The sequence below is a fragment of the Globicephala melas genome, chromosome 3, assembly GCF_963455315.2.
Source record: "Globicephala melas chromosome 3, mGloMel1.2, whole genome shotgun sequence".
Lineage (NCBI taxonomy): Eukaryota > Metazoa > Chordata > Mammalia > Artiodactyla > Delphinidae > Globicephala > Globicephala melas.
Genome location: NC_083316.1, coordinates 108,108,828 through 108,253,006, shown reverse-complemented (window position 1 = coordinate 108,253,006; position 144,179 = coordinate 108,108,828). Strand labels below are relative to the sequence as shown.

The 144,179-nt window shown below is 39.1% G+C and overlaps 2 protein-coding genes, 1 non-coding gene and 2 pseudogenes across 7 annotated transcripts; 4 read left to right on the top strand and 1 right to left on the bottom strand.

Moving 5' to 3' along the window:
* Positions 1-35,858: 35,858 nt before the first annotated feature.
* On the bottom strand, positions 35,859-89,589 carry LYRM7 (LYR motif containing 7). Of its 5 annotated transcripts, XR_011377331.1 has the most exons (8): positions 89,486-89,589; positions 81,784-81,856; positions 79,332-79,402; positions 74,245-74,326; positions 48,472-48,646; positions 47,037-47,313; positions 40,351-40,465; positions 35,859-36,057 (listed from the first exon to the last, which is right to left on the bottom strand). XR_011377331.1 is itself a non-coding variant. In XM_070045180.1 (6 exons), the coding sequence occupies exons 1-6, from the start codon at positions 89,501-89,503 to the stop codon at positions 47,301-47,303; spliced, it is 432 nt and encodes a 143-aa protein (XP_069901281.1). In that variant the 5' UTR covers positions 89,504-89,589; the 3' UTR covers positions 46,433-47,300. The 5 variants fall into 5 exon arrangements, 3 of the variants coding, with proteins under 3 accessions (XP_069901281.1, XP_060152152.1, XP_030725584.1); XR_011377330.1 differs by lacking the exon at positions 35,859-36,057 and having other exon boundaries at positions 36,394-40,465; XM_070045180.1 differs by lacking the exons at positions 35,859-36,057; positions 40,351-40,465 and having other exon boundaries at positions 46,433-47,313.
* LOC115860005 (tubulin polymerization-promoting protein pseudogene) lies at positions 59,070-59,871 on the top strand (annotated as a pseudogene).
* Positions 89,590-94,273: 4,684 nt separating the features above from the next.
* On the top strand, positions 94,274-100,704 carry HINT1 (histidine triad nucleotide binding protein 1). Its single transcript, XM_030869727.3, has 3 exons — positions 94,274-94,518; positions 96,978-97,082; positions 99,049-100,704. The coding sequence occupies exons 1-3, from the start codon at positions 94,408-94,410 to the stop codon at positions 99,211-99,213; spliced, it is 381 nt and encodes a 126-aa protein (XP_030725587.1). The 5' UTR covers positions 94,274-94,407; the 3' UTR covers positions 99,214-100,704.
* Positions 97,340-97,412, top strand: TRNAG-CCC (transfer RNA glycine (anticodon CCC)). Its single transcript has one exon. It is a non-coding gene; the product is annotated as a tRNA-Gly (tRNA).
* Positions 100,705-110,276: 9,572 nt separating the features above from the next.
* Positions 110,277-111,758, top strand: LOC115860281 (phosphatidylinositol transfer protein alpha isoform pseudogene; annotated as a pseudogene).
* The last annotated feature ends 32,421 nt before the right edge of the window (positions 111,759-144,179 follow it).

Below are 144,179 nucleotides of genomic sequence, written 5' to 3'. Positions count from 1 at the left end.
CCGTCATTACCTGGCTTAAGGCCGAGAACGCCCACATGGCATTTGAAATGTGTGAAATTACTCGTCTACTGGATCTCTGAGCCCTTACCTGTATATTTTATATATCCCAGAAATCAGAAACACTTAAGAGTGCGCTTATCTAGCAGTAGACCCTCCACCAAAATACCTACCATACTTGGAATATAATATAGTACGTCTTCCCCGTCTTGATTGATTATATGAGTGCAACATTAGTTTTCTTTTCCCGCTAAATTTAGAGTTAGGTCTCCCTTGCTCAAAAAGCAACTCAAAACCATGCCACAGTCCTTCTAGTTAGTTACTCAGGTCAAAAACTTGGAGTCATCCTTGGCTCCTCTCATTCTCTCCTCTTCACCTCCATTCTGTCAAGCATGTCTGTTGGTTGCGCCCTCAAAATAAACCAGAATCAGACCACTTCTCCCCTGAATCACTTTTCATCTGCTCTGGCCTCGAGTATACTTCGGTGGCCTACTAAATGGTCTACCTGCCCACCATTAACGCAGTCTATTATCAAAACAACAATCAGAATATCCTCCTACAAAAAAAGTCAGCTCCTGTCTCATCTGGTCAAAATCTTCCATTGCCTCCCCATTTCCTAAACTGTAAAAGCTAAGGTCCTTAGAGTCTGTCATACGGAATGAAGTAAGTCAGAAAGAGAAAAACAAATACCTTACGCTAACACATATATATGGAATCTAAAAAAAAAAAAAAAATGGTTCTGAGGAACGTAGGGGCAGGACAGGAATAAAGATGCAGACATATAGAATGGACTTGAGGACACGGGGAGGGGGAAGGGTAAGCTGGGACAAAGTGAGAGAGTGGCATTAACATATATACACTACCAAATGTAAAATAGATAGCTAGTGGGAAGCAGCCGCATAGCACAGGGAGATCAGCTCGGTGCTTTGTGACCACCTAGAAGGGTGGGATAGGGAGACGCGAGAGGGAGGGGATATGGGGATATATGTATATGTATAGCTGATTCACTTTGTTGTACAGCAGCAACTAACACACCCTTGTAAAGCAATTATACTCCAGTAAAGATGTTAAAAAAAAAAAAAAAAAAAAGGTCTTCAGGGTTTCTACAAAGCCCTTGGATTTGCCTTTTGCTTTACTCCCTGACTCCAGTTGCTTGTATATTCCAGACAGGGACTTTGTGAGAGTTTTTTCTCTGCCTGTAACATTCTTCCCTGGTGTCCACCTTCACCTCTTTTAACTCCTTGATCCAATCTTACCTTAACAATGATACTCAGCCTGACCACGCTATTTAAAACTGTAACCACCCCAAACCCAACTCTCAGTCCTTCCTAACTTGCTTCTTCTTTTCTTCCCATGACACTTAAAACCTTGCAAAAATCTTTACAATTTATCTGTTGTATATTTATGTTTTAATGTCTGTCTTCCCCAGTAGAAGATGGGATTTTGTGTTTTGTTCAGCTGATGTATCCCAAGTGCCTAGAGTAAATGAAAACAATTTTAAGTCTCCTAGGTAATAAAAAGTGCAAAGCAACAAAAAATGACCAATTTTTTATTTTAAACTTCCTCTTGGTTCCACTTTCTATCAGTTAACCATAAGATCCCTATCTACATCATAACATAAGCATTTTGATTTTCTGGTTACTCTGAGTACAGTGATAACTTGACATTCAATGCAGTTTTTCTAACCATTGCTATCATGGTATTCTATTTCACTGAAGAAGACAAACATGATAAATTAGAGAAAACTTTCTGGTGTAAAACTCAAAGGCATTTTAATGCTAAAAATGTCCGTATGCTGTGATAAACCATAATGGAAGAATATAAAAAAAAGAATGTCTCTATGTCTATAACTGAGTCACTTTGTTGCACAGCCAAGACTGGCACAGCATTGTAAATCAACTCTACTTCAATAAAAAGAAAAAAAAATATTTTTTAAGTCCTATGACCAAAAAAACCCAGAAAATTTCTGAACTTGGTATATATATTTGTAATCCTTCCTTTGAATTACAAATGTAGTCATCTTGTGTGAATGCCTTAAGTAATAACATTTCCTATTATTTATTCATAAAAGTTAGTATTCATTACGTAAACATTTATTTCCAGATTTTTCATATTTTGTTTATAACATATCACATATGATTGAATACCTTAATAATATCTAATTTCAGTTGCTATAGCTATTCCTACATACCTCTTGCCAGTAGAAAAAAAAAGTCAATTAAGAAGACAATTCCATTCAATCAAAGGATACGTTTTGTATGAAAGTCTGTGCATATAGTTATTTGTTCAGTATAATACTTATAGCATAGTCTCTTTACATACTTAATTTATCCTTTCTGATTTAAAACTATTTAAGGTTACAGATGATCCCTTACAATCTGGATTATTTTTATATAAAATTCAATAGACTGCTTTTATTTAATTTTATATATAATTATTTTTATATAAAATTCAATAGCCTGCTTTTATTTTTAAAAGCTATTGACTATATATTTCAGTAATGTAAAAATATGGTTTGGGGGATTTCCCTGGTGGCACAGTGTTTAAGAATCCACCTGCCAATGCAGCGGACATGGGTTCAAACCCTGGTCCAAGAAGATCCCACATGCCGCAGAGTAACTAAGCCCATGTGCCACAACTACTGAGCCTGCACTCTAGAGCCTGTGAGACACAACTACTGAGCCCGTATCCCACAACTACTGAAGCCCACGCGCCTAGAGCCCGTGCTCTGCAACAAGAGGAGCCACCACATTGAGAAGCCTGCGCACCACAACAAAGAGTAGTAGCCCCTGCTTGCCACAACTAGAGAAAGCCCGTGCGCAGTAACAAAGACCCAACACAGCCAAAAATAAATAAATTTAACAACAACAAAAAGGATTAAAAAATATGGTTTGTAATTAATAATTACAATAATTGTAATAATACCACATAATAATTTTTCTGGACTCAATATTATGATGTGTCTGTACTGTCCTTAAAATTGTTACCAAGTAAAAACTTCTCTCAAAAGGACAGAGTAGAAAATAGTCACCGTTCGTAATTCAACCACATACTGCTAAAGTTAAATGCAACTGTTACAGTACAAAATAAAATGTCTTGCACCTTACTAGCCCACCAACAAGAGAATGATCTCAACAAAACTAACATGGCATATTTGTAACTTAACAAATGGAAACATTAACCAACATCAAGGACAACAGCAAACAATGTGTTGGTCTAAGCAACTGCTATCACTACTCACGAGCTCACACAGCTATCACACTTGCCTGATTATGCAATCTCTTACTTAGTTAAGTTTTCCTTTAAAATGTTTACAGCAAATGGATTTTTCCTAAAAGTATACTATTATTTTTTTAACTACTTTCCAAAATTCAGTACCAGCTACTTATCACATATAGGGGAGATGGTGTATAGGGTCAGAGCCTGGAGTTCAAACTCTGACGCAGAATTAGCTGGGTGATCCTGACCAAGGTTATTAATCTTCTAAACCTGTCTTTTCTTCTCATTTAATGGGACCATAGCAGTACTTATCTCCAAGAGTTGTTGGAAGAAATCAGTGAGAGAACTCAAGCAGAGTTCTTAGCCCTGGGCCTGGCACATGCTCAGTGCTGGTAAATGCTAGCTATTATCATTACACAAGCATATAATTAAGCTCATTGCCCTATATTTGTAATACTGAGAAAATGGCTCATAATAGGCCCCAAATGGGATTGTTTGAATTCTACATAAAGGTAGTATTATATGCAATTAAATGAACATTTTTAAAACAGCACTAACATTTCTTCTACCACCACTATGTGCCAGGCACAGTTCTAGGTAACAAAGGAAGCTAAGAGAAATAAGGCCCAGACCTAGAATGGCTTTACAGTTAAATGAAAAGTGACATACAGTTAGCAAATAACTGCTCTCAAAGTAGTATGACTGTACTTCCTTGTTTGTCAGGGACACTTCTTGTCCTGGCTTAATAGTTATTTGTGCCCACTTTCGTTCTCAGTATGTCCAGGTTTGGATAATAAGTATGTGTAAATTGCTTGGGGGTACAGAGAAGGAAATATAAGCTTCGTGTAAAGCTAAAGAGACTTAAATTGCTACTTGAAAGGAACATCTAAATTGGCCTAGTGGCCAAAAGAGGGAGGAAAGGCAGAGGGAAGATTTCATTTTTATTGTTCTGAGTCAAAACTACAAAGCTTTTCCATACTTGTTAAAAAACTTAGTAAATCCCCTTGACCAATGTTATATGAATTAGTTTGAGGACTTCGTATTTTTTCCTGAAGATATATCAGGGACACTCCAAGACACAAACAATAAAACATGCATTCATTTATTTATACAACAAATATCTATTGAGCATCCACTATGTATATGTGGTCTTCAGTGTGATAGAAGATACAAAAAATATTTACAAGACAGAATTAAGCAATGCAAGATCTAGTGGCAAACACCAAATGTCTTAGCTAATTAGTCAACGAGATAATCAGACACAGCACACAAAGTGTGATTTGGGGAGACAGAAAAATCAGGAAACACAGGGAACTTATTGAGAAAGGAGAAAATGCCTCAGAGGAGAACCACAGTCCATGGCCCTTCTGTGACTGAAGCAGCCCAAGGTAGGAGAGGAACCTAAGTCAAACTCTGCTTTACACTCTTACCCAGAGCTGACCCTTGCTGCTCATCAAACCACAAATATTCACTGAATGCCTGCTGTTTGCCAGGTAGCATACCAAATGCTGTGGGAAAACTTAGTATAAAGCATGGTCTTTGTCCTTAATGAAATGTCACACAGCAACATTTGAATAATTAGACACAGTAGCCTTATGAATGCAGTTGAGGGGATCACTGATCACTGTATTGGTTTCTTAGAGGGAGAGGAATTTGAGGTGGGTCTCTGGGAAGAAGAAAGTGGGGTCTGTGTTTTCTGAACTGTGGATTGCACATCTCTGGTGGTATGGGGGATGACTTTAGGTAGCACACTGAAGAGGGGTGGGGATGGGAAGGAAGAGGCAAAGTAGTTTGGGGTACATGCAGCTCGCCAAGCTTCAACACGTGGCCTGTAATATAACTGCATTGTAGCCCCTTAGCTTAAAACACAACACAACAAAAACAAACAGAAAAAGAGTTAGGAATTGTAATAAAAATGCCCCTGGGGACAATCAGAGAGGAAGAAAGGAGCCTTTTGAGAATCACTCTGCTATGTCAGGTTAGAGACCACAAGTGACTAAGAATTTTTCTTTCCTTTTTGTTTTTTTTCTTTTTCTTTTAGAGTTAACACCTATATATGGCAGGTAATTCAGATTTTCCACATATGATAGTGATAGAAGTTTCCTTTATACGTTTGTTAAGGTTAAAAATATGATTCAGCTAAAAGAAATCTCTCAAGTAAACAACAGAGGCAATAAAGAGAAAGGGGATTTGGCACTTTAGGGAACACAAAGCTTGGTGAGCAAAGGTTCAGTAATTGGCACATGAAAGGTGTGTTCCCAGGGAGAGCAAGAGCCACAATGGATTTTGAGCTGAGTATTGGGAGATTGGCATGCAAGTGTGGGGAAAGAAAGGGTTCAAAAGGCAGGTAACCTAGAGGGAGTGAAGTCTGCTACAGGCAGGGGAGGGTGCTCCTCCTGCACACTGAGGAAGCTCCTTGGCCCAGAGGAACCAGCAGAACTGGCCCCAGTGGCCTGTTAGGAAGCCGTTCATGGGGACTCCCATCTCTATGGTTTATCAGGGCTCCAGCAATACAGGACATGGAGGCTCCAACATACCTCAAAGTGCCTGGACATTGCTTCCTTTAAAACAGGTGGGACAGATATGTTATACCTCCTCCTAGCAGAGAGATCTACATGTGGCTTTCAGAAAGAAAGTATATGATGATTAAAACTGGGGGGTAAAGTTGAAGGGAAGGTAACAAGTCAGGAACCTTCACATCCATCCTCTACTTCTCCTCCAGTAAGTGTTACTGTCTAATCATGATTCAGCTCTTCCTTTTGTCCCTATGACTAGCTAAGCTAAGCAGCTGGGAAGACTCTGACAGCTTGCTTTCTGCCACTATCTCTGTGGTGGTATACATGCCCTGTATAATCCCCAGGACTGTAGCAGGCAGAGAACTGAAAATGCACCACCCACTCCCCCCAGTATCCCATTCCCTAAACCCTGGAACAATTATGTTATGTCATAGTTGACCTTAAAATAAGATTATCTGGGTGCCCCTGAGCCCTTAAAAAGCAGAGAGTTTTCTATAAATGGGGGCAGAAAGAGAAGCCAGAGAGATTCAAAGCACGAAACAGATTCAATTTGCCATTGCTGGCATGAAGATGGGAAATGGGGCACGTGACAAGGAACACATCCAGCTTCTAGAAGCAGAGAGTAGCCTCTGGCTGACAGCCAGCAAGGAAGCAGAAACCTAAGTCCTATACCCATAAGGAACTGAATTCTGCCAACAACAAAAAAGTGCTTTGAAACAGATTTCCCTCCCCCCCGCCAAGGTATCAAGATGAGAACTCAAACTTGCAGGCATCTTGATTTCAGCCATGTGATAATGTGAGCAGATAATTCAGCAAAGCCATGCTGGACTTCTGACCTACAGATAATATGAGCTAATAAATGGGTGTTGTTGTTGTTGTCGTTTTAACATCTTTACTGGAGTATAATTGCTTCACAAGGGTGTGTTAGTTGCTCCTGTACAACAAAGTGAATCAGCTATACATATATATATATCCCCATATCTCCTCCCTCTTGTGTCTCCCTCCCTCCCACCCTCCCTATCCCACCCCTCTAGGTGGTCACAAAGCACCAAGCTGATCTCCCTGTGCTATGCGGCTGCTTCCCACTAGCTATCTATTTTACGTTTGGTAGTGTATATATGTCCATGCCACTCTCTCACTTTGTCCCAGCTTACCCTTCCCCCTCCCCGTGTCCTCAAGTCCATTCTCTATGTCTGCATCTTTATTCCTGTCCTGCCCCTAGGTTCTTCAGAACCTTTTTATTTAGATTCCATATATATGTGTTAGCATACGGTATTTGTTAACGGGTGTTGTTTTAAGCCACCAATGGTAAGTTGTTACAAGGTAATAGGAAACTAACACAACCCTGTCACTGAATTAACCCTTCTCTAGACAGGCCTCTAGCCTCAAGAGTGTATGAGCTGTCGCTCTATTGTCAATCCACAGACAAATGGATCAATTCTCAGGCATTAGTAAATAAGCCTGGGTCATTTATGATTATGAGGAGGGGAATCATGGGAAAAGACTGGAATTCCTGATAATTTGGCTTGTGAGGGACTTACGTTATTTTCATTTGGGTAAAAAAGGAAATATGACCCTATTTTGAAGTAACAGGCTAGTGAGACTTCACGATCGTGGGTGTTATTAGAATTTCAGGGTCTTCCCTGGTGACACTATGGTTAAGACTCCGCGCTCCAAATGCAGGGGGCCCGGGTTCGATCCCTGGTCTGGGAACTAGATCCCATACGCATGCTGCAACTAAGAGTTTGCATGCCACAACTAAGGAGGCTGCCTGCCACAACTAAGACCCAACACAATCAAATAAATAAATAAATATAAAAACAATAAAAATTTCAGGTAGCATAAGGCAAAGGAAAGACAGAGGAAAGAAAGTGTTCTTCAGCAAAAAGAGAATGATCTCTAGTGACAAGTGGATATGAGTATGTTTTGCAGATTGCTAGCTGTCTGATCATGGACTTGTAGGAAATTTTCTTAACCTTTTTGAACCCCAGACTACTTATCTTAAAATAGGGAAAACAACTATCTAATAAGATTTGGGGAGAATTAAATGAAATAGTTCATGTAAAATCTCAGCGCCTGCAGCACAGTAGACTATCAATAGTTTATCTCCATTACTAGAGTGGAATTTTTTTCACAACACCTTTGCAATGTTTCTGTGGTAAAAGTAGCCAAATTATAGCATATACCAAACCAATGCTATCCTACAGAAATATAAGGCATGCCACACTTGTACTTTAAAATTTTCTAGTAGTCACATGAAAAAAAGTAAAAATGTGAAACTAATAGCACATTTCAATTCAGTATACCATGTTTCAAGTGCTCAATAGCAATATGTAGCTAATGACTATAGTGTTATCTAAATAAATATTTCAATCAATTCTCCTTTACTCTTCGTTAATTCTAAAATAAACATAAATAGGTGATCAGTATATAATTACAGATGTATGAGAACATACATGCGCACACATTACCCTCTGGCACATACCAAACCCAGATGATTTGGGGTTTTGTTGTTGTTGTTATTTTACCATCAGTTCTTAGTTACAATGAGTCACACTTGAATCAGAGGAGCAGGGTGTAAGTGGTACGTGGGTTTCTAATTTTAAATTCGAAAACATACCACACATCAGAGCTACATAGTCAAAGTAAAGCAATACCGGACAATCATGATAGCTAGGTTAAAACAAAAACCTATCTTGCACAGAAGAATACTCTCTGATTTTTAAAGTAACTTTAGTAAAAGATTATATATTTATTTCCTTTGCTTGTTCTTTGAAGACATTGGAGTAGACTTTTGGATTCTACAAAAGCTTGTTTTTTTTCTTTCTATGTCATTATCTCCATTATGTGAGAATGAGGACTAAAGCAAATCAGAACTATAGAAAATAGGAGCAATGCACAGCAGTCACTAAGGACTCACACAAAATGTGTGACACTTCTACTAGGATCTTCAAAGATGATTCAGACAGTGATCTTGCCCCTAGAGTGGATACACAGAAAAACATAGGAGACACGTATAACACAAGGCAGAACACTGAAAGAGAATGAGAGATACCAAAAAGCATACCACAAGTATTTGTAAGAACAGAATTCTTTTCGGTGGGGATTAGGGAGGGTTTCCTAGAAAAGTATCCTTTGTGAGAGGTTTTAAAGAATGTTCTTTAAATGATGGTTAATAGGGCTCAATTCAACAGATATTGTTTCCTACCTACTGTGTGGCAGGCCCCATTGTAGGCAGTGGAGATTCAGTAATGGAAGTCTGCGTTTAAGCTGTGGATGGGGGTGAAGAATGGTGAAAGACAAGTAAAACCAGCAATACAGCTTTCTGGATTCCAATCACTTTTTCCACCTTATGTTACCTCTGACATCCCTCTGCCTCTGAAGTCTTCTGAGGGTCTGCCTCTTGTACCCACAAACGACTTCTTATCTCTTCTCTGTTTCTGACCTTTCATCTAGAATATGACTCTTGGTCTTATCTTGTTCTCAGATCAGCCTGGTTGTAGGATCAGGGTTTCATTCTTTGACCCTTACCCTGCAGCCACACGCACACTCTGCCCACCTCCTGTTCCAGCTCTAGCTCTAGTCAGGAAGCTACAGAATCAAGAAGCTGCCACCACAGCTTCAGGCTCCAGCATTACTCTGGTATAAAGAGGAAGTTGGGCACAGTTTACTAAGTATTATCATAGAGATAGTTCTAGTGGAGAACATTTGACTCAGCCTGTGAAGATCCAGAAAGGATTCCAAAAAGAGCAGATGCTTGAGAGGAATTATCCAAGAATGAAAGGAAGGATGAGATTTTTTGGCATAGAAGAACAGCATGTACAAAATCAGGGAGAGGTGAGAGTGTGATGCTCTTAGGGAACTAGAGAATGAGTGCCGGTCAGAGAAGGATCTTGTGGGCAGGGAGAGGAAATGATTCTGGACCTGCAGAAAGAGACTATATCATGTTAAGGAGTTTGGATTTATTTAGAAGATGATAAAAAGTAGAGCAGAAAGACAAACTGCATTAATGATGATGCTTTAAAAGAATAAAGTTTATATATGTGGACATATCATCAGTGTATCATACATAACTTTTGAATTTCAAGATATTCTTGTTTTGATAACTTCCTTGATAAGCTCCATGTAGCATTCACTCATAAAGTGTAGTATGTGAAAACCAGAAATGGAATTACAGTACCTACATGATTATTTCAAGCTTATCTGTTTGCTTTTAATAATAAATCATCAGTATTGTGGAGGCTGATTACTTTCTGGTTAATTTTCCATTAATCTGAACAGTTTTCATTATTAACTACGTTTATCTCCTTCTGAATAATAATTGCACACACATGAAATTCAGTGGTCAATGTCAATTCCATGAGTCACTCTGCTATTCATGTATTATCTCCTAGACGTTTTTTTCTTTTTTCTCTTCTATCACAATATAGAATTGCATATTCTATTCTACTAAAAAGTAGGTTAAATACAAATAGAAAAAGTATGAGAATCTCTTAAAAGAGAATGGTACCTTGAAAGAGAAAGGAAATTAACCTATTTGGGTTGGGGGGAAATGTTAACTTCTTAGCCATTTATCAAGTTCATGGGAATTTCCTAAATGGGGGAAACATGAAAGTTTTAAAAAAAATTTTTTAAAGTTTTTCTAGGGCTTCCCTGGTGGCACAGTGGTTGGGAGTCCGCCTGCCGATGCAGGGGACACGGGTTTGTGCCCCGGTCCGGGAAGATCCCACATGCCATGGAGCGGATAGGCCCGTGAGCCATGGCAGCTGAGCCTGCACGTCCGGAGCCTGTGCTCCACAACGAGAGAGGACACAACAGTGAGAGGCCCACGTACAACAAAAAAAAAAAAAAAAAAAAGTTTTTCTAATCTTTTTTTTTTTCTTTATTTGGTTGCACTGGGTCTTAGTTGTGGCTCCAGGACTCCTTAGCTGCAGCACATGGGCTCTTTAGCTGTGGCATGCAAACTCTCAGTTGTGGCATGCATGTGGGATCTGGTTCTTTGACCAGGGATTGAACCTGGGCCCCCTGCATTGGGAGCACGGAGTCTTATCCACTGCACCACCAGGGAAGTCCTGTAAGTTTTTTTTTAAAAAATAGTTACCTTTAATAAAAAGAGTGATCTCTGCTGTGATTTCTTGGATTAGAAAAGTGAAAGAATCTCAAAGGGGTTAATTACAGCTTCCTGCTCCACGCAAGACCTGCCCAACATATTCTTTTGCTCATCAAAATTATTCAGTTCTATTTTTATATTCCATTAATTGATAAATATTAAATCAATAAGAAAGATATACAGGGCTTCCCTAGTGAAGCAGTGGTTAAGAATCTGCCTGCCAATGCAAGAAGGGACACAGGTTCAAGCCCTTGCCTGGGAAGATCCCACACACCGCGGAGAAACTAAGCCCATGCACCACAACTACTGAGCCTGAGCTCTAGAGCCTGCAAGCCACAACTACTGAGTCCACATGCCACACCTACTGAAGCCTATGTGCCTAGAGCCCGTGCTCCACAACAAGAGAAGCCATGACAATGAGAAGCCCATGCACCACAACAAAGAGTAGCCCCCTCTCACTGCAACTAGAGAAAGCCTGCACACAGCAACAAAGACCCAACGCAGCCAAAAATAAATAAACAAATAAATAAATTTATAAAAAGAAAAGAAAGGTATATAAAGTATTAAAATAAGTCATCTATTTGTTAAGAATTCTGATAAGCAGCTATAATATTATTTTTTCACTTTGTTTTTACATAGTTTTAGGCATCCCTATATATTCTTTAAAAGTGCATTTCTAAAATTAACAGACTTCTTTTTAGTAGTTTTAGGCTTATAGAAAAATTGACTGGAAAGTACAGAGTTCCCATGTAGCCCTTATCCCCCACCCCACAGTTTCCCAGTTATTAACAACTTACATTAGTGTGGCATAATTGTTATGAATGGTATTTTTTCAACAAAGTTTTAAACTTTCCACCAGATAGTTCTTGGATATCTTATGTTAGATTTACTCCTAGACACTTGATATTCTCTAATATTTCTATAAATAGTTTCTTCTCTTTAATTGTATTTCCAGTTGTTTGCTGCTAGTAGTATTGATATATAGGAATGCAACTCATTTTTGTCTTACATAGGACATTTTGTTAATTTTAGGTTATTTTGGGTTGTCTATGTAAACAATCATATCAACTGCAAATATTGACCGTTTTGTTTCCTCCTTGCCAATCCATATGCCTCCATGCTACTTAGGACCACCAGTGTAAGGTTTAATAGAAGAAATGATAGGGGAATCTTTGTCTTATTCTTGTTTTTAAAGGGAATGCTTCTAATATTGTCCCACTTAGAATGATGTTTGCTTTAGGTTATCTACAGTATTCTAATCAAGTTAAGGAAGATGAGAAATATATATATAATTGGTATCCTCAAAGATACAAACCCTTCCCCCACAAAATGACCATCCTAACTATTTAAAAGCATAAATCAAGAAAACTTTTTTCTCCAGATAAAAGGTAATTTGACTATTATGAATCAAATAATATGAGACATATCCTAGCAAAAAAGTTATTGAGAATCAAAGAAAAAGAAAGAAAACTTTGGTTTGCCAAATAAAAGTTTAAGGCACAATAACTGTGTCTCAGATTTCCCCACAGCCCTGATTACAAGTCAGTAAAATAATGTCCTCAAGAACTCAAAGTCCTCATGGAAACAAAGTGTGAGTCAAGAATTTTATGCCCAGTAAATTGCTTTTCAGGTATAAAAGCAATAGAAGTATAATTCTAAATATAGAAGAATTTAGAGAACATAATATCCATGTTATTCTTGAACAAACTACTCGAGGATTTACTTTCAGTCACCTGAGAAATAAATGAAACCATGGCAAAAGGACAAAGTATGCAATACTGAATTCATTTGACAGTGAGAACAGAACAATATAAAAGTTTTGTGGTTAAAGAACAAAATGTAAATGTCATAAATTCTGATGTTAGAGGAATACTACTTCTAACAAAAGTTGGGGTCTTCTCTGGTGGTGCAGTGGTTGAGAGTCCGCCTGCCGATGCAGGGGACAAGGGTTCGTGCCCCAGTCCAGGAAGATCCCACACGCCGCGGAGCAGCTGGGCCCGTGAGCCATGGCCGCCCGTGAGCCATGGCCGCCCGTGAGCCATGGCCGCCCGTGAGCCATGGCCGCCCGTGAGCCATGGCCGCCCGTGAGCCATGGCCGCCCGTGAGCCATGGCCGCTGAGCATGCGCGTCCGGAGCCTGTGCTCTGCAACGGGAGAGGCCACAACAGTGAAAGGCCCGCGTACCACTCACACGCACGCACACGCACACGCACACACACACACACAGAGTTGGGACAGGAAGGAAAAAAGGTAAAGACTCAAGCAATATATTTAAGAAAATTCATCTGGCATTGGGTTTTTGAAAAAATGTATCCAGGTGATTCTAACAGGCAGCTGAATTTAGGAACCACTATGCACTATGGGAATAATGATAGTTACTCTCCTTTTCAAGCCTCAATAGTCCATGGTAGTACACCAAACACTCTTGATTTCTACCAGTCTCAGGGCTGTTGAACAAGGAGACAGCAGTGTGTAACAATCTGTATATTAAATCTTGTATGAGAAAACTATTTTTTTCCTTCTTTGTGTGAGATATTATTTTAGTATACAATCTTGGCAAGAACAGGCTGTTCTTGACTATGAATCTGGCCAACTGTTACAGAAATCACCAACAAGAGTTACAATGAATAAATCCAATCAGTATGCCCTGTACCTGGAACATCCATATCAATCATGGAGACTGACAAAAGAATAGCAAGCACAGTAAGGACCAAAAATAAATTAGAAAACAAACAAACAAAAACCCAGAGATAACCACCTGTAAGCTCTGGTATCCAGCAAATTTAAGAATGCTTTCGGGGTCTCCTCTTGCAAGAAGAGGAGTTGGGGACTAACTAGTCCTTGTCCTTTCTTTCCTGTTCCTATAATTTTCTTACTCTGTTCTGGGTTTTCCCATCAGCCTATTTGCTTGTCTGTGGTTTGCTCCACAGAAGTAGCAAAATCCATTCCAGATATTTGTATCAGCCTATCAGGCTGGCTGCAATTTGGAGCCATCAGTAGTCAATTTCTTTTATATTTTCTTTGTGTACTAAAGGAACAACTCCAGCTGTCCCTTACCATGTTGTGGTCCACTCCCTGGTGAACTGGACCTGGACTTTTTATCATTATGCAGTGTTTCCCTATCTCTAGTAGTACTTTTTGTTTTAAAGCCTGATATTAAAGCTACATCAGCTTTCATTTGGTTAGTATTTGTATGATCTAACTTTCTCCATTCTTTTGCTTTCAACTTCAAGATCTCTGCTCAAAACAATGGGAGTTTACTGAATTCTAATTTAATAGCTATTTGGGTCAGTACATTGAATCCATCATTCCACTGTTTTCTGACTTCCGTTGTTGTTGGGATCTAACTTTGGCTCCTATAAAGGTTATACACTTCAGGTGTGAACTATGGCAGCAGACAATTCAGAACAACTGTTCCTAAATCAAAATCCACTTTCTCATGGGCTGAAATTATAAGCCTGCTGAGCTAAACCAGAAAAACAAATATGGTAGAAATGACTAAGTTCTGAGATCAGAATTGGCACATAATTTGTGCAGCTCTGTGCAAAATGAAAGACTTTTTGTTAAAAATTATTTTATTTAAAAAATGTATTTCATTTATTTATTTATTTGGGACATGCTGCACGGCTTGTGGGATCTTAATTCCTCAACGAGGTACCGAACCTCGTCAGTGGAAGCACAGAGTCCTAACCACTGGACTGCCAGGGAATTCCCCCAAAATTATTAAGAATATCAAGACAGTGGTAGCAGGACACTAAACCAAGTTTAGGGTCCTTCTGAACACGGGGCCTGTGTGACTGCACAGGTTGTACACCCATGAAACTGGTACTGTGTGAGATAGACTCTGCTTGTTGTGGTGATCTATTACTTTTCTGCACAAATGGAGCCATTTGTGCCATTAGGACTTGAGTGAAATTCAAAGAAGAAAGCTGATAGAAAGAAATGAGTCATAAAACTTTAGAAAGCAATCGATAACCTTCTTGCAAACATACACAGACTTCTCTAGGAAGAATACACAAGTGATTTCTTACAATTCTCAGCTATTGCTTTCAGAAGACAACTTACTCTAATTATAATAAATGAGCAGAAATGTCAAAGAAGTGAAGAGACTCATTTTTGCTCATTTACTACAACTATTACCACTTAGTAGAAGGTAGTACTGAGGCAGACGGAAAAATATTCCAGAATTCAATTCTGTTTTCTAAACATTTTCCCATAGCTACCACCCATCCTTTAGATTTCACTGTGGAAATAATAACTTGGATGAAAACAAGTATATACCAGTGAGTTAATAATAGTTGTGTGATATACACATGGAAGGGTATAAGCTACATTGCAATTTGGATACCTAATAAGATATCATGCTTTCATTAGGTTGGAAAAATGAACAGCAATAGTATATTCATTCATTCAACAATTGTTTAATGAGTGCCTACTATATGTCAAGTAGAGAACAGTAAAAAAATAACATCGTATATATATACATATATACATGTAGATATGTAAATGTATGTATCAGATATTAGTATAATAAGAAAAAAAAGCAGTTAAAAGGAATAGGAAGCAAAGAGGGGTTGAAATTTTAAAGGGGTGATGGTCAAGGCAGATTTTACTGGGAAGATGACATTTGAGGAAATGTTTGAAGTAGATGCAGGTATTATGAGAATTTTGAGTGTGTTTGTGGATATGAAGAGACTGAAGATAAAGTAGAAGAGATAAATGATGGAAGATGGTCTGGGAGGTGATAAGGGGGTGGGATCAAGGAACATAGGTTAAGGGATTGGCCCTGAAAAGTGAAAGACAATTCATTTTCTGAGATCAGAGAAAGTGACCTAAAAAAGAATTCAGAGTAAAAGGTAATTGTAAATTATTGACTTTTGTACAGAGTTAAGGTGATATTAGCAACCTTAATCCTATGAGACATAAGACCAAGGTCAAGGAAATAGTGGTGATATTAGTAGAGAAAAGAAAGTGCATAAGATAGAAATGTAGGAATATAATTTGAGAGCTGAAGTACAGAATAAGGAAAAATGAGCTTATTTAGGATAATAAAGGCAAAGACAGTGTTTAATAAATTATTAACATCACAGCTTATAAAGGAAGCATCATGCAAAATAAGACCATAATTTTATAATCTTAAGAAAAACAGAGTTCCCTCGTGGCCTAGTAGTTAGGATTCAGCGCTTTTACTGCTGTGTTCATGAAAGAATGAATGAATGAATGAAAGAATAAAATAAAAAAGTAGTTTAGATTCTGAGCGAAGACAGGACATAATAAAAATCTATAACATGAATTTTGAAATTCAGAAAAATGTTGTATAAAACATAGAGAAATGTTTAAAATCTGTAACTAAAGCAATGACCTGTGGAAGGATTTCCCCTCTGAGCAGAAACACTGTCAAATCAGAGAAGAGTCAAGGAAGTTTACTCTGAGCAGGACTCTGGGATAAAGATCCCACTCCCAGCTGAGAAAACAAAACAAAGCTAAGCCTCTCTCTCGGATATGGAATCTAAATTTATTCTACCCTTATAGTTAGGGAACTCCCTGCTGAGACATTAATATTAACACTGGAGCTGGACCCCAGTGAAAAACACCTAGGATGCCTGGCAGTAGCAAACCCCAAACGACTCTAAGGGATGCTTCTGCAACAATGGTCACATGAATTATGCACTCAACGTTCAAAATAAAAAATGACAAAAAACATGCAGTTAGATTACAGTTCACAAAAACATAATAAACAGGAGGATAAGCAACCTCAAGAACTTACAGAAAAATATTTCTGCAAAATTATCTTTCAAAGTATTTTTAAATTAAATTAATTTTTAAAGAATTAATAGTAAATAATTTTTAAAGATTAAAGAAAAAACAGGAACCAAAATTACAGGATAATACATATGAAAAAGAATGGGTAATTTTGATTTAAAAAAATACAATTTCTAGAAATGAAAAACAGTCATTTGAATTGAAAAATTCAATCAACTTACTATTACTGCTGTTATTAAATTACAGATTACACACAGCTGAAACAAAATAGCAAAATGGATGATGGAGAAAATTTTTCAAAATATATTATACAGTGATAAAAGAATGGAAAATAAGAATGGGAGATTAAGACACATGAAGGATAGACTGAAAGGCCCAATATAGTCTGAAAAGTGTTTTAGATAGAATAGAAGGAACACAGGAGAGGCTATACATGAAAACACAGTGGATGAGATTTTCTAGAAATGATGAAATAAATAAATTTCCAAATCAGAGGAGACTGGTGAAGAATAATAAAAGTAAATCCATATCTAGACACATAACAGTGATATTACAAAACATATATATTAAAAGGAAACTCTTATGGCAACCTTGAGAAGAGATGGTTACTACAACACATCTCAGATAAAAAGAAAATCTGAAAGGCAATGGAAGAACCATATCATTGACAAAAGATATATCAGGAGCAACTACAGAAACCAGAAAGCAAAGAATAATACTTTCAAAGTCTTGAAGATAAATAACTGTCAGAAGAGAATTCTACATCAAGTGAAACTATTATTCACAAATGAAAGAGAAATAAAGACATTTTAGACAAGCCAGTTACGGGAATGTGCCTCTCACAGACCCTCAGAGAAAGAACTTTCTTAACAAAAAGAAAATTGAACTAAGGAAGAGTGAGATGCAAGAAATAACAGTTTTCACAGGACTGGAAAATGCTGACCTAAGAAAACAACAAAAATGACTAACTTGGGTGTTTAAAATAAGGTGATTCCCCCTCCGTCCCCCCAAAAAAAACTGGTGTTATTTTTTTGAGAACTAGATAAACCTATTTTGAAGTGTATATGGAAAAATAAGCCAAAATAGTTGGTAAAATTACGAAATAGAAAAGTAATGAGTGGGAACTCGCTCTACAAGACCTTCAAACGTTGTTATAGAGATAAAAGAATAATGTGATACTGACAAGTCAGTGGAGCAGAACAGAAAGCACAGAAACTATTGTATCATACGTGGAATTTTAGTACATGATAAAGGTAGCACTTCAAGTCTTGGGGAAAAGCTAGATTAAGCAATTAGTGTGTTAGAATAACTGGTAGCTATTGGGGAAAAAAATAAATTTACTATCTATCTACCTAAAACCCCACAGCAAAATAAAATTTAATTGCATCAAAGATTTAAATGTAAAAAAATAAACTATAAAAATACTACACAAAAATATGGAAGAATACTTGTTAAAAATCTTGAAGTAGAGAAGACTTTTCTAAGTGACAAAAAACCCAGAAACTGTAAAAGAAAATACTGATTTAAAAAAATACCTAAACAAAGTTAAAAGACAAATGATGATCTGGGAAAAAAATACTTGCAATTCATATCATGAACAAAAGAAAACCCAACAATTCTATAGAAAAATGGGCATAGGACGTGAACTGACAGTTCACACAGAAGGAAATACCAATGGATCTTAATATATGAAAAGATACAAAAAGACTTTTGACTTGAGTCATAATAAAAGAAATGCAACTTGAAACTCCAGTAAGATGGATTGTTTACCTTTTGGTGGGTAATCAACAAAAGAGTTTCTAACACGTTGTTAACAAGAGCATAGAGAAATGTTTTTTTTAAATTTTACTCATTCATTCATTCCTTTATTTATTTCGGTTTAAAATGTACTTGATGAACCTGAAGGTGATTTGATGAGGAAATGTTGATTGCTGCTTCAAATAGACCCCATAATTTCATTTACTTAACACACAGAAGTGTAATTTTTGTACAAGAAATAGACCAGTGCAGAATTTCCTAGTGATGGGAGCAAGGGAGGAGAAAGGGAGGTGTAGGGATGGAGGTCTAATCCATGAAGTCACTCAGGGACCTAGGTTGGTAATAATTCTGTTTCTTCAGCAAGTGGCTTTCCAAATTGCCCTGAGTACTGACATCCAGCCAAGAAAAGCAGAAAGAACATGGAGAAGAGTGCATGGGAAATGTCTTAGCCAACCTGTGCTACTCTTAACAAAATACTATAGACTGGGTGACTTTGGTGGCAAATTTTTTTTTTTCATAGTTCTAGAAGCTGGGAAGTCTGAGATCAAGGTGATGCCAACATGGTTGGGCTCTGATGAGAGCCCTCTTCTGGATTCCAAATGGCTTACTTCTGGTATGGCAGAAAAAGAAGGAGCTAGCTCTCTGGCCTCTTGTTGTAAGGGCATTAATCTCATTCATGAGGGCTCCACCCTCATGATCTGGTCACCTCCCAAAGCCCCCACCTCCAAATACCACTGCATTGAGACTAGGGTTTCAACATATGAATCTTGGGTGTTTACAAACATTCATTTCATAATAGGACGTTTTAATGGGGCATCACAGGAAGACAATGAAACGCATTTGGAGACGAATTTATTGAAATTAAACACACATGTCTGTTGTTGCATGCCCTTTGAGGAATTTATACTACAGATATACACATGTGCAAAATGAGGTCTGTACAAATATGCTCACTACAATATTGTTTTTAGTAGCAAAAACATTAAACAACCTAAATATCCAAAGTAGGTAATTTGTTAAATACATTATGATACGTGTATCTAATGGCTATTACAAGAATTACAAAGCCATTATACTATTATATATTTATATATGTAGTATAAAATATATATTTATATTATTATAAATAATTACATAAAGTATTACAAGGAGTGAGGGAGCTCTATATGTACTGATATGAAGTAATTTCAAAGAAATACTTTTAGATAAAAAAACAACATGTAGAACAGTGTGGGTCATATGCTACCATTTACATGAGAAAGAAGAAGTATGTACACACCTTATATGCTTGTATATCCGTACACTGCTTCTGGACAGATATACAATAAACTGATACTAATGGTTGCCTCTGGGGAGGGGGTCTTGAAGACAAGGGATAGAGATGGGAATAAACCTTACACTGTACAGCTTTTTGTAGCTTTCAAAAAAATTGTTTTCACTATGTACAACCTAGTCAAAACATAAAATACTTAAAAATATACCAAAATATCAGAGAATAATAATATGAAAGATGATGGGAGTTAGGCTGAAAGGTAGTTATGAGAATGAATCAGATAATTTAAAGACATGTATGCAGGATAAAATTCTAAGGTAACTGCTAAGAATGGATATAAAACGTACAATTCTAAAATAGAATAAGGGTAAAGAAAAAAATAATTCAGCAGAAGGCAAAAAGGAAGAAACAAATAAAAGGCACAAAATAGGATTGCCAGTAATAAATTCAAATATATCAGAAATCACAATGAGTGTGAGCTCATGAAACTCACAAGCAAAAGACAAGGTAACTTCAGATAGGCTCCTTTAGATTGAGCAGCCTGCCAATCACCAAAGATGTGAGAAAGGTCATGTTAAGATCATTCAATCCCAGCCAAATTAGCCCAGACCAGAATAGACCATACAGCTAACCCACAGAATCAAAACAATAATATATGTTAAGCCACTATGTTTTGCAGCAAAAGTTAACTGGTAGAGTTGGGACTTTAAAAATTATAATAAAATACTTGCAACAGTTTTATGCTATTAAATTTTGAAAACCTGTAAAAAAGACAACTTTTTTGAAAAAGATCAACTCCAGAAACAGATTCAAAAAGAGAGTGAAACTATGAATAAACATAAACCATTAATCTAAAATATACCCTCATTTAAAGCACTAGGTTTAGAGTTTACGTTAGATTTTTTAAAAACCAAACTTCGGTAACAGTTAATTTCCGTAGAATTATAAAGATAAAACCTGGTATAACTGGTGTAACTTTGCTATAAAATTATACAAGAAGAGTATGGAGAAAGAAAAATTAAAGGTCAATCCTGCTGATAAACATGGATGAAAAAGTCCTACACAAAATATTAGCAAACAAAATCTAGCATATATATACACATATAAATCTATCATGACAAAGTAGATATTATAGCAAGAATGCAGATTCAACAATGAGAAAATCCAGAACCTAATTAATTCATTACTGTCCTCATTAAAAGATTCAAAAAAGAAAAGCCATTTTATCGTCTTATTAGGTACAGAAAAAGAAAACTCGTAGAAGACTACATAAATGGACAGAAACTTTCCTAATCTGAATAAGGACATTGTGCAGCTTTTTTGACTTTTAGCTGTCAGCTTCATTCTTGCACTTGCGTTTTCTCTTCTCTCTATCACAGGGGGCTGGAAGCCTGACAACTGTATTTCCCGTGCTCCCTTGCTGTGGTTTGGTTAGATTCTGTCAATGGGAGACAATGGTTGAGGATTTAAAAGGTGGCAAAGGGAGAGAAGCCATTTGTTTCCTTCTTCTGTTTCTGGCTCTAGTAGCAGGAGCAGCTGTAGCAGCTGTGCCCCAGCTGCCCAGAAGCACAGCATTCTAGGGCTCTGAGTTAACAGCACTTTCACTTTTTTGCTCCTTAACCTTTCCAACAATTTTGTAATTAGTTCCGTGTGTTAGCTTCCCTCTGACATACCTAATTGGTTTGTGTTTTTCAAACTGGTTAATAACTGATATAGGTATCCACCAGACTCTGCAACAAATATCATTAACAGTGATGATTAGGGAAGAACGAGAGAGGGAGATGGAGGAGGGGGCGCATGAGCGCTCTCTGGCGTCTCTTCCTATAAGGGAAACTGATCTTACAGGATCAGGGACCCACCTTTATAACTTCATTCAACCTCAATAACTTCCTTAGAGGGTCCTCTCTAAATACTGCCACACCAGGGGTTAGGGCCTCAATATGAATTTGAGGGGGACACAAACATTCTATCCATAACAATGGACAAATACCCTGAAAAAGGGCAAGGAGCTAAGCTGTTTGTGTCTGCACTCTAAAACTGATGTATTCTTAATTACCTTTAGAGCCAAGTGTCCTTTATTGCAGGGAATAGAGCCTCTGATTAACTCAGATAAAGGATGTAAGTCTCACAGAAACCAAAGACCAAAGCCAAATTCCAATGGACTTCAAGAGAACTAGAAAGCCACCAGGGACCAAGGCCACTCTATGTTTCCAGTCTATGGGGCAGATTCTTTATATGGTGCTGTAGGTCAGGCAGACAATAAGATATGTCTAATATGGTTATTAACCATGAGGTTGGTTATGTACCTCTAACAAATATTCCACTCGTCCATAAGTTTACTATATTAGTAAAATAGCGGTTGCTATTGTTAATTCTGAAAGTTCCTTTTCCAAACTTCTTTGTACCACCTTTAATTCTAGGATTCTAGAAATTGGCGAACTATACCATATTTGAAAGACATGAGATTTTAATCACCCAAATAAACAGAATTTTTCACTTTTATACTTGGTAAGAAAAGTTGCCAATGGAGACAAATACGAAAGTACAAAATAAAATCAAATTCTATAAATTAATGTTCAATTTTAGTTTTTACAAAGCAAATGTATTCAACCTGACAACGAGTCATGAACTACCAAATAAAGAAGTTAGATTTCATAACTATAAAGGCTTACTTCTTTTTAAGACCGCATCTTGTAAAGGGATCTTCTTTAAAAATACCATGAATATTACTGATGGTAATGGTGTCCCTTACGATTGGCCAGCTCCTGGACTGATTTTCTATTTGCAGCCAGAATAGTGTTAGTATCCCAGGTCAGCTTTAAAGTGGTTTGAGTAATTGTATCAGCCAGGGTTTGATTAGACAAGCAAACCAGTAAGAATATCTATTTGGTAAGCAGAGGTGAGTTTGTGGTGATTTCCATTCGGCCTTTCCTACTACAATAGTTTTTTTTCCAAGAATAAAGCAACCAATGTGGGGGCTATTCCAACTATGCATGCCAGAACTGGAGAAATAACCATCGGGTGAATTCAAGAGCCTACTGAGCTTGCAGTGAAGTGGATTGGAACCAAAATTCCAATAAACACCTGACCTTCGTAAGCCCCTACTCTGACTGATGGACCATAATGGTGCTTTGGTTCTCTAGGAATTAGTGCCCGTGTCCCATAATTTCCATAGAGTTTGGTTATTCCACCTTCCTCAGTGCATATCACCCTAGTAAATGACTGCAGGGCCCTTTGCGTAAGTTTAGGAGCAAGATTTACAGTGTATATTTTGGGCTGTGCATTAGGGTTGTTCCTCAGGGGAACCTGGTCTCCCCTTTATTTAAGAGGCTCTGGGTCTGTGAATTGGCTCAAGTCTGGTAATTGGTTCAGGAGCCAAGAGTTTTGTATTCTGTGATTCAAGTCAGACTTCGGCTCATCAGACCTAGCGTTTCCTGCTTATGCAAATCATACTAAATATAAATGACACTAACTTACTATGCTAAAGTAAGATTTCAGTACATTGCTTACCTAATTCTGACCTAGGGCCGCCACAAGCAATTAGCCAACACCAAAGATCTCTATGGGTCAACTCGTTCTGATTACCCCTTTGGCTTTGCTGTCTGTTACATTAACCAAACCCACCTTGTCTTTGGCAATTAAGCATTGCCATTTTGTCCTTTTCACCACAGGAGCCTATGATCCTTTGGTTCCAGGGTTTAGTGAACAACCAAGCCAACTCCAAGAGTGGAAAGCCATTCTTAGTTTCTTGGCCTAACGTATCAGATCCAGAATTTCTGCTTTGTACACCCAAATCAATACATTTGGCCTGATCCTACTTTACATTCTTTCCACCCTGATCCAACACTCTTAGGATCCCAAACGTATTTTATCAGTCAAAATTAGCAAAATCTCACTATTCTTTTGGTGCATTTGGTTCCTTCTTGTAGGTCATTTTGTAACTGACCTCCCGAGGCCTGCCAGGATTTAAGTCTATTTCAAGTTTGAGAAACAATGAGGGATGGTGGGGATAGGTCCTGAGGAGGCTTTGTCTCCTGCAAAGCCACTCTCTCAGGTTCTTCAGGCAAGCGGAGACTGACCTTCTCATGCAGAAAGAAGGGCTACTTCTACTGGAATAGAAGGCAGAGCAAAATTTAAAGGTCATGGGCCAAGGTTCATTCACATCTGCCCATAAAGTCCCCATATCAATTTTCAAAGTCCCTCTTCTTCCCAATCAATGCCCTAACTTGAACAAAAAACACCCTATGGAGTGGTAAATTCAATTTGCCTTGTAATTCAATCACCCACAGGATTAGCCTTTTGTTTTTCAGAAAAATTTCAGAAACTTTGCTACTGCATGAGATAGAGTTTCTTTTAGGGCAGTCATAAACAAGTTTGTAATTCTGAACGTTCCTAGAATTCCCTGGCTTGTGGAAACAACTAAAGTCACCTTAATATTGAAGACTGAATTCCACTAGTTTGAAAGCTCTCACGTACATAACTGTAAAACCTTGGGCCTCTTTTGAGGTTTCTCTCTTACAGACATACCTCTGGTGTTTTTGGAGGTTGTCGCATAAGTGTCACAAAGCATGCATGGCCACTGTGCGTGGCACTGCTTGCACTTGGCTCTGGGCCACCACTCCATACTCCCAGCAGACTGCTGCTGGAGCTGGCACCACAGCCCTACTCTGAATTGCTGCTGTGTGCTCCACCTAAGCCACTGTTGACACAGGGGCTGCTCCTTTACACTCTATGCCTGCCATCCCTGTCATAGCTGCTTCACCCCCATTCCCTCTCCCTCAGGCTGCTGTTTATGCTGGCGCTGCTGCCCAAGGTAACTAACTCTCTTGGCCTTTCCACATGGGCTGCTGCTGGCCCAGCTGCTGTCACTCTACCTGGATGCTACTTCTGGGTGCCTTGCTGCTCTGTCCTACTCCATTGCCAGACCTTCTGCTTTGCCTCCTGCTTCTGCTGTGGTCACCCTATCCTTTGCAGCCAGTCAACATCCTTCACTGTCATCACCAATCTGCCTTAGGCTGCTAGCATTCACCTTGTATAAAATACGTACAGAAACATTTTCCTCTTCTCTGTGCTCTGTCCTCTCATAGAATTCCACCTCAGAGCTGCTTGGGGCCTGAGGTGTTACATAGTATAAGGAGTCTTCAGTATCATCCACACATGCTCCTGTCCTCATAGGCTCATGTTGGCGATTAGGACAGCAGTAGAGCTTGTGGGGAGGTTGAGTCAGAGGCACTGCACTACACCCAGAAATCCTCTTGAAATCTCAGGTCTTATTACTGAGTTTAGTTTATTGTGTTAGGCTTCTTTCCTTGAGATTGTGCCAGGTTTCTTACAGGAGCTGCATAATCTACTTCTCTTTTACCCAGTTTTCTACTCAGTTTGAATTCCTATCATGAACACAGTTCAAATGCTTGTCCTAGAAGATGCCAGTGAATACAAACAGATCCAGTGGTATGTGAGGGCCTCACTCCACACTAGAATATAAAGGATAGTCACTCCACTGTAGGATTTAAAAACTCTCATTTGGCTTTATCAGAGGGAAATAACTTCATTTCATACATGTATATGTGTGTATGTTTGTATGTACATGTATCAACAATTATTTGTCAGATACATATATTGTGACAGATGCTCCAAGTATATCTATGAGCAAAACAAAGATCTTTGTCTTCAAAGCACTTACGTTTAGTGGGAAGACAGAAAAAAAAATACAATAAACAAATATAATACGTATTAGTAGCTGATGACTGCAGAAAAAAGATAACACTAGAACAGGGTAAGGATAATCTGAAGTGTCAGTGGTATGTGTGTGCACATGTGTGAGTGTGTGCCTGCATGCATGGGCACAGTTGTAGTAGTAAACCAGATGGTTAGGGCAAGTCTCACTGAGAAGGTTCCCTCACTGAGGGAAGACAAGAAGGAAGAGAGAAAGTTAGCTAAGGAGAAGAACATTTCAGGGAGAGGGCACAGCCAGGGCAAAGTCCTAACCCAAGAATGTGCATGGTGTAATGGAGTTAACAGCAAGTAAGCTGTTGAAGAGGAGTGAAGCTGAGTGAAAGGGAAAGTAGAAAGAGACAAAGTCAGAGAGATAATGGGATGCCAGGTTAAGTTGGACCTTGAACCTGTTGTAAAGGTTTTCACTTTTACTCTAAAGTGGGAAGTTTTTGGAGGACTTTGAGCAGACAAATGATACGACCTGTCTTACATTTTTTAAAGCTCTGGCTTCTAACTATGACGTTTAGGTTAGAGGAAGAGGGATAGTGAAGAGTTTATGAGGTTAGTCCAAATGAGAGAGGATGGTGGCTCAGACCAAGGTAGTAACTGAAGGGGTGGTGAGTACTCAGATTCTGGTAATACTTGAAGGGAGAGTCACATAGGATTTCCCAAGAAATTGGATGTGAGAGATAGAGAGGAGTCAAAGCTAACACTGATATTTTTCACTTGAGCAGATGGAAGGAAGGAGCTGTTGCGAACTTTCAAGATGCCAAGATAGGGAACGCTGCAGGTGGGCCAAGTTTAAAGAGTAAGGTCCGGAGTTCTGCTGGAGACCTGTAAAGTATGAGATGCCTATTAGACATTCAAGGAGATGTTGAATAGGCAGTTGGATATTCAACTCAGGATTCAAGAGGGAGAACTGGGCTGAAGAGACATTTGGGAGTTGTCAGATAAGAGGTTTACATTTACAGCCCAGGGACCAGATGAGATCATCAAGGTAGTGAGTTTGGATAGAGAAGAAAGGGCCCAAGGCTGAGCCTGGGGCACTCCAACACTAAAAGGTTAGAGAGAAGACACCAAGTCAGTCCAAGACTGAGAAGAAATAGCCAGGGAGGCAGGAGGAAAACTAGAAGAGTGTGGTATCCTGGAAGTCAAAAGAAAGTACATCAAAGAGGAGGGAGTGATCAATGTCATAAAATGCTGCTGGTCAGACAAGATGAGGACTGAAAATTGACCAATGGAATGATCAATCTGAGGTCACTTGATGGCCTTGACAAGAACAATTTCAGTAGAGTAGTGTAGGCAAAAGCTTCACTGAATTTGGTTCAATAGAGGTGGAAAGGGAAAAATTAGAATCTATAAATGGCTATTAAGGAGTTTAACTGTAAAGAAATTGGACAGTAGGGGGAGGGAAAAGTAGGTCAAAAGGAGTTTTTTGTTCATTTTATTAAAGATAGTAAAAATAATAGCGCCCTTGTAGGCTGATGGAAATGATTTAGGGGAGAGTGAAAAGCTGATAACAGGGCCTAGGGAGCAGGAACTACTGGAGCAATGTCTTTTATTGGGTGAGAGGGAATAGGACCTCAGTGTCTAAGTTGAGGGACTGGCTTTAAACAGAGCAGGAATAGCTCATCTATGGTAACAAGCTGCTATGGGGGAGATTTTGCTTCATGTAGAAAATGGCAATTTTTAATCTGGTTTATAATATTGGTCATAAGAGAGCAGAGGGTTTGTCAGATCAATGGAAAGTCAGCTTTCCAAGTTGGCAGCTGTGCCCCTACACATCCTCCCCCAGTACTCATCCGGCACACACATGCCCAATCCCAAGGGGTGGTCCAGGCCCCAGGCATATTTAGGGAAGGCCAAAGAAAGGGGTCTTTATGTTGGTCACTGACATTCAATTCTGGTTTGCAGATGCTCCTGATTTGATTAGAACATCAGGTGGGAATAGAGGAAAGAAACACTTGTGTTTTTCTGTCAATTGAGCTCCATTTAGGACTAGAAAGGAAGAAAAAAGAAACAGTTTTCTATTTTAAGTAAATGAATAGGGTGATGATGAGTCAATAAATTAGCTAAGAAACAGTGCTAGGAAGGAGAGAAAATAATCTATTTTAAGAAAATGGATGGGGTGACAATGATTTCATTACATTAGCTAAGAAACCAGCCAGCACTTATTGTACGTTTCAGGGGGAGAGGCCTGAAGACTTGAATCTTGCACAAATCTAGAAGCTTGGCAGCAAGCAGAGTAAGAAGCCAAGACTGGATAAGCAGTAGGATAAAGGTAGAAAATGACATTGCAATCTGGATTTGTCTTTCTGAGGGAACTGCTGAGAATGGTATGGAGAAGTTAAGGGTGCCATGTCCCACACTCATGTCCTCATCTGCATCCACGCCAGTCACTTGTCACTCTGTTAAAGAAGCCTGCTGAAGTACAAGATCTGGACAAGAAGCAGAGAGTGTATCATCTGAGACCAAAACAGAATTGCAGGGTACTCGTCTACAACAAATAGTAGAAATGCAAATACAAGTGCAGTGATGTGAGTCTTCATCTGCATTCGTTTTGTTTAAAATTTCATTTAGCAGTAGCTCTGTTTTCTTTGATTCACTGTCGCTATCAAATAATGCCAATAATAGGTAACATATTAAGAACTTACAATGTGTCAGGCACTGTTCTAAGTAGTTAAAATGTATTTATTTAGGGACTCCCCTGGTGGTCCAGTGGCTAAGACTCCTCGCTCCCAATGCAGGGGGCCTGGGTTCAATCCCTGGTCAGGGAACTAGATCCCACATGCCACAACTAAGAGTTTGCATGTCGCAACTAAAGATCCCGAATGCTGCAACTAAGACCTGGTGCAGCCAAATAAATAAATATTTCAAAAAAAAGGTATTTAATTAATTTCAAGCAGGGACTATTATTCTCCCTTTACGGATGAGGAAGCTGACACACAGAGGTTAGATAACCTGACTCTGCACACAAAGCTAGTGGCTAAGTTGGGAGACAATCCAGGCAGTCTAGTGACAAAAGCCAATGTTCCTACCTACTCTGGAATAGGCTCATCTCAGGACTTGGGGACTTCTGGATTGCTAAGAACTTATTACTGACTTTGGGTGTTTGTGAAAAAATCTGTTTTATCTTTGCATTATGAGATTCTATTTCAATATTAAAATTTGATTGAGTGGAAATTTCTTGTCCTCACAGAGATTTTAAAGTAGAAAAACTTAGCTAGTCTTTCTTATGAATCCAAACAATTTCTGGGAGCACTCATCCATGTGAGCACTATGTAATGGTGAGTCAGAACTGTTTGAAAGGTTTGGGGAGTGATACATTATTTATACTGCTAATTATCATACTAAAATTATAAATTTGCACAATGTTTATTGTGAATATTCTTCAGGTGCAGTTTAGTTATTCAAATTATTTCTGACTTTATGTATACATATGAATCAATGCTAACTTGCCATGTTCTTTTCAATATCCGTATCTACCAATTAATAAAACATTAAAATTTACACAATTCACCTATGGAAAACAGCTGATGGCAAGTGGGAAAAAAGAGGGCTAATAGAGAAAAAAATGAGAAAGAACAGTTCATTTTTGCAAGTAAGTAAAAACATTTTCCTCTTTATTTTATAAATTGTAGAGGTGGAAAAATGAAACAAAGAAGTCAGAGGATATTGTTAGGCATGAAGCTCTTCCACCCTGTAACAGAAGTAGTTCATGAAAGCTTCATCCTCTGGAGAAAGAGTGGGTATTCTGGGATTGCTTTTTGTTGTTGTTTTTCCCACAGATAGTGTGCTCACACAAGGGAGTATTACATTGTAAATTCTCAGGGTACGGTCACATTTCTCACTTCCTGTATATTTTTCATAGTATCTGGTGCTTTGCATAGGAGAGGGTGTTATTAATAAATATTGATTTGGCTGGGTATGATGATTAATTTTATGTGTCAACCTGATTGGCTAAAGGATGCCCAGGGCTTCCCTGGTGGTGCAGTGGTTGAGAACCCTCCTGCCAATGCAGGGAACACGGGTTTGAGCCCTGGTCCGGGAAGATCCCACACGCCACGGAGCAACTAAGTCCGCGTGCCACAACTACTGAAGCCTGTGTGCCTACAGCCCATGCTCCACAACAACAGAAGCCACCACAATGAGAAACCTGCGCACCGCAAAGTAAAGTAGCCCCCACTCTCCACAACTAGAGAAAAGCCCGCACGCAGCAATGAAGACCCAACACAGCCAAAAATAAATAAATTAATAAATTAATTTTTAAAAAAAGGATGCCCAGATAGTTGGTAAGACCTTATTTCTGGGTGTTTCTGTGAGGGTGTCTCCAGAAGAGATTAACATTTGAATCAGTATAGAAGATCTTCCTTACCAATGTTGTGGGCATGAACAGAACAAAAAGTGGAGGAATGACGAATTTGCTCTGTTTGAGCTGAAACATCCATCTTCTCCTGCCCTCAGACACGGGCGCTCCTGGTCCTCAGGCTGTCAGACTCAGATCAGGACTGACACCACATGGCTCTGCCACTCCCACTCCTATTCTTAGGACTTTGGACTGGGACTGACTCCATATCACCAGCTTTCCTGGTTCCCCAGCTTGGAGATGGCAGATCGTGGGACTTGGCCTCCATAACTGGCATGAGCCAATTCCTATAAGTATAAAGATTTACAGATATTGGTCTGTTTCTCCAGAAAACCCTAACTAATTTACACAGAATAGATAAGCAAAACATTTAGTCTCAGGTGAGGTACTCCTGGAAACATTTCAACCTTGGAGACACACAAACAAGTGTGTATAACTTGGAGATTAAAGTCAAGTACACATAGGCACTGATAATGTAGAACTGTGCTCTAGCAATCAGGCATAGCACAATGTTTCACAAAATACCACTTCGAGAATGGCTTGTCCTGAGCAAAATATCAATAACAGTTCTGTCCTGATTTACTGTGTGATCTTAAATAATTTATTATCTTCTGTCATTCTACCTCATTTTCTACATGTATAATAAGATGTCCTATCAAGGTGCCATAAAGTCACATTAGCTAAACGTGCTATTGCAGATGAAGTGTTACATGCTGCTTGCTTGGAAATATTTTCTGAGAAAAAAGTCAAAAGTATTTTTTAAACAGGTTATTCCTAAAACAAATGACATAATGAAGTGCAAGTGTGTGATCAGAGCATTATGTGCTGACAGATAACATTTATAGAAATTCAGTACTTTAAAGTAATTCCTGTACCAACCATTACTCAGCCATGTTGATATAAAATGCAAAGAAATTAGAGTGTTCATAAACAGAATTAATCAAGACCTTATTCCAATAGACACCTACAACACAGTTGCTGTGGCCACCCACAACTTTTCTTTTCTGCATTGTGTATCAAAGCCACAACACGATGTGTTTGCAAATGACATTTATAGCAACTCAAGTTCTGTATATAATAGTTAATGACCCATCTCAAAGAATTCTATTTTTCAGCCTTATTGGTTCACTATTGTAGAGGGAAGTAATAAAGCTCTACAGTTCCTGGAAAAAATGGTCAGACTTTATTTTTAGTGTAAAGGGTCAGAATTTCATTCTTCAGAAAGGGATACTGAGGTACATTCAGAATTAGCAAAAATATAAGCTACTATCAATCAGGGAGCTTCCTGGTACCAGACTGAATTAAATGGTAATTGGATTATTTTAAAATCTTGAAATATAACAGGATTAAGAGCTTACCACTTACTGGTATAACGTGTACCATTATTAATATCAACAATTTCTTTTATTTTTCAAATATGTTGTGTTCAAGTCACTATGCCAAGATCACAGGGGCTAACAATGTAACACATATTGTATTTTTTTTTTAAATAAAAACTTTCATTGGCCAAGATGGTGGAGTAGGAAGACCCTGAGCTCACCTCCTCTCATGGGCATACCAAAATTACAACTATTCAGAGAGCAACTATTGATGAGAAAGACTGTAATCTAGCAGAAAAGATCTTCTACATCTAAAGTTATAAAGAAGGAACCACAACAAGATGGGGCGGTGGCGGGGGGCGGGCAGAGATGCAGTATAGTCAAGACCCATTCCCTGAGTGGGCAACCAACAAATAGGAGGGTAATTACAATTGCAGAGGTTTCCCTCAAGGACTGAGTGGTCCAAGAAACACACAGGGCTCCCCAGCCCAGAGGTCCTGCACCAGGAAGACAGATCCCCAGAACGTTCGGCTTTGAAGGTCAATGGGGCTTACATTCAGGACACCCAAGGGGCTGCAGGGATTAGAGACTGCACTCTTAAAGGATGCACACAATATCTCACAAACTCCGGGAGCCAGGGCAGAAGCAGTAATTCGAAAGGAGACTGGGTCAGATTCACCTGCTGATCTTGGAGAGTCCCCCGGAGAGACAAGGAGGCAACTGGAGCTCACCCTGAGATCACAGACGCTGGTGGCAGCACTTTTGGGGAGCTTGTTCTACCACGTGGACACTGGTGCTGGTGAGTGCCATTTTAGAATCTTCCCTCTAGCTTATTAGCATCAGGACCTGGCCCTACCCACCAGCCTCTGGACACCATATGGGAACACCTCAGGCCAAGCAACTAGACACAGGCCCACCCACCAACAGGCAGGTTGTTTTAATATTCCCTGAGCTCACAACAAGCCTGGGACACAGCCCTGTCCACCAGAGGGCCCACGACCTGGCCTTACACACCAGTGGACAGGCACAAGCCCCAGGAACCCCAGGGCCCTGCAGCCAGAGACCTTGGGGCCCAGCTCTGCCTACCAGTGAGGTGGCATTAGCCCTGGAACCCCTGGGCCTCGGCTCCATCCACCAGTGGGCCCTGAAGTCAGACAGCCTTGGACCCAGCTCCACCCACTACTGGCAGGCACTAGCCCCAGGATTTCCTGGACTCAGGCCCCATCCACCAGCAGGTAGACGCTAGCCCCAGGAACACCACAGCCCCACAGCTTTCTGTGCCAGGACCCAGCCCACACTCAAGGGGCCAACATCAGCTCTGAGACACCTTGGGCCCCTCACCCAGCTGCCCCAAGATCTGGTCTCACTCACCAGCAGGTGACACAAACTTCAGGACACCCTGGACCCTACAGCCAACTGTGTCAGGAACTTGCCCAGCCCACCAGTGGACCAAAACCAGCTCCAGGACCCCCAGGACCCTGAAGCCAGAGATCCAGGGGCCTGGGTCCACCCACCACTGAGCCAGCACTAGCCCCAGAACTCCATGGACTTTTTAGTGTCTCATGCATTTCTACTTGTTTATGTTTTGTGCAGTTCTAAAAGGGAAGTTTATAGTGACACAAGCTTACCTCAGGAAACAAGAAAAATCTCAAATAACCTAAACTTATACCTAAAGGAACTAGAAGAACAAACAAAACCCAAAGTTAGAAAAGGAAAAAGATAATAAAGATCAGAGCAGAAATAAATGAAAGAGACTAAAAAAAGAAACATAGAAAAGATCAATGAAACTAAAAGTTGGTTCTTTGAAAAGATAAACAAAATTGATAAACTTTTAGCCAACCTCATCAAGAAAAAAAGAGGGCCCAAATCAATAGAATAAGAAATGTAAAAGGAAAAGTTACATTGACACCACAGAAATACAAAGGATCGTGAGAGATTAGTAAATAAATAAAATGGACAATCTAGGACAAATTCCTAGAAATGTACAATCTTGTATGACTGAACCAGGAAGATACAGAAAATATGAACAGACCAATTACCAGTAATGATATTGAATCAGTAATTGCAAAACTCCCAACCAACAGAAGTTCAGAACCAGAAGGCTTCACAGGTGAATTCTACCAAACATTTAGTATTAACACCTAGTCTTCTCAAACTATTCCAAAAAATTGCAGAGGAAGGAACAGTTCCAAACTCATTCTACAAGGCCAGCATCACCCTGATACCAAAACTAGACAAAGATATCACAAAAAGAAAATTACAAGCCATTGACTTCAGACTATACTACAAAGCTACAGTAATCAAAACAGTGTGGGGCTTCCCTGGTGGCGCAGTGGTTGACAGTCCGGCTGCGATGCAGGGGACACGGGTTTGTGCCCTGGTCTGGGAAGATCCCACATGCCGTGGAGCGGTAAGCCATGGCCACTGAGCTATGGCCGCTGAGCCTGCGCATCTGGAGCCTGTGCTCCGCAACGGGAGAGGCCACAACAGTGAGAGGCCCGTGTACCGCAAAAAACAAACAAACAAACAAACAAAAACAGTGTGGTACTGACACAAAAACAGACACATAGATCAATGGTCAGAATAGAGAGCTCAGAAATAAACCCATGCACTTATCGTCAATTAATCTACAGCAAAGGAGATAAGAATATACAATGAGGAAAATACAGTCACTTTAATAAGAAGTGCTGGGAAAACTGGACAGCTACATGTAGTATAATGAATTTAGGACGTTTTCTCACACCATATACAAAAATAAACTCAAAATGGATTAAACACTTATATGTAAGACCAAAAACCATAAAACTCCTAGAAGAAAACGTAAGTGGAGCACTGACATAAATTGTAGCAATATGTTTTTGGATCTGTCTCCTAAGGAAAAAGAAATAAAAGCAAAAATAAACCAATGGGACCTAATTAAATTTAAAAGTTTTTGCACAGCAAAGGAAACCATCAACAAAACGAAAAGGCAACCTACTGAATGGGGGAAAATATTTGCAAATGATGTGACCTATAAGGGATTAATATCCAAAATATAGAAACAGTTCATATAACTCAACATCAAAAAAACAAACAACTGGAATAAAAAATGGGCAGAAGTTCTGAATAGATTTTTTTCAAAGAAGACGTACAAATGGCCAACAGGCACATGAAAAGATGCTTAACGTAATTAATCATCAGAGAAATGCAAATCAAAACCACACTGAGATATCACTTCACACCTGTCAGAATGGCTATCATCAAGGGACTTCCCCGGTGGTCCAGTGGCTAACACTCCACGCTCCCAATGCAGGGGGCCAGGGTTTGATCCCTGGTCAGGAAACTAGATCCCACGTGCCGCAACTAAAGATCCTGCATGCTGCAACTAAAAAGATCCAGCGTGCCACAACTAAAAGATCCTGCATGCCACAACTAAAGATCTCACATGCTGCAACGAAGATCCTGCAGGCAGCAACGGAGATCCCGTGTGCCGCAACTAAGACCTGGCACAGTCAAATAAATAAAATAAATAAATATTTTTTTTAAAAAAGAAAGAAAATGGCTATCATCAAAAGGATGACAAATAACAAATGTTGGCATGAATGTGGAGAAAAGGGAAACCTTATACACTGTTGGTAGGATGTAAATTGGTGCAGCATCTATGAAAAATAGTATTGAGATTCCTCAAAAAACTAAAATCCAGGAATGATAAATGATTTGCTCAAAGATCCAATTTTCACTGACAGAGCTATGACTAGAATCCAGGACCCTGTTCCCTCTTTGGTAGGCTTATCTCCAGGTGACGTTAGACATTTATTGAATGAATAATGACCCCACACATTAACTCACTTTGAGTCTCAACTCATAATTAGCTCTTTTCTAATGGACTTGCCATCTTCTTTTGGTCTGAATAGGTAACAAACTGTCCCTGGGGTACTCACTTCCCAGAAGAGAAACACCCAGCTTTACAATTCTGCCTCTCTTGCTCAAGCAGTTTGAGCTAATTACAGAACAGCCTTATTTGGTGTAGTGGGTTCTGTGCAACTACCCAGACGTCCCTTTCAGAAGAAGGCATTCATTTCCTTAGCTCCTGGGACTGTGCACAGCTACTGTTCTTTCTAGGAGCTGTCACACTGAAGGAAGCTGCCTCACTAAGGTTTTCTCTCTTCCCTGGGGTTGCCCCACCTTCAATGACTGTTGATACCAGCGAACAAAAGCCCAGTCCCCTTCCCACAGTTCAGAATTCTGAAAGCCAGTTCAGCTCCAGGGCTACTCTGCAGCTGCATCACAGTTCAACAACTCCTTCTGCCCTATCTCACTTCTCACTCCCTCACAGAGGTTACTCCTGACTGCACTCCTGCATCCGTATCTCTGTCTCAAAGTCCGTTTCTCTGGAAATCTTACCTAAAACAGTAGCCCTTTCACTCTGTTGCCAGAGTAAAAGATAACAGGAGAGAAAAATGCTACAAAAGAAGTTTGTGGCAGAAAGATTAAGGTTTCCCCAAACTTCTCCTGCCTCACAAAATCCCGTTTTTTTATTCCAATTTATATATTTTAAATGTTAGGTATGAGTTATTTTATATGTTTACTTCTTTCAAGAGATTAAAAGCACATTATCTTATATATTTATATTTTACAAACCACTTTCTAATAAACTACTTTATATTCTTAAAACTCTAATTCCTGTGTAGCACTAATTACACTACAATTGCCTACTTTCTGAGAGTCTTTCCTGCTAGACTGTCTTGTCTTTGATTCTCTAGCACCTATATCACAATCCACAACTCCATATGGGATCCTCAGTGAATTAACAATTTCCCTTCAAGATATACTTACACTAAAAAACTACAGAACAGGGCTTCCCTGGTGGTGCAGTGGTTGAGAGTCCACCTGCCGATGCAGGGGACACAGGTTCGTGCCCCAGTCCGGGGAGATCCCACGTGCCGCGGAGCAGCTGGGCTCGTGAGCCATGGCCGCTGAGCCTACGCGTCCAGAGCCTGTGCTCCACAACGGGAGAGGCCACAACAGTGAGAGGCCCGTGTACTGCAAAACAAAAAACAAAAAACAAAAAACTACAGAACACATGAGGAAAGACTATGTCATGAACAAATGGAATATTCTGAAAGAGTACAAAATTACCTTTAAATGATGAAAGATATAAAAGATATAAAGAACACATAACTGTGCAAAAGGAACAGAGAGAGAAAGGGAGAGAGAGAATATGGGTCTACCCCTCTACTCCTGAGCTCTCTTCTGGTCAGCTGTTAATCATCCTTCAGTTCTTTCACCAATACTACACTTAAAAAAAAAAATCATTATGGCTTTGTAGTATTTTTTAAACAGCTTTATTGAGTTATGATTGAAATATAGTAAACTATACACATTAAAAATGTACATACACCCATGAAACCATCACCACAATCAGGATAATGAAAATATCCATCACCCTTTAAAATTTCCTCATGTACCTTTTCAGTCTCTCCCTCCACCCATCTCCCTGCTCTCATCCCCTGGCAACTACTGATCTGCTTTCAGTCACTATGAATTAATTTGTGTTTTCTAGAACTTTATAGAAAAGGAATCATAAAATATGTACTTGTTTTTGTCTGGTTTCTTTCACTCAGGATAAGTACCTTGAGATGCATCTATGTTGTTGTTTGCAGCAATAGTTCATTTCTTTTTATTCATGAGAAGTATTCCATTGTACAGACATATAATTTGGTTATTCCTTCATCTGCTGATGGATATTTGGGTTGTTTCCAGTTTGGGACCATTACAAATAAGGCTGCTATAACTAAGTCTTTTTTAAAAAATTGAGATGTAATTGACATTCAACATTATCCCAGTATCACGCACACAACATAATGATTCAATGTTTGTATATATTGCCAAATGATCACCACATTAAGTCTACACACAGCTGCAAATCTTTTATTCTTGTGATGAGAACTTTTAAGATATGTTCTCTTAGCAACTTTCAAATACATAATACAATATTATTAACTATAGTCACCATGCTGTACATTACAAACCCATGGTTTATTTATTTTACAACTGGAAGTTTGTACCTTTTGATTCCCTTCACCCATTTCTCCCACCCCTCAAACCCTGCCTTCAGCAAACACCCAGTACTATGAGTTTGGGTTTTTTGTTTGTTTTGTTTCCTTCTTAGATTTCATGTCTAAGTGAGAGCATCCATTATCTGTCTTTCTCCATTTGACTTAGAAGACAAGGTCCACCTATGTTGTCATAAACGGCAAGATTTCCTTCTTTTTTTATGGCTGAATGATATTGCACTGTATTAAATGCATACACACACATATACATATATACAGACACATACAACATTTTCCTTATCCAGTCATTCATTAAAAGACACTTAGGTTGCTTCCATGTCTTGGCTATGGTAAATAATGCTGCAATGAACATAGGGGTGCATATATTTTTTCCAGTTAGCATTTTCATTTCCTTCAGATAAACACCCAGAAGGAGAACTGCTGGATGACATGGTAGGCCTATTTTTTAAAAATTATATACACTTCAACATTATACTTTAATGCTGTATCTGTATATACTACAAAGTGAGCACTACCACAAATTTGGTTACCATCCATCACCATACAGTTGGCCTGTTCACCATTTCACCCACTGGCAACCCCTCCCCCTCTGGCAACCACTAATCTAATCTCTGTATCTATGAGTTTGTTTTTGTTTTATTTTGTTTAAGGTTCCACATATGAGTGAAATCATAAGTGTTTTGTCTTTCTCCATTTGTCTTACTTCAATTAGCATAATACCTTCAAGGTCCATCCATGTTGTTCAAATGGCAGGATTTCATTCTTTTCTATGGCTAAGTAGTATTCCATTGTGTATATATGTCACATCTTTATCCATTCACCCACTGATGGACACTTAGGTTGTTTCCATATCTTGGCTATTATAAATAATGGTGCAGTGAACACAGGGGTGCATATACCTTTTCAAATTAGTGTTCTCATGTTCTTCAGATAAATACCCAGAAGTGGAGTAGGTGGGTCACACAGTTGTACTATTTTTAATTTTTTGAGGAACCTCCATACTGTTTTCCATAGTGGCTCCACCAATTTACATTCCCACTACCAGTGAACAAGAGCTCCATTTTCTCCATATGCTTGCCAACACTTGCTATTTCTTGTCTTTTTGCTAATAGCCATTCTAACAGGTGTGAGATGATAGCTCACTGTGGTTTTGATTTGCATTACCCTGATGATTAGTGATGCTGAACATCTTTTCGGTAATTCCCTGGTGGTCCAATGGTTAGGACCCCGTGCTTTCACAGCTGAGGGCTCGGGTTTGATCCCTGGTTGGGGAACTATGATCCCACAAGCTGTGTGGCGTGGCCAAAAAAAAAAAAACATCTTTTCATGTACCTGTTGGCCATCTGAATGTCTTCTTTGGAAAAATGTCTATTCAGATCCTCTGCCCATTTTAAAATTAGATTTTTTTTTGCTATTCAGTTATATGAGTTCTTTATATAATTTGGATATTAACTCCTTATCAGATATATTATTTGCAAATATTTTCTGTCTGGAAGTTGCCTTTTCATTTTGTTGATGATTTCTTTTGCTGTGTAATATAAACATGTAAGTCTTTGTGCTTTCACTTCCCTTAGGTAAATACCTAGGAGCAGGAAGTCTGGATTATAAAGGAAGTATATGTTTAACTTTGTAAGAAATGGCTGAATAGTTTTCCAAAGTTGTCCTGCCATTTTACATTTCTCTCAGTAATGAATGAGGATTTCAGTTCCTTTACATCCTTGCCAAGACTTGGTATGTTCAGTCATTCTAATTTTAGCTATCATAATAGGTATGTAGTAGTATCTCATTATGATTTTAATTTGTAATGACTAATGATGTTGAGATCTTTTTATGTGCTTATTTTCCATTTGTACATATATAGTTTTTCCATTTATATATTTTTTGAAAAAGTATCTACTCAAATATTAAAAAATTGTTTTTTGTTTTCTTATTAAAAGTCTTTTATATTTTCTGGATAACAAGTTTTTTTTTAATCAGTTTATGATTTTTAATATTTTCTCCCCATCTGTGCCTTATCTTCTCATTCTCTTAACAATTGTCTTTTACAGGGCAAAGGTTTTTAATTTTGACAAAGTCCAGTTTATTAATTTTTTCTTGTATGTATTGTGCTTTTGGTGTCATATCTTAGAAATCTTTGTCTAACCCAAAGTCACAAAGATTTTCTCCTGCTACTTCAAGAAGTTTTACAGTTTGAGGCTTTGTATTTAGATCTATGATTGATTTTGAGATAATTGTTGTATACGGTGTCAAGCACAGACCAAAGTTCCATTTTTTTGCATATCGATATCTAATTTTATTCTTTTGTCATAGCTGATTTAGCTATTTAAGGACTTTTATTATTCCTCATAAATTTTTGAGTAAGTTTTATCAGTTCCTTATAAAAATCCTACTGCAATTTTAACTGTGATTACAACAAATTTAAACATCAATCTGGGAATAATCAACAAGAGTATGTTTCTCCAATTATTTCACTGAAACTGTCTTGCCAAAGTCACCAAAGTCAGCTCCATGTTGCCCTTCCTAGTGGAATTTTTAATTATGATCGCAATGCAGTCACTCCCTCGCAATGAAACACTTTTTTTATTTGGCTTCTAAGACTCTACACACCAGGGGTCAACAAGCTTTTTCTGCAAGGGGGCCAGATAACGATTTTGGGCTTTGTGGATAATACAGTTTGTTGAAATTACTCAACTATGCCACCGTAGTATGAAAGCAGCCATAGAGAATATGTAAATGAATAAGTGTGGTAGTGTTCCAATAAAAGTTTATTTACAAAAAAAGACAGTGGGTCAGATTTGGCCCCTGTGAGCCACAGTTTGCCAACTTCTCTTCTACATTCTCCTTGTTTTCAGAAACTTCTTTGTCTCTTGTGCTTGTTGTTTCTTATCTCTTTAACTTTTAACATTGGAGTGCCACAAAAGACTCAATCATGGACTTTTCTTCTTCTCTATGTCAATTGCTTAGTGATTTCATCCAATGTCATGACTGTAAGTATTTTATCTATATTAATGGCTCCCAAATTTATATCTCCAGCCCAGACCACTTCCTGAACTTCAGATCTTAGTCCAGTGTCTTATTAACATCTCCACTTGGATACCTTCTAGATATTTCAATTAATACATGCCCAAAACGAAATGCCTGATCTTTTTTCACAAATCTAGTCTGTTTTCACCAGTACAATTGACGGCAACAATATCCTTCCACCGGCACAGGCCAAAACCCTTGGGAATCATCCCTGACTCTTTTCTTTTCCTCTTACCTTAGATTCAATCCATCAGGAAACCCAGGAGCTGTATCAAAATATACCCATAATTTTGCCACTTCTCACCACCATCACTGCTGCCACTCTGGTATAAGCCACTATCATCTCTTACCTAGAATAACGCAAGAAACTTCTAGTTAGTATCCCTGAATTCATCCTTGCCACCATGGTCTATTCTCAACACAACAGCCAGAATGATGTCTTTAAAACTTAAAATCAGATCATATCACTCCTCTTCCCAAAACCATCTAATGGCTCTGCATTTTATTAAGAGTAAAAACCACAGTCCTTATAATAGCCTACGTAACCTGGCATCTACTCTCTGCCTCCTTCTACCATTATCATTTCCATGACTTTTTAAAAAAATATATTTATTTATTTGTTTGCACCAGGTCTTAGTTGCAGCAGGCGGGCTCCTTAGTTGCGGCATGCATGTGGGATCTAGTTCCCTGACCAGGGATCAAATCCAGGCCCCCTGCTTTGGGAATGCAGAGCCTTATCCACTGAGCCACCAGGGAAATCCCTCATTTCTATGACTCTGTCTCCTACTACTCTCCCCCTAAAATCACTTTGCTCCTGTCACTTGGTTCTCCTCAAACATAGCAGACAAGAACCTGTCTCAGGAACACTGCATTAGCAGTTTGCTCTGCTTGGGAAGCTCTTCCCTTAGATATCTGCATGGCTAGATCCCTCAGATCCTTCGTTTTTGCTCAACTATCACTTCCTTAGTGAGACCTTCCCTGATCGCAGGACTTCAAATTGCAACACCTCGTTCTTCCTGGCTTTCCTATTTCCCTTTTCTACCTTATCTTCCTCCACATTACTTATCACCTTCTTATTTACTTTTTAATTTTGTTTATTATCTGTCTCTCACCTACAGAAAGTTAAGTTCCCCCAGGGCAGTGAATTAGTGAGAGTCCTAAAAGGAAATAGATGATGTACTTAAAAATACATGTTTGAGGAAGATTTATTTATAAAGAGTCTATTTACAAAACTGTGCATGTAAAGGAACTCACATGGATAGTAGCAGATGAGATGTTGATGCCCCAGATCTGAAGATGGGAGGGAAGCTCTTATCCAAACTGGAAGGAAAGAACTGTACAGAGGTCACCGTGAGAGATACTTTGAGGCACAATGCCAGCATGAGGCAACCTCTCAGGGATAGAGCCAGGAAAAAAAATACCTGCCTTCACTCTCTTCCCTCCTTCTGATCTCTGGCCACTGGCTGAACCAACCAAAAGTCAGAGGGTACAAGAGCCACTTGAGCTGATTCATATAGGTCAGTCTTCCCACAGAAGGCTGAGAGCAGCAACAAGGGCTGAGAGTGTATCTAAAATCACAAGCAGAAGATGAGGCAGGCATTTTTGTTACTTTGGTTCATGGCTGTATCTTACTTGTAGTAGGTCTATAATAAACACATGTCTAGGTCTTTGTTCAAAAAAGAGGGAATGACCAATTATGCAATTGCTACTGACAGGGTGAATAAAGTAAGAAATGAGAACTGACCTTTGGACTTACCAAGTAAAGGTCAATGGTAACTGGGACAAGAAGGGTTTTAGTGGAGTGGTTGGGATTAAATTCTGATTGGGGTGTGTATAAGAGAGAATGGGGACAGAAGTGGAGACAGTAAATATAGAAACCTCTTAGAACAAAGAAGAGCAGAAAAATGGTGCTGAAGCTCAAGGTGGGGAGCTGGGGTTCAAGAAAGTTTTTTTTTTGATGGGAAATATTTCAGAATGTTGAATGCTGTTGAGAACAATCCAGTGGAGAAAGGGAAAAAGATATTTGGCAGAGGAGGGGGACAACTGTAGGAGCAAAGTCTTTGAATAGCTAAGAGGGTTAGACTGATTCCAATATATAGTAACTTGGGATATGATCAAAGTAGCTTTACATGTTATCAGGAAAAGGACGGACCATTCAATAAATGATGGTGAAGCAAACTGTTAAACTCATTAAAAAAAATAAAATTAGATCCCTCTCTCATGTCATAAATAAAAATAAATTCTAGATGACGTAAAGGCCCAAACATAAAAAGCAAAACTTGAACATTCAGAGGAAAATGTACTAGAATATCTTTATGATTTGGAGTAGAAAGAATTTCTTAAAAAGCTATAAAGGCAAAATTAATAAAAGTTTTTTTAATGAATATGATTAAAAAAAAGTCCCAAACTACAGGTTTATCATAAACAGAATTGAAAGACAAGTCACATATTGGAAAAAGGCAATTGTACCACAGATAACCAACACAGGATTAATATCAAGAGTATATAAAGGATCAGTAAGAAAAAGCCAGACAACCCAATAGAGAAAAGTGAACAAAGGATATGAATACACATTCATAATGGAAAACTGTAATGACCATAAGCATGACAAGCTGATCTACCTCACCAGTAATCCAGAAATGCAAATTAAAACAATGTGATAGCTTTTCATATCCATGAGTTTGACAAAAATGAGAAAAGTTATATATAACAATAACAGTGAGGATATGGTGAAAAGGGATCTCTCACACAGGGTTGATTGGGGTATAAATTGGTACAGTTACTTTAAAGAACAAGTGAAAAATTCCTGGAAAACTGGAATATGTACATGCCCTATGCCTCAACAGTTCTGCTTCTTGGTATATACCTAGATAAACTTTTACATGGGTGCAAGAATCCATGTGCTAGTGCTTTCAGTAAATTCATTTGCAATATCAAAAAAATGAAACAATACTATTGTTTATCAAGAGACATGGATAAATAAACTAGCTTATTCTTACAATGGAATAAGACATAAAAGTGAAAGACCTAGATATTTATCCAACAGTATAGATAAACCTCAGAACCTAATGTGTGATGAAAAGTAAGTTGCAGAATATATGGAGCATAACACCATTCACTTTCATTTTAAAGCCACAGAACAATACAATATATTGTTTTGAACACACACACGTTTGATAAAAGTATAAAAACAAGTACAGGAGTGATATCCACTGACTATAAAATAGTAATTATCCCTGAAATGAGACAAGAAAATAAAAAGGGAGGTAGGATTTCAGCTTTACAGGATTTTATGACTTAAAAGGAAGAAGATTTTTGTTAAACAAATATGGCAAAATGTAACATCTGTCAAATGTGGGAATTAGGTTTACGAGTGTCTGATGTACCAGTTGCTGATATTTGAAACATTTTATAATTTAAAATTTTACATAAAAATCACTAGTAGCTTAGGTATTATTGTCCTTTAAAAATTATAAAACATTTAAACATTCAGGAGTTATCAGAATAAAAGTCCTCAAGTTACTAGTCCCCTTCCCCAAATCTCATTTTTCTCCCAGACTAATTATTAACATTTAGCATGCATTACTTCTATGTATTTATATACACATATGCATATATGTGTACAAAAATAGTTGTTTTGTATCTAAGTGGATTCAAAGAGAATATATATTCTGTGACGTGCTTCTTTCACTTGACATGTATATATATATACATATATATATATTCTATATCATACTTTTCAACTTCTGCATAATATCCCAGAGTATGAACGAGCCATATCTTCCTTCATTGTTCCCCTAAATTTGGAAATTTAGGCTGTTTAAACAATGCTGTAGAAATTTCTGTACATATACTTGAGGTGTACATTTATTAGTATTCTTGTGAGCCACTGGGATACATTCTGAATAGTATGTTTATTTTAAATTTTGATGTCAATTTCCCTTTCAAAAAGGCCCTATAACTTACATTCCTTCCTGAAATATATGAGAGTGCCCATTTTCTCACATGCGTATCACCTTTACATATACTGGATATGACCAGTTTCTTTAACTTTTGCAACTTTGATGACGAAAAATGTTTCCTTTGTTTTAACCTACATTTCTTTGACCACTAAATGGGTTAGTATTGCTTGTTTTATGAATTTCTTATTTATATCATTTGCCCATTTTTCCATAGAGTTATCTTTTGCTGAGTCATAGGAACATTTTATATCTTAACTATTTTAATTACTACATCGGTGGCAAATTTCTCTAAACTTTATTTATAGTAGCTTTCACAGAATACAGAAGTTTTATATTTTTATGTACACATATCTGTGAATCTGTTGGGATCTTGATAGATTACATTTTAAAGAACTGTCATCTCTACAATTTTCAACTGTCCCATCTAGGAACACAGTACATCTTTCATTTTTAAGTTTTACAGTTTTTTTAAAATGTTGCTTCCTATTTTAGTTTAGTTTGCTATTATACACAGGATCTTTTTTCCATTTCATTTCTGATAGGTTACTCCTGATATATAGTAAAGTTACATTAATTTTTTATTTATCTACTTTCACTTTAGAAAATTCTGCTTAAGAAATGGAATTTTCACTTCTTTGTTGACCTATGGCTTTGTGTTTACAGTGAAATGATTGGTTTTGTCAATGAGTGTAGAAATTCTACCTATTCTTATTATTGTGTGCTTTTTGGACATTGTACTGATGTTAAAATATGCAACTGAAGGCAAAATGAGGACCAACTTAAACACAATTATACTCAAATCTTAATTTCAATGTTCTGAATTAGATGTTATGCAAACTATCTCTCATATTTCCTTTAGCTTCAAATCTTTAGTGAAGGATTCTTCCCCACATATGCTTGCCAAATCTAAGTCTCCTGGCATACACCCTTTCTGACTTCTACCAAAAGACTGTTTTACAAAGTCCTGCTGGGCCTCTGAGCCTAGATATCTGCAATTAGAATTTGCACCCACCCACTTTCACTGGGTTTCAATAGTCAAAGTGAAATGTTAGATGTGGGTAATTCCCTCTGGGAACATGGGAACCTTTTTTTTAACTAACTAAAAAAGATTTAATTAAATCTGACATTGTACCACAGAGAAGTCAGGCACTTAGATAATCATCATTCTCAAAATTTACTCTCTAGAATACTGACAATCTTTGTTTCACAACAGGCCAAGAACTCATAAATTGTTTTAACTGATCTAATAAAACTATTAAATAATGTTAAAATTAATTTGAAATATAAATATATGCTCTTTAAGGACAGGGTGCCAAATCTCTCAAAACTTTATGACAGTGAAACCTATTGTTGATATCCTGGTATATTACATAGGAACTGTACTGCATAGTCTTAAGGCACAAAATCACTATATATATATATAATACATATACATATATAGTATATATCTTAAAATGTCTAACGTACTAGCTTCAATAAAATAAACATCTGAATGATCATTTTTTATTTTATGTAACATGTTAGTTATTAATCTCTGTTGCTCCTAATGATAAATAGATTGTAAAAAAAACAACTATTTTTTGATGAGATATTTAAATTAACATGAGTGAAGAATGGAACAAGGGAATTCAGGTTAAAGAAAAAAACTAGAAACTTCTAAAAATGTTAAATAATATTAAAACAATTAAAATATATATTAAATTTAAACTATTTTAGCCAACTTTCCTCAAAAGACATAATATAGACACTTACTGAAATAATAGTAAGTCAGAGAATTTACCAGTGATTGTGTCATGACGACCTTTAGCATTTTCTTATAAGGGCAAATTTCAAATCTGAAACAACGTTTATGTAGGTATAATTTCCATACACACAATAAGAAAGAGGCGTGAGACATAAAAAAATTATGTAGCAAATCTTTTGACCTATATAATCCATTTCGCAGACTACTAATCTCCAAAGTATTAGGAGGCATTAAAGGTAGTCTCTGGTTTACTGTTAAGTGTACTATGTCTAGGCAATTTTGATAATTTTTTTATCTACTAAAATTAAATTATTTTAAAACATGACATTTTATATTGAGCATGGCAATACCAATATGTTTGCCAACAAACAAAGCTCGCATTGAGAATCTTGTAAAAATTAAAAAGGCTGTATCATCATCAAATGGGAGAACTGACCAGTGAATGGAAGAGAATACACTGCTCACTGAGAAAACAGAATGGTAAAGATGCATAGATAAAAGAGAAACAAGAAGAATATTAAACACAGTTTTATAGTTCCTATCATTAGATGGTAGAATGCCAAGCTGTTCTGTGATACTGTCAATCTTGTCAGGGATGAAAAATGTTGGAGAAAAAAAAAAAGCCATTTAGATTTTATTGATTAAAATGAAGAGGATGCAGCCATGTATTACATTTTCACAATAAGGTCTAGCTGTGGTCTAAGTACAGCTAATTCTACTAAGCCTATATTATATAGTTGGATCAAGGGACACTATTTCCTTAAAAAATTAGAATTTCTTTATTCCACAGTTATGTTACGTGATTTTGACATTTTATTCATCTATCTTCAGAAGACTGATTAAAAATTTTCTTTTAGGAACAGAGATACACTCTATCTCTAAAAGGAAACTGTATAATTATTTGTTAGCTACAGGAATAATTTCAGTGCTTTAGGAACAAAGGCTGCCTTCTGTGGAAAGTTGGCACACACTGTGGTTTTTAGACCAATTCTTTTCGGGACTAAATGTTAACTTAATCTAATAATTTTAATCTAATAGTTTCATTTCACATGGGAAGAAAACCCACCAACCTGTCAAAACACTTCATTCTCAAATAGCTATGATAAAACCAAAATACTCATTAAGGTCAAACAGAAGTGAATATAATATACCTCCCTAAGCACTTATTTCACTTTATACAGTTTGATTTTCAGTGAAAATGGAATGTCTTCTTACCTAATGTTCTTTAGAAATATTTAACTATGTTCTGCAGTTTTCAGCAATGTTCTTTCAACGTGAAACTTAATTATGAAACTATAATTTAATGCACTCAATTTCAATATGCCATTTCAGAGAAAAATATTTGCATTTCCAGGAGTTTAGCCAGAGTTATATACGTTAAAATTAAAAATGATGAAGATTTAATTTTATTCGAGAAAAATTCATTGCTTCTGAGTTGGTGCATCACAATACGGCACATTTTCTATAAGAAGGTCTTTCCTAGGGACCAATTCTGAAAGAAAAACAAGAAGAATATTTAACATCATTAAAATTAAAATAAAATGCAAATACACTCATTTCCCCCTAAAATGTGTAACAGTAAATTATCTAGTTTTAAAATAAATCTTCCCAGTGATATTTTATTTCAGTTAACTTCTAAGGTAGCGTTCCTGATTTTAAATGGAGATAGTTAATAGGACTCTCATTTCAGATTATACAAAAACATACATGACCAACTTAACCATTTACCATCAATTTATTAAATATAACTAAATAACTGACTAGAATTCAGCTAAAGCACGCTGTCAGTAGCAGATTACAGATTAATGATAATTAAAACCATCAACTGGGGACTTCCCTGGTGGCACAGTGGTTAAGAATCTGCCTGTCAATGCAGGGGACACGGGTTTGAGCCCTGGTCCAGGAAGATCCCACATGCCGCAGAGCAACTAAACCCGTGCACCACAACTACTGAGCTTGTGCCCACTCTAGAGCCCACGAGCCACAACTACTGAGCCCACACGCCTAGAGCCCGTGCTCTGCAACAAGAAAAGCCACCGCAGTGAGAAGCCTATGCACTGCAATGAAGAGCAGCCCCGCTTTTCCGCAACTAGAAAAAGCCTGAGCGCAGCAACAAAGACCCAACGTAGCCAAAAATAAATAAATTAATTAAAACCATCAACTGGAAAATTAGTTCATGCTACCAACTATATAAAAAGCAAGACCACTTTCCTAATTTAAAGATTTCAGTGACTTCCCTGGCAGTCCAGTGGTTAGGACTCTGCGCTTCCACTGCAGGGCACCTGGGTTCATCCCTGTTTGGGGAACTAAGATCCTGCATGCGATTTCAAATTTTACATAACAGTGGTTCTCAACTGGAGGTGTTCTGGGTGGTCACACCAACTGAAGAATGCTACTGGAATTTAGAGAGGAGCCAGGGATGTGTGGGATAGTCTGTGTAGTGCAGAACTATCTGCTCAAAATGACAATAGGGCCCCACTGAGAAACACTGTTCAACAACAACAACAACAAATGCTGAGTCCTAGGGAAGACATCCTGCTGGAGTCAACTGAGGTAAAGCTCTTAAGATAGAAAGTTTTTAGAAGAGTTGTATCCAGGTGAACTGCCATGATCAAAAAATGCTCACACCAAATTCTATGAAATAACTTGCCTATATTCTTCAAAAAGAACAAGGTCGGGCTTCCCTGGTGGCGCAGTGGTTGAGAGTCCGCCTGCCGATGCAGGGGACACGGGTTCGTGCCCCGGTCCGGGAGGATCCCGCATGCCGCGGAGCGGCTGGGCCCGTGAGCCATGGCCGCTGAGGCTGCGAGTCCGGAGCCTGTGCTCTGCAACGGGAGAGGCCACAGCAGTGAGAGGCCCGCGTACCGCAGAAAAAAAAAAAAAGAACAAGGTCATGAAAGACAAAGAAAGACTAAGGAACTGCTCCAGATTAAGGAAGACTAAAAACATATACATACTACTACATGTAATGGCAGATGCTCATAGGGACCTGCTGTGTAGCTCGGGGAGCTCTTCTCAATACTCTATAATGACATGTATGGGAGGGGAATGTAGAGAAGAGTGGATATATGTGTATGTGTGGCCAATTCACTTTTCTGTACAGTAGAAACTAACACAACATTGTAGATGAACTATACTTCAATAAAAAGAAAAAAAAGAAGCCTCACTAATACAATGGCATATATAATCATCAATTGTAGAACCTGGAATTTCAGTTCATTCTGATCTTAACCCAGTGTCTTTCCAAACTGAATATTGGCTAAGATGGGGCCACACTAATGAATAACGCTTTCTTCTTATCTAGAAGTGAGTTGTCAGAACCACTGTAATTGTGCTGTTCCATTCACATGCATGCTTATCCCACAGTTCCCGCACAATATTTTTTTTTCAAAAGACACGGAGAATGTTGTTGTATAATGGAAGAAATAAATAGAACATTCTCAAGTAACTGATTTATTCATTTTAGGAGAGAGTATGTATAATGAAATGCATTTTTGCTCAGAAATGAAAAGGGTCCTCTCTGCTACTGTCAAACTTGTTTTTATAAACTCCTATTTTATATTTTATTTTGGTATATCAATCTTGAGTACTTTATTGTCAGGTCATCATTGGTAACCCCCTTCCCTATGACAGTACAGTGTGTACTCAATTTTGGAATGTGGAAAATACATGTACTTGTTTTGTTTTTGTTTTGTTTTGTTTTGCAGTACGCGGGCCTCTCACTGTTGCGGCCTCTCCCGTTGCGGAGCACAGGCTCCGGACACGCAGGCTCAGCGGCCATGGCTCATGGGCCCAGACACTCTGCGGCATGTGGGATCTTCCCGGACCGGGGCACGAACCCGTGTCCCCTGCATCGGCAGGCGGACTCTCAGCCGCTGCGCCACCAGGGAAGCCCTTGTTTTGTACCTGTAGTTTGGATATATAGTTGACATCTTTGTGCTTTGGTGTTTCAAAAATTTTAAGGCTGTAATGAGGAGTCACATTTACAATCATCAATATATTCTCTACAATGAATATGCTCCCTTAATTAAATCATGATGCTGGAAACATACACACACACACACACACACACACACACACACACACACACACACACACACACACACACACACACAATGATGATTGAATGCGATCTGTGTGACCTTCAATTGGACCCTAGACCAGAGATCCAATCCATTTTTTTTCTTCTACTATAAAGGGCACTCTTAGGTCAAATGGAAAATTTGAATAACAGAACTGAATCAATGTTAATATACTGATTTTGATAATTATACTGTTGTCATATAAGAGAACGTCTTTACAAATTTAGGAAATACACAATGTAGTATTCTTAAGAAATACACACTGAAGTATTTCTCCAGATCTAAACCCAAGTGGGCTGTTATGATCTGAAAAATGCTCATTTGGGGGAAACAGTACATTATGCCTGTATTTAGCTTCAGAAAGTTCAAGAAAAAAATGAGGGAGAGATGATAAAGCAAATGTGGTAAAATGTTAGCATTTGTAGAATCTGGATAAAGGAAATTCACATATTCTTCAACTTTTCTTGCACCTTTTCTGTAAATCTGAATCATTAAAAAATATTTTAGAGATATTACTAAAATGAATTCAAAAGGAAAACTGAAATTCTCACAAAAAAATAAGTGATCTGACTAAAGATAATGCTCTTATGAGCCACATGGTAAATCTGGCTTACTGAAATGAAAACCAGTTAAATAAGTATTATTTAACCATTTTTTATATCTCACTTGCTGTTACCAAATCTTTGGAGGTTTCACCAGACAGCAAATTATAATTTAGGTTTTAACTTATTAACAATGGCAGTAAATTGTTTCACTTATCAAACATACATGTGCTTATTTTTTGCTAGACATTACATCACAAAATGAAGATACAGAAATAAATATATAATAGTCTCTTAAGTACAGCACAGTGACTTTAGTTAATAATACTGTACTGCATACTTGAAAGTTGCTAATAGAATCTTAAAAGTACTCATCCCCCCCAAAAAAAAATTTTGTAACTATGTATGGGGACAGATTAACTAGACTTACTGTGGTGATCATTTCAAAGTATATATAAATACAGAGGACAGACAGCAGAAGCAAGAGCAACTACAATCCTGCAGCCTGTGGAACAAAAACCACATTCACAGAAAGATGAAAAGGCAGAGGGCTATGTACCGGATGAAGGAACAAGATAAAACCCCAGAAAAACAACTAAATGAAAGTGGAGATAGGAAACCTTCTAGAAAAGGAATTCAGAATAATGATAGTGAAGATGATCCAGGACCTCAGAAAAAGAATGGAGGCAAATATCGAGAAGATGCGAGAAATGTTTAACAGACGTAGAAGAATTAAAGAACAAACATGTAGAAGAATTAAAGAACAAACAAACAGAGATGAACAATACAATAAATGAAACGAAAAATACACTGGAAGAAATCAACAGCAGAATAACTGAGGCAAAAGAACAGATGAGTGATCTGGAAGACAGAATGGTGGAATTCACTGCCACGGAACAGAATAAAGAAAAAAGAATGAAAAGAAATGAAGACAGCCTAAGAGACCTCTGGGACAATGTTAAACACAACAACATTCACATTATAGGGGTCCCAGAAGGAGAAGAGAGAGAGAAAGGACCTGAGAAAATATTTGAAGAGACTGTAGTCGAAAACTCCCCTAACATGGGAAAGGAAACAGCCACCCAAGTCCAGGAAGCACAGAGAGTCCCAGGCAGCATAAACCCAAGGAGAAACAAACACGCCAAGACACATAGTAATCAAACTGACAAAAATTAAAGACAAAGAAAAATTATCAAAAGCAACAAGGGAAAAATGACAAATAACATACAAGGGAACTCCCATAAGGTTAACAGTTGATTTCTCAGCAGAAACTCTACAAGCCAGAAGGGAGTGGCACGATATATTTAGTGATGAAAAGGAAGAACCTACAACCAAAACTACTCTACCCAGCAAGGATCTCATTCAGATTCGATGGAGAAATCAAAAGCTTTACAGACAAGCAAAAGCTAAGAGAATTCGGCACCACCAAGCCAGCTCTACAACAAATGCTAAAGGAACTACTCTAAGTGGGAAACACAAAAGAAGAAAAGGACCGACGAAAACAAACCCATAACAATTAAGAAAATAGTAATAGGAACATACATATTGATAATTACCTTAAATGTGAATGGATTAAATGCTCCAACCAAAAGACACAGGCTCGCTGAACGGATACAAAAATAAGACCCATATATATGCTTTCTACAAGAAACCCACTTCACACCTAGGGACACATACAAACTGAAAGTGAGGGGATGGAAAAAGATATTCCATGCAAATGGAAATCAAAAGAAAGCTGAAGTAGCAATACTCATATCAGATAAAATAGACTTTAAAATGAAGAATGTTATAAGAGACAAGGAAGGACACTATATAGTGATCAAGGGAACAATCCAAGAAGATATAACCATTATAAATATATATGCACTCAACACAGGAGCACCTCAATACATAAGGCAACTGCTAACAGTTATAAAAGTGGAAACAGTAACACAGTAATAGTGGGGGACTTTAACACCTCAGTTACACCAATGGACAGATCATCCAAACAGAAAATTAGTAAGGGAACACAAGCTTTAAATGACACAATAGACCAGATAGATTTGATATTTATAGGACATTCCAACCAAAAACAGATTACACTTTCTTCTCAAGTGCACATGGAACATTCTCCAGGATAGATCACATCTTGGGTCACAAATTAAGCCTCAGTAAATTTAAGAAAATTGAAATCATATCAAGCATCTTTTCTGACCACAACACTATGAGATCAGAAATCAATTACAGGGAAAAAAATGTTAAAAACACAAACACATGGAGGCTAAACAATACATTACTAAATAACCAAGAGATCACTGAAGAAATCAAAGAGAAAATCAAAAAATACCTAGAGACAAATGACAATGAAAACAAGAAGATCCAAAACCTATGGAATGCAGCAAAAGCAGTTCTAAGAGGGAAGTTTATAGCTACACAAGCCTACTTCAAGAAACAAGAAAAATCTCAAATAAACAATCTAACCTTACACCTAAAGGAACTAGAGAAAGAAAACAAACAAAACCCATAGAGAAAGAAAACAAACAAAACCCACAGTTAGTAGAAGGAAAGAAATCATAAAGATAAGAGCAGAAATAAATGAAATAGAAACAAAAAAATACAATAGCAAAGATCATAAAACTAAAAACTGGTTCTGAGAAGATAAGCAAAATTGATAAACCATTAGCCAGACTCATCAAGAAAAAGAGGGAGAAGACTCAAATCAATAAAATTAGAAATGAAAAAGGAGAAGTTACAACAGATACCACAGAAATACAAAGCATCCTAAGAGACTACTACAAGCACGCTATGCCAATAAAATGAACAACCTGGAAGAAATGGACAAATTCTTCGGAAGGTATATAACATTCCAAGACTGAACCAGGAAGAAATATAAACAGACCAATCACAAGTAATGAAATTGAAACTGTGATTAAAAATCTTCCAGCAAACAAAAGTCCAGGACCAGATGGTTTCACAGGTGAATTCTATCAAACATTTAGAGAAGAGCTAACACCCATCCTTCTCAAACTCCTCCAAAAAATTGCAGAGGAAGGAACACTCCCAAACTCATTCTATGAGGCTACCAACACTCTGACACCAAAACCAGACAAAGATACTACAAAAAAAAGAAAATTACCAACCAGTATCACTGATGAATATAGACACAAAAATCCTCAACAAAATACTGGCAAACAGAATCCAACAACAAATTAAAAGGAGATATATATATATATATATATATATATATATATATATATATATAAAATCATTATGTTGTATACTTGAAACTAATATAGTGTTATATGTCAACTATACCTCAATTAAAAAAAAAAGTCTCCTCAGCTTCAAACAGTTCACAAGCTAGTGGAAAAGACAGATTAACCAAAAGTCCAACAAATAGTGGTTTAAGTAAGAGATTTAACTTTCTCACATATCAAGAAATATAGATTAAGGCAACCCTAGGCTACTGCAGGTCCTTAGTACCACCAAGGACCCAGGCTCTTCTTTTTTTTCCTGTTCTGCTCCTCTTCATGTATGGTTTCTGTCTTCAGTGCAGCTGTCACATCACATCTGCATTCCAGGCAGGAAGAGGGGAAAAGGGCGAAAAAGAGAGTGCTAGCTCGGCCTCTGCCTTTTAACAGGAAAACAATAGCTTTACTGGAAGCAACATTCAGTAGACAGCTGCTTACACTGACCAGAAAGGTATCACATGGTCTGAGATATCACTTTTTTTCGTCCCCTGTCACACCGTACTCTGAACACAATTTTTCAGTTAGTGAGACAGAAAGGATATTGAGAGGCAACAACCCATTCACCCTTTTAGCTACACAACATGAATATGCACCCTTCTTCCGATATATAGAATACTACATCCGTTTACTACTTGACTCCTAAGATCTCATCCATGTTCAAATCAAGGATCTCTAGCTGATGTGCTAGCCTTTCCATTAGGTCCAGCTGTGGCTCACATGGTAGATACCTACTGGACCATAGTAAAGAATAAACAGGATACAGCAATAAAAACCTGGAATGGAAAACACATGGCAGTTACTGCTCCACAGCAAATCCTAAATCCTAAATCCTTCTGGACAGAGAAGCAAAAGCTCCTTGCTTTTGGCAGAGCAATAAACTCTAGTCAGCCAAACTGGCAACACCTAATCCTGTTTTCTGGGAGACCCAAAGACCCTCTATTGTCCACTGTCCTTCAAGGCTTCTGGTCTGTCCTCTGGGGGATCCAGATGGAGATATTACAAAAAATGCCCTTCTTTGAGGCTCTGAAGCTTTCATAACCCACTTCCTGTTGATATGAGTTAAGGGACCCAGGGATGGCCTTAAGAGTGAAAGAGAGCTAACCAAACTTGGGGTTTCTTGGCAATACAATTTATTCAAAAACTTTATAACTTCCAATCTATTTTTTTCCAGTCATTTTCATGTGCAAGTAGCCACAGGCAAACATGTTGACACAGTTACTAAGCATGAAGATTTTCATTCTCTGGTTATGGTCTCTATGCTGTCCCATCTCCTTAACTCTTAGCTTAATGGACACTTCTTAACACAATGAAAAACTATAGGCTCCAGTGAGTAAATGCATCATATATCTGACCTTTGTCTGGCAAATGAGAAAGCTTGGGGCACTGATCTTATATTAGAGCTAAAAGACCCCCTGCTTGTATTGGCTTTAGTTTTAGTGGATAGAAGCAACTAGCATTTTTAGGCCTGCAAGGCTCTAAATTATAGGACCCTCAATCAGATTCCAGGTTGTAGCAAGAAGTGTCCCTTCGCAGAGTAGTACTTCTTTCCATCTTTGCTTTGAAGACTGACTAGCGCAACCTGCATTAATCCTCTTTTTCAATATTTTGCTGAAAGCAGGAAGAAATAACAAGCACACACTGACATTCTGATTATATCCCTTATTGCTGTAGCTGTACTCCCAAAAAACAGTAAGTTGCACTAACCTTACATTCACTACTACATAACAAGGGCCACCAGCTTAAGGCCTGTAATGGTCAGGTCCATGTTAACAACACTCCCCTCTATCCCTGTCTTCCATTCAACTAATTTCACATTTTAGGTTGTGTAATTTTCAGTATCTCACTTCTGGCAACAACTTCTGTTGTTCTTAGTTATAAGTAACAGAAGCTGACTCTGGCTAATGAGGCAGAAAAGGTATTCATTAACAGTTTATTGGTCTAACTCAAGGAATTACTGTGAAGGCTTAAGAATCAGGCAGGCTTGAGTCTAAGCTTCCAGGAACAATGTCCAAAGACATACCATAGAACTGGCCTGATGACAAAAACTGCTGCTGCCTATGGAGCACTAGAAATAACTACCACTATTTCTACCCTCATGGAGCACAACATGCTATACTTTGGATGTTGCCAGAAACTCAACTTTACTACATCTGTTCCTGCTACCACATCAATGACACTTCTGGATCAGTAACTTGACTCCGCAACCACTGATGCTAACTCCTGCCAGCAAAATGAGTTCTGTGCCAAGCCTCTTTTCTCAAGCTCACTTCCGAATACAGTACAGGTAGTGTGCTGCACCTATGTTAAATGCATGTGCCTGAGGTGCAAAGGAAACTGAGGAAATGAATATTCTAGATCCTATCCTGAGAATTTAGAACTCATAGAGATGGAAATTCCTGAAGTAAGACAAGGACATTCAAAAAGTGGTAAATAACCAGAAAAACTGTCAGATATTCATTACTCTATCCCTTCACACAATTTATCTTATTATGCAATCTTTGAAATCAAAAGGCATCCTACAATTGAATTTTTCTATATTCATTAATTGCTAATACTTTAATTAGGCCAAACATATTACAGTTATATTTACATGCAGTATACTATTTTTCACTGTGATTATTTTATTGATTATAAAATTCCTAACCTTGCTCTCTATATTAGATATCAAAGTACCAAAACAACATTAGTTTAGGAAGTTGTCAGATCTCAACAAGAAACCACACTAAGATCGTGATTTATTTCCTGTATTTTAGGCCCCTGAAAAAGCTTCTCTCTTATGGTCATAGTAAATGTATCATTTAAAAATTAATTTCTTAAAATAAACATGTTTTAACTCAATTATGGCCCCAAATCAAAATTTAAGTCAAGATTTAAAAAAATAAATAAAAGAACAGAAGAGGAAGGTACATGTCCAAACTCATTTTATGAGTCCAGCATTAGCCTAATACTAAAACCAAACAAGCACACTATTAAGAAAATTACAGGCCAATGTCCCAGTTGAACATAGATGCAAAAACCCTCAACAAAATGACAGCAAACTGAATTCAACAATACATTAAAAGGATCATATACCATGATCAAGTGGCATTTATTCCAGAGATGCAAGGATTTTTCAATATCAGCAAATAAACGTGATACACCACATCAATAAAATGAAGGATAAAAATCATATGATCATGTAATAAATGCCAAAAAAAGCATTTGACAAAATTCAACATCTGTTTATGACAAAAACCTCTCAACAAAGTGAGTACAGAGGGAATATACCTCAACATAATGAAGACCATATATGAGAAGCCTACAGCTAACATCATACTCAATGGTGAAAACCTGAAAGCTTTCCCTCTAAGATCAGGAACAAGACAAGGATGCCTACCCACTACTTTCATTCAACACAATTTTGCAAGTCCTAGCCAGAGCAACCAGGCAAGAAAAAGAAATACAGGCATCCAAATTGGAAAGAAGTAAAACTGTCACTGTTTGAACATGACATGACATTACATAAAGAAAATCCTAAAGAATCCACCAAGGAACTGTTAGAACTAATAAACAAATTTGGTAAAGTTGTAGGATACAAAAGCAATACAAAAAAAATCTGTTGCATTTCTATACACTAATAATGAATGGAATAAACATCAGAAAGAGCAATTAAGAAAAAAACCCTATTAACAATTGCATACAAATGAATAAAATATCTAGGAATATATTTAACCAAGGAGGGAGAGACTGGTACCCTGAAAACTATAAGACACTGATGAAAGAAACTGAAAACACAAATAAATGGAAAGATATTGTGTCCTCATGGATTGGAAGAATTAATATTATCATTAAAATGTCCATACTACCAAAGGCAATCTACACATTCAATGCAATTTTTTTTTTTTTTTTTTTTTTTTTAGTTACGCGGGCCTCTCACTGTTGTGGCCTCTCCCGTTGTGGAGCACAGGCTCCAGATGCGCAGGCTCAGCGGCCATGGCTCACGGGCCCAGCCGCTCCGCGGCATGTGGGATCTTCCCAGACCAGGTCACAAACCCGTGTCCCCTGCATCGGCAGGCGGACTCTCAACCATTGCGCCACCAGAGAAGCTCTCAATGCAATTCTTATCAACATTTCAATGCCATTTTTCACATAAACAGAACAAACAATCCTAAAATTTGTAACATGAAAGACTCTGAATAGCCAAAACAATCTTGAGAAAGAACAAGGCTGACAATATCACACTTCCTCATTTCAAACTATACTACAAATCTATAACAATCAAAACAGTATGGTATTGGCATAAAAGAAAAACAGCACACAACAACCACCAAAAATGGAACACACAGACACAGAGAAAAGATCTGTGGTTGTCAAAGGTAGGATCAGGGTGTGTGTGTGAAACAGGTGAGGCTGGTCAAAAAGTATAAACTTCGAGTTATAAGACAGATAAGCTCTGGTGATGCAATGTACAGCATGGTAACTATAGTTAAAAATACTGTATTGTACACTACAAAGCTACAGTAATCAAAACAGTGTGGTATTGGCACAAAAACAAACATGGATCAATGGAACAGAATAGAGAGCCCAGAAATAAATCCATATACCTATGGTCAAATCTTTGACAAAAGAAGCAAGAATATATAATGGAAAACAGTCTCTTCAGCAAGTGGTGCTGGGAAAGTTGGACAGGTGCATGTAAAATAATGAGGTTAGAACACACCCTCACACCACACACAAAAAATAAACTTCAAATGCCTTAAAGACTTAGACATAAGACATGACACCATAAAACTCCTAGAAGAGAAGAGAGGCAAAGCATTCTCTGACATAGATCATATCAATGTTTTCTTAGGTCAGTCTCCTAAGGCAATAGAAATAAAAGCAAAAATAAACAAATGGGACCTAATCAAAGTTACAAGCTTTTGTACAGCAAAGTAAACCATAAACAAAATGAAAAGACAACCTACAGACTGGGAGAAAATATCTGCAAATGATATGACTGACAAGGGCTTAATTTCCAAAATATACCAACAGTTCACAAAACTCAACAATTAAAACAAACCCAATTGAAAAACGGGCAAAAGATCTAAATAGACATTTCTCCAAAGACATACAGATGACCAATAGGCACATGAAAATCTGCTCAACATCACTAATCATTAGAGAAATGCAAATCAAAACTACAGTGAGGTACCACCTCACACCAGTCAGAAGGGCCATCAGGAAAAAATTTACAAATAACAAATGCTGGAGAGGGTGTGGAAAAAAGAGAACCCTCCTACTTGTTGGTAGGAATGTAAATTGGTGCAGCCACTACAGAAAACAGTATGAAGGTGCCTCAAAAAACTAAAAATAGACTGGGTCGTTCGCCTGCGAGTCGCAGAGGCACCTGCTGCAGCTGCCGCATCTCTGAGCATGGCTGACAGCAAGCCCAAGCCCCCCAAGCCTGCCAACAAGACGCCCCCCAAGTCCCCAGGGGACCCCACGAAGGACAAGGCAGCCAAGAGGCTGTCACTAGAGTTGGAGGACGCCAGCGAAGGGGGAGCCACCACGGCCCGGAGCCCAGCGCCCTGGAGGAGGTTTACGGTGCACTGGTACACCAGAGCCACCTGTAAGGAGATGCATGGCAAGAACTGGTCCAAGCTGTGCAGGGACTGCCAGGTGATCGATGGCAGGAACATGACCGTCACCGACATGGACATCATCTTCAGCAAGATCAAGGGCAAGTCCTGCAGGACCATCACATTTGAGCAGTTCAAGGAAGCTCTGGAGGAGCTGGCCAAGAAGAGATTCAAAGACAAGAGCCGTGAGGAGGCCACCCAAGAGGTGCACAGGCTGAGGGCAAGGCCCCCATCATTTCGGGGGTGACGAAAGCCATCTCCTCGCTCACCGTGTCGCGGCTCACGGACACCACCAAGTTCACGGGCTCCACAAGGAGTGCTTCGACCCGTCCAGAAGGCGCAAGGGCAGGGCGGGCCACGTGGACCTGGTGGACGAGTCAGGCTATGTGCCGGGCTACAAGCATGCGGGCACCTACGACCAGAAGGTGCAGGGGAACAAGAAGCCGGTGGGGCCTTCTCCTGTCGCCCGGTCCCCCCCGCCGCCTCACACTTCGTTATATTCCTGTGCTTGCAGGCAGAACTCTGACCCAGGGCTGGACAGCCGCGGAGGCACCAGGCCTCCCTCCCCGGCGGACCCGCACTCCCCTCGACCCTAGCTTTGGCCCCGACTCACCTGTCCTAACACGACTGCCTCGTCCCTGCCAGGAAGTGGGCAGATGACCCTTTCCAAAGTGTCTCCCAGGGCCAGACCACAACGGCCACTGGTTTGCAGCAAAGGGGGTGTTTTAAAGGAGCTGGTGGGCAGACGCTGTCTGGGGGTGCTGACCCGCAAGCGCCAAGGCACCAACCAGCAGCACCGATAAAGCAGACGGAGCCCTGGACAGGGCGCCGCAGTGCCCAGAGAGCACCACGCAGGTATGGGAGGCAGGGCACACCGTGCACGCTTGCACACCCACGCACACATGCACGCACATACATTCACCCACGCATGCACCTACGCACACACTCGCTAAGCACCCACAACACACGCACACGCACACACGTAGCTACGCACGCACCCACGCACGCACACGCATGCACCCACACGCGCTCAGGCACACAAACCGACGACCAGGTCTGCGCTGATGGCGGGCGCCGAGCTGAGGGCTGCAGTGCAAAGGAAGAAGCCTCCTCTGTCGCTCAAAGTGACTTGAAGTGTGATGTCACAAGATTTCAAAATGGAAACTAAGGGCAATTCATTTCGCTTCTCTGAGAAGAAACAGGAAACAGTGATGCATGTTTATTCTCAGAATGGCTCAGGGAAGACTCAGAATATTCCGTCTCTGTGACTCCCTCCCAATGGCCCCTGTCTCCCGGCCCTGAGCGGGGAAGACCCCCAGGGGCCGGGCCCTGGACTAGAGGCTGCGGGTGGCCTGCCGGCTCTCTCCTTGCTCCTCCGGCCGCTGTGGTTCCTCTGGCCTCTCTGGAACCTCCGTGAGCAGCCTTCTCCGTCCTCCCTGCCCTGGAGTGCAGAAACCGCAGGGCAGGGCCAGGCCAGGGGAGGGCCAGAGGCCGGCAGCATCTGCAGGGTTTGGTTTCTCTGAGAGGCCAGAGGTGGGGCCTCCTGCTGTCACAGTGGGCCCTTGGCAATGTGTCCCTTTGCATGGACATGGCCACAGCCTGGCGGGTAATGCTCTGGGCCCTGTGGTCCTGGTTTTGGTCCTGGGGGAAGCCCATGGCAGCCCCTGGGGAATGCTTCCCAGGAATCCAACTGCCCTGCCGCTATCTGTCCTGTGTCCAGGGCAGCAGGCCAGTTAGGGGCACCCCTCCATGGACACATGGCCTGGCCCACGGCACAGGTGGCCGTGAGTGCCACAGCACTGCCATGGCAGGTACGTTGGTCACAGCTGGACCTGGGAGACCCCGCCCACCCACACAGAGGGGCTCAGGCCAGCGCTCCCAGCCGACACGGCCACTCGCACGGGGCTCCCCCTGGGATGGCAGTGGCCTCTGCAGGCAGCTTCGTCCTGAGGTCCTGGCACCTCACCACACTGTCACCCAAGAAGTGATGGAGCACAGGTCCGGGGTCACTGCGAGGATGTGAATCGCTGCTGTCGAGAAAGTTTCTAAAACTTGGGGATCCGAACCTGCCCGGCCAGGCCCCCAATCCACCACCAGGAAACTGAGGCCCGAGGGCTGGGGGAAAGCAGGCAGGACACCGACCCCCACCCTAGGCTCCTCTCCTCCCTCCAGAGGCAAGAGTCACCTGGGGAATCACGTCTGCAGAGAACTCTGAACGTGCAGAGTGTTTCTGAGCACTAAGTTCATCACAGATGGGAAAGCCCGTGTTCCAGGGTCAGTCGGTTCCTCTCCGTGGACTCGGGACAGGACTCCTCCCCAGACCCATGCTCTACCCATTCGCTGCGGGTCTCTGCCTGCCTGACAGCCCGGCGCCCCCCCCCCCCCCGCCAGCCGTCCCACAGCAGGACCCTGGAGTCCAGCCCTCCCAGCTGGTCAGGGGCTGGCCTGCCCGGGAGCACACAGGAGGTGGTCTGACCAGAAGAAACCACGCCAGTGGCATCCTGGGACGCTTCCTCACGCTGCCCCCACCCCGGGGCCGGCCTGCAGGGCCGACACCACCCGCTGCAGGAAACCATCTTCCCGATGGTTACAGCAGCACCTCCTCCTTGGGTTAAGGAAAGTCAACTGCACACAGCTGCCCCCGTGGCCATCCCTGCCTCAGCCCCACACTTGCGGGCTCCCAAACTGCTGAGGCCGAGGTGTCCAGGTGGGTCTCAGGTGTCCCCAACCCGCCTGAGGCTTCTTTCCCAAAGTGTACCTCTGGAAGCACATCTCCCGCTCAGGGCAGGAGGAAGCGGTGGCCCCCTCCCCGTCGGCTCTATCACGGCATCTGTGTGTAGCCCCAACACAGCACATCGCTCGGGCTCCAAGCTCTGCACAGACACACATGCCTCCCTCAGGCTCTGGACACTGTGGACACACAGGCAAGTGTGCATCTTTGCTACATGTTCTATGCAATACCCATTCGCTTCTACTAACTGCGGTTAACTAGGAACTACATGTCTCTCTGTGAACAAAGGAAACTGCACAGCAAGCCCACCAGGAAGCAGGGACCCGTGGTCAGGGCGAACCATGCTGACTGCGCCGAGTGCCGGGACAGCAGAGCAAGCGTTTGAGAACACTGATCGCACCACAGCACTTATTTATTTCTACTTAATGCTCTAGGATAAGCAACTAGACGGTGGTCAGTTCACCAAAATTGAAGTTCAAATTACGTAAGTTTAAAATATTATAGGAAGAGATCTATATTTATACTGGAGTATTTTTTTTAAGAAGATGTTGGGTAGGAGTTTATTAATTAATTAATTTTTGCTGTGTTGGGTCTTCGTTTCTGTGCGAGGGCTTTCTCTAGTTGTGGCAAGCGGGGGCCACTCTTCATCACGGTGCGCAGGCCTCTCACTACCGTGGCCTCTCGTTGCGGAGCACAAGTTCCAGACGCGAGGCTCAGTAGTTGTGGCTCACGGGCCTAGTTGCTCCGCGGCATGTAGGATCCTCCCAGACCAGGGCTCAAACCCGTGTCCCCTGCATTAGCAGGCAGATTCTCAACCACTGTGCCACCAGGGAAGCTCCCCATAGTGGAGTATTTTTCCACCTCGAATATCCTCAGTCTTAAGGTTTGAGGCCGATGAAAATTACAGTCAGGAAGAGGCACGCGGAGCTCCAGCGGCATCGCCTCCTGTCTAAGCTGCTCTATGTCCACGCCCCAGTGGCTAAGAACTCAGGGCAGGCCGTGGCGTCCCTCTGAAGCACCAAGTGGACAGAGGCTCACACACCCGAAGCCTGGGCCTGCTCAGCCACCGGCTGTCATGAATCAAGTTTTAACAGCACACAGCCCCACCATGCACCGCGCAACGCCTGTGGCTGCTTCTCTGGCTACGCCGGCGGCAGGGAGAAGATAAGTCACAGATGCCATGGCCTACGAAACCTACAGCAGTCACCGCCTGGACCTTTAGGGGAGGCTGCTGGTGCTGCCTCCACCCCTGAGGACCCAGCAGGCTCCTTCCTCTGGGAGTGTTCCCACACAAGCTGGCACACCCCGTCCCACAGTGCACGCAGGTGGGGACACTGCAGTCCCCTGTCCGTACGATCAGGTTGACAATTCAGCTGTACTGTGAAGTCACCACGAGGCTAGAATGTCCTTAGAATGCTGACCCTGAGTAGCTTCCCTCCAATGACTGACTACTGAGCGCTCTGTGAAGTCCCGTGGCTTGGACGTGTGGAGAGTGTGGCTGGTGGTTGCCCGGCACTTTGAGATGCTTTGGTTAACTCTCTCTCTTCCCCAAACCAAGCCAAACAACAAAGGAAACGCACATAACTCAAATTTGAAAGGGAGCATATGCTACTAGTTTGAACTAAGTTTTTTTCAGGAAAGGGAAATAAATGTATATATAGATGGGGGGGGCTAAAAATAGAGTTGCCATAAGATCCAGCAATCCTACTCCTGGGCATATATTTGAAACTATAATATGAAAAGATTCATACACCCCTATGTTTATAGCAACACTATTCACAATAACCAAGACACAGAAGCAACCTAAATGTTCATCAACAGATGAATGCATAAAGAAGATGTGGTATAAATACACAGTGGAATACTACTCAAACACAAAAAATAATAAAATAATGCCATTTGCAGCAACATAGATGGATCTAAAGATTATCATACTAAGTGAAGTCAGAAACAGAAAGACAAATACCATATGATATCACTTACATGTGGAATCTAAAATATGACATAAATAAACTTATCTAGAAACAGAAACAGACTCACGGACATAGAGAACAGACTTGTGGTTGCCAAAGGGGAGGGCCGGTATGGGACGGATGGACTGGGAGTTTGGGATTAGCAGATGCAAACTACTATAAGTAGAATGGATAAACAACAAAGTCCTACTGTATAGCACAGGGAACTATATTCAATATCCTGTAATAAACCATAATGGAAAAGAATATGAAAAAGAATGTATATATGTATAACTGAATCACTTTGCTGTACAGCAGAAATTAACATAACATTGTAAATCAACTACTTCAATAAAATAAATGTTAAAAATACTGTATTGTGTATTTGAAAGATGCTAACAGTAAATCTTAAAAGTTCTCATCACAAGAAAAAAATTTGTCACTGTATATGGTCATGGATATTAACTAAAAACTTACTGTGGTAATCATTTCACTATATACACATATATGTTGTATACATAATGAAATGATTATATATAACCATTATGTTGCACACCTAAAACTAATACAATGTTGTATGTTAACTGTCAATTAAAAAAAATCTTTCAATGGCATGGTTTGTAAGAGTGTGAAAATCACAGAGGCATTTAGGATATAAATAATTTATAGGACATTAAAATATTTAACTCTGCAATTATAAAAAGTCTCTAAATATATAAAACACAAAAATACAAATGAGTTTAAATAGACAACTTGCATACAAAATTTTCTTTTTTTTATAATTAATTTTTTATTGGAGTATAGTTGCTTTACAATGTTGTTAGTTTCTACTGTACAGCAAAGTGAATCACCTATATATATATATACACATATATGTATATATATATACATATATGTGTGTGTGTGTGTATATATATATATATACACACACACACATACATATATATATACATACACCTCCTTTTGGATTTCCTTCCCATTTAGGTCATCGCAGAGCACTGAGTAGAGTTCCCTGAGCTATAAGGCAGGTTCTCATTAGTTATCTATTTTATACATAGTATCAATAGTGTATATATGTCAATCCCAAACTCCCAATTCATCCCACCCTCCCCCATCCCCCCTTGGTGTCCATACATTTGTTCTCTATGTCTGTGTCTCTACTTCTGTTTTGCAAATAAGATGATCTATACCATTTTTTCTAGATTCCACATATATGCGTTAATATGCGATATTTGTTTTTCTCTTTCTGACTTACTTCACTCTGTATGACAGTCTCTAGGTCCATCCACGTCTCTACAAATGACCCAATTTTGTTCCTTTTTATAGCTGAGTAATATTCCATTGTATACAGGTATCACATTCTTCTTTATCCATTCCTCTGTTGATGGACATTTAGGTTGCTCAAAATTGTTTTCTTTAAGAACCTCTTCCTGACCCACCAAGTTTGGGATTTGGAGCTCTGCCTATGTACCTGAACAGCCCCTCTACCTCTCCTGATATGGCAGCCAAAGGACTGTGACTGAACACTTTATTGTTTATCTTCTAATACGGTGCTCTAAGTTCCATAAAGACTGACCACTGTTCTATTCTTAGTGCCTAGCACAACAGGTATTGAATAAATGGTTGTTGAATCACATTAACCTACCTTAGAATACAAACTATAAAGATAGTTTAGGGCAAAGACGAATATAAAAAACCAAAGGACAGAAGTTTAAAAACACATCTGAAATAAAGAATAGCTTCCTAGAGCTTTTTTTTCCTCTTTCAGTACTGTTCTTTATTATTTTCCAATTAAAAAAAAAACACCTTATTTTACAATCACTTAGGTAACACAATGCAGACAAAGAATATATTTAACCTTTTTTTCTTCAGCAATATCCACTCTGTGAAATATGGAGAAGACTCACGATATAGGCCTCTGATCTCAAAGAGCTCAAATTCTGGGGACCTTGTTAAATATGCAGATATCCTCTGCTTTTCTGCACAAGCACATTAGCCAGAAAATATGTCTTCTTAAAGCCTCTGACCTTGAAGCACATATCGCAAAAAACTCCTTCCATCCATAGGCAGAAACGTTTATCCATCATCCTCCTTCTTTACTAGCTCATCATTCATCCCACCCATGTTTGTTTTAATTCTCAGCAATATCATATTGCTCTCTGGTGACTTTGAGATCCTTTGTAGGTGGCATGAATGCTAAAATGGTTGCATTGTGGTACATCAAATCCATGGTATGAGATTATTCATCCATTTAAAACAAACAAAACGAAAAACAGCATGCTACGTGTTCTTTAAACCCTGTCTAAATGGTGTGCTGCATAAAATCTTGTAAAAGGATAAGAAAAGGAAGAAAAGCAACTGTCCAAAGGTCCAAAGTATATTGAACCACTAGGGAGAAAAATGATGATGGAACAATAAAGGTAAACTCTGGATCAGAAAGGGCATTTTTTCCTACAATTAACGAATATTCATGAATAACTATAGATAAAATAATGAGTGAGACAGTTCCTGCCTCAGGGAGTCTGATATCTAGCACCAGAGAGAGAAATAAAGCACATATACACATCACAAAGATAATACCCAATGGCAAGCTGGGTAAATAATCTGAAGGGAGATTACAAGGTACCATGAGAGCATATGAAAAGGGTATATACTGTTTTTAAAAAAATGTATCACACATGTTCAGAAGCATGTTCCTATTTTGTTTGTCTTACATATATACCAGACAGGAAGTTAAAAAAACATGGATAATGCTACTCAGAAACTAAGTAAATATGTAGCCCTAAAGTCTTGAGTTTTCTTGGTACCATCTATAACCATACATTTGGTTACTGTCTATAGAATATATGTTTCATAAAGGCCAACACTGAAACCAGTTGACCAATATCCATATTAGAAAGAGGGCTTTGAAAATGTCAATAGTCAATGACAAAGCAAGTATAGAAAAATACTGAAATTTACTCATTGTTCTAAGTCATAGTTAGTTTTCACTTTTCTACAGAAAACCTAGGAAGGCTAGAATGGACCAATGATGAGACTGATATGAATTAAAATTTATGATTAATCCAAATTCATGTACCTGTGATCATACCAAAAAAAATAAAAATACAAAAAAAGTAGGGAATGCTTGGAAAGAAAATAGTTTTCCCAATATTTTTGAGATTTTAAAAATAAGGAGTTTTTCTCAAATGATGAAATTATTATATCTATAATAAAGAATAGTGAAATTATCTTCAAGGATAAGGAAAGCAGTCTTTTTTAAAAGGAAAAAAAGAGAAATTATTTAGGATAAAGAGTTCTTTCTGCTACTCAGTAGTTAATTTCCACTGTAGATATTACTTAGAAGGGAGAAAAAAAGAGATGGATTGAGAATTTACGCATACAGGTAATTAATTTTGCAGATGAAGTTTCATTTCATTATTTTCAGTTTCTATTATTTTTCATGTTGGGACTTTATCTGATCTTTTTTAGAGATACACAGTCATAACTCTATTTTCTAGGCAAGCAGAATTTTAATTCCTCTCACTTCTGTATGTCAGTAAAGACATTGCTAAAATATGTGGAGGAATTTTACTTAAAGTAAGTTCTTAAAACAGATTAAAGACTCAAATTTGTTCTATCTTAAACCCATAGGAATAAAGTAGGAAAAAGAGACCCATATATAACTTAACAGAAAGAATGAGGCCTTTATTAAGGCAATATAGCATTAGATACTAATAATCATGTACGAGTCAAAATTTTCAATCTTGTGGAAAAATTAAACTATACAGAAAACCAAAAGAAAAAAAGAAATTTAAACCAATATTATCATATTTAAAACCAGGCTTCTGAAATGTAGCTATCAAATTTAGTTATCTGAAATAACCTAAATTTTTATTCATATAATAAAGATAATATTTTGCTATAATTACCCATATAAAATTTTGGCTATAGTACACAGAAGCTCTAAAGATTATTATTAAGATTAAAGACAATGACTACAAATTTTCAATTTAGGATTAACCATGTTTATTGCCCTTAGAAATATAACTGGATCTGATAATTTCTGATAAATACTCATGAACTAAAAATAAATTTAAAAGTCCTATAGGACATATACTACTAGATATTAAGATTTACTGTAAGGCTGTAGTAATCAAGACATTATGGGTTGTGATGCAAGGACGGAAAAACAAACTAATTGAAGAGATTATAAAGTCCAGAAACAGATGCACACATATAGTTATTTGATTTTTTTTAACTTTTTATTTCATATTGGAGTATAGCCAATTAACAATGTTGTGAAAGTTTCAGGTGCTCAGCAAAGTGACTCAGCCATACATATACATGTATCCATTCTCCCCCAGACTCCCTCCCGTCCAGGCTGCCACATAAAACTGAGCAGAGTGCCCTGTGCTATACTAATTATACTTTAGATGTAATTATTTTTATACCATTTTAAAGACTACTTTCCCAACAGAAAGTTGTTTTTTTTTTTTTATGTCCATGCCTCTCTCTCGCTTTGTCAGCTTACCCTTCCCCCTCCCCATATCCTCAAGTCCATTCTCTAGCAGGTCTGTGTCTTTATTCCTGTCTTACCCCTAGGTTCTTCACGACATTTTTTTCTTCTTAAATTCCATACATATGTGTTAGCAAACAGTATTTGTCTTTCTCTTTCTGACTTACTTCACTCTGTATGACAGACGCTAGGTCTATCCACCTCATTACAAATAGCTCAATTTCGTTTCTTTTTATGGCTGAGTAATATTCCATTGTATATATGTGCCACATCTTCTTTATCCATTCAACAGATGATGGACACTTAGGTTGTTTCCATCTCCGGGCTATTGTAAATAGAGCTGCAATGAACATTTTGGTACATGACTCTTTTTGAATTATGGTTTTCTCAGGGTATATGCCTAGTAGTGGGATTGCTGGGTCGTATGATAGTTCTATTTGTAGTTTTTTAAGGAACCTCCATACTGTTCTCCACAGTGGCTGTATCCATTTACATTCCCACCAACAGTGCAAGAGGGTTGCCTTTTCTCCACACCCTATCCAGCATTTATTGTTTCTAGATTTTTTGATGATGGCCATTCCGACTGGTGTGACATGATATCTCATTGTAGTTTTGATTTGCATTTCTCTAATGATTAATGAAGTTGAGCATTCTTTCATGTGTTTGTTGGCAGTCTGTATATCTTCTTTGGAGAAATGTCTATTTAGGTCTTCTGCCCATTTTTGGATTGGGTTGTTTGTTTTTTTCTTATTGAGCTGCATGAGCTGCTTATAAATTTTGGAGATTAATCCTTTGTCAGTTGCTTCATTTGCAAATATTTTCTCCCATTCTGAGGGTGGTCTTTTGGTCTTGTTTATGGTTTCCTTTGCTGTGCAAAAGCTTTGACGTTTCATTAGGACCCATTTGTTTATTTTTGTTTTTATTTCCATTTCTCTAGGAGGTGGGTCAAAAAGGACCTTGCTGTGATTTATGTCATAGAGTGTTCTGCCTATGTTTTCCTCTAAGAGTTTGATAGTTTCTGGCCTTACATTTAGGTCTTTAATCCATTTTGAGCCTATTTTTGCGTATGGTGTTAGGGAGTGTTCTAATCTCATACTTTTACATGTACCTGTCCAGTTTTCCCAGCACCACTTATTGAAGAGGCTGTCCTTTCTCCACTGTACATTCCTGCCTCCTTTATCAAATATAAGGTGACCATATGTGCGTGGGTTTATCTCTGGGCTTTCTATCCTGTTCCATTGATTTATATTTCTGTTTTTGTGCCAGTACCATACTGTCTTGATTACTGTAGCTTTATAGTATAGTCTGAAGTCAGGGAGCCTGATTCCTCCAGCTCCATTTTTCATTCTCAAGATTGCTTTGGCTATTCGGGGTCTTTTGTGTTTCCATACAAATTGTGAAATTTTTTGTTCTAGTTCTGTGAAAAATACCACTGGTAGTTTGATAGGGATTGCATTGAATCTGTAGATTGCTTTGGATAGTAGAGTCATTTTCACAATGTTGATTCTTCCAATCCAAGAACATGGTATATCTCTCCATCTACTTGTATCATCTTTAATTTCTTTCATCAGTGTCTTATAATTTTCTGCATATAGGTCTTTTGTCTCCTTAGATAGGTTTATTCCTAGATATTTTATTCTTTTTGTTGCAATGGTAAATGGGAGTGTTTTCTTGATTTCACTTTCAGATTTTTCATCATTAGTGTATAGGAATGCCAGAGATTTCTGTGCATTAATTTTGTATCCTGCTACTTTACCAAATTCATTGATTAACTCTAGTAGTTTTCTGGTAGCATCTTTAGGATTCTCTATGTATAGTATCATGTCATCTGCAAACAGTGACAGCTTTACTTCTTCTTTTCCAATTTGGATTCCTTTTATTTCCTTTTCTTCTCTGATTGCTGTGTCTAAAACTTCCAAAACTATGTTGAATAAGTGGTGAGAGTGGGCAACCTTGTCTTGTTCCTGATCTTAGTGGAAATACTTTCAGTTTTTCACCATTGAGGATGATATTGGCTGTGGGTTTGTCATATATGGCCTTTATCATGTTGAGGAAAGTTCCCTCTATGCCTACTTTCTGCAGGGTTTTTACCATAAATGGGTGTTGAATTTTGTCGAAAGCTTTCTCTGCCTCTATTGAGATGATCATATGGTTTCGCTCCTTCAATTTGTTAATATGTTTTATTATATTGATTGTTTTGCGCATATTGAAGAATCCTTGCATTCCTGGAATAAACCCCACTTGATCATGGTGTATGAACCTTTTAATGTGCTGTTGGATTCTGTTTGCTAGTATTGTGTTGAGGATATTTGCATCTATGTTCATCAGTGATATTGGCCTGTAGTTTTCTTCCTTTGTGACATCCTTGTCTGGTTTTGGTATCAAGGTGATGGTGGCCTCGTAGAATGAGTTTGGGAGTGTTCCTCCCTCTGCTATATTTTGGAAGAGTTTGAGAAGGATAGGTGTTAGCTCCTCTCTAAATGTTTGATAGAATTCGCCTGTGAAGCCATCTGGTCCTGGGCTTTTGCTTGTTGGAAGATTTTTAATCACAGTTTCAACTTCAGTGCTTGTGACTGGTCTGTTCATATTTTCTATTTCTTCCTGATTCAGTCTTGGCAGGTTGTGCATTTCTAAGAATTTGTCCCTTTCTTCCAGGTTGTCCATTTTATTGGCATAGAGTTGCTTGTAGTAATCTCTCATGATCTTTTGTATTTCTGCAGTGTCAGTTGTTACTTCTCCTTTCTCATTTCTAATTCTATTGATTTGAGTCTTCTCCCTTTTTTTCTTGATGAGTCTGGCTAATGGTTTATCAATTTTGTTTATCTTCTCAAAGAACCAGCTTTTAGTTTTATTGATCTTTGCTATCGTTTCCTTCATTTCTTTTTCATTTATTTCTGATATGATTTTTATGATTTCTTTCCTTCTGCTAACTTTGGGGTTTTTTTGTTCTTCTTTCTCTAGTTGCTTTAGGTGGAAGGTTAGGTTGTTTATTCGAGATGTTTCCTGTTTCTTAAGGTAGGATTGTATTGCTATAAACTTCCCTCTTAGAACTGCTTGTGTTTCATCCCATAGGTTTTGCATTGTCGTGCCTCCATCGTCATTTGTTTCTAGGTATTTGATTTCCTCTTTGATTCCTTCAGTGATCACTTCGTTATTAAGTAGTGTATTGTTTAGCCTCCATGTGTTTGTATTTTTTACAGATCTTTTCCTGTAATTGATATCTAATCTCATAGTGCTGTGGTCAGAAAAGATACTTGAAACAATTTCAGTTTTCTTAAATTTACCAAGGCTTGACTTGTGACCCAAGATATGATCTATCCTGGAGAATGTTCCATGAGCACTTGAGAAAAATGTGTATTCTGTTGTTTTTGGATGGAATGTCCTATAAATATCAATGAAGTCCATCTTGTTTAATGTATCATTTAAAGCTTGTGTTTCCTTATTTTCATTTTGGATGATCTGTCCATTGGTGAAAGTGGGGTGTTAAAGTCCCCTACTATGAATGTGTTACTGTCGATTTCCCCTTTTATGGCTGTTAGTATTTGCCTTATGTATTGAGGTGCTCCTATGTTGGGTGCATAAATATTTACAATTGCTATATCTTCTTCTTGGATCGAACCCTTGATCATTATGTAGTGTCCTTCTTTGTCTCTTCCAGTTATTTGATTTCATGATAAAGGTGGCCCTACAGTGCAGCGGGGAAAGAGTGGTCTTTTCAATAAATGATGCTGGATCAACTGAATATTCAGATATAAAAAAATAAATCTAGACTGCTATCTCATACCATATACAAAAATCAACTCTAGTTGATATAAACAACAAAATGAAAAAGACCAAACAATAAAGCTTTTGGAAGAAGCATAGGATAATCTCTTCATGATCTTGCTTGAGACAGGAAAAGATTTTTTAAACAAGACTCAGAAAAATATTAACCATAAAGGAGAAAAGGGATAAACTGGACTACATTAAAATTAAGACCTTCTCATCAAAAGATAAAAACAGCAAAACGAAAAAGCAAGACAAAAAGCAGAAGATTCTTATAATATATATATATATCCAACAAAGGATTTATATTCAGAACATACAAATAATTTCTTCAAATCAATAATAAAAAGGCAGATAACCTCTTAGAAAAATGGGCAAAAGACCTGAACAGCCACTTCATAAAACAGAATATCCAAATGGCCATTAAACAACTGAAAAAGTGCTAGTCCTTCATTAATTACCAGAGAAATGCAAATTCAAATCACAATGTGATACCATTACATAACCACCAGAAACTCTAAAATTAAGAGATGCACAGTATCAAAGAGCTGGTGAGGATACATCAACTGGAGTTCTCAGATACCACTGCTTCAAGTGTAACGTAGTCTAACTACTTTGGAAAGCTGGTTAGCAGTACCTATTAAAGCTGAATAAACACATACCATATGACATGGCAGTTTCACTCATACAATATTCACAGAAATTTTGCTACACACAATGATAAAGATGAATCTCACAAATATAATATTGAGAGAAAGAAGCCAGACAAAACAGAAATCCTATATGATTCCATTTACATAAAGTTTCAAACACTTTATTATATTAGGTTAAAATTGATAGTGTTAAACGGACAGCGGTTATACTTATGGGAAGGGGCTGACGGTGAGGGACATCAGGGCATGATGGTGCTTTTGGGAAAGTGGTAGCATTATATAACTTGATGTGGATGTTGGTTACATGATATTTCACTTGGTGAAAATTCACTGGACTATACTATTATAAATTTTGTACTTTTCTGTTTGTAAGTTGTTTGTATCTTTGCTGTTGTTTCTGTTCCCCAAAATACTTCAGGGAATGAAAACCAAATATTATGTGAAATGAGAGTCTGCTGAAGCCCCACCAGGAGTTTGGAGGTATAATGGAGGATTCTCAACTATATTACCATTTTGTATAATCCCAATTCTTCTGAATTAAAATAGTAGAATCATAGGAGAAAAGATAAAGAAATAGACACAGTCTAGGTAGGTGACAAATTATACTAGGAAAATTAAGAATGCCAGATATATTTTATAAAAACAGTCACACAGGCAAACTTCTGAGATATTGCAGGTTCGGTTCCAGACCACTACAGTAAAGTATCTCAATAAAGCAAATCACACCAATTTTTGGTTTCCTAGAGCATATAAGAGTTATGTTTACACTGTACTATAGTCTATTAAATGTCTAATAGCATTATGTCTAAAAAACAATGTACATATATTAATTTAAAAATACTTTATTGCTATAATATGCTAACCATTATCTGAGCCTTCAGCAAGTCGTAGCAGTAACATCAAAGACCACTGACCACAGATCACTGTAACAGATACAGTAATAATGAAAAAGTTTGAAATACTCCAAGAATTACCAAAATGTTACACCGAGACACCAAGTGAGCAAATGCTGTTAGAAAAATGGCACCGATAGACTTGCTTGACACAGGGTTGCCACAAACCTCCAGTTTGTGAAAAATGCATTATCTGGGAAGTGCAATAAATTGCGGTATGCATATACTGCCTTTGTAACTATAGTTTTGCAGTATAACCAGTGGTTAAGATTAAAAAGAAAAAATATATAAAAGAAAAAAAAGTCTGGTAAAACAAAGTTTCATAATTCAGCATTTTAAAATACAGCCTTATAAATGTGTACAATATATACCACATTGTCTGGCAAAATCAAGTTTAGTAATCAGCATTAAAAGCACTGTAATTGCTCAATAGTTTAAAACACATTGCAAGCAACATTTTTCTTTAATATTACTTACTCAGCGTATTGTGGTCTGTGTGAATACCTTGTATAACAGATGTTCTGAGTATCAGCTCAACATCAGAACCTATTTTTATTAGCTGTTAAGAAAAAAAAAAATAGACTAAATCCTCCGTTTTTTCAATGGTTTACATGAATGTACTGTTTTTGAAAACTAAAGGTTTACAATTCTTTTTAGGTGATACTTGCCTTTAACTTCTTTTTTTTAAAGAATATATTTATTTATTTATTGGCTGCATTGGGTCTTTGTTGCTGCGCGCAGGCTTTCTCTAGTTGTGGCAAGTGCACAGGCTTCTCATTGCGGTGGCTTCTCTTGTTGCGGAGCACGGGCTCTAGGAGTGCAGGCTTCAGTAGTTATGGCTGGCAGGCTCTAGAGCGCAGGCTCAGTAGTTGTGGTGCACGGGCTTAGTTGTTCCGTGGCATGTGGGACCTTCCTGGACCAGGGCTCGAACCCGTGTCCCCTGCACTGGCAGGCGGATTCTTAACCACCATGCCACCAGGGAAGCCCCTTGTCTTTAACTTTTTGTAACCATTCCAAGCATACAGAAAGCTCAGACATGCGTATATTTTTACCTTTTATCTATCCATTCCATATTTTGTTCCAAAACAGATTGGAGTATTTTTTGTTGTAATATACATTTTACAATGTGTTTAAAATGTGCAGTTTGCTTTTTTGAGAGGGGCTGAATCTTTCTTTTACTGTAGAGTTGGATGTTCTGAACACTAGAAAGAGTACTGGATCAGGAGACAGAATACTTGGACTCCCAACTCTGGATCTGTCATCAAGTGTATGGCCTTGGGTTAATACCTACTCACTAAGTTTCAGAACTCATCATTGCAAAATGAAGAACTGAACTAAAACAGTGAGTCTCAAAGCTGTGGACCCTGAGACCCTTTCAGGGGACCCGTAAAGTCAAAATTATTTTCATAATACTAGAGCTGTCTGCATTGTTTGAGTTGTGAGCACAAGTAGAGTTTTCTCTTTGGAATACCATTTTTACTTTTATAGACAAACTCTGTTTATTCAGATTTGGGTAACTGGCAGATAGGTGAAATGAGTATGTCACTTTAAGAAAACAACTGACAGTATTTAATGGCAATGATAAAATTCAAGCTTTCAAGCAAAAATCAGAATTCTGGAGAAGCTATATCTGTCACTGTAAGCTTGACAGCTTCCCAATACTTAAAGATTTTTCTGATGAGATGGATATTAAGATATAATTTTAAAATATTACATATTGAACTATGTCAACATTTGGAAGATCTGCATTACTTGCTGAACCTACATTTTCCAAATCATTGATGCATGATGTTATAAAACATGCATGACTGAAAGATCCATTCAAAGGGAAAGACAGATTAAAATCTGTTGGTCTACTAAATAACCAACAGATTTATATGTTATACCTATCAATATTTACCATATTGGAGAAGGGCATATTGGAGAAGAATATCGTAGGAAGAAGCAACAGCATAAATGGCCTGAGGTAGGAAAGTTCTTGGTAAACTGAAGCACCCTCAAAGAAGGCACTGAGACTGGAAGAGTGAGAAGTACATGGTGAATTGAGGCAGGAAGTTAACAGGGGTCAGATAATACAGTGTTATAGGTCATGGTAGGTAGAGACTTTAGATTTTAATTTGAATGGGATGAGGAGCCATGGGGATTGTGAGCAGAGGAGTGATGGGATATGCCTTTTTTTAAAAGGCTCACTGCCTTTTATAAGTATTGAGAATAGGCTGCAGGGAGTTAGGGCAGAAGCAAAAAGACCCACTAGGAGGCTGCTGTAACAACCCAGTGAGAAATAATGATGGCTTGAACCAGGAAATAATAATAGGGCAAATAAGAAGTGGTTGAATTCTGGGTATATTTTGAAGGTTAAGTCAACAGGATTTGCTGCCAGATTGGATGTAAATGTGAGAGAAGGAAAGCAGTCGAAAAAGAGAGCACCAAGGGTTTTGGTCTGAGCATCAAAAGGAGGGAGCTGCCATTAATTGAAATGGAGAAGGCTGTAGGAGAGCAAAGCCTCACCTCCCTACAGAGCTGAGAAGGGGCTTAGAAGGGGAGAGAAAGAAAAACAATGCGACTCCTCACCCACTGGAGGTGCATAAACTGAGCTGAGTCTTAGGTTTAAGGCTGGAAACAAGGCTAGATAAGAAACAAGGGATTATGGGAGATCAAAGGGGATGAGCAGGATGTGGTATGTATAAGTCCTAGGAACCACCCCGGCAAAGGATAAACACACACACCCACACACATCCATTGGTCTAACAGATAACAGAGTTCCGCATTGCATCTAACCTTTAAAGAAATTTACCACTTGTTGAGGTCTGATATCAAAGAATATTCACAATTATTTGAAAAGGCTAATATATACACCTACCCTCTTCCAACTACATATCTGCATAAGGCTGAATTTTCTTCATATAATTCAATCTAAAAAAACATACAGTTGGGCTTCCCTGGTGGTGCAGTGGTTGAGAATCCGCCTGCCGATGCAGGGGACACAGGTTCGTGACCTGGTCTGGGAAGATCCCACATGCCGCGGAGCGGCTGGGCCCGTGAGACATGGCCGCTGAGCCTGCGCGTCCAGAGCCTGTGCTCCGCAATGGGAGAGGCCACAACAGTGAGAGGCCTGCATACGGCAAAAAAAAAAAAAAAAAAAAAATACAGTGCCAGATTGAATGAGGAAGCAGGTATGAAAATTTAGCTGACTCCTATTAAGCCAGACATTAAAGAGATTTGCAAAAATATAAAATAATGCCTTGCTTCTTACTAAATTTTTTGGAAAATATAGTTATTTTTCATAAATATCGTATTTAATAGGTAATGAGCTTATTTTTTTTTTCTTTTTTGCGGTACATGGGCCCGAGCTTATTATTTTTAAATTATTTAATCAACATATATTTTAAAAATTTCTCAGTTTTAAATCCTAGTATGGTAAATATTGATAGGTATAACATATAAATAGCACTTTTTGGGGTCTTCAGTTTTTCGGAAGGTAAAGTGGTCTTAAAACCAAAAAGTTTGAGAACTGCTGGTCAAGAGAATGCCTATGATTCATTTTGGTGCCAAGACTTCATGACAATACATGACAATGTAATTATCTAAAAACTACTAAGTATTTAATATATGCAGAGTTACAGAAAGTATAAAATATACACTTGTATATAACAAATATCTAATTTCAAGAGTGCTTAATGTGGGCTTCCCTGGTGGTGCAGTGGTTAAGAATCTGCCTGCCAATGCAGGGGACATGGGTTTGAGCTCTGGTCCATGAAGATCCCACACGCTGTGGAGCAACTAAGCCTGTGTGCCACAACTACTGAGCCTGTGCTCTAGAGCCCACGAGCCACAACTACTGAAGCCTGCATGCCTACAGCTCATGCTCCGCAACAAGAGAAGCCACCACAATGAGAAGCCCGCACACCACAATGAAGAGTAGCCCCCACTCACCACAGCTAGAGAAAGCCCGCACGCAACCAAAAATAAATAAATAAAATAAATAAATTTATATATAAAAAAAGGAGTGCTTAATGTTAGTGTTCTACAAGTAAAATTAATTTGGGAGATGGTAGTTCATTTTTCCAGTTTAGTTAATATAAACAGACCTCAATTAAAAAATTTTTAAACCATGACTTCAAAATTTAAAAACACTTACAGGCATACCTCAGAGATATTGTGGGTTCAGTTCCAGATCACCACAATAAAACAAATATCATAATAAAGTGAGTCATACAAATTTTTTTGTTTCCAACTGCATATAAAAGTTATGTTTACAATATACAGTAGTCTATTAAGTGTGCAACAGCATTATGTCTAAAAAAACAATGTGCGTACCTTAATTAAAAACACCTTATTACTAAAAAATGCTAACCAGCATCTGACAATGCAGGGTTGCCCCAAACCTTCAATTTGTAAAAAACAGATTCTGTGAAGTGCAATAGAGCGAAGCACAATAAAACGAGGTATACCTGTACCATATTGTTATTAATCAGTCTACCAAATAGCAAAATAGTACAAATTTCAGTATATACATTTTAACTTCTCTTCATGTCATGACCTGATTAGAATGTCATTTTAACTTCTTTCATGAATAGAAATTACATAGTCCCTGTTTGCCCTATCATACGCTTAAGTGAAATCTCCCCCTTTTTTCTTTATGTTATAGGGAAAGAAATCCTTAGGCTATCTCATTTTGTCTCATTATTTTATCATAGATATTTACTATTTCAAAAATAGCATTTTCTCTACTAAGTAGAAAAGTATTTGTATAAAAATTTTTTTTTCACTATGTGGAAATTCTATTAAACATGGAAGAATTTCTCTAATTTGTACCTTCCTCTTTACCAAACCAATTCTTCGAATCTTAATTATTCCAGCAAATAATTTGTCATTTTTCATTTTCTTTCTAATGGTCCTTTCCCTACATTTATACAAAGTTAGATACAGGAACACCTAGGAAGCAGTGTTCCTTCCTAAGACAGAGACAATGTGTATATGCATATGATTTTATACAGGAAAAGAATAATTGTGCACTTTTTCAACGAACATGTACTAGGAATACTAGGGAGCTCACCAACTAGTAGATTGTCTTCAACTGCGGCAAGTGACTAAAATGCAAATACAGAAGGCAAAGCAAGAATAGTTCATAAACTCTGGTTGGTTAACTTTCACAGCCAAGATATGAATTTAAAAAAAACTTCTGTCTAGTTGAGCTAAATGAGTAGACGTTCCCTCTGTGTAACTCTGAGTGAGTTACCACAACACTCACTCTCCTTAGTTTCAGTCACTTGCCTTAGATGAAGACAGCATTTCTGTGAACTTCTGGGTTGTTTCAGCTGCTCTTACTTTGATCATGGCTACACTAACGTTCTTTTCACCAGGCAACTTGCTATCTTAAGGGTGTAGGCTGATGACCCTGAGAAGGTGAGCCAAACCAAACAATTGAAGGTTATCTATAGTTGTGATGGCTTGCTTTAACTATCAAGTAATGATTTTTATTTCATATAATCCCTCTATTTTTATCATTTCCTTAATTGCTAAAATTGGAGTTTTATTATAATTGAAAAACTTAATTACTGTACCTCTTCTATTTTCTTAGGAGAAGTTTCACTTTTATTACATTTGAATTCTTCATTTATCTTTATTCTGGCTGCTAGAAAAAGAAAAAATATGTATATAGTTATTTGCTTTTCTTTCTTTTCCTTTTTCTTTTTAAATATTTATTTATTTATTTTGGCTGCACCAGGTCTTAGTTGCGGCATGCAGGATCTTCACTGTGGCATGTGGGATCCTTTGTTGCGGCATGTGGGATCTTTAGTTGAGGCATGTGGAATTCTTAGTTGCGGCATACGGACTCTTAGTTGCAGCATGCATGCGGGATCTAGTTCCCCCGACCAGGGATCAAACTGGCGCCCCCTGTATTGGGAGCATGGAGTCTTACCCACTGGACAACCAGGGAAGTCCCTGCTTTTCTAATTTATAATTCCTGTCCCAATAATTTACATATTATTCATTATACTACGATACTATATGCTATACACATATATCTACTAGTTCTCTAGTAGAAAAAATAATTTTGTCCCATGTAAAACAAAGTATAAAAATAAGAAATTTATTTAAAAAGTCCTTGGAGAGCTTTTGACAGGCTGGCAAATTTGTAATTAAACTTAATACATATTTTTAGCACTCTAATACTTTTGTGTCCTGCTTTTTATTTCTAATTTCATTTTGAACCTCTAGCTATGAGATCCTAATAAATTCAAGTTAAAACTTTGTTTTTGTAAATCTAAGGATTTGAATTAACATGCTTTTTTTAAGATGGCAAAACTCAATGCATACAAGCATGTTAACCCTACCCCCCCCCCCCCCCCCCCCGCCAAACACACACTTAAAATGAAGATACAGCAGCAAAGAGGATATACAAATAATTCTGGGTGCCTTGACTGACAAGTAAAGTGACTGATAAATAAAACTTTTGTTCATATACCACTGAGACTTTGGCATCACTACAGCAGCATAATTCAATATAACTGATAAACTGCCTTAGAGTGTGCTGTGAGCATTTAATGGAACAATTCATGTACAGTGCTTAGTAAATATGCAGTATTAGCTATTCTTATAATTATTTCACTTAAAAACATTTAAAACATTTAAAAATATGTTATGCTGATGGAGATTAGCCATAAAACCTTCCTTCTGTGCTCGATACATTTCAATATGTAAGGTGGGTAAGAGTTTAGGCTTTGGAGCCAGAATGTTTAGGCTAAATCCCAGCTCCACCTCTTACTAAGTATGATGTGGGGTAAATCCTTTCACATTTTGTCAGTTTTCTCATCTGAAAAAATAGAAATTATGATAGTAACTACCTCACAGGGCTGTGATAAGAATTAAATGAGGAATTTGTGTAAAGTACATATAATAGGAGGCATATACTTTAATATTCAAGAAATTTTTTTCGATAAATTACAAAAACTTGAATTCCTAGGGACAGTGGGGACACTTTACATAGGTGGCCTCTTTCTTTTAAATGGAGGTTGAATTTTTTAATTTTAATTTTTATTTTGGCATAGTTGATTTATAATGTTGTATTAGTTTCTGTTATACAGCAAAGTGAATCAGTTATACCTATACATATATCCACTCTTTTTTAGATTCTTTTCCCATATAGGTCATCACAGAGTATTAAGAAGAGTTCCCGGGCTTCCCTGGTGGCGCAGTGGTTGAGAGTCCGCCTGCCGATTCAGGGGACGCGGGTTCGTGTCCCGGTCCAGGAAGATCCCACGTGCCGCGGAGCGGCTGGGCCCGTGAGCCATGGCCACTGACCCTGCGCGTCTGGAGACTGTGCTCCGCAACAGGAGAGGCCACAGCAGTGAGAGGCCCGCGTACCGCAAAAAAAAAAAAAAGAAGAGTTCCCTGTGCTATACAGTAGGTCCTTATTAGTTATCTATTTTATATATAGCGGTGTGTATATGTCAATCCCAATACCCCAATTTATCCCTCCATCCCTCCCCCAAGGTGCCTTCTTAAAGAGGTTTAGAAACTGAGTATGACCAACACAGAACCTAAGCTTTAGAGCTCTGAGTTCCGGATAAGAAAGAAACCACTTTAAACAGTGAAATACTGAATTTGGAATCATTTGTGATAGATTCTCTTTCATAGCTGCTGTCACTTCTAGAAAGACACAAAGCATTAACAATATGGTAGTATCTGGTCCTAGAGGATGTGAAAATTTGATTATATAATAGACAAATGAGTTTCATGGCTTGAACATAAGGCAAGTAATGGAGCACATTGAAATTCTGATCCTCTTTTTTTTCCTAATTTTTTAAGAAAAGTTGATCTTTAAATTTTTTTCTTTGTAGATACTTCTCAAAGAAGGGTAAGGTAAACTCATTTTTATTTAAAAAAACATTAGGGGAGAGATCGTGAAGGTCATTCCCCAAGATAGGTCTTGACCACCATACATGGTCTCTTGTATTATTAGCAGCCACCTAAAGAATGGACTTGCTCCAAAGGGGCAAAATATAAACTTACCTTCTAATGCCCTAGCATCATTTTTAAAAACTTGTTGTCTGGTCCTGTGCAGTGTTTTAAAGAGCTGTAAAACCTATAAAGAAAATTAGAATTCAGACCTCAAAAGAAAAAATTTCACATTTTACATAATTACATGGATTAAACAGTATTTATTTTCTGTTTGTTTTTTAGACTATTTTTCGAAATAGTTGGTGAAAACAAGGGTTGGCCAAAATAACTTTCCCTTGATTATTTATCTTTAAATTTTAAAAAAATTAGCCTTATGTATTTATAAAAACAATACAAAATTCTTTGAAACAAAACAATACGAGAATGGTTAAAAAGTTAATGATTCCCCCTGCCAAAACTAGTTTGCTAAGTTAATCAACTTTACCAGTCTGGTATTTGTTCTTATTTTGCTTAACCTGAGAACTTCATCTGCTCTTAAAGTCATACACACATGCACACAAACTCGTGAATATACTACATCTTAGAAGAGGCCAGAGGAAGATGTTTCAGATAATTCAGGCAGGTTTAATTGTGCTTTCTCAAAAAAGAAGTGGAATGCTGAGACTTCTGAATATTCTAAGACTGTGCTAAAAACAAACAAACAAAAAGGTATTCAATATTGACCCCCCAATATTGCTCTTTCTTCTGTCTTCTCAATTTCAGTTATGGAAAATAATGGACTTCTCAAGCCAGAAATCTCTAGGTCATTCTTTAAATCTACCTTACTCCTCATGTAGAAACTGTAGGGATGTTTCTCTAATCTTTTGTACATTCTCCATCACCCAAAACAATTTAAGTTCAGACCTCTCCCTATCTCTTGCTTAGACTACTGACAAAGATTTGTCACTCTGCCACCATTCTCTCCTTTCCCCAAGTCCATTCACCATATAACAATACCTAAACTTTACTAAGTGTATCCTGTGCGCTAGGCACTATTTTAAGTATTTTACATATACTAGAAAACCTAAAATATCAAAGGCAGATACCAAAACAGAAACAGAAAACAGGGAGCAGAAAACATAAAAATAAAACAAAACAAAGACTGACCAACCCACAAAGAACCTTCTCAGAAACATAAATTATTGCAAACAAGGAATAACAACAAAAAGAAGTTAGAGTAAATTTAAAAAGGAACATTGAGAAAATGCCCCCAAACTCTTGGATATCAAAAGAGTGATAGCAAAGATTAAGTTGAGAAAAACTACCCCAAAAGTTGAATAAGAATTCCGAGATACAAAATAAGGAGAGAAAGGATAAGAAAATTAAAGGAGTAGTCTAGATGGACCAACAGTTATATTCACAGATCTCCAACAAGACTGAACAAAGAAAACAGCCTCCATCAAGTGCTCAACACAAAACCCATGAATAATCCTGGAGGGAAAAAAACAGTTCACATATAAAAAATAGAAAATCAGAATGGTACCTGATTTCCAAATAGCATAAGACAATGGTATAAAATCTTCAAGTTTTGTATAAAATGTCCAGCTTAGAACACCATACATATCCAAACTATCACCTAACTGCAATGGCAAATAAAGATTTTTAGAAATGCAAAGTCTCTTATTTGCCATACGCCCTTTCTTGGAAAGCTACAGAAGATTGTGCTCCACCAAAATAAGGAGATGAATCACAAAAGAAAAAAAAATGGGAATGAGGGACACAGGTAATCCAACATTGGAGAGGCAGAGATGATGGTGAAGGACAAATATAGGTCAGCATTTCTGCAGCCAGCATAGAAAGCAACTAGTCTGGACTATAGCAAAAGGCTATATATATATATATTTTTTTTTGCAGTACGCGGGCCTCTCACTGTTGTGGCCTCTCCCGCTACGGAGCACAGGCTTCGGACGCGCAGGCCCAGCGGCCATGGCTCACGGGCCCAGCCGCTCCGCGGCACGTGGGATCCTCCCGGACCGGGGCACGAACCCGTGTCCCCTGCATCGGCAGGCGGACTCTCAACCACTGGGCCACCAGGGAAGCCCGCAAAAGGCTATATTGCTCTACAAAAGATGCTGCTAGGAAAAAACGATACTAGTAGACATCAGTTTTGCTCAGAGTTCGGAAATAGCTATGTAGGAAAATGATAATAAAAACAAGACAGTTATTAACTTCAAGAAAAGCTGGGACTTCCCTGGTGGTCCAGTGGTTAAGACTCCATGCTCCCAATTCAGGGGGCCTGGGTTCAATGCCTGGCCGGGCGGGGAACTAGCTCCCACATGCCACAACTAAGAGCCTGCATGATGAAACTAAGACTTGGTGCAGCTAAATAAATACATATTAAAAAAAAAAAAGAAAGAAAGAAAAACTAAGACTTAGAAAAGAAAGGCAACGTAATCATATATTTATATTAGAGGGCTCAGCTGTGGACAAGTTCTATATAGTCATATTAATATCAAAGATGAAAAACTGCTTCACCAAAATCTGTATATTGAGAGGAATAGGGTATAAGGGGGAACTTAGTCCTCAACTTTCATAGACAAAGGTCAATAAATATCCCCAAAGAGATAAAAAAAAATCAATAGTAGTTTAAACATGTTATTTAGAAACATGGAGGTAAATATCAGAAAAAATAAGTAAAATGATTAAAAGTACTTATATTTGGGAGCAGGAATTGGGAGTATGTAGAAGTCAGTAGACACCTACTGATTTCTGTGTAACACTATTTGACTTCTTAAATTTTACACATTTATCCCCTTTATAAAAACTAAAAAAAATATTTTAAAAAGATAAAGGGAAAGGACACTATCAAGAAAGAGAAAAGACAACCCACAGAAGGAAAGAAAATATTTATAAATCGTATACCTGATAATGGGCTAGTATCTAGAATGTATAAAGAACTTCAACAATTCAAATAAAAAACTAATTTAAAAATAGGCAAAGGATTTGAATAGACATTTCTCAAAAGAAGACACACAAATGGCTACTAAGGCCATGAAAAGATGCTCAACATAATTAGCCATCTGGGAAATACAAATCTAAATTTCAGTGAGGTACCACTTCATCCCAATAGGATGGCTACAGTCAAAAAAACAGTCCATAACATGTGTAAGATGTGGAAAAATTATAAATCTTATACATTGTTGGTGGGAATGTAAAATCCTACAGCTGCTTTGGAAAAGTTTAGCAGTTGTTCAAAAAATTAAACAGAGTTATCTATCATATGACCCAGCAATTCCATGCCTACATATACAACCAAGATGAAAACATATGTTCATATAAAAACTTGCACATGAATGTGCATACTAGCATTATACAAAACAGTCAAAAAGTAGAAATAACCCAAATGTCTACCAACTCAGGAATGGATAAATAAAACATGGTGTATCTATATTGTTATGGCTTGAATTGTGTGTCCCCTCAAAAGACATGTTTAAGTCCTAATCCTCAGTACATGTAAATGTGACCTAGTAGGGTCTTCACAGCTATAACTGAGTTAAAATGAATCATTAGAGTAGGCCCTAATCCAATATGACTAGTATCCTTAAAAGAAGAGGATAATGCCAGGTGAAGAAAGAAACACAAAGGTATAAGACCACCATGTGAAGATGAAGCAGAGATTGGAGTGATGCAACAGCAAGCCAAGGAACACTAAGGACTGATGGCCACCATCAGAATTTAGGAAGAAGTAAAGATTCTGCCCAGAGTTTCAGAGGGAGTATGGCGCTGCTGTCACCTTGATTTCAGACTTCTAGCCTCCAGAACTGTGAGACAATAAATTTCTGTTGTTTTAAGCCACTCAATTTGTGGTAATTTGTTAGAGCAGCCATAGGAAACTAACACAGATTTTACTACTGGGAAGTGGGATGCTGCTGTAACAAACATCTAAAAATGTGAAATTGGCTTTGGAATTGAGTAACGTGTAGAGACTGGAAACATTTTGAGATGTTTGATAGTAAAAGTCAAGACTGTCTTGCAAAGATTGTTGGTAGAAATAGGGACATTAAAGGTGTCAGAACATCACAGAAACCCAGGGAGTTTAATATTACAAGAGCGGTGGAAGAGATTGCATGGGATTAAGAAAAAAGTGAGAAGTAAGTAAGCCTAATCATTTTACATGCTATTCAGGGAAAAAACAAAGTGATTCCATTAGTACAACAACCAGTAACCCTACTTTAAGAATTAGTATTAAGAAAAAGAAAATTAGTATTAAGAAATGCCTTAGGGCTTCCCTGGTGGCACAGTGGTTGAGAGTCCGCCTGCCGATGCAGGGGACGCGGGTTCGTGTCCCGGTCCAGGAAGATCCCACGTGCCGCAGAGTGGCTGGGCCCGTGAGCCATGGCCGCTGAACCTGCGCGTCCGGAGCCTGTGCTCCGCAAAGGGAGAGGCCACAACAGTGAGAGGCCGGCGTACCGCAAAAAAAAAAAAAAAAAAAAGAAATGCCTTAGAGCTAATATCACCTTGGAGTTAATAAACTTTTATTAAAATGTAGACAGCTAGGTCATAGACTGTCTTCTCTTCCTAATTTACTTATATTGATTGGACAAATTCTGGCAGTATATATGGAAAGTCAAATTACTTAGCCTTTTTGCCTCAAAAAGGCTTGAATAATGGGCTAATTTTAAGGGTGGATGATATAATTTCTGTACGAGGTATCACTTTAGCTGGTTAGTACTTTTCTGTCTCTTCTAAGTCTGGGTTATATGCCCCTCTTGAGTACATCCACAGCAGTGGGCACTTACTACAATTACTTGCTGTGTCCCCTACTTCCTGAAAGGCTTCTCGGTCATCTTTGTATCTTCCACATGGCACAGGTGTCTTCTACACATGGCAGTTCTCACCAAAAGTGTTTCTGGAATGAATTCTATTTAATTTCATTTGTATTCAAGTTTTCCAAGCAACTTGGATGGTCCATATGATATTTCTTCTTCATAGAATACTCTTTTCTCTATTCTAGCTAGTTTCTAACAAAACTTCAGGTCTCAACTCATACTTTTATGAGGGATTTTTTTTTCTTTTTTTTGCATCCCTGCACACAGGTTAAATCTGAGTTATGTGCTCACAAAACACACTGTATTTTCAACAGAAATATACATCAGGGAACTCCCCTAGTGGCGCAGTGGTTAAGAATCCACCTGCCAATGCAGGGGACAGAGGTTCAAGCCCTGGTCCAGGAAGATCCCACATGCCTCGGAGCAACCATACCCGCAGGCAACAACTACTGAAGCCGGTGCGCTCTACAGCCCATGCTCCGCAACAAGAGAAGCCACTGCAATGAGAAGCCCGCGCACCGCAATGAAGAGTAGCCCCCGCTTGCCACAACTAGAGAAACCCTGCATGCAGCAACAAAGACCCAACACAGCCAAAAATAAAGAAAATAAAAGATAAAAAAAAAAAAAAGGAAATATAGATCAATGGAACAGGATAGAAAGCCCAGATATAAACCCACGTACTTATGGTCAACTAATCTATGACAAAGGAGGCAAGGATATACAATGGAGAAAAGACAATCTCTTCTATAAGTGGTGCTGGGAAAACTGGACAGCTACATGTGAAAGAATGAAATTAGAAAACTACCTAACACCATACACAAAAATAAACTCAAAATGGATTAAAGACCTAAATGTAAGACCAGACACTATACAACTCTTGGAGGAAAACATAGGAAGAACACTCTTTGACATAAATCACAGCAAGATCTTTTTTGATCCACCTCCTAGAGTAATGGAAATAAAAACAAAACAAAAATAAACAAATGGGACCTAATGAAACTTAAAGCTTTTGCACAGCAAAGGAAACTATAAACAAGACAAAAAGACAACCCTCAGAATGGGAGAAAATATTTGCAAACAAATCAACGGACAAAGAATTAATCTCCAAAATATATAAACAGCTCATGCAGCTCAATATTAAAAAAACAAACAACGCAATCCAAAAATGGGCAGAAGACCTAAATAGACATTTCTCCATAGAAGACATACAGATGGCCAAGAGGCACATGAAAAGCTGCCCAACATCACTAATTATTAGAGAAATGCAAATCAAAACTACAATGAGATATCACCTCACACCAGTTAGAATGGGCATCATCAGAAAATCTAGAAACAACAAATGCTGGAGAGGGTGTGGAGAAAAGGGAACCGTCTTGCACTGTTGGTGAGAATGTAAATTGATATAGCCACTATGGAGAACAGTATAGAGGTTCCTTAAAAAACTAAAAATAGAACTACCATACACCCCAACAATCCCACTTCTGGGCATATACCCAGAGAAAACCATAATTCAAAAAGACACATGCACCCCAGTGTTCATTTCAGCACTATTTACAATAGCCAGGACATGGAAGCAACCTAAGTGTGCACTGACAGATGAATGTATAAAGAAGATGTGGTACATATATACAATGGAATATTACTCAACCATAAAAAGGAACAAAATTGGGTAATTTGTAGAGACAGAGATGGACCTAGAGACTGTCTTACAGAGTGAAGTCAGAAAGAGAAAAACAAATATCGTATATTAACGCATATATGTGGAATCTAGAAAAATGGTACAGGTGAACCGGTTCGCAGGGCAGAAATAGAGACACAGATGTGGAGAACAAACGTATGGACACGAAGGGGGGAAAGCTGGGGATGAACTGGGAGATTGGGATTGACATGTATACACTAATATGTAAAAAACAGATAACCAAAAAGAACCTACTGTATATTAAAAAAAAAAAAAAAACAGTGTTTTCAATTCAAAGCACTTACTACACTTGTAATTAATTGTTTAAACTCTCCCTACCTGCCAGATTTCTGTATGAAGTTACTGTTGCTTCCACTATGCCTAGACAGTATAGGCTAAATGCTGGCTGTTAGGTGCTACTAATAACTATTATGGACGCTCAGTAAGTTTTTTGAATGAATAACCGTTTACAATTCTGTTTCTCTTGGTCTTGTGACATATATTGAAATGTACTAAGAACAGAGTTCAGTAGTACAGGAGGCACTCTTGGTGGCTCCCTGTTATTGACCAACAATTGTAAGCACTGCTTTTCCTTACTATACTATAGCAGGCCGTTTCCCATTTTCCATATCTCAACCAGTGACAGGGACTGGTCTCAACCGGCCATGCTGATAATACTTAAAGTTAGGGATGGCTGCTCCCAGAGAACTGTACACTGGCCAGGAATGCGCATCAGTTTGACAAGAAATAAATCCGACACCAGGTCCTCGGGGATGTGACCCCCGACCCCGGCGGGGCCATCACTTCCCAAGCTCGTTCAGAACACTCAGGAATCACAGGTTTCTGCTCTGTCTCGCTAAGTGCTACTTCTGGCAAACGGTTTTGCTGGGAATCGGTTTCCTTGGTTCCTAGACGTCTGTGCACCTTCTGGTTATCTGACGAAACCTTTCACCTCATAGGAAGGTTTCAGCGCAGGACTGACTTTGGGGTCTCGTACAATTCCCAAGGATGTGAAATGGGCCCCTCACACAAACGCTCGGTGTGGAGATGGCAAGGGGGCAGAACTCAAGTCGCCGGCATGCATCACGGACAAACATTCCGTACCCGGCAGACGAAGTAGGACCACCTGTGTCGCCCTCTCTCCTCCGCACCTGCACAAACCTTCGACTGCCCTGCAGGGTCGGTCACCAGCTCCTCAGCTGTAAAGGCCACATACTCCGTGGAGGGTCCTGAACCCCAGCTACAGAGATTTCAGACTACGTTCGCAAGGCCGCGCTCTTACCCACCCCGCCGGCATCGCACCCAACCCCTCCCCGGACCCAGTCACCTTGGCCGCCTGACTCATGGCTCTCCTCACAGCTGCGGCTACTTCTCCAGCAGTCGAGTCGCCCCGCCTCTCTGCAACCAGTCACCGCCTGGTGTGGACGGTCCAACACCCCGTAGGCACGTTCTTAACGAGCCGCAACCAATCACCACGCAGCATCTCCTTCGTAGCCCCGCCCCCCGTGGAGGGACAGGCGTGAGGTGTTTGCTAAGCCGGTACCCTCTAGGAAAACCGCGAGGAGCCGCCGAGCTCAATTACAGCCGAGAGGGGAACGGAAATCACCTGGACGCCATGTTAGTTAGGGGCAGCGGCACTTCCGGCCATTTCTGAGGCAACCGCCGGTGGCGGAGTGTGCATTGACACTTAGTTGATGGCTTCGGCACCTTTATGTACTCACCTCCTGTTTGGCGGTTGGGGTTATCTATTAAGGAATCATTATTTTAACGTTTCTGGGTTGCAAATGTGTCCTTGCAAAAGTGCATAAATAAGAGCCAAGCCCTAACAACTACAGTAGGCGTTGACTGGAACGCTGACTCCCAAAAGCGCTATTGGTACGTTATCCCACTTCATTCCTCTAGAAGGAGAGGTTGAGTTACTTGCTCAAGTCCACACGATCAGCAAATGGAGGTCTGGGATACAAATGCCTATGATTAACCTGAAAGCTCAGTCTTACCCTCTACTCATCCTGCCTACTCAACTCGCCCTACTCCTTGGTTTTGCTGGTCAAGAGGTTGGAAACAGATAGTTTATTAGCAGCATCATGATCATAAACAATCATAAAGCATTTAAGTACATTTAACTTATGACCTTGCAAGCATCAAGAAAAATATCTCAACCTTGCTCCCATTGCATAATCGTTTGTCTTCCCTACCCATCCCCCCAGGTTAACTTTTAGGTAAAATTGACTTTTTATTAGGAATGAAAGATTTAGACCAATGGATATCCAAGACCCTTTTCCTTCTCTGTGATTTATGTCATTTTAAAGAATATTGCAAGTCATCATGAGAATAGCAATAGTTGACTTTTTAAAAATTAAAATGAATTGGATTTGCAAAAGAGTGTTTAACATAAGCAATTAAACCAAATATTCTGGATACTGTCTTTTATCCAGGAAACAATAAATTCGATGATCTTGTGACATTGTATAGTAGTGCCTTCTGATTGCTAATGAATGATTCAAAGATGCCAATTTTCATTTTCAGTTTAGAATCACAGCCCAATCTCCTAAACATTCATAATTTATTTTTATAATTTCTGGCTAACTAGGGTCCTGTATTCAGTTAACTAAAGCCGCTTATCTGCCAATATTTGAAAGTATAGTTTCCATAGTGCCCAAAAATCAATTCAGTCCTGAAGCTTCTCTTCTCTTAGGTAAATCTGTATGGTTCCTTGAGCTGTTCCATAAAAGAAGCGACTATTCTGGTTGTTCTGGGAATACGTCTTGGTTTGTTGGCATCTCAAAGTGTGGGACCCAGAACTGAACAGGAAATTCCTACATGTTCATCATGTAAGGTCATGGACTATGTGGTAGGCAGACTAATGGCTTCCAAAACATGTCCCTATTTAAATCCTAGGAACTTTTGAATATATTATTACCATTTATGACAAAAGGGGCTTTGCAGATGTGATTAAATTAAGGATTTTAAGATGGGAAGGTTATCCTGGGTTGTCTGATGGGCCCAATGTAAACACAGGATCTTTTTTTTTTAAGATTTACTTATTAGTTATTTATTTATTTATATTTATTTTTGGCTGTGTCGGGTCTTAGTTGTGGCACCCGGGGTCTTCACTGAGGCATGTGGGATCTTTCGTTACAGCACATGGGCTTCTCTCTAGTTGTGGCGTGCGGTTTTCCTCTTCTCTAGCTGTGGCACGCAGGCTCCAGGGCAGGTGGGCTCTGCAGTTGTGGCGCGCAGAATCCAGAACAAGTGGGCTCTGTAGTTTGCGGCATGCGGGTTCTCTAGTTGAGGCGCTTGAGCTCAGTAGTTGTGGCACGCTGGCCTGGCTGCCCCGTGGCATGTGGGATCCTAGTTCCCCAATCAGGGATAGAACCCGCATCCCCTGCATTGGAAGGCAGATTCTTTACCACTGGACCACCAGGGAAGTCCCAACACAAGGATCTTTATAAGTGGAAGAAGGAAGCAGAGTCAGAGAGAGGTTTGCAGATGCTCTTCTGTGGTCTTTGAAGATGGAGGAAGGGCCAGAAGCCCAGGGACACAGGTGGCCTCTAGAAGACAGAAAAGGCAAGGGAAACGGTCTCCCCCAGAGCCTTTAGAAGGAATGCAGCCCTGCTGACACCATGATTTTAGCCCAGTGAAACCCAATTTGGACTTCTGACTTCCAGAATGTCATCTGCTTGTGGCCCCTTCCATCTTCTAAGTCAACAGTGGAGCATCTTCAATCTTTGATTCTCACCCCTGCTTCCATCATCATATCTCCTTGTCTGAGTCTCACTGTCCCGTATCCCTCTTTCATTTAAAGGGGTCCATGTGATTACACTGGGCCCACCTGGATAATTGAGGAATCTCCCCACCTGAAGACCCTTAACTTAATCATATCTGCACATCCCCTTTACCACGTAAAGTAACATATTCACAGGCTCCAGGGATTAGGACATGGAAATCTTCTGCCTCTCATACCCACTTTGGGTGAAGCTGGTCAATAAGGATGAAATGGAAGGAAATGTAGGAGAAGCAGCCATGGGCCCGATTGCTTAATAGCTTATAAGCCAAGTTTAGGATTTTATATTTAATTCTATGATGAAATGCCTTACCATCAGGAGAGTGACATCATGATTTATATTTTATAAAAATCATCTTGACTACTGTATAGCAAATGGACTAGAGTAGAAGCAGATAGGCAAACTAGGAGGCTTTTGAAGTACTCCAGGCAAGATATGATAGAGGCTTGGATTAGGCTGGTGGAGTAGAGGAGGTGAGAAGTGATTAGATTCATATGTGTTGAAAATCCACAAAGAAGAGTTGATGATTGCAAGACTTTTGGCTTGCGCAATTTGGTGAATGGTATCATAGTAGATGTAAAATGCTGCAGGAAGAGGTTTTTAGATTGTTTGTTGTGAGGGAGTAAAAATAAATTTGAAGTGCCTGGTAGACATCCTACTGAAGGTGGTGAGTAGGCAGAAATATGTATCATACACCAATCTGGAATTAAGAAGTCGGGAGATAAATACTGGAGTCATTACTCTGTAGAAAGCAAAGCCTCTTAGTGAAAGATGACCATATTATTTACTACCCAACCCAGTATATATTCATTTTTTAATTTTGACAATTTCAGTCTTACAGAAAAGTTGCAAGAATGATTGAATTTGCAAATACCTTTCACTCAGTTTCCCCTACTGTAAACATTTTACTACAGTTGCTTTATCCTTTTTTGGGGGGGGATCTCTTTACTGTTTGAAAGTGAGTTGCAGACACAATACTGCTATACTCCTAAACACTTCAGTAGGTTTTTCTCCTACAAAAAAGACATTCTCTTACATCAGTGGTTCTCAAAGTGTAGTTCCCAGGTTAGCAGCAACTGCATCACCTGGAAACTGTTAGAAACCTAAATTATAGAGCCCCACCCCAGATCAACTGATTTTGATAATTTTGCTATATGTACGTGGGGAAATTAACAAGACTTTCAAAACTATTTCCTAATTTGTATGCATTATTTAGATTTCACCAATTGTCTCAGGAATGTCTTTAATACCAAAAGTACCAAATGGGACACTTTTGTGATTAAAGGGGACCACTATCAATAATTTTGCCAAGGTAAAGTGCTAAAGGTATAATTTTTCATAATAAGGACACTTGGAGATTAAGTGTTAGAGAAGAGGGCAAAGAATGGAATGCATTGAAAGACCTGGAACAGAAGGCTCACTATGAAGGAGAAATAGCATCCAGAAAGGTAGAAGAGTGAAGGCTTTTGCTGAAAAGAGGGCATGGTCAACAGTGGCAAATGTTGCCAAGGGGTCAAGTATAATTGGAATTGCCTATAGGATTTTGTAAGTGGAGGTCCTTAGTGACCTTGACAAGAGGCAAATGGTTTCAAAAAAGAAAGATAAAGTGGACACCATATATAGAAAACTCTTTTAAAAAGGAGCAAAGACAAGAGGCAAATGGTTTCAAAAAAGAAAGATAAAGTGGACACCATATATAGAAAACTCTTTTAAAAAGGAGCAAAGACATGGAGGGGTGTGTGGGGTTAGGAAAGGTGTTGTTCTTTTAAGGCGGGGCATCTTACATTATGCTGACTAATGCTGGGAATAATTCTTTGCAGAACAGTCTAGGGAGGTTTACAAACTACTGATGCCTGGGTCTCTCACCCCCAGAGAGTCTGATTTAACTGACCTGAGGTATGGCCAAGTTCCCGGGGACTTTTTACATGCTCCCCAAGTGATTTTTAATGTGCAGTCAAGATTGCGAACCACTGCTAGAGTGAGGGAAAAAAACGGATGCAGGAGGGCTTACTTGCTGGAGCTAAGACCTATGTAGCTGACAAATGAAGTTATCATGGTGTCTCTGCCAGCAAAAACGGCCAGTTCTGCTTAGGTTATCAAATCTTTTCAGTTACAGTATACGATTTTTCCTACAAGCATCCATAAGTTAAGCAAAGGGCTTACTGCAGTAACACCGCTCCCCGAGAGACAAGAAAGGAAGAAAAACGACCTTGGTGCGGAACCCCCGGGCCTCCAATCAGGAACCGCCCTCCAGCTTAGTCGCGCCCAGCGATTCCCCTAGAGCTGCCGCGCGCCCGCAGCAGCCCAGCGCACGTCGCCAGTGCGCACGCGCACGAGCTGCCGGAGCAAGAGAGCAGCGGTCCCCTAGCGGGCTTGGCCGCCAGCTCCCGCCCTCTGCCAGCGTCCACGGCTCCTCCCTCCTCCCGACCTTCTCCCCGGCCAGCCGCGCGGGAGGGAGGCCGAGATGGCAGATGAGATCGCTAAGGCTCAGGCCGCTCGGCCTGGTGGCGACACGATCTTCGGGAAGATCATTCGCAAGGAAATCCCAGCCAAAATCATTTATGAGGATGACCAGGTAGGCACCGGGCGCCGCCTCGCTCGTGGGCTGAGGCGGGGCAGCCGCCTGTGGACACGCGGGTTTCCCGTAGCGGGAAGGGAAGGGAAGGGAAGAGTCGGGGTGGGGGTGCGCCGCGGAGAAGGGAAGGCAGCGGGCCGCCTCGCGCGGCCTCTGCCTCGGGCCCACAGCCAGCGGGCTGGGCCGCGGCCGTTCCGAGGCGGCCGGCCGGCGCGTGCCTGCGCTCCGGTTACGCGTTATCAGCCCGGAGCGCTGGCCAGGCCGCCGGGCGCCCGCGGGCCCGCGCTGCGGGGTCTGGGTGCTTGTTGTGGGCGCGCCGGGTCCTCGGCATGAGCGCTCGCCTGCTCCCCGACTGCCTCGGACCTCTCCTGTATCAGGAATCTGACAATCTCGCCCGCGCTCTGCCTGACAGGCAGAAACCCGATCGCACCCTGACTCGGGCCCAATCTCCGCGATCTCCCGCGCACAGCCGGCCTGCCCGGGAGCTCCCGGGCGCCTCTCCCCGCCGCCTTGCGCTAGAGGGCCGGGGGCGAACGGCCTGGGGGCGGCACAGACGCGCTGGGCCTGGGCGAGGGCCGCTAGCCAACGCCACCCGGACCCACCCCCGCCGCCCATTCTCGGGCCTAGGACTCCTGAGATGAGAGTGGGCCTGCATCTGGGATTTGCTTTCCTTTGGCCCCTCCCGGGAAGAATGGTTCCTTTTATATTTTCAGGAAGCAATTTTATGCCAAGGGATTAAGAATGTCGTTTTTGTTGACTTCACTCTAGGTGAAACTGTTTTATAAAGGCCGAGTTCATTTGACTTCGAGACATCTTGTATAAAATATTTAGTGGGCGGTTATATTTATGGATCTCACATAAAGCTGGACAGGTTGGCTGATTTAGATACAAGGTTTGTGAATTTTAATAAATTAGCTTTATGAAATATGGAATATAAGGAAAGATTTTATGCTACTAGTAGCGTTCTTAGATTCAGAACACCTACCTCGAGGTGAATTTATATAAATATCTTTATTTGTCCGTTAGGGGAGTTCTTTTGTTGTAGGTAATGTGTATTTCTTTAAAAATATTTTAAGTTTCTTTTAATAAATGATCGTTGAAATACTGACTTTTGAGCCATCAAAGTTCCAAGGTGTAACAGCATGAAGCAATCTAAATGATACAGCATTTTTGTACAGAGTACCAAGTAGAATAACTCCTGAGACAGTTACGCTGGGATAGGTTCTATTAAACAGCTTCCACCTTCAGTAGAGAACAAGAGATTCAAAACCATTCAAGTGGTATGTAATTTGTCTAAATGTTACTTACGCTCTTCATTTCTACAAAACAGAATAGATATATTTATTAAGTAATTCAGTAAAGTTGGAAGAAATCGGTGTTGGTCAAATATCAGCAAATTTCTCATTACAAAAGTGATCACCGCCATAAAGGAAAAAAACCAAATTGCACAACCAGGACTCCTGACCTAGGGAAGGTGGGGACATGAATCAAAAGATTTCCTTTAAGTGGCGCTGGGAAAGTTGGATAGCTGCATATAAATCAATTAAGTTAGAACACACCCTCACACCATGCACAAAAATAAACTCAAAATGGCTTAAATGGCTTATGTTTAAAGACTTAAACATAAGACATGACACCATAAAACTCCTGGAAGAGAACACAGGCAAAACATTCTCTGACATAAATTGTACCAATGTTTTCTTAGGTCAGTCTCCCAAGGCAATAGAAATAAAAGCAAAAATAAACAAATGGGACCTAATCAAACTTACAGGCTTCAGGCTTTTGCACAGCAAAGGAAACCATAAAAAAAGAAAACCGAAAAGACAACCTACGGAATGGGAGAAAATATTTGCAAATAATATGACCCACAGGGCTTAATTTCCAAAATATACAAACAGCTCATACAACTCAACAACAAAAAAACAAACAACCCAATGGAAAAACGGGCAGAAGAGACATTTCTCCAAAGAAGACATACAGATGGCCACAGGCACATGAAAAGATGCTCAACACCACTAATTATTAGAGAAATGCAAACCGAAACTACAATGAGGTACCACCTCACAACAGTCAGAATGGCCATCATCAAAAAGTCTACAAATAAATGCTGGAGAGGGTGTGGAGAAAAGGGAACCTCCAACACTGTTGGTGGGAATGTAAATTGGTGCAGCCACTATGGAGAACAGTATGGACGTTCCTCAGAAAACTAAAAATAGAGTTACCATATGATCTAGCAATCTCACTCCTGGGCATATACCCGGACAAAACTATAATTCAAAAGGATACCATTAAACTGTAAGTTCCATGAAAAGGATCAGAGGACCACATGTGTTGTGTCCAATTCTGATTTCCTAGCATTTATTACAGTGTTTCCCATGGGGTTAGTGTGAAAGAATGATAAGTTTAGGCTGTAAGATTATATATGAAAACCTTGATTTCCCCTCCCCCCCTTATTCCAGTGTCTTGCTTTCCATGATGTTTCCCCTCAAGCACCAACACATTTTCTGGTGATACCCAAGAAACATATATCCCAGATTTCTGCAGCAGAAGATGACGATGAAAGTGTAAGTACATTTACTAACATCATTAATTTTCTTGCTTTTTAAATTGGGAGACTAAATTTTGACTTTAAAGTGATACCACATTTTCATTTTCCTGAGGGCATTACTGAGGAAAATCAGAAAATCATCAGTGATTCAATGCAATGTATAAGTAATTTGATTTTTTAATGAGATATAATTGGCATATAACATATTAGATTTAAGTATATAACAAAATGATTTGATATATGTATGTACTACAAAATGATCACAGTGGGACTTCCCTGGTGGTCCAGTGGGTAAGACTCTGCACTCCCAATGCAGGGGGCCTGGGTTCAATTCCCAGTCAGGGAAGTAGATCCCACATGCCTCAACGAAGATCCCGAGTGCTGCAACCAAGACCTGGCGTAGCCAAATAAATAAATAATTTTTTTATTTTCAAAAAGAAAATGATCACAGTAAGTCTTGTTTACATCTATCACCACAAATTCTTTTTTTTTCTTTTTTCTTTTGGATTTTAATTCCTTTATTCAAATGATCTCTGGGCTTAAGTTTACAAAACAAATTTCATCTTTAGACTTTCATTTCTCCCTGAGAATTTGATAAAGAGAAAAGATGTATATTCACATTAGATGTAGCTCCATATTTTTAGAGTTTTTATTATTAGAGAACCTTACTATTTTCATTCAGTCTTATGCAGAACCTCTGATATACTATGTTGAGCAATGTAATTGGACATAGTTTGGCATGGAAAATAGGAAATTAATTTTCAGCCTTTGAAATGGAGTATCTTTAGTGTTGACTGATTAGTGTATTTTCTTACCCATTTCCTAGCCTTCTGTGGTCAAAACTACACTCCCACCAACAATCCCAGAATGATGCCCAAAAGAAGTCATCACCACAAATTTTTAAACAAAAAAGCGTTCTAAGCAAGGATTAGTTGGTGAGACTAATTTTTCCTTAAGTAAGAAACAGTGTTATTGTACAGGAGAGGGTTCATTGGCTCTTCTGTTAATGCCGTTAAAGAAAAATAATTATTTGATTTTGCTAGGAGGTACTGGCCTCAATTAAAATTTTTCCTGGTGCTCTTTGTAGTAGATTATATAATTGTTCATAAATACTATTTTATTTAGGGGTACATTATATTTCTGACCTCACTGATGTTGGGCCTGGTCGTATGACTTAACTTGGCCAATGAGTACAAGCAGAAGTGATACATGTCTTTTGAATAGAAACTTTAAGAGCTAGCACCCGGTTTGCCATGTTCTCTCTTGCCTCTGCCACTGTGATCATACAGAGACTGTTCCATCAGCATGGGTTTCAAAGTGAAAAAGATGTAGAATATAGCGCCTGGTCAACTTGTGATGAAGATGTAGTAAACACAAGAAATGTATGTTCGTTGTAAACCAGATTTGGAGGTGGTTTGTTACCACAGCATAACCAATTCTATCCTGACTGATACACTCCCCCGTAACAAGCAAGCAAGGTATTGTGCCTTATTAAGAAAACTTAAATACCACTTGGAATATGATTTAAAAAATTTTTTTTTTTTTTTTGCGGTACGCGGGCCTCTCACTGTTGTGGCCTCTCCCGTTGCGGAGCACAGGCTCCAGACAGCCATGGCTCACGGGCCCAGCCACTCTGCGGCATGTGGGATCTTCCTGGACCGGGGCACGAACCCGTGTCCCCCGCATCGGCAGGCAGACTCTCAACAACTGCACCACAGGGAAGCCTTAAAAATTGTTTTAGTTGAGCAGATTTTTGTCTTTAATATGTTTATTGAAATTAGTAATTAATAAATACCTAATCTTACTGGGTTTTTAATTGTAGATTATATTATTTTAGGATTAAAAGTGTTTCCAAATATTTGCCCAAAGTCTGTTTCAGTTTGGCAGTCTTTTAATTTAATATTTCAACTTGGTAGTTTGTTACATGATGACAAGAAGTTCTAAATTACCATTGCTTAAGAAACTTTTTTTTTTTTTTTCAGCTTCTTGGACATTTAATGATTGTTGGCAAGAAATGTGCTGCTGATCTGGGCCTGAAGAAGGGTTATCGAATGGTGGTGAATGAAGGTTCAGATGGGGGACAGTCTGTCTATCATGTTCATCTCCATGTTCTTGGAGGTCGACAGATGAATTGGCCTCCTGGTTAAGTGTATTGTAGGGATCATTTTCCCTTCTCTATGCAGTGATCAGGTCTGCAAGTTCCAATATGCAAAACAATACTTTTTTTTGCCTGTGTATGGAGAGATTGCAGAAATAATTTTAAAAACCCATACGTAATAAAAGACATTGTTGCATGGTCTGAATTCTGTATTTGACTTATTTTAAAAACATATTTGTTGGAATGTTTGAAGGTGGAGTTCATAATTTGGGAGGTTTTTGTTTTTTCTCCCCACGGAGGACTCAGCATGTTTACATGGCTATAATGGTGTGACTGATCTTTGAAGACAAATGTAAAAATTTCATAAAATTAGCTTTAGCTTTGAAATATCCTTTTAGGGTAAAATATTAGTCCAGGAGAAGATTTTCTAATCCAATTCTCTTATTTTCTAAGAACAAAGGAGTATGTGATGTGATTGATCCAGAAAATGACAGTTGTGGGTCTAGCAAAAATGCTTTTTGTCCAGCTCACGTGTTTCTCCTGGACTACTGGGGTAGTGTGGAAGGGATGAAAGTAGATTTGTCACAGAATCTTTGATGACCATGTGAAGCCATACTATGATGTTTCCTTGTTACCTAATGCTATTTATTATAAAGGCTTGAAAATATATTATTTAGAATTAACTCTCCAAATTGAAAACTCATTGTTGTGAATGTGTATGTACACACTAGCAAAAATTTTTAAGTTATGCATGACTCTGGCTGTGTAGAGTTGGGGGGAAATCTCAGGGTTTGAGTTCTTATGTTGGCTGACAACAAAACTTTTTTTTTTTTGGTCTTGCCATGCACCCTAGCCTTTCTAAGTTTGTGCAGGGCAAACAGGTTTGCTTCTTTGCTTTCCTTCATGTAGGCACTTTCCAGCTTCTAAAATTTATTTAATACTTCTTGCCTGCTTTGTCTCTTCTCTCATTCTCTTTGTGTTTATGGGTTCCTTCCATTTTTAATCCCTAAGGCCATTTTAGTAGATTTTGACACATTTTATTGCAAATTGTTTTTCTTCTAAATTTTTAATTTTATTAGTGACTTAAAAAATTTAGGGGGGGTGGATTAGGGAAATTGGCTGTATTTGTCTTACAAGTGAGTTTTTTCCAACTGTCATTTTTTTACTTTGTTTATGGTGTTTAAAATATTTATATAGTTAATGTATCCATTTTTAATTTAGTTCATATTTTTATATAGTTAATGTACCAATTTTTAATTTAGTTCATATTTTTAAGAACCTTTCTCACCCTAGGAGGATTTATAAAAGAAATTATTCCCCTAATACTTTATGGCTTTACGTATTTTTATGACTTTTTTATGAGGGAAGTTCTGGGGCGGGGGATGAGTTTTGGAGGGATTTGTGCCACTGTAAAAAATGTAATAATGAGAGAAGCATTTGTACTATGTATAAGAGGGTTGAGTCTAGTTTCCTTAGGCATATTAACGTTCCCATTGATTTCGTCAAACTAGTGCTAATAAATCAGGTAGATAACCGCTAAGTTGTCTTGCTGATTGTGTCCGACCTTTCTGCCTAAAATCGTTCTGAGACTCAATTTTCAGTGTGTGGGGGGGGTGAGTATCCCACACAGCATCCGCTAATTCTCCAGATACCAGCTGGGCGTCCTACAGTTCAATTCAATTCTGACACTACCCAGAGATAACATCAGATTCCACAGGTTAAGGGTTCAGTCCTACACAACTGCCATCCCCCTATCCCTCCAACTTCAGATGCCATTCACAAGCTCGGGTTGTTACCTGTACTTCTGACCAGCTGGCTGTAAATCACACATTCTCAAGACTCTTCCTTGACTTCAATTAATTTGCTAGAGTGGCTCACAGGGCTCAGACATTTTGCTTACTAGATCAGCGATTTATTAGAAAAGGATATAATTCAGAAGCAGCCAGATAAGAGATACATAGCACAAAGTATGGGGAAGGGCCAGGAGCTTCCATGCTTTCTTTCAGTGCACCACTCTCCCCAAATCACGTATTCACCAACCTGGAATCTCTGAAAAATGTTCTTTTGGGTTTTATGGAGGCTTCACTGCATAGGCACGATTGATTAAATCATTGGCCATTGGAAATGAATTCAACTTCCAGCCCTTTTCCCCCTCCCTGAGGTTGCTGGGTGGGGCTGAAAGTTCCAATCAAGGGGTTGATTCCCTTAGGTTACCTAAGGGTGGTCCAAAAGTCACCTCATTAACATAACATAACAAAAGATACATTTATCCCTCTTATCACTTAGGATAATTACAAGGGTTTTAGGAGCTCTGTGCCAGAAAGGGAGATGAAGACCAAATATATATTTCTTACCATAAATCACAGTATCAAACTGCCTGAAACAGACTTGTGTCAGATATTCACCAAACCTCAGGTGGTAGCCAATTTACAAGATAGCCCACAGACATCCTCTCCTAGCATCCACACCCTTGTGTAGTGGGTCACAAAGGGCTTGTGGCTTATATACCTTGTTCTCTTGGATTGCTCACTTTGGGGGAAGCCAGCTGCTATGGCCAAGGACACGCAGGCAGCCCAGTGGGAAAGCCTATGTTGGGAGGAACTGAGGCCTCCTGCCAGCAGCCAGAGTTAACATGTCAGCTATGAATAAACCACCCTGGAAGTAGATCCTCCAGCTCCAGTCAAGCCTTCAGATGACCGCAACCTCATGAGAGACTCCAAGGCAGAACCACCTGACTGGTCTCCCAAATCCCTACCCCACAGAAATTAAGAGATAACAAAGGATTGTTTTAAGCCACTAAGTTTGGGGATAATTTGTTACATAGCAATAGATAACAAACATCCTCTTTTCCTTAGCATATAGCTAAGTTACGTTTCCCTGCATCCCTTCAGCTATGTGGGGGCATGTGCCTATAGTCTGGTCAGTGAGATGTGTGAGGAACTGATGTATGCCATTTCAAGCCCCAGAAAAATCTCCCATGCTATTTATCCCCCATGCTTTCTCTTTTCCTTTGTCTTGGCAAAATGCAGAAAGGATCCAGCAGAGGACAATGAGCTGTTTGATGGAAGGAGCTTGAATCCCTGAATGAATGGGGCAGAGTCCTCATTATTCCTGACCCACATCAGAATTTGTTAAGCTAAAACAGGAGGGGAGGGGGCAGGGCACAACTTTTAAAAGAATGACATAGCCCGAGGACACAATATAAACTGATTAGAACCAACAGGTCCAAGAAGGCGGACAAGTTCACTAGACCTTAAGCCTCAGGATACGCTCATTGTAACACATCAGCAAGCTAAATGACACACTCACAGGTGCCATGACAGTTCCAAGGCTGACCATAAAGGTCAAAAAGTAGGTGCTGGCCTAATTTTTGGAATCCCCACCCCTTCTCCAAAATAGCTGGAATACTCCTCCCACTCATTAGCCTATGAAATTACCCACCCCTATAAAAACTGACAACCCCATACCCTGAGGGCCACTCTTGCCTTCTGAGATGGCCCATGCTCTGTCTGTGTAGTGTGTTTCTCTCTAAGTAAATCCACTTCTTACCAATCACTTTGTCTCTCACTGAATTCTTTCTGTGACAAGACAACAAGAATCCAAGCTTCAGGCTTCCCTGGTGGCGCAGTGGATAAGAATCTGCCTGCCAATGCAGGGGAAACAGGTTCAATTTCTGGTCCAGGAAGATCCCACATGCTGCGGGGCAACTAAGCCCATGCGCCATAATGACTGAGTCTGTACTCTAGAGCCCGCGAGCCACAACTACTGAAGCCCACGTGCCTAGAGCCCATGCTCCTCAACATGAGAAGCCACCGCAATGAGAAGCCCACGCACCACAACGAAGAGTAGCCCCTGCTCGCCACATCTAGAGAAAGCCCATGCGCAGCAATGAAGACCCAACACAGCCCCAAATAAATAAATTTTAAAAAAAGAACCCGAGCTTCATTAAGTCCTGAGACCAGGTGTGTGATCTCAGTTAAAAAACCCTGGGTTTGAGTCCCAATCCTGTTTTTGCCTGGGTTCGAGTCCCGGCCCATGGGCTCAAGTCTCAATCTGGGTTTTTGCTGGGTTCAAGTCCCGATCTCAGTTGCACGGTTTTAAATCCACTGAGATTTCAGGGATTAGGTAACAGCAGCTAGGAATATTTACCATAATTAATACAAGGTCCATTCAGGAGTGGTGGAACTTACTTGTCTGCATAAGGTGGCTTGGGCTTTTAACAATCATAGCAGCCTATTTGATTGTTCTGCCCTTTGAATTACCTAGGAGGGTGAGACTGACAGGGTAAGAAGAGTAGAACTTGGAGTTAACAGTTGGGCTCATAAGCAGAGTGTAAGTCAGTTTCTGTAGCACAGCTTGATTGAACTGAACTGAGAGGGAGGCTAAATGGGAAATGACTCCTACCTTTAACATTAAATGTTGTAAGTTTAGACCAAAAGTGATAGATTCAGACCATTCAAGGGTTTTAATTTATCACTGAGATAATCTGCTTGAGTAAGCTACTAAGAAAAAGTGGCCTTTATCCTTCATTTTTAAAAATGTTATTTTTCTCAATCAATATGATACACCGCATTAACAAATTAAGGAATGAAAACCATACGATCATTTCAATAGATGCAGAAAAAGCTTTTGACAAAATTCAACACCCATTTATGATAAAAACTCTCCAGATAATGGGCATAGAGGGAACCTACCTTAACATAATAAAGGCCATATATGACAAACCCACAGAAAGCATCATACCCAATAGTGAAAAACTGAAAGCATTTCCACTAAGATCAGGAACAAGACAAGGATGTTCACTCTCGCCACTCTTATTCAACATAGTTTTGGAAGTCCTAGCCACAGCAATCAGAGAAGAAAAAGAAATAAAAGGAATACAAATTGGAAAAGAAGAAGTAAAACTGTAACTATTTGCCAATGACATGATACTATACATAGAAAATCCTAAAAATGCTACCAGAACACTACTAGAATGAATCAATGAATTTGGTAAAGTTGCAGGATACAAAATTAATGCACAGAAATCTCTGGCATTCCTATACACCAACAACAAAAAATCAGAAAGAGAACTTAAGGAAACACTCCCATTTACTACTGCAACAAAAAGAATAAAATACCTAGGAATAAACCTGCCTAAGGAGGAGAAAGACTGTACTCAGAAAACTATAAAACACTGATGAAAGAAATCAAAGATGACATAAACAGATGGAGAAATATACTATGTTCTTGGATTGGTAGAATCAATATTGTGAAAATGACTATACTAACCAAAGCAATCTACAGATTCAATGCAATCCCTATCAAACTACCCATGGCATTCTTCACAGAATTAGAACAAAAAATCTTACAATTCATATGGAAACACAAAAGACCCCAAATAGCCAAAGCAATCTTGAGAAAGAAAAACGGAGTTGGAGGAATCAGGCTCCCTGACTTCAAACTATACCATAAAGCTACAGTAATCAAGACAGTATGGTACTGGCACAAAAACAGAAATATAGAGCAATGGTACAGGATAGAATGCCCAGAGATAAACCCATGCACATATGGGCACCTAATTTATGACATAGGAGGCAAGAAAATACAATGGAGAAAAGACAGCCTCTTCAATAAGTGCTGCTGGGAAAACTGAACAGCTACATGTAAAAGAATGAAATTAGAACACTCCCTAACACCATGCACAAAAATAAACTCCAAATGGATTAAGGACTTAAATGTACGACCAGACACTATAAAACTTTCAGAGGAAAACTAGGAAAAACACTCTTTGACATAAATCACAGCAAGATCTTTATTGGCCCACCTCCTAGAGTAAAAGAAATAAAAACAAAAATAAACAAATGGGACTTAATTAAACTTAAAAGCTTTTACACAGCAAAGGAAACCTAAACAAGACAAAAAAGACAACCCTCAGAATGGGAGAAAATATTTGCAAATGAAACAACAGACAAAGGATTAATCTCCTAAATATACAAACAGCTCATGTAGCTCAATATCAGAAAAACAAACAATCCAGTTAAAAAATGGGTGGAAAACCTAAATAGACATTTCACCAAGGAAGACATGCAGATGGCCAAGAGGCACATGAAAAGATGCTCAACATCACTAATTATTAGAGAAATGAAAATCAAAACTACAATGAGGGGCTTCCCTGGTGGCGCAGTGGTTGAGAGTCCGCCTGCCGATGCAGGGGACACGGGTTCATGCCCCGGTCCGGGAGGATCCCACATGCCGCGGAGCAGCTGGGCCCGTGAGCCATGGCCGCTGAGCCTGTGCGTCCAGAGCCTGTGCTCCGCAGCGGGAGAGGCCACAACAGTGAGAGAGGCCCAGGTACCGCATAAAAAAAATAAAAAAAAAACCTACAATGAGGTATCCCCTCACACCAGTCAGAATGGCTATCATCAAAAAATCTACAAACAGGGCTTCCCTGGTGGCGCAGTGGTTGACAGTCCACCTGCCGATGCAGGGGACACGGGTTCGTGCCCCGTTCCGGGAAGATCCCACATGCCGCGGAGCGGCTAGGCCCGTGAGCCATGGCCGCTGAGCCTGCGCGTCTGGAGCCTGTGCTCCGCAACGGGAGAGGCCACACGGTGAGAGGCCTGCGTACCACAAAAAAAAGAAAGAAAAAAAAATCTACAAACAATAAATGCTAGAGAGGGTGTGGAGAAAAGGGAACCCTCCTACACTGTTGGTGGGAATGTAAATTGATACCGTCACTATGGAAAACAGTATGGAGGTTCCTTAAAAAACTAAACATAGAACTACCATATGACCCAGCAATCGCACTACTGGGAATATACCCTGAGAAAGCCATAATTCAAAAAGAGTCATGTACCACAATGTTCATTGTAGCACTTATTCACAACAGCCAGGACATGGAAGTAACCTAAGTGTCCATCAACAGAGGAATGGATAAAGAAGATGTGGTACATATATACAATGGAATATTACTTGGCCATAAATAAAAGAACAAAATAATGCCATTTGCAGCAACATGGATGGACCTAGGGATTGTCATACTGAGTGAAGTAAGTCATGGATGGATCTAGAGATTGTCATACTGAATGAAGTAAGACAGAGAAAGACAAATATCATATGACATTGCTTATATGTGGAATATAAAAAAAGGCTACAAATGAACTTATCTATAAAACAAAAATAGAGTTACAGATGTAAAAAATAAACTTATGTTTACTGGGGGGTAAGGAGGGGGAGGGATAAATTGGAAGATTGGGATCGACACATACACACTACTATATATAGAATTGATAACTAATAAGGACCTACTGTACAGCACAGGGAACTCTACCCAATACTCTGTAATGGCCTATATGGGAAAAGAAGCTAAAAAAGAGGGGATATATGTATGTATAACTGATTCACTTTGCTGAAAGTAACACATTGTAAATCAATTATACTCCAATAAAAATTAAAAGAAAATAGTAGTGGGTGCAATTTTAATTCCAGGTAAAGCTCCTTTTTAAAAAACATATTATTTTATTTTATTTTTTATACAGCAGGTTCTTATTAGTCATCAATTTTATCCCCATCAGTGTATACATGTCAAAGCTCCTTTCTTGGGCTTCCCTGGTGGCGCAGTGGTTGAAAGTCCGCCTGCCGATGCAGGGGATGTGGTTTTGTGCCCCGGTCCGGGAGGATCTCGCGTGCCGCAGAGCAGCTGGGCCCATGTGCCATGGCCGCTGAGCCTGCGTGTCCAGAGCCTGTGCTCCGCAACGGGAGAGACCACAACAGTGAGAGGCCCGTGAACCGCAAAAAAAAAAAAAAAAGCGCCTTTCTTATTGCACTCATTTCTAGTGTCCTATTACACTGACAACATATCTTTCCTACTCATATTATGACTTACAAAATAATAAGTGACTAAAATTTAAAAATTATGGCATCAATTCTAGTTAAAAAAAACAAAACGTGGGGAGAGTGGCCCAGATGGCAGAGTAGGAAGACCCTGAGCTCACCTCCTCCCACAGGCACACCAAAATGATAGCTGTTTACAGAGCAATTATTGATGAGAAAGACCTGGAGACTAGCAGAAAAGATCTTCTGCAACTAAAGATATAAAGAAAGAACCACAGTGAAATGGGTAGGAGGGGCAGGAATGCTGTATAGTCAAAACTCATACTCTTGGGTGGGCGACCCACAAATGGGAGCATAATTACAATTGCAGAGGTTCTCCCCAAGGAGTGAGAGGTCCACCCCACATTGGGCTCCCCAGCTTCAGGCCTGGGGGTCTTTCACGAGGAAGATAAGCCCCCAGAACGTTTGGCTTTGAAAGCCAGTGGTGCTTACTTTTGGAAGAGCCAAAGGGCTGTAGGAAATAGAGAGTCCACTCTTTAAGGGTACACACAAAATCTCACACGCTCCAAGATTCAGAGCAGAAGCAGTAATTTGAAAGGTGCCTGGGTCAGATCCACCTGCTGATCTTGGAGAGCCTCCCGGAGAGACAGGAAGCAACTGGAGCTCACTCTGGGGACACAGACACTGGTTGCAGCCATTATGGGGAATGTGTTCTACCACGAGGACACTGGTGCTGACAAGTGCCATTTTTTTTTTTTTTTTTTTGCAGTACGCGGGCCTCTCACTGTTGTGGCCTCTCCTGTTGCGGAGCACAGGCTCCGGACGCGCAGGCTCAGCGGCCATGGCTCACGGGCCTAGCCGCTCCGCGGCATGTGGGATCTTCCCGGACTGGGGTACGAACCCACGTCCCCTGCATCGGCAGGCAGACTCTCAACCACTGCACCAGCAAGGAAGCCCACAAGTGCCATTTTTGAGTCCTCCTAGCGTATTAGTGCTGGGACCCAGCCCTAATCATCAGCATGTTGGCACAAGTACTGGGATGCCTGAGGCCAAGCAGTTAGCCAGGCAGAGGCACAGCCTCACCCACTAGCAGATTGGCTGCCTTAGGAACCCCTGAGCCCCCAGCTGCCCTGGTACCTGACCCTGCCCACCAGAGGGCCCAGGATCTGGTCCCACCCATCAGTGCACCAGAACTAGCCTCGGAGCCCCAAGGCCCAACAGCTAGTTGTTGAGACCTGGCTTTGCTCAGCAGTGGGCATAACACCAACTCTGGTACACCCAGAGTTGCAGCCTAGAGACCTTAGGACCCAACTCTACACACCAGTGGGCAGGCAATAGCTCCAGGACAGCCTGGGCCCAGACTCCACCTGCTAGAGGGTTGGCACCAACCCTGGGACCCTCCAGGACCCTGCAGCCAGAGACCCCAGAACCTAGCCCTGCCCACTAACAGGCTATCAGCCCCAGGACCACTAAAGTATGACAATTTGCCATGTTAGAACCCAGCCTACCCACCAACAGGCCAGCACCAGCTTCATGACCCCCAAGGCCCTATAGCCAGAGGCCTCAGGACCCAGCCCTTCCCACCAGTGGGTAGACATGAGCCCCAGGACAAACGCAGTCCTGCATCTTGCTGTGTCAGGACACAGCCCACCTACAAGCACCCAGCACCAGCCCTGAGACCCTTGGGCCCTGGCCCTACCCACCAGCAGGACAACTCTGGGAAACCCTGGGCCCCTGAACCAGCTGCTCAAGATCTGGCCCCACAGACCAGTGGCTGACACCAGCTCTGGTCCCCCAGGGCTCTGCAGCCAGAAACCCTGGGAACTGGCTCCACCTACCAGTGGGCCAGCAGTAGCCCTGGGACCCCAAGGGCCCTGGCCCTGCCCTCCAGCAGGTTTACACCACCAGCTCTGAGACACCTTGGACCCCTCAGCCAGCCACCCTTGAGACTGAGCCCCATTCATCAGTGGGCCAGCGCCAGCTTTGGGACACCCAGGACCCTGCAGCCAGCCATGTCAGGAACCTGTCCTGCCTACCAGCAGGTGGACACTAGATCCAGGATCCCCAGCTGCACAGCCACCCACTTTAAAGTGATGAAAGGAAAAACCTCCAATCAGGAATACTCTACCCAGCAAGGCTTTCATTCAGATTTGATGGAGAGATCAAAAGTTTTACAGACAAGCAAAAACTAAAAGAGTTCAGCACAACCAAGCCAGCTTTACAAGAAATGTTAAAGGGAACTCTCTAAGCAAAAAAACAAAACAAAACAAAACAAAAGGCCACAACTAGAACATGAAAATTACAGAGGAAAAATCTCATTGATAAAAGCGAATATACAATAAAGATAGTAAATCAACCATGTATAAAGCTAGTAGGAAGGTCAAAAGACAGAAGTAGTAAAATCATCTATATTCTCAATAAGTAGTCAAGGGGTACACAAAACAAAAAGATGCAAAATATGATGTCAAAAACAGTAAAGGTGGGGAGAGTAAAAATGCAGGGTTGTTAAAATGTGTTCAGACTTAAGAGATAAGCAACTTAAAATAATTATACACTCACATATATTTCTATATATAAACCTTATGGTAAGTACAAACTAAAAATCTATATAGATACACAAAAAAGAAAGGATTCCAAACATAACACTATAAATAGTCATCAAATCACAAGGGAAGAGAACAAAAGAAGAAAGGAGCAAAAAAGAAGTACAAAAATAACCCCCAAACAATTAACAGAGTGGCAGTAAGTACAAAGCTATCAACAATTACTTTAAATGTAAAGGAACTAAGTGCTCCAATCAAAAGATATAGAGTGGTTGAATGATACAAAAACAAGGCCCATATATATGTTCCTTACAAGAGACTCATTTCAGATCTAAAGACATACACAGACTGGAAGTGAGAGATTGGGAAAAGGCTTTCCATGTAAATGGAAATGAAAAGAAAGCTGGGGTAGTGATATTTATATCAGACAAAATAGACTTAAAGTCTATTTTAAAGAGACTGTGACAAGAGACAAAGAAGGATACCACATAATGATCAAGTGTCAGTCCAAGAAGAAGATATAATAATTGTAGGCAGAACTGGAGCTCTGGGCAGCACCAGCAGTGACATAGGAGGCAGCGAGGCTGCGATGGCGGAAGCCAACCAGTGATTGCAGCAAGAGTGGCAGGGACAGAGCAGACCACAAGGAAGGTGCACAGGCAGCCAGACTGGGCCAGGCCATGGGGAGAGTGGCCACTGGGAAGCAGGCAGGAGGCTGGGTGGGCAGTGGGCAGCTGCCTAGCCGTGAAGCAACATGGTGCTGCTCAAGGAGTATCAAGTCATCTTACCTGTGGCTGTGGAAGAGTATCAAGTGGGGTAGCTGTATTCTGTGGCTGAGGTCAACAAAAATGAAACTGGTGGTGGTAAAGGCATAGAGGTCCTGGTGAATGAGCCCTATGAGAAGGACAGTGAGAAAGGCTAGTAAACACACAATATCTACCACTTACAGAGCAAAGTGCCCATGTTTGTTCAAATGCTGGCCCCAGAGGGAGCCATGAATATACATGAAAAAGCATGGAATGCCTACCCTCCTACCCTTATTGCTGAACTGTTATTACAAATGAGTACATGAAAGAAGACTTTCTGATTAAAATTGAAACCTGGCACAAACCATATCTTGGCACCCAGGAGAATGTGCATAAACTGGAACCTGAGGCATGAAAACATGTGGAAGCCATATATATAGACACTGCAGATCAAAACCAAGTACTTAGAAAGGATTTCAAGGTAGAGGAAGACCCAGCAAAATTTAAACCTATCAAAACAGGCTGAGAACCCTTGAGCCCCAACTGGAAGCAAGAACTTGTAAATCAGAAAGACTACCCATACATTCATACATACAAAATGGTTACTGTCAAGTTCAAGTGGTGGGGCCTGCAGAACAAAGTGGAAAACTTTATACATAAGTAAGAGAGGTGTCTGTTTACAAACTTCCACAGGCAGCTGTTCTGTTGGCTCAATAAGTGGGTTGACCTGACTATGGATAGCATTCAAAGGATGGAAGAAGAGATTAAGAGACAGCTGGATGAGACAAGGCAAAAGGACCCAGTGAAAGGAATGATGGCAGATGACTAAAGCCACCTCTCCTTCTTCTGCACTTTTTGCAAGACAGTGGTCAAAAGGAAGGCCCAGCAGCTCCACCCTCCCAAGTGACAGGTCATCTTCAGACATAGCCTTTCTGTGTCCATTCTTCAGACAACTTTTTATCCCTTACTGTAGCTAATTCTAGATGCCCTTTAATATTGTGAACAAATAGACCATCTGGTATTATGAAGTCCATGTGTGCGGGAGCCTGTTCCTCTGAGATGTGTGGTGTGTAGGTTGCTGTATTTACAGCTCCTCCCTCTCCAACCATTGTGTTCTCAACCTATTTCTGTGTGCCCTGGGAGGCACTTTATTTCCAAGTGACAATTTTAGTCTTTCAAAAACAAATTGTAAATATATACACACCCAACATCGGAGCACTTAAATACATAATGCAAATATTAACAGACATAAAGGGAGAAATTGACAGTAACACAATAGTAGGGGACTTTAACACCCCACTTACATGAATGGGCAAATCATCTAGACAGAAAATCAATAAGGAAATACTGTCCTTAAATGACATATTAGATGAGATGAACTTAATGGATATATATAGAACATTCTGTCCAAAAGCAGCAGTATATGCATTCTTTTAAAGCATACATGGAACATTCTCCAGGACAGATCATATGCTAGGCCACAAAACAAGTCTCAGTAAACTTTAAGAAGGCTGAAATCATATCAAGCATCTTTTCCAGCCACAATGCAAATACAAGAAAAAAACTGTAGGGAATTCCCTGGCAGTCAAATGGTTAGGACTCTGCTCTCACTGCTGAGGGCCTGGGTTTGATCCCTGGTTGGGGAATTAAGATCCCACAAGCTGCGCAGCCAAAAAAAAAAAGAAAAGAAAAGAAAGAAAAAAACACTAACATGTGGAGACTAAATGATATGCTACTAAACAACCAATAGATTACTGAAAAAAATCAAAGAAGAAGTAAGCAAATACCTGGAGATAAATGAAAATGAAAACACAATGATCCAAATCTATGGGATGCAGCAAGAGCAGTTCTAAGAGAGAAGTTTATAGTGATACAAGTCTACCTCAGGAAACAAGAGAAATCTCAAATAAACAACCTAACCCTACACTTAAAGGAACTACAGTAAGTCCCCTACACACGAACGAGTTCTGTTCCAAGAGTGCGTTCATGAGTCTAATTTGTTTGTAAGTCCAACAAAATTAGCCTAGGTACCCAACTAACACGATAGGCTATATAGTACTGTACTGTAATAGGTTTATAATACTTTTCACACAAATAACACATACCAAATGAACTCAAAAAATAAAAAAAAAATTTAATCTTACAGTACAGTACCATGAAAAGTACAGTACAGTACCAGCTACATCATTGCTGCTTTTACTCTTGCTTCCAGACATCCTGGGCTTGAAATAAAGATACTGTACTCTATAAAGTACTGTACACTAAAGTACACAAAAGCACAACCACTTGTAGAGGATGCATGCATGTGACAGTGTACACCAGACACGTGAACTAACTTACGTGATTGGACATGTGAACGCACATTCACATCTTTGAAAGTCTGCAACTTGAAGGTTCGTATGTAGGGGACTTACTGTAGAAAAAAAAAAAACAAACCCAAAGTTAGTACAAGGAAAGAAATCATAAATAAAATCATAAATGAAATAGAGATGTAAAAAACCATAGAAACACCTAGAGGGGTGGGATAGGGAGGGTGGGAGGGAGATGTAAGAGGGAGGAGATATGGGGATATATGTATATGTATAGCTGATTCACTTTGTTATAAAGCAGAAACTAACACACCATTGTAAAGCAATTATACTCCAATAAAGATATAAAAAAAACAAACAAACCATAGAGTTGGTCCTTTGAAAAGATGAACAAAATTGACAACCTTCAGCCAGACTCATCAAAAAAAAAAAAAAAGAAAGAAAGAAAGAGGGCCTGAATCAATAAAATAAGAAATGAAAAAGGAAAAGTTACAACCAATATCACAGAAATACAAAGGATTAAAAGAGATTACTATGAACAATTATACACCAATAAAATGGACAACCTAGAAGAAATGGACAAATTCCTAGAAATGTATAATCTTTTAAGACTGAACCAGGAAGAAACAGAATACATGAACAGACCAATTAGCAATAATGAAATTGAATCAGTAATAAAAATATTCCCAACAAACAAAAAGTGTAGAATTAGATGGCTTCACAGGTGAATTCTATCAAATATTTTGAGAAGAGTTAATGCTTATCCTTCTCAAAATATTCCAAAAAATTGCAGAGGAAGAAATGCTTCTGAACTCATTTTATGAGGCCAGCATCACCCTGATACCAGTACCATGGAAAGACATCACCAAATTACAGGACAATATCACTAGTGAACATAAATGCAAAAATCCTTAACAAAGTAATTGCAAAGCAAATTCAACAATACATTAAAAGGATAGATCATGTACCATGGTCAAGTAGGATTTTCCAAGGGATGCAAGGATAATTCAATACCCACAAATAGATCAATGTGATACTCCACATTAACAAGTGGAAGAATAAAAAATCATATAATCCTCTCAATAGATACAGAAAAACTTTTTGACAGATTTCAAGATCTATTTATGATAAAGACTCTCAACAAAGTGGTTATGGAGGGAATGTTTCTTGACATAACACAGGTCATATATGACAAACCCACAGCTAACATCATACTGAATAGTAAAAATCTGAAAGCTTTCCCTCTAAGATTAGGAACAAGACAAGGATATCCACTCTTGCCACTTTTACAACATACTATTGGAAGTCCTAGCCATAGCAATCATACAAGAAAAAAAAATAAAAGGAATCTAAATTTGAAAGGAAAAAGTTAAAGTGTCATTTTTTGCAGAAAAGATGATACTATACACAGGAAATCCTAAAGATGCCACCAAAAAACTACTACAACTCATGAATGAATTTGGTAATGTTGCAGGATACAAAATTAATACACAGAAATCTGTTGGGTTTCTATATACTAACAATGAACTATCACAAAGAAAATTAAGAAAACAATCCCACTGTATCAAAAAGAATAAAACACCTAGGAGTAAATCTAACTAAAGAGGTAAAAGATCTCTACTTGGAAACTATAAGGCACTGATGAAAGAAACTGAAGATGACACAAACAAATGGAAAGATATACCATGTTCACGAATTGGAAGAATTAATATTATTAAAATGACCATACTACTCAAGGCAATCTACAGATTCAATGCAATCTCTTTCAAAATGCCAATGACATTTTTCACAGAACAAGAACAAATAATTTTAAAATGTTTTGGAAACAGAAAAGACCTTGAATAGTCAAAGCAACCTTGAGAAAGAAGAACAAAGCTTCAGAGGTCTCATGCTCCCTGATTTCACACTATACTACAAAGCTACAGTAATCAAAACAGTATGGTACCAGCACAAAAACAGACACATAGATCAATGGAACAGAATAGAGAGCCCAGAAATGAATTCACACTTCTATGGGCAACTAATCTATGACAAAGAAGGCAAGAATATACAATGGAGAAAAGACAGCTTCTTCAATAAATGGTCACTTCAATTTTTCCAATTGGACATCTCCATGCAAAAGAATCAAACGGGACTACTCTCTCACACCATGCCCAAAAATAAGCTCAAAATGGATTAAAGACTTAAAGGTAAAACCTGAAATCATAAAAATTCTAGAAGAAAACATAGGCACTAAGCTCTTTGACACTGGTCTTAGTAATATTTTTTGGGATCTGTCTCCTCAGGCAAGGGAAACAGAAGCAAAAATAAACAAATGTGACTACATCCAACTAAAAAGCTTTTGCACAGCAAAGGAAATTATTAACAAAATGAAAAGGCTGCCTACGGACCAGGGGAAGAGATTTGCAAGCCATATATTTGACAAGGGGTTAATATCCAAAATATACAAAGAACTCATACAACTCAGCATCAAACAAACAAACTATCTGATTAAAAAATGGGCAGAGGACCTGAGTAGACATCTTCCCAAAGAAGACATAGAGATGGTCAACAGGCACAAGAAAAGATGCTCAACATCACTAATGATCAGGAAAAAGCAAAACAAAACTACAACAAAGTATCACCTCATACCTGTCAGAATGGCTATTATAAAAAATACAATAAATAATAAGTGTTGGTGAGCATGTACAGAAAAGAGATCCCTGGTCCTCTGATGGTGGAAATGTAAATTGATGCAGCAACTGTGGATAACAGTATGGACAGTCCTCAAAAAACTTAAAGTAGAGGACTTCCCTGGAGGGTCCAGTGGTTAAGACTCTGTGCTTCCACTGCAGGGGGCATGGGTTCAATCCCTGATTGGGGAACTAAGATCCCACATGCCATGCAGCATGGCCAAAAAAAAAAAAAAAAAAAAAAATCAGAAGTAGAACTACCATAGGATCCAGCAATTCCACTTCTGGGTATTTATCTGAAGAAAACAAAAACAGTAATTTGAAAAGATATAGGTACCCCTATGTTCACTGTAGCATTATTTAAGATAGACAAGATATGGAAGTAACCTAAGTGCTCACTGATAAATGAATGGATAAAGAAGATGTGGTATATATATATACACACAATGGAATATTTTTCAGCCATAAAAAAGAATAGTATCTTGCCAGTTGTGCCATCATGGATGTACCTAGAGTATATTATGCTAAGTGATTAAGACAGAGAAAGACAAATAATATCTGATTTCACTTATATGTGGACTCTAGAAAAACCACAAATGAACAAACAAAACAGAAACAGAATTAGAAATACATTCAGGTGGTTGCCAGAGGGGATGAGGGTGGTGAGAGGAAAGAAATAGGTGACAGAGATAAGAAGTACAGATTTCCAGTTGTAAAATAAATGTGTCAGGGGTATGAAATGTACAGGGTGAGTAATATAGCCAATAACTATGTAGTATCTTTCTATGTTGACAGATCGTGATTAGACTTATTGTGATCATTTTGAAATGTACAGAAGTACTGAATCATTATGTGTGTAACAGGAAGTAACAAAGTGCTACAGGTCAATTATACTTCAAAAACAAACAAACTCATGGAAAAAGCAATCAGATTTGTGGTTAGCAGAAGCGGGATGTGGGGAGGGAGAATTGGATGAAGGCGATCAAAGGTACAAACTTTCAGGTACAAGACAAATAAATACTAGGGATGTGATATACAACATGATAAATCAACACTGCTTTATGTTATATATGAAAGTTGTTGAGGGTCAACAACTTGTGATCATTTTCTTATGATCACAAGAAAAAAATTTTTTTTCTATTTCTCTAATTTTATATATATATAATATGATGGATGTTCACTAAACTTATTGCAGTAATCATTTCATGATGTGTGTAAGTCAAATCATTATGCTGTACACCTTAAACATATAGTGGGTACATCAATTATATTTCAATAAAACTGTAAGGAAAAAGAACAAAAAGTGGTTAAGCCTTTTTCAAATATGTACTGCAAGTATGCCAAGAGTTGATATCAGTTCTCTGTATATCAATCCTTTCATCCATCTATGAAGCAAACTATTTAAAAGCACCAGCTGACGATAGTAATTGCTTCTTGCTTTGCCTTCTATGATATACAGGATCATTTAATAAAGAAATTTTTGCCTATAATAGCTCATTAAGTTTTCTTCCTGAGCATATTTATTATAATGATATCCAGTTCTATAAGCTTCTCTGAAGTAGTGAGACTTGTACATGCATTTGTTTACTAAGAGTAAATTCTGATGTTTTTATAGCCTGATTTCTTCTCTTTGTTCCATACTGAAGAGTATTTGCATTTGTCCTAGAAAAATGCAGTTGGTTTAACATGGATTTATTGTACTCTGTTTGAAAATGACCTGAAAGCTTGGATGGCTTCACATTATTTTTTTAAAAGTCAAGATTATTGATTTATAATTTAAATACCATAAACTCTACCTTTTTAAAAGTGTGCAGCTTGATGACTTTTGACAAATGTACATCATGTATCCATCACCACAATCAAGATATAGAATATTTTAATCACTCCAAAAAGACTTGTCAGGAGATCATTTTATAATCCATGCAAGAGATGACTGTAGCTTGGTCCTGTATGATAGTGATGGAGCTGATGAGAAGTGATCAGATTCAGCATGCATTTTGAAGGTAAAGCTGGCAGCATTTGCCCATGGGTAAATTGCATAAGAAAGTACAGTCAGGATTTATTATTTCTCAAGATTCTATGGACCAACTTGGCAGTCTGCTGCTTTTTGCCTAGTCATGTCGCTGTGCTTTGTTTAAGGTTGGAAGGTACAAGATGATCCCACTCAGATGCCTCACAGTAGGTGCTGGCAGTCAGCAGGGGTCCTTTGAGTCTCCTTTATATGGCCCCTTATTCTCCTGTAGGCTAGACCAGCTTACATGGTGGTCACATGGTAATAAACAATCTCAAACTTAGCTTAAAACAAGTACAATTTATTATTCATCATGATTTTTTGTGTTGGTTGGGCTGTTCTGCTGATCTTACCTGGGCTTGCTCATGTAGGTTGGATGGAATGGATTCAGCTGGGAAAACTGGAATGGCTTGGCCTTTTTCCATGTTGTCTTCCACCCCAAGTTTCTTCACAGCATAATGTTCTCAAGGCAGCATTTCAAGAGGGCGAAACAGATGCTGCAAGGCCCCTTGAGGCTTAGGCTTCAGAACTCAAATAACATCACTTCCCCCACAACCCATTGGTCAAAACAAGTTAAAAAGGCCAGCCTAGATTCAAGGATTTGGAGAAACAGACCTCACTTATACAAGGGAGAAGCAGAAAAGTCACATTGCAAAGGTGGGTACATACTAGTATGGAAGGAAGATATATAGCCATTAATCAGTTTACTCCACTGCCGTTATGTTGACTCGCCTACTTTCTTTCTCTCCTCCTGCCGTTAAGACCAATTCCTTCTGTATCTCTTTGTGACTTGAGTTCATACTTCCTAAGAGAAGACAAGGACTCCTAAGGCATGAACTTGGGGCCAGATACCCTCATAAGCTGCAAAATAGCCTATAAATGGCTTACCAGCTTTCACTGTGGTGAGCCAATCTGGTATCCATGGTAGCCAGTGTGTAAAGAACTCAAAGAATCTTATAAAAAGGGCAAAGGGCCAGTGGGTGTGGCAGGTCCTCTGAAGTTTTCCTGAAGGGGTCAATACAGGCATCTTGCTTGACTGGTACAGAGCACCTGGGAAAAGATGTAGTGTGTACAAATATCAGCTTACAGTGTAGTATGCAAAAATATACCTCCTTTTGATCTTCTATAACAACTTACTTTCTCTTTTGAGTCTCTGATCCATCATGATGAAAAATGCATATTTTTAGTCAGCTTAGAGTTTCTCTCTTCCATCCCTTGGTCACACCTAATTTCTGGAGGGTCTTATATAGTGTCACAGCATCAGGAGGGCCTATCTACGCTTCTTTGTCATTGGTCTCTACAGTGTTCTCAAGACTTTAGCTATCTCATTTAATCCTTATTCACTGATCCCTGTAGCCTGATATTTTTTAATAATGATGACCATGGTTATGATAGTAATTATGACAGTTTTATGATAGTATTAACAGCAATTTCTATTTATTGTCTGCTATGAGAGACAGGCAGTATGCTGCTGTATATATTAAATATACTATTGATAAAAACCAAACAACTCTGTGTACATCTATTACATCCTATGGCATTTACTGAGAAATTATATGTATAATGAACACTAGTAATTACTGATGTCCACCATTTGAAACCCCCTTGAATTTAAGGGATTCCTTGTCCCCAAAAGAGAAGTTGAAATGAAAAGACATCTAGTATTCTAGCTCCTCTCCTAGCTGGGATGTAAGCCCTTGACTTAGGCTTTGCCAATCAGATGGACTCATCTGGGATTTTGAATTTGAAACTAATGACACAAAGAAAAAAGGACAGTGGAGATTGCTTTCTGATGTCAGTGGCAGCAGCATCCAGTTGGCAGGCACAACAGTGTCTGTGTTGCCAACTGCTGGATCCAGTATTAAATACCAGGGATGACAACAGTGCAAGCTGCAGTTAGTTCCTTTGTTCAGTGGCAGCAGTAGTGATGCCCCAATAGACTAGCTTTTTGGTTTTATTTTTGGCTGTGGTATTATCTGCATAGGTTCTCTTGATTATTGCCTGTTTTACCAGTTAAATCTGCGAGGTAGCCATTAAATATTGTTACAAGAAATTAAATTTTGGAGAAATTTTTACCAGGGATGGTTGTAGGCAACAGATCCTCAGGGAAGGGTGGGGGCGGGCGGGGGGAGACCTAAGATTAGTTACTTGGTCTGGTTTAAGATGAAGACAAGGAGAATCCAGCTAACATTAAGAAACTGGATTTTCACAGCCCATGGTAAATAGTACCAAAATAGCTAAATCATTCCATGGATCACTTGTACTAAGTATGCCAATTGAAGGCAACACTTTGTACTTTCAAGTGCTACTGCCATAGGATGATATGAAGGGTAAGCAGAATTCTAGGACTATGGAGGTGTTGTGATTGCTTCTAATATTGCTGAACATCTGAGAAAGAAAGAATGACATTCTATGAGGCCACCATCACGTTGATACCAAAACCGGACAAAGAAACCACAAAAAAAAGAAAATTATAGGCCAATATCACTAATGAACAGAGGCACAAAAATACTCAACAAAATACTAGCAAACTGAATCCAACAATACATTAAAGGATCATACACCAGGATCAAGTGGGATTTATCCCAGGGATGCAAGGATTCTTCAATATCCACAAATCAATTAGTATGATATACCAAATTAACTGAAGAATAAAAACCATATGATCTCATTGCAGCACTATTTACAATAGCCAAGACATGGAAGCAACCTAAATGTCCATCCACAGAGGAATGGATAAAGAGATTGTGGTACATATATACAATGGAATATTACTCGGCCATGAAAAAGAATGAAATAATGTCATTTGCAGCAACATGCTTGGACCTAGAGATTATCATACTAAGTGAAGTAAGTCAGACAGAGAAAGACAAATATCATATGTTATCACTCATATGTGGAATCTAATTTTAAAAAATGATACAAATGAACTTATTTACAAAACAGAAACAGACTTACAGATATCAAATACAAACTTATGGTTACCAAAGGGGAAATGTGGTGGGGAGGGATAAATCAGGAGGTTGGGATGAACATACATACACTACTACATATAAGATAGATAAACAAGGACCTACTGTGTAGCACAGGGAACTCTACTCAATATTCTGTGATAACTATATAAGAAAAGAATCTAAAAAACAATGAATATATGTATATGTATAACTGAATAACTTTGCTGTATGCCTGAAACTAACACAACATTGTAAATCAACTATGCTCCAATAAAATTAAATTTAAATAAAAGAGACATTGTCACTATTCTTTCTCTTATTTCCTCTTTATATGATGTCTCTGTCCTGCTGTGAACAGCATCAGCAGCTCCTAAAAATAAAACAGTCCAAAGGCTATCACCAGCTATGAGATTGATAAGAATCTTACTCTTGAGAGCAACAGTGTATCCTTTTAAAATTGTATTTTGTTACATCACATTATATTTGGCCACACAGTACAGGTCAGATTCAGAAGAGCATTTGGTAGGCTGCATTTTGTCATTTAATAAAACTTTTATGGAGCATGTTTTTTGTTATTAAAGAAAATAAATTACGTTCCACTTCAAAATGTCTTTCTCGGAACTTCTGTTAATGCCGTGAATTTTTTTTTTTTTTTTTTTTTTATAACTTGTGAGATGTTGCATTTGTTTTTTTAGGTGTGCCCTAACCTAAGTGCCACAAACTGGGTCGCCTAAAACAACAGAAATTTATTCTCTTGCAGTTCTGGAGGCCAGAAATCAAGGTGTCAGCAGGGCTGGTTCTTTCTGGAGGTTCTGAGGGAGAATCCACTCCACGCCTCTCTCCTGACTTCTGGTAGCTGTTGGCATTCCTTGGCGTTCCTTGGCTTGTAGCTGCATCACTCCAGTCTCTGCCTTCATCTTTACATGGCCCTCCCCTCTGTCTCTTTATTTTTTAAATATTTATTTTCTTTCTTTTTTTTTTGCTGCATTGGGTCTCAGTTGCGGCATGTGGGATCTTTCATTGTGGCATAGGGTCTTCGTTGTGGTGCACCAGGGTTCTCTCTAGTTGTGGTGTGCAGATTTTCTCTCTCTAGTTGTGGCACAGGGGCTCCAGGTCGTGTGGGCTCCAGAGTGCATGGGCTGTGTAGTTGCGGCACACAGGCTCTCTAGTTGAGGCACACAAGCTCAGTAGTTGTGGCACATAGGCTTAGTTGCCCCGCGGCATGTGGGATCTTAGTTCCCCAACCAGGGATAGAACCTGTGTCCCCTGCATTGGAAGGAGGATTCTTTTTTTTTTTTAAATCAACTATTTATTACTATTATTTTTTTAAATTTATTTTATTTATTTATTTTTGGCTGCATTGGGTCTTCATTGCTGTGCAGGCTTTCTCTAGTTGCGGTGATCGGGGACTACTCTTTGTTGCAGTGCGCGGGCCTCCCATTACAGTGGCTTCTCTTGTTGCAGAGCACAGGCTCTACGTGTGCAGGCTTCAGTAGTTGTGGCGTGTGGGCTCAGTAGTTGTGGCGCACGGGCTTAGTTGCTCCGCAGCATGTGGGATCTTCCCGGACCAGGGCTGGAATGTCCCCTGCATTGGCAGGCAGACTCTTAACCACTGCACCACCAGGGAAGCCCTGGAAGGCAGATACTTTACCACTGGACCACCAGGGAAGTCCTCCCTCTGTGTTTCTTTCTCACATCTTCCTCTACCTTTCTCTTCTAAGAATCCCTGTCATTGAATTTAGGGCTCGCCCTAAACCCAGGATGATCTCATCTCTAGATCCTTAACTTAATTACATCTGCAAACACCCTTTTTCCTAACAAGGTCACATTCACTTAGTTCAGAGGATTAAGACTTGTTTTGGGGGACTACTGTTTTGTTTGTTTTTTTTAACATCTTTATTGGAGTATAATTGCTGTACAATGGTGTGTAATGCCATGAATTAAAAAAAAATCTGCTATATTAAAAAGGAATTGCATTGATTTTCTTTTCTAAAGTTCAGGAAATGTCTCATTCAAATATTTGCTTGCTATTAACTATGGTTAGGCAGAAGACAAAGGAATGGATTTTCCTCCTGTTGGAAATAATTAAGCAAGCTCTGCATGTAATATATATTTTGCCATTTATGTTACTTTTATTCCATCAAATATGGTTATAAATGTTTTAGAGAAAGAAGATGGCTATCAGAGAAAGCTCATGTTCGCTAAGTGGAGGATATAATCCTTAACATCAAGACATTGTTTGTCAAGATTCAGCTATTAGGTGTATTTAGGATTCTATAATAGTTTTTGTTATTTATTCTTTTGAAATCCTAATGTAGCATTTCTCTTTGGAAGATATGAAACATCTTTCATTGGGGTTCCCAAGAGGACCCCAAATAAATAGCATCCCTCTTCCTTGCCTGAGTTTTGGACAAATTGAGAAAATAAAACAAAGAGTAAATATAGAGGCCAACATTTTGATTACATCTTCATTATTGTTAGAGATGAGGTTAGAGGATGTGGCTCTATGTCTGTAACCATGTGTCCTTGCTAATACTTAACCTACAATTAAGTAGATTTAACCTTGGATGGGTAAAGGGATTGGGTGGGTTAGCAGGGGAAGTGAGCCTCTTGAGGGCTTCTAAGAGGAAGAAGAGCAGAGCTGAGAATTTGCATTAGTGGTTATTCTTCACAGATTTACCAATCAGAGAAGTCACTCCACCTACCTTGGGATGGAGTGCAAAAAATGAGAAGAGCATACTTAGGAAAAAGCCCTTCTCTTGGAAGCGGGGAGTAGAAGAAAGGAATTCTATTCCTACATTCCTTGGCTTTTTGTTCTTCTAATCCATTGATTTAGTAATTAAGCCTATGGTCAACCATAGGCTGTTTTCAGTTTTGTCCCTGTTTCATAAGAGTGCTCCTCCCAAACCAACCACTTCTTTTGGGCATCATTCTGGGATTGTTGGTGGGAGTGTAGTTTTGACCACAGAAGGCTAGGAAATGGGTAAGAAAATACACTAATCAGTCAACACTAAAAATACTTCATTTCAAAGGCTGAAAACTAATTTCCTATTTTCCATGCCAAACTATGTCCAATAACATTGCTCAACACAGCATATCAGAGGTTCTGCATAAAACTGAATGAAAATAGTAAGGTTCTATAATAATAAAAACTCTAAAAATATGGAACAACATCTAATGTGAATATACATCTTTTATCTTTATCAAATTCTCAGGGAGAAATGAAAGTCTAATAATGAAATTTGTTTTGTAAATTTAAGCCCAGAGATAATTTGAATAAAGGAATTAAAATCCAAAATCAAAATCTCTTGTTCTTGTGACTTAAAAGTCCAAAGCCTAAAATTCTTCAAGTCCAAAATCCATTCCCTCAAATTTTTTTCCTACTTGGTTTTAGTGAGGAACTAAATGCTTGAGTGGGACTGGAGTTCCTCCTATAACTATGGTTTCAGCTGACTCTCATGGACGGAGTATGCTTTCTTCAGAATTCCAGAAATAATACCTGTTTAGAGGCAAGTTTCTCCTGACTCTCCCATTTTAAAAAGTTCAAAGTGTCCACAGGCCCCATCATAGCCACAATTTAGAAAAAAATATGTCTCTACCCCCAAGAGCAGGAAATGGGAGAAAGCCAGACACCACTCTGCTTCAGCTCCAATGAACTCAGGACCTGGGAGTGGATGAGCCCTAGGATACAGAGCTCCAAGCAGGAGAAAACCCACTGTCAAGAAAACCCACAATCAGTCACCCCTTACCTCTCAAAACAACGCTGCTGGTCTGGTCTTTCTCCATTGCCTCTGTATTAATCAGAGTTCTCCAGAGAAACAGAGCCAATAGAACATATGTAGATAGATAGATAGATAGATAGATGATAGATAGATAGATAAATAAGAGGAGATTTATTAAAAGAATTGGCTCACCGAGGTTATGGAGGCCAAGAAGTCCCATAATCTGTCATCTGCAAGCCAGAGAACAAGGGAAGTAGGCTGTATAATTCAGTCTGAGTGCAGAGGCCCGAGAACCACGGGGTGACTGATGTAAATCCCAATGTTCAAGGCTGGAGAACTAGGAGCTCTGATATCCTAAAACCCAAAGTCAGCAAAAGACAGAAATCCCAGCTCCAGTAGAGGGAGAGGGGAGAGGGAGAGGAAAAGGGAGAGAGGGAGAGAGAGGGAGAGAGGAAGAGAGAGAATTCTTCCTTCTTCCATCTTTTTGTTATATCTTCAGGCCCTGAAAAACGGATTAGCTGATAGCCGCCCTCACTCCAGAGCAAGGATCTTCTTTCCTAAGTCTACTGATTCAAATGCTAATCTCCTGGAAACACCTTCACAGTGCACCCCGAAATAATGTTTTTTCAGCTCTCTGGGTATCCCTTAGCTCAGTCAAGTCGACACATAGAATTAACTATCACAGCTTCCTTGGGAGAAACAGCAGAAGAGGGCATTCCTTGGTTGTAATTCCCCAACTCTGAAGTTTCTAAGCAACTGCTTGAGGTCCGTTAGTCCCCACTTATTTGTCTCATACCCTCACAAGTGCAGGACTTCACTGTTAAACTAATTTTAATCCTGAGTACACCTGGACCACAGGCTGCTGGTAAAGGCTTAACAACCAGCTGGGGGTTGTTGGGGGGAAGCCCTGATTAGTAGGGTTTGTTGATTTTCATGGTATAAAATCAGGGCTGATTTCAAGTTGCCAACTGAAAGTGGAGTTGAGAGATGTGCAGTAGCACAATATTATATAGAGTTTCCACCTTACAAGTACAATAGATACAAATAATCTCAAGAATACAGATAATTGCAAATTGTAGTATAATCAGGAAGTGATGACTTTTGAGTATTTATTGTTCAAAAAAACCTTTTTATTTTAAAATATAGACTCATAATAAGTTGCAAAATAGCACAGGGAGGTTCTGGGTACCCATCACTCATTTCCCCTAGTAGTAATATCTTACATAATTATCAAATATTATGAAAACCAGGAAATTGAGATTCTATTGCCTTTGCTTTTTTAAAAAAAATTAATTTTTAAACTTTTAATTGCTGTAAAATACACACTACATAAAACTTACTATCTTAACCATTTTTAGGTGTATAGTTCAGTAATTGCTACGTTTATGCACATTGCTGTGCAACCAACTTCCAGAATTTTTCCCTTGCAAAACTGAAACTCTATACCCATTAAACAGCTCCTCATTCCTCTCACCCCCTTACCCCTGGCAAACCACCATTCTACTTTGGGGGTTTTTGACGACTCTATGTACCTCATTTAAGTAGAATCATGCAGTGTCTGTCTTTCTGTGTCTGGCTTATTTCACTTGGCATAATGTCCTCAAGGTTCATTCATGTTGTAGGATGTGTCAGCATTTCCTTCCTTTTTAAGCATGAATACTATTCCATTATGTATATATACCACATTTTCTTTATCCATAATCTGTTGATAGACACTTGGATTGCTTCTACCTTTTGGCTATTGTAAATAATGCTGCTATAAACATGAGTGTTGCCTTTGTTTTTAATACAACTTACTTAATTGTAAATTTATATAATTTAATTTTTAATAATGGCTGTATTTAGAAACTGGCTTGCAAAATTTCTGACAAGTTAACAATCAGCTATTGAGAGCCGCTATACCAGTTCCAGCACATCAGTGGATCTGAGTCACTTCACGCATGGAAATGGGCAGTATTTGTTCCAAGACAGCAGCAGAGGAGAAATAGAACCAGAGTGCCAATATTTCCCTTTTTGGGCTGCCTCCTGTTTGGGGCTAAAGCCACCATACCCTGCACAAACCAGTTCAAAGCACTTCCCCTATCAAGGATTTCTCACAGTTTTCCTTCTCTACATGCTTGGCGTTGATCTTGAGAGAGGGAACCAGTGTCCCTAACAGTTCAGCATCTTGTCCTTCTATGTTATCTCTACATTTTTGCAATGATGTTTTTGATAGTGAACAACAGAATGCCTGTCTCCTTTTACAGGAGGATGATTTGTAAATGCTGTGCTCCATGCTTACTGGAGCTCTTATCTTGGAGGAGAGGATGTGTCTGTGCCTTGAGAGCACATCTTTCTTGTCATATCAATGGCATTCCAGAGGATAGACGTCTTTTCACTTGTCAACAGTGATTTTCCCCTTCTAGACAACTGCCATTCTCTAGACGGTGGGAATCATTCCTGGAGGCTTTGTGAATTGCTTTAGTTTCCCTGAATGACTAATGAGGTTTGAGAATTTCTGCTTCCATTCCAAATTGGGAGGCTGGGGCTTAGCAAGTAATAAAGATATAACTCAAGTAGAGCAAAGAAGGCTTTATTTTATTCATGTTTTGTAGCAGAGTGTTAATTTTCCAGAAGTGTATTTTTTTTTCCAAGTGCAGCATACAGTTAGAAGCTCTAGTAGGCCACTCACATGGAACAATTATACTTTTGGTGAGTGCTTTTCATAAACCTTAGTCATGTACTTTGGGGACTCATTAAATTTCACTTAGGTGACACATTAAAAAATTCATAGATCTGATAGGGAGCTGTAATTAATCTCTATTTTTCTTCAGGGAAGAGGCTAGAAATGTAGCATTTTGTGGGGTACAAATGATAGACTAAATAGAGGGGAAAACCTCAGGAAGGCAGGTGTGCAGGACTAGCTGCTCACCTGAGCATGCAGGCTTCAGTAGTTGTGGTGCACGGGCTCAGTAGTTGTGGCTCACAGGCTCCAGAGCCCAGGCTTAGTAGTTGTGGCATGTGTGCTTAGTTGCCCTGCGTCATGTGGGATCTTCCCGGGCCAGGGATCGAACCCGTGCCACAACTACTGAAGCCCACGTGCCAGAACCCGTGCTCCACAACAAGAGAAGCCACCGCAATGAGAAGCCTGCGTACCGCAATGAAGAGTAGCCCTCACTCACTGCAACTAGAGAAAGCCCGCGCACAGCAACAAAGACCCGACACAGACAAAAATAAATAAATAAATTTTAAAAAAATGCTATGCTAAAAATAAATGTTTTTAGTATTAACATTTAGATTGGAAAACCCATCACAATTTCCATCAGGTTAACTCGCAGATAAACCTTTGTAACCCAGTTATAAGTTTGGAACCCTGTTCTGTCAAGTCCATGTTAATTTGATCCAGCCCTTGCATTTGTTAATTTGCAGCTGTTGTTGTAAACTGTCATATGAGCACAGTCAGTCTGAAAATACATAAAATATCTTGATCTTGAGAAGCTTGCTGGTGAAATCAAGCTAAATTTAGAATGCAGTTTTCAAATATAATTTACCACAAGATTGAAGGTTTACAAATCTAAATGATGGTCATTGTTTGCCCCAAAGCAACAAAACCCCAAACTGAAACAAAACAACAAAACGAAAACATAAACAAAACCCAAAAAACAGGCTGGAAGTGGATAGCTGGTTAGGACCAAACCATATTAGCCCCTGAGGAAGTCTCACGTCTAGGTTTTAGGAACAGGATTTAGGTAAGTAGGTCAGATCAATGGGGGAAAAAACTTTGGGAAAGTTCAAGTTCATTTTTGCCTTCATATGGGACTTAAATGCTAATTAACTTACCTGAAACCAAGCCTGCTTAGTAAATAATAGAATAAATAATTAAGCCTTACTGTTTTCATAATTTAGTCAGCATCGTTTTTTCTGACAATGTTAAAAATTAAAAATAGTACAGAGAAAACATGTAATTGTCAGATGCAGTCATAATACTTTTTGTTTATTCAGTTTTGATAGGTGTTTCTTAATCAGGATTGGTCTGGTAAATGTTTTTTCTTTAGGGCTGTAAACCACACATCTTTGTGTAAATGAAATAAAAGCTGCTCTGGGAGCTAGGATACTTGGACTCGGATTCTGAATCTCACAATAGGTTTGGGTCCTACCTACTCACCTCAGGGTCTTCAAGGTGTCTTGTGTACGATGAAGTTCCCGGTCTCCCTTGGAAGCACTGTGTAAGGAGCAACAGAAAACATTTACATGAAGCACTTTGAAAAGTACAAAGAGCTAGTACTCATCTCATGGGTTTGTTGTGAAAATTAAACAAATTAATATTTACATGGTGCCGGATATACAGTAATTGCTCAGTTAATATTAATTATTATTATTGTCCCTACTTTTTATATTTAAACCCATACCATGTTTTGTACACCATCAAACAACATTTCACCTTGGGAAAATTAGAAGATAAGTTGAACATTAAATTCAACTTTACAAGTGGATGAGTTAAAAACCATCTGACATTTGCAAATCACTTTTCCTCTAAGTCATTTATATTTTATCTTATTGCATCCAGTAACACTATACTCAGAAAATATGAGTATTTAGTGTGGATTTCTGATTAAAAGAGAAGCCTCTGTGTTTTCCTTTGTGCTCTGCTTATTTCTCTGACTAAAGGCATTTATTTTCGCTGATTCCAAGTTCTGAGCACTGTCCCCTCATGCACTTCTCAGCATTCCCACAGCAGGGCAGAGCAGGACCATAAAATGAACACTAGTCAGCCTGAGCCATTAGAATGCATGTCTGCCGGCCTTCACCTTATTTGATTCTGCAGTCTAATATGAGACCCTGTGAATGCTTTGTCTGAAGTTGTGCTTATTAAATTCACAGGTCCTTCTGAAGAATTTTCATACCCTCTGAGCATTTGTGTGTGTATATGTTCAATATACATCAGAAGGACAACAACTTAATGTTTACTCTGTAAAACTGCTTTTCATTTTGTCTGATGCATTCCTCAATGGAAGGGAACAGAAACCTAGCCTCGTGCTTGGGAGAGCCACTGTCTTTGCTGTTGTGACTGAGAGGATCCCTTTGAGAAACCATCAACTTGCTACTTCTAGAGTAATCTGTAGGTAGGACTCTGTGGAGACACTGGTAAATTAAAAAATAAAAAATAAATATAGTAACTGAGCATATATGGGCAAAATTTTCCAATGACAAGTTGTAAACCCAATCATTTACTATTAACATTGTTTTTTCAATCTTGGCAATCCTTTCAGAAAAGTTCACATGAAAAATAGCATTTCCTTTGCTACCTTGCTCTCCATAAAGTCTAGGACCTTCACTGACCCCAACAATATTTTACTATAGTTTAATTAATACCCACCCCCAAAGACTTTCTAATCCCTATTTTGAGCAAGTTATAGTGTGTGTATTGCATATGTGTGTGTATACATGTGTGTGTGTGTGTTTATATGTTTAGGGCTTGTTTGGCAGACTTGCATACAAGTCAACAAGTGTTTGTTAAATACCATGTATTGAAGACACTGCTAATACAGGGGTTTTCAAACAAGCAAAGAATATAGATTTTACAAACGTCCAGTTTGGGTTTGAGAGGTAAGACACAGGAGATAAGACTTGTTAAACAATTACTAGAATTCTAAATTTTTACCATTGAAAGTGGATAAGCACTAAGATTTTTCCAGTTCTAAAATTTTGATTCTATGATTTAGAGGACAAATAAAAAGAATATATAAGCAGGTCCAAAGTTTTATGGCATAGAACTAGTACTGCCTTAGAAGATTAACAGTAACAATAAAGATTCAAGGTTGATTTTTTTGGTCCCCAAAACTCTTACTAATGATGAATTAATGTATAAAAGGAAGAATTCTCATATTTTTAATTCCTTTTGGAAAAAAAAATAACCAGAGTTTTTCTAATTTTTGTGGGCTTTTTACTAAATTCTCAGCAAAAAGTACTTAGGATAAAAACTGAGCACTGTAAACCCTTCCCAATGCCTTTTAAACCCACGCACCTATGGTCAACTAATCTATGACAAAGGAGGCAAGGATATACAATGGAGAAAAGACAGTCTCTTCAATAAGTGGTGCTGGGAAAACTGGACAGCTACATGTAAAAGAATGAAATTAGAACACTCCCTAATACCATACACAAATATAAACTCAAAATGGATTAAAGACCTAAATGTAAGACCAGACACTATACAACTCTTGGAGGAAAACATAGGAAGAACACTCTTTGACATAAATCACAGCAAGATCTTTTTTGATCCACCTCCTAGAGAAATGGAAATAAAAACAAAAATAAACAAATGGGACCTAATGAAACTTCAAAGCTTTTGCACAGCAAAGGAAACCATAAACAAGACGAAAAGACAACCCTCAGAATGGGAGAAAATATTTGCAAACGAATCAATGGACAAAGGATTAATCTCCAAAATATATAAACAGCTCATGCAGCTCAATATTGAAAAAAAAGAAACAACGCAATCCAAAAATGGGCAGAAGACCTAAATAGACATTTCTCCAAAGAAAACATACAGATGGCCAAGACGCACATGAAAAGCTACTCAACATCACTAATTATTAGAGAAATGCAAATCAAAACTACAATGAGATATCACCTCACACCAGTTAGAATGGGCGTCATCAGAAAATCTACAAACAACAAATGCTGGAGAGGGTGTGGAGAAAAGGGAACCGTCTTGCACTGTTGGTGGGAATGTAAATTGATAGAGCCACTATGGAGAACAGTATGGAAGTTCCTTAAAAAACTAAAAATAGAATTACCATATGATCCAGCAATCCCACTACTGGGCATATACCCAGAGAAAACAATAATTCAAAAAGACATATGCACCCCAATGTTCCTTGCAGCACTATTTACAATAGCCGGGTCATGGAAGCAACCTAAATGCCCATCGACAGACGAATGGATAAAGAAGTGGTACATATATACAATGGAATATTACTCAGCCATAAAAAGAAACAAATTTGGGTCATTTGTTGAGGTGTGGATGGATCTAGAGACTGTCATACAGAGTGAAGTAAGTCAGAAAGAGAAAAACAAATATTGTATATTAACGCATGTATGTGGAACCTAGAAAAATGGTACAGATGAACAGGTTTGCAGGGCAGATATTGCGACACAGATGTAGAGAACAAACGTATGGACACCAAGGGGGGAAAGCGGCAGGGGGCGGGGTGGGGGTGTGATGAATTGGGCAATTGGGATTGATATGTATACACTAATGTGTATAAAATTGATGACTAATAAGAACCTGCTGTATAAAAAAATAAGTAAAATAAAATTTAAAAAAAGGTATATTAACTATCTTAAAAGCTAGCTTTTATTTTAACTTAATCAACAAGATTTTGGGGGGGCCACATACTGTGTGCAAGGCACAGGGAATGCAAAGACAAATAAGAATAGGCCTTACTGTTCTATATTATATGTACTGACTTTATTATATTTATTATGATTTCTAATGCAAAGTACTAATTGTGGAGTATACTCTGCCTACTCTTCTCTCTTGGGATAACAAAAACATAGGGAATAATTTTCTTGTGTGTCCACATAAGAGAGCCACAATATCTGAGGCTTCTCAGAAGTCAGTGGCTATTCTCAGACCATAATTTCAATACTGGCAGAATCCTCTACTCAAATGACTTCCAAATCCACATCCCTAGCTTTGAACACTTCTGGATTCCAGTCATAAAATCCAGCTACTTAGTGGAAATGCACTGGGATATCCTGAACTTAACTATAAGTATCATCATCATCTACCCTCAACCCCACCCCTCCCAACAGACTTCTCTAATGGTGAATACCACCATAGTTGTGTTCAACTAGGGTCGAAACTTCAGAGTTATCTTAGACTCCTTCTTCCTTATATCTCATGACCTGTCATTAAAGATGGTCAATTCTTACTTCACAACTCCTCTCATATTAGACTCCTTCTTTTCACTTCTGAAGTTACCACTCTAGGTTTAAGCCCTTACCACCTGTCTTATCTCCTCACTTCCAGGTTCTGCCCTCTAATTTAGCCAGCCACCCATTTTCGTATCAGTCTTCTGAGAACACTACTTTGACTTCTAAAGGCATTTCTAGTTCAAAGATATTATAATTCCTTTATTCAAGAACACTTAGAATTTCCCTGTTATTTAGTAGATTAAGCCCAAATTGGCATTCAAGGATTTCCAGTCTGGTTGAAACACACATTTCCAATAATGTCCTCTGTTATGCCCACATCAGAACCTCTGCAGCAGGTCTGACAGTGTATTCATGCCTTAGTACTCTTCTGCACCTTGTTGTTTTTCCTCTGCATTCACATGTTAATCACCTGTCCAAGTGGATCCCTGGTATCATTTTTTTTTTTTCAATTGAATCTTCCTTTACTGCTTTATTTGCGGTCATCTCTCCCCACTGGTGGAATCAATAGCAATGTCTGTACTTATATATGGCCTTGTTGTGTGTATGACGTTTATAATTCTCCCATTAAATGGAGGCTGTCCATCACTCACTATATCCTCTATTGCAGATAAAGCAGCTCTCAGCATGTATTTGTTGATCAGCCAACTGAATGAATGATTTAGTAAATGGAGAATGAATGAAGACCTAGGCCAAACTAACTTGAAGTCAAAGTCTTGCATATGATTTTGACCACTTAAAACATCAAGAATGGCATTATGTTCTTCCCAAATGCTTTGACTGGACTGTAGTCAAGTCAGGAAGAAGATATCATCTGTTCTTCTGAAGGAAATTATAGGTTTGGGAAGTCAGTCAGGAAATTTCTGCTGGAGTGCCCAAAGGGCACTTGTAGTCATACATCCCTCTGAGCCTCAAGTCTCTGAATATTCAACAAAGAATATAGAACATTCAAAGAGAGATAAGAGTTCAAGACTTGCCTTTGCCCTGCCCAGAATAAATTGAAAACCAAAAGATTAATATCCCTGATTTTCTTCCCAGGCTTCTGGGAAATGCCTCTACCATGAAGGCACCAAGCATCCCTCTGCATTGGGTCAAGAGGTTTCGAAAAAATCCACTGACCTGTGTTGGATATTCATTATTAGGGCTGTCAGCTTCAGTATGGAATGCCTTGTCCTTAGGGCATGGCAGGTCCAAGGGCATGGCATGATCAGAATTAACTTGGATTCAAGGCTAAGAGTTAGCCACCCAGATTAGCACACCTATCAGTCCACAGAGTACACAAGGGTCTATTGAATAACTTCATAAGGGTAATGGGATTGAGAAGGAAATTGATTAACTAACTCTGTATCCTCTTTATTGACATTATTATATATCATTTAGGCTTATACATTTGTATGGCATAAGCACGATGAAATATTAAAAAGTTATTTTATTCTGTTTCATTTTTAGATTGTTTTATCGTGTTGTGGTTCCAAAAGTGAAATGACAAATTTGACTGAAGACCTTCATTCTATTACTAATCAGTTATCTGTGTATATGGTTAATATATTTCCCCTTGGCCCACTTTCCATGAGCATCACTGCTTTGATCTGTGAGGCGGTTGACCAAATAAATTGACTTGTAGAAGTTCTAATTATGCCACCTTTCTATGATTGGTTTTCTACACAGCAGAAGAAAGGGGACTTCCTGTCCCCTTCCACATTCTTGTTGTTTGGGAAGGAAAAGAGCCCTTTACTGACACTTCGATAACGCTCTAGTGTGAGGCTGGGCTTTCACAATAGTCAAAGAATACATACATGATTTCCATATTCTCAACAGCAGGTATTCTAATCCTGCAAATTTTCCTTGATTTTTCCTTTTCTTAAGAAATTTACTGAAGATCATTGTATCTGAGCCTCTGCTTTTGCTGCTTCTTTAGAGCCCAAGCAAGAGCATTGTGTTTGCTCAGTCTCTTCCTCCAAAAAACTCCCTGAAGAACTGTACCACATTTCCTAGTCTTGAAGGATTTCTAGGGTGCTATGATTTCTAGTGAGTCTTTGAAACAGATGACTGCTTAATATCAGCACCACCATGGTGACAGAAGCACATGAAGAAATTAGTAATATTAATAACTGATTGACACACAGTATGGGGTTCTGAAGATGATTATTTTGACAAGGAACCATTCATTCATTCATTCATCAAATAATTCCTTACCACCTACTTCGTGCCAAGCACCAGTACAGTAACTGGGGATACAATGGTGAATAAAATAAGAAAATTCCTCATCTTCACGGATCTATGTTGTACTATGCAAGGCAGATTATAGGCAGGCAGACAAGTGAATAAATAACATAACTGCACACTGTATTATGTGTTATTAAGGAAATAACTCAGCATTGCAATTGGGTGGTCATGGAAGACTTCTCTGAGGAACTGACATTTATGCTGAGACTTGATGGCTGTAAAGAAGCTAGACACATGAAAAGTCAAGGAAAAGATTCCCAAAAAGATGGAACAGTAAGTGTAAGAATTTAAGGGAAAAAGTGAAACTGGATAAGTTGGATTGGAGAGTGGGTAGAATCCAAATTATGTTTACTGAACCTTGAAGGACAAGGTATGGAGGTTATTCATTATGGAACTCAAGGTAAAAATGGGAAGACCCTAAGGGTTTTAATTGGGGTTATGGTAGGAGGTGAATTTTATTTTGAAAGATCATTCTGTTTACTGTGAAGAGGTGGGAAAGGGGGAAGGTTAGAAGCAGGCCAATTAGGACATATATGTTCTGAACATCTACTGTTTGTTCCTACAGATCTACCTTATAATCTGTCCTATGTGGTTAAACAGATTATGAATTACTTCAACAGAGCTCCCAAGCCCTCTGGCTTCAGCAGGGCTTGATCAACAGTCACTGTGGAGATCAGAGAATGAGATTGAGGCTAATTATTCACCTGGATTCTTTCCTGCAAGGGCTATGTTCCTCAGCTAAGGTCCTTGCTCCTCTTGAGATGGCCTACTCTTTATGATTCTTTCTCCTTTTGGGTTCTGGTAACCTTTCCCTCTCCTCATGCTTTGATAACAGCTCTGACGCTGTTAGCCTGGGTTCCTGCAATCCTTTGTTTCCTTAACCCTGCATATTTGTTTGAAGAACTAGATCACCAGGGTTGGACAAATTCTTTCAGGCTAAATCATTCCTTGGGATTCCTTCTTTCACTTTGTTTCTGCCTTTTGTAGATTCCTTATTTTCTTGCCATCTCAACAACTCATTTTACATGGTGACCATTAAGTATTCAATATTATTTAGCTTTTGTAGTCATTTCATTGGAAAAGTCCTTCCAATATCTAATCAACAAACTTGCCTTCCATTTATCCCTGTAACAGACCCAGAGTATCCTGACCATGGGATGGACACATGACACAGGCTGAGATAATCTTAGTCTCCAATCTTTCTGAGCATGTGTCCCAAGTGGAGACAATCCACTCCTGAGGCCTTCCCCAGGAGTCTTCTAACCCCAGTCAAGGGGAAGAGAATTTTTTCCTCTCCTTGGATTTGAGCTGTGAGGATGTGATACTAGAGTTTCTGGCACTCATTTTCTCCTCCTGCCATGAGGCAAAAGCCTGTTTGCTATGGGAGAGGTTGAAGCCAAGCAAAGATCAGCAAAGATGAGAGATAGGCTGAGGAAGAGTGAAAGACATACAAAGAGAACACTTTGGAGGTATCAGGTTACCAGTTCCAATTGCTGAGATTCTTGGAGTTGCATGAGTTCCTGCAGCTCTTCCTTTCATTCTGTGACAAATCCCAATATCTTTCCAATAAATTTCTTAAGCTATTATGGGTGAGAATCCTCTGGGACCTCAGGGCCCCAGTACTGTGGGATACTTAGGAGACAGCCCTCGAGCCACACTTTTACCAGTATGACTCTGTTGCAGACTGGCAGCTTGTGAAAATAACCATGGGTTATTCCCTCTAATCTCAGAGTTAGACTACCCAACAACATGGCTCTCAGGCTAAGGATTTAGGATCAGAGACACTAGGTATGAGCACCACACAGGGCTCCCAATTTGGAAGCCAAATCAAAGGCAGCTGAGGTGACACAGTCTTTACCGTGTCTTCACAGACAATATTAAAGCTGCAGGCCACAAATGTGTCAGTTCAGAGCCTTCACCAGCATTGTATTTATTCAAACCAACATTTAGGAGAAATTAGCTTTCTTATATTTTCTGTTGCATGTCCAGCTGTTGCCAAAATTTTGGCAAAGTAAGATATCTTGACGCATAATTGAATATTTAACATCTTTTTGAAAGTGAATATAAAGAATTTCAAGATTAATTTCATTTTTTGCTTTTAGAAAAAAATAACTAACACCAGATTTTACAAAACCTTTTAAATTTTCTCAAAAAGAAATGAGAAGCACATTACATCAGTATTCATATTACTTTTACTTTTAAAGCTTGTCAGATTTCAGGTTTTAAACAGTTGGCAAACTGAGTCACAGTGCAATAATCAAGTTACTTACCTGACTCCTTCTTGATGTCAGGGGTTTCTCTCGTGCAGTTAGCTTCACCTGAAATGGAGTCAATAGGTGGGGATGGAGGTGTGCAGCTCTTTGTTCTCCTTGACTAACAAACTCAATTTCCTAACAGCTTCTGAGAGACTCAGTAAACTCTCAAGACCAGTCAAAATTCTAGTCCGTTCACTTCACCATTAGGAACAGTGGAGTTCCTAAACTCTAACCAGGCAAAGCACATGACGTGACCTACAAGCATATGAGAAAAGTGCATCTACTCTCAACCACTCTTTCAAAGATCAGTAGGATCAAGTGAATGACAAAGCCAGCACTCAGTCTGGGACATCATCAAAGGGGCTAGATATGCAAACAGTACCTAATGGTGTCTCTCTCCCTTTCTCTTCCTCCTTTCTTCGTTCTCCCAACTACTATCCTTCCCCATCTGTATTAGTTTCCTATATAAACTACCACAAACTTAGTGGCTAAAAGCGACACGAATGTATCATCTTACAGGTCAGAAGTCAAAAAATGGGCCTTGCTGGACAAAAACCAACATGTTGGCAAGGCTGCGTTCCTTCTGGAGGCTCTAGGGGCGAATATCTTTCCTTATCTTTTTCAGCTTCTACAGGTCACCTGCATTCCTTGGCTCCTGGCCTCTCCAGACATCTTCAAATCAGCAACTGCAACATTCTGACCTCTGCATCTGTCATTACATCTCCTTCTGTGACTTTGCCAAACAGTCTTCTGATTCTCTTTTTCACTTTTAAGGACATTTATGATTACACTGGGACCATACAGATAATCTGGGGTAATCTCCCCATTTCAAGGTTAGCTGATTAGCAACCTTAATTCCACGTGCAATCTTTTTTTATTTTTATTTTTTATATTTTGGCTGCATTGGGTCTTTGTTGCTGTGTGCGGGCTTTCTCTAGTTGCAGTGAGCGGCGGCTACTCTTCCTCGCGGTGCACGGGTTTCTCATTGAGGTGGCTTGTCCTTATTGCTGAGCACGGGTTCTAGGCGCACGGGCTTTAGCAGTTGTGGCTCGCGGGCTCTGGAGTGCCGGCTCAGTAGTTGTGGCGCGTGGGCTTAGTTGCTCCGCGGCATGTGGGATCTTCCCGGACCAGGGCTCAAACCCATGTCCCCTGCATTGGCAAGCGGATTCTTAACCACTGCCCCAACAGGGAGGTCCCTCCACCTGCAATCTTAATCTAGCTTTTCCATGTAACCTAACACCTTCACAGGCTCCGGGGATTAGGATATAGACACTTGGGGTGGGATGCATTATTCTGTCTACAGCACTATCTTCTTCTTAAGCCATTGCAAAACAAAAGTACTTTTTTGAGGTCAAAAAGAAGTCTAGGATGATGAAAATGTTATGAAACTAAACAGATGGTTGCACAACTTTGTGAATACGCTAGAAAACTACTGAATTGTACACTTTAAAATTGTGCATTTTACACCATATAGATTATATCATGATAAAAAATATGTATACAAAAATGTCTAAGTTGACTATATGGATTCTATCTACTAAGCTGTTTTATCTGTTGCTTTACTTATATATAAACAGGAAATATCACTCACAGTCACTCCTTTACCAACTTAACCCAATTCAGTTTTCTCCTGAGTGGGAACAGGGTTAATGAATCCAGACATATCAATTTCAAGAAAGATTACAGAAGAGACAGATATGCTATAAAACAGGGTGTACTGGCACTTCAAGAACGTGTTTTAGATAACTGAGCCTTTCAGCCCCAGACCAACCTCAGTCATACTCTAGCAGATCTTCTTATTGGGCTCTACATAATTTGGAATAATCCCCAAGTAATTGAAATATGCACATGAAAATGTCCTAGGAGGATTTATGCAGAAGTTTGAATGGTACATGCTAGTAAATATTCTGAAGTGAATAGAGACAATTACGAATCAGCTGCAGATGCATCCCAAAGTAAGCAAGTAAAAGTCCCATGTAGCCAGGGAGAATCTCAGTTGGGTTTCAATGACATTAAATCATGAAGAATATAAAAGAAGAAGAGAGCTCTAGGGGTCCTCCATCTGAGACCACAGGCTTAAATCACAGACAATCAACTAGCAAGCCTCATTCTGACAACAGAGCCTCAGTAGAGATGAGAATGTTGATGCAAGGATCCCAGGCCACAGAGATAACCATTATGTGGACCAGAGGTTTGCAAAACTTCTCTATGCTACACACCTCAAAAACCTATGTATAGAATATATGCGGATGTTTGCAGCAAGCATTCCCAGCTTCACTTCTCAAGCATCAACTTGGTTAGAAGGGAGAAGGAGTTAGAAACAGGGAGTGTGGAGATGAAGAAGGTACAATGTCAGTTAATAGTGAAAACTGAACCCTTGAACTGCCATTCGTGTTGGAGAATATACTACAATAAAACAACCAACTAGTTATCCTGGCTGGCTCCTTTATCTCTCTAGTCACCTTGGGGGAAATTCAAAACTTATACTGATGAAAATGGGATTTGTATCTATTAAAAGTACTTTTTATTCACTCTGAAAAGTGTCTTTATTCTTCAGGAAGTCTCATAACATTTATTAATCCTTCCACACTGCTGTCATAAATGACAAATCTGAGATGAACTTCCTTTTTTTTGCTTTGAGTTTGCATTTAAAAGAGTATGATCCTAAGAGATATGGGAACATATGTATATATATAACTGATTCACTTTGTTATAAAGCAGAAACTAACACACCATTGTAAAGCAATTATACCCCAATAAAGATGTTAAAAAAAAATAAAAAAATAAAAGAGTATGATCCTGAAAGAGAGGTTTTAAGAATTCACAATGAACTCACTGAGTTATTTACTGCCTAACTTTTCCTTCATTCTCACCAAGGGAGCATATTTATTATATTTTCTCCCTCTGTGCATTTACATTTCTGAGAAGTTTCCAAAAATGGAAGGAAGTGGGGAATTGGTATACTTATTCTGCAGCCAGGGAGACTCTTCATTTTTTAATAACTCATAATACCAATGGGATAGTTAAATCAAACAGACTTTTTGGCTAGAGATTTTGTTGGTCTAGCTTGATTATTTTCAAACTGTGATCAATCCATTTCCACATTGCTCCTACAGCTGGATGTAGTTTATATTTCAAAGTCTCTGAAAACATAGGTTACAAATTTTCCAGTTTTAGATGGGGTGGGAAAACACTTTGATGTTTTTGAGGTGAAAATTACCCATCAAAGAAGTGGAGTTAAGCACTGCACCAGAAAAAAATTATATCCCATTTCCATACTTGGAATAAAAAGAAGAAAAACAAAACCCAAAGCCCCTGCAATTGAAATAATACATTTTATTAATTTCAACCTTCCATAGTAATTTTATCCCAATCTCTCATGGGCCCTAGGAAATGCTAAGACAACCAAACCAAAATTATCAGTAGGTTTAACATCCAAGCCATGACTTATCCACAACAAATTGTGAAACCTCAAACTGCTTCTGCATGCAGTAATTTTGAACTATTTTCCCCCAAACATCACACACACACACACACACACACACACACACACACACACACACACACACACAGACACACATCGATTGGTTAGTCTTATGGATTGCAACAAAGCTTAATGGAGTAAAATCCTCCTATGAGATACCTTGCTCTCCCACAGATTTGGACAGCATGAAATATATAATTCATTTCTTTCCCAAGCTTAAGTAGTTGGGTGCCAATCTAGAGTAATTGAAATTTTGGGCTCTTGTTTAGGATCATTAACTCTACTCTTCCTTTCTCTATGAATGGGAAGAGTAGTCTCTTGCAAAGTAGTTTAAATAAAATATGGACATTTATGCAAAATGAATTCCTAGACTTATCAAAGCCTTATTCCTCAGCCAACGGCAATTTCATGGGACAAACACCTCGTAGATTGATGGTCAAATTGCTTCACTCACAAAATGTTCAGGGCTCTTTCTTTTTTCCACCTTTTACACCCTGATGATCAAAGAAGCCTTTCTCCCTGTTGGTGCCACTGAGAATCCTGGGCACCCCTTGCAAATCACACCTCCTACTACTTCCTGGGCCAACACTGTCTTGCTTGCCTTACCGTGTGGGGCTTCCAGTCACTCTCAATTCAGCATTATTCACATTTTCTTGGTAGATACTTTTTCAGTAAAAGGCTTCTTAGACATATACCATGTTTCAGTTTAGAGTTTTATTTTGGTTGCCTGGGGACTTGTAAAAAAATTCTGTCTTTTTCATCCCAATCACATATATACATAAATATACCCTGAGATTACAAAAAGAAGTTTTAAGTCTCAAGTCTCCTGAAACTTTAAAAAATATATATTTTTAAAATTTAATTAATTAATTTATTTTTTGCGGTACGCGGGCCTCTCACTGTTGTGGCCTCTCCCATTGCAGAGCACAGGCTCCGGACGCGCAGGCTCAGCGGCCATGGCTCACAGGCCTAGCCGCTCCATGGCATGTGGGATCTTCTCGGACCGGGGCACGAACCCGTGTCCCCTGCATCGGCAGGTGGACTCTCAACCACTGTGCCACCGGGGAAGCCCTATTTATTTTTTTATACAGCAGGTTCTTATTAGTCATCCATTTTATACACATCAGTGTATACATGTCAACTCCATCGCCCAATTCAGCACACCACCATCCCCACCCCGCCGTGGCTTTCCCCACGTGGTGTCCATACGTTTGTTCTCTACATCTGTGTCTCAATTTCTGTCCTGCAAACCTGTTCATCTGTACCATTTTTCTAGGTTCCACATACATGCGTTAATATACGATATTTGTTTTTCTTTCTGACTTACTTCACTCTATATGACAGTCTCTAGATACATCCACATCTCTACAAATGACCCAATTTCGTTCCTTTTTATGGCTGAGTAATATTCCATTGTATATATGTACCACTTCTTCTTTATCCATTCATCTGTCGATGGGCATTTAGGTTGCTTCCATGACCCGGCTATTGTAAACAGTGCTGCAAGGAACATTGGGGTGCATGTGTCTTTTTGAATTATTGTTTTCTCTGGGTATATGCCCAGTAGTGGGATTGCTGGGTCATATGGTAATTCTATTTTTAGCTATTTAAGGAACCTCCATACTGTTCTCCATAGTGGCTCTATCAATTTACATTCCCACCAACAGTGCAAGACGGTTTGCTTTTCTCCACACCCTCTCCAGCATTTGTTGCTTGTAGATTTTCTGATAATGCTCATTCTAACTTGTGTGAGGTGATACCTCATTGTAGTTTTGATTTGCATTTCTCTAATAATTAGTGATGTTGAGTAGCTTTTCATGTGCTTCTTGGCCATCTGTGTGTCTTCTTTGGAGAAATGTGTATTTAGGTCTTCTGCCCATTTTTGGATTGGGTTTTTTGTTTCTTTAATATTGAGCTGCATGAGCTGTTTATATATTTTGGCGATTAATCCTTTGTAGGTTGATTCATTTGCAAATATTTTCTCCCATTCTGAGGGTTGTCTTTTCGTCTTGCTTATGGTTTCCTTTGCTGTGCAAAAGCTTTGAAGTTTCATTAGGTCCCATTTGTTTATTTTTGTTTTTATTTCCATTAATTACTCTAGGAGGTGGATCAAAAAAGATCTTGCTGTGATTTATGTCAAAGAGTGTTCTTCCTATGTTTTCCTCCAAGAGTTTTATAGTGTCCAGTCTTACATTTAGGTTTATAATCCATTTTGAGTTTATTTTTGTGTATGGTATTAGAGAGTGTTCTAATTTCATTCTTTTACATGTAGCTGTCCAGTTTTCCCAGCACCACTTATTGAGGAGACTGTCTTTTCTCCATTGTACATCCTTGCCTCCTTTGTCCTAGATTAGTTGACCATAGGTGCGTGGGTTTATCTCTGGGCTTTCTGTCTTGTTCCACTGATCTATGTTTCTGTTTTTGTGCCAGTACCATATTGTCTTGATTACTGTAACTTTGTAGTAGAGTCTGAAGTCAGGGAGTCTGATTCCTCCAGCTCCGTTTTCTTCCCTCAGACTGCTTTGCCTATTCGGGATCTTTTGTGTATCCATACAAATTTTAAGATTTTTTGTTCTAGTTCTGTAAAAAAAATGCCACTGGTAAATTGATAGGGATTGCATTGAATCTGTAGATTGCTTTGGGTAGTATAGTCATTTTCACAGTATTGATTCTTCCAATCCAAGAACATGGTATATCTCTCCATCTGTTGGTATCACCTTTAATTACTTTCATCAGTGTCTTATAGTTTTCTGAATACAGGTCTTTTGTTTCCCTAGGTAGGTTTATTCCTAGGTATTTTATTCTTTTTCTTTCAATGGTAAATGGGAATGTGTCCTTACTTTCTCTTTCAGATTTTTCATCATTAGTGTATAGGAATGCAAGAGATTTCTGTGCATTAATTTTGTATCCTGCAACTTTATCAAATTCATTGATTAGCTCTAGTAGTTTTCTGGTGGCATCTTTAGGATTCTCTATGTATAGTATCATGTCATCTGCAAACAGTGACAGTTTTACTTCTTCTTTTCTGATTTGTATTCCTTTTATTTCTTTTTCGTCTCTGATTGCTGTGGCTAGGACTTTCAAAACTATGTTGAATAATAGTGGTGAGAGTGGACATCCTTGTCTTGTTCCTAATCTGAGAGGAAAGATTTCAGTTTTTCACCATTGAGAATGATGTTTGCTGTGGGTTTGTCATTTATGGCCTTTATTATGTTGAGGTAGGTTCCCTCTATGCCCACTTTCTGGAGAGTTTTTATCACAAATGGATGTTGAATTTGTCAAAAGTTTTTTCTGCATCTATTGAGATGATCATATAGTTTTTATTCTTCAGTTTGTTAATATGGTGTATCACATTGATTGATTTGCATATATTGAAGAATCCTTGCATCCCTGGGATAAATCCCACTTGATTATGGTGTATGATCCTTTTAATGTATTGTTAGATTCTGTTTGTTAGTATTTTGTTCTGGATTTTTGCATCTATATTCATCAGTGATATTGGTCTGTAATTTTCTTTTTTTGTAGTACCTTTGTCTGGTTTTGGTATCAGGGTGATGGTGGCCTCACAGAATGAGTTTGGGAGTGTTCCGCCCTCTGCAATTTTTTGGAAGAGTTTGAGAAGGATGGGTGTTAGCTCTTCTCTAAATGTTTGATAGAATTCACCTGTGAAGCCATCTGGTCTTGGACTTTTGTTTGCTGGAAGATTTTTAATCACAGTTTCAATTTCATTACTTGTGATTGGTCTGTTCATATTTTCTATTTCTTCCTGGTTCTGTCTTGGGAGGTTATACCTTTCTAAGAATTTGTCCGTTTCTTCCAGGTTGTCCATTTTATTGGTATAGAGTTGCTTGTAGTAGTCTCTTAGGATGCTTTGTATTTCTGCAGTGCCTGTTGTAACTTCTCCTTTTTCATTTCTAATTTTATTGATTTGAGTCCTCTCCCTCTTTTCCTTGATGAGTCTGGCTAATGGTTTATCAATTTTGTTTACCTTCTCAAAGAACCAGCTTTTAGTTTTATTGATCTTTGCTATTGTTTTCTTTATTTCTATTTCATTTATTTTTCCTCTGATCTTTATGATTTCTTTCCTTCTGCTAACTTTGGGTTTTGTTTGTTCTTCTTTCTCTAGTTCCTTTAGGTGTAACGTTAGATTGTTTATTTGAGATTTTTATTGTTTCTTGAGGTAGGCTTGAATAGCTATAAAATTCCCTCTTAGAACTGCTTTTGCTGCATCCCATAGGTTTTGGATCGTCGTGTTTTCATTGTCATTTGTCTCTATTTATTTTTTGATTTCCTCTTTGATTTCTTCAGTGACTGCTTGGTTATTTAGTAACATTGTTTAGCCTCTGTGTGTTTGTGGT

Bases quoted from the DNA above. Each gene is read 5' to 3' on its own strand.
- LYRM7 (XM_070045180.1), bottom strand. The intron at 79,403-81,783 runs GTAAGTTTATAT...TTCTTTTTCTAG, and splicing joins TGATGCTAGGGCATTAGAAG to CAGCCAGAATAAAGATAAAT. The intron at 74,327-79,331 runs GTACAGTAATTA...TTTTCTTAACAG, and splicing joins CTCCTAAGAAAATAGAAGAG to CTAATAAAAATAGGTTCTGA.
- HINT1 (XM_030869727.3), top strand. From the start codon at position 94,408: ATGGCAGATGAGATCGCTAAGGCTCAGGCCGCTCGGCCTGGTGGCGAC. The intron at 94,519-96,977 runs GTAGGCACCGGG...CCCTTATTCCAG, and splicing joins TCATTTATGAGGATGACCAG to TGTCTTGCTTTCCATGATGT. The intron at 97,083-99,048 runs GTAAGTACATTT...TTTTTTTTTCAG, and splicing joins CAGAAGATGACGATGAAAGT to CTTCTTGGACATTTAATGAT.